Source organism: Lepidochelys kempii, chromosome 18 (assembly GCF_965140265.1).
Source record: "Lepidochelys kempii isolate rLepKem1 chromosome 18, rLepKem1.hap2, whole genome shotgun sequence".
NCBI classification, from domain to species: domain Eukaryota; kingdom Metazoa; phylum Chordata; order Testudines; family Cheloniidae; genus Lepidochelys; species Lepidochelys kempii.
This window is the reverse complement of record NC_133273.1, coordinates 12,577,212-12,715,505: the sequence shown is the minus strand read 5'-3', so window position 1 is coordinate 12,715,505 and position 138,294 is coordinate 12,577,212. Positions and strand designations below refer to the sequence as shown.

The window sequence follows — 138,294 nt, the reverse complement described above, 5'->3', positions numbered from 1 at the left end:
GACAGCCCCCCGAGCCAGGCAGATCGGCTGCTCCCTGCCCTTCCAGCTGACTCCAGAGCCGAGGAGCTGCAGACAGGTAGGCAGCGGATCTCTCCCTCCCTGCACCCCTGACCTTGTAGCTGGGCTCAGTCCTCTTCTCTGGGGCGGGGGCAGGGAATGGGCAGATTCTCTCGTCCTTTGGAGGCCCCCCCCCGCCCCTCACCCACACACCTTTCCTGCCCATCCCTCCCTCCCCGGCTGGGAGTGAATGACTGAGCCGCGGCATAAACCCCTCAACTTCCCGAGGCTGCCCCGACCCCGATCCCTTCCCCCTCTGGGGTTCAGCGCCCCGCATTCACAGCCCCTCTGGAGGGGGCTCCCCATCCCCCCCACACACCTGGGCTGCTCGGGATCCCGCTCCCCCATGCCACTCTCTGCTTTGGTCCAGGTAGCCTTTGCTGATTTCAGTTACAGCTGCTGATACTTGGGAAGGGGGAGGGCGGGGGGAGAGGTGACCCCTTTACATCATGTTCCTGCTTAGAATCTCCCGGACTGGGGGGAAGGGGGGGGCTCACGCTGCTGATCTCATGTTTTTGGTTGGTGCCAGTCTAAAGTCACTTTTAGCCAGAGATGGCTAAGCTCGGGGGAGGCAGCCAGGCAGCCTTCAGCTTTCATTGCGATTACATGATTCCTCTCATTAGTGCATTGTTTGATTTGCTGTTCAACCTCCCTGTGCCTGATTCCCCCCCGGATTTGTGGCTGGTGCAAAAGCTGTGGATGGAATGCAGCTTCATCCATTCAAAGGCACCTCAGGCCTGGTCTGTTCCGAGTCTGGTCGCTCACCGGGGTTTATTAGTTATTTCATTGCTTATTTCACACCCAGGCTCCTTGCCAACAGGGTTCGTTATTTCTGCTGTGGCGGGTTCCTCCGAGTCAGCATGATACAGTAACTATCATCTGCACAACAGATGCCAGTTATGTGCCTTACTGCAGGGCAAGAAGGTGGTGGGACTCAAGAACCTGAAATATTTATAAAGCATCCCCCGGATTAGGTCTGTCTAGCTAACTGATTGGGCCATGACTACTGGGGTCAGTCCTTACGATTAATCATCTGCTTGCCCTCCTCCCCATTCATGCTGAGAATCAGACACAGTTGCTGTTTCCCGGCTATTTTAAATCTTAATCACTTAGAGGCTCTGAGTCACTTTAAGATCCTGGTACTCCATTCACGTTGTCTTCCTGAGTTTGCTTGTTTTTGCTTTCCACCCTTTGTTTTCCTCCATTCAGTTATCCAGCTCCCTTTGCACCTAAGAGTAACCACACTGTCCCATTGATCCTAGACCTCTCCTCAGCTTGCATTTGCTCCATTGTGAAAAGTTACCAAGATGGAAAGCTTCTTTTTTCCTGGGGGGGGTTAAGCTACTTTATTCACAGAGAAACACAGGCACACACCTCTCTCAATTGCTCCCTGATTGTCCTCTAATCTTCTTCTGCTGGTGAAAGTGGGACTGTGATTCTGAATTAAATGATTTTGGCATAAGCTATTGGCTTATTACAGCTGGTAATTCATCATATAGAATTTATGTGACATTCATCCAATTCATACCTGAAGTCTTCCATCAGCATAGAGTTTGGATGGAAATTGGTTTGTATTTTCATTACATTTCCCTTTTATAAACCTGTGCATTTCTCTTGTGAAATCTGATTTAAAAAATCAACACTTATCACCCAAGGAATAAGGTCAATATCTTGCTCTAAATGAGCTGATACATGGAGACAAATCCACCCCCTGAAATGATCAAGCATATTGGGTCAAATCCCCCCTGGTGTAACTCCACTGGGTGTTTTTTATCAGTTGGCTGAATGCTTTTCAGTGGCGTGCGTGGTGTGCTTTCCTATTGATCGTCCCCCATTTGTCACTCTGCTTTGTGCATGAAATTAGAGATTCTTCAGTGCCGTGGTGACAGCAAGTGACTATATCTTGGATGCTAATCTCTAACTCATTGCCATTTTAATCTCATTATTGGGAAGAGGAGACCCTGTTTGATAGCAGGTCACATGTCTCTCACCAATGATGGCTGTGTCAGGTGTTTTGTGAAGTCCCGGGGGAAAGCAGAGCAGAGGGCACTGTATATTCATCCAGGTGCCCCTCTTCCATTTCCGTACCATGTCCTATCTGTCTATTCTACCTTCTAGGACATTGGAGGCTCAGTCCTGCAACCCTTTTGATTCCTGTGAGTGCCATAGTTCTACTGACATCAGTAGGGTTACTCACATAAGTAAGAGTTATTCCCAAGGGTACGGGTTGCAGGATTGAGGCTCAAGGTAATAGGAAGGCAAGGCCCATCTCCAGCACCGCTCAGAGCCAAAGTGTAAAACCCTGGAGGCTAGTGGTGACCTGATGGCAAACATATAAATTTAAACCTCCTACAGTATGTGAGCTGCTGAAGATGGGATTTCTTGAGTAACTTTAGATGTGTGACACTGCATCTCTCATCAGGTCTCAGGAGGGCATCCCAGCTCTACCACTGACCTGCTGTGGCAAGCCACCAATGCCAACGGTTTCCAGTGGTCACTGATTTTCAGTGCTCCACTTGAGACACCATGAGGCCATCACAACCCCAGTGGGAGCTGTGGGTGTGCAAAACCCTAGAGACCTGATTTGCCCTGGGTTGCAGCTTGTGCAGTCATTCCTGCCAGTGCAAAGTGAGCACGATGTGGACATAAAACCCTGCCCGTTTGGAATGGTAGTATTATACACTTACTTTGCATGAGGTTTCATGACGACCCAAGGTGCAGGACAGTGGAGAATCAGGCCCCTTTAAGGTGCCTTGAGTTGAGCATGCAAAAAGGGGGATACCCAGAATTAGGTGGCACTTTTGAAAATGTGGGTCTTACCCCTCTGTCCCTCTCTCCACCCATTAATAAAACAGGGGTAATCTTAAGGAGCTGCCTCTCAAGTGCATTGTGCAGCTAAGGTCCGTAAAGCACTCTGAGATCCTTCGATGAAAGGGGCCATGGCAATGCAAAGCATTTACATTAGCTGCTGTGGGCCAGGCAGCAGGGAGAGACCATCTCTGCCATCTAGGCTCAGCAAGAGGCTGCGTAGTGAGTGTGTGTGTGTGTATTTTTAGGTGTTACTGAGTATGAGGCAGGGGGCTGTGAAATGGGACAGGCATGTATTTTCCCAAAGCCCATTTGGTTCTGTGTCAGATTCACAACCCTTCCACAATCACAATATGGGCCAAACTCAGCCCTCATACAAATGAACTAAATTTCCCATGAACCCAAGGGGAGCTGTGAGTGTTTTGGGCATTGCTAAATTTGGCCCTGGGACTTTCTTCTGTGTAACAGCTTTTGCAGTAACTGTAAAATGCCACACCGGGTTAAATAACGACAGAGTGAGAAAGAAAGATTAGCAGGAGCTGCAGAGAAGAAGGCTCTTTCACCAAATTTGGTGACCAGGGACAAGGAGGAGCCCAGGGGCGGACAAATGAAGGGGGAGCAGGGTGGGGAGTGAGGAAATGAAGCAAGTTCATGGACTGTTTGGAAAAGGAGGAGGGCCGTTTTAAAGTGGATCCTGAAAGGAACAGAGTGACGTGTGCAGGAGGTTTGTGCTTCTTTGTTTACGCGAACTAGGTCTGAAAGAGGATGCCTGGGCTGTCAGCGCTGGTACAGAAGCTGTCCAGACAGAAAGCTCTTTACAAAATCGGTAACAGGAATATGCAAGAAATGCTCCAAGCCAGGGACGAGGCAAGGGGCATTTCCTATATCGGGGAGAGGGGTGTTTGAGATGAGTGCATATAAGTTGGGGATGCTGGTGAAGGGGAGAGAAACATGTGGATCTCTCCCCGGACTGCATATGAAGTTCCCTGCACTTGCCTGCAGAAATAGAAAACCACATGGAGAGAGCCCCAGCAGGGAAGAGAAACCTCATTTATCTGCACAATGCCATCCTCCTAACTCCAGCCCACACACTGTATGTCTGCTCGCGCAGACCAGAGCTTACCCATTCTATTCTCCTCCGGGCCCTTCACAGACCATCCGTCACCCCCTGGATCCTTCTTTACAGTGAGCCCTGGCACGGGGAGTTGGGATTCATTGTCCATCACGCCTGCCAGGCACGCAGGCAACATGCACAGATGATGCGGGAGACATGTACATTTGTCTGTCCCTGCAGCTTATGTTCCTCTATCTGGAGCGCAGTGAGAGCTGTGCCCTGTAGCACTCCCACAGCGAATTAAATTCCTTAAAGCCAGGGATAAATCTGGCCCAGAGTTTCTGTTCAATCCATTTTGATTCAGCCCTGGAGCACACAAGCTGGTTTCCTCTCTGCTGTCTGTCCAGCAAGAGTCCCAACATTCTTTGTTCATGGGCTCAGAGCTCCTGCTTCCCTTCCCCCCCACCCCCCATCTTCCAGATATGGAGTGGGAGGCGGCAGGGGTGAGGAGGGAATTGTTAGATATTTGAATGAATTTGGCATTGGTCTGATGTCTTTGCTTTATCCGCGAGGAACCACCTTTAAGTTAGGGGCAGGAGATGGCTGCATTTCAGAGGCACTATAATTCCCTGGTTTCTCTCTGTCGTGACTACAAATGACAGAGCACATTAGTGCCAATTACATGGGTGGTTTTTGTGCTACAGATCCCTGCCCACTCAGAACTGGTCTGAGCCCCAAAAAACTCATATTTTATATCAGCTACTGAACAGCCACTACTAACCCAAGTTGGATTCAAACTGGTGACCTAGAAGTGGAAGGCTCTGTAGCCCATTAATAATCCCCTGTCTGCACTGAGCATAGTTTTAGGACCATTAACAGGCTTGGTAGTATTTGCTTGAGACCCTTCACTCTGTTAGCGGGTGTTGATCCTGCAGGGAATGTTAAGTGGGTCCTGCTGATTCACTGAGGGAGGCGACTCATTACCCTGCCTGGATATAGAGGAGGCAGGGGTGACTCTCTAGAGGAAAGAGGATCTAGGGTGTGGGCCAAGCAGCACTGAAGGAGGAACCCTGGGAGCAGCCAAGCCTGGGGAAACTTTATAACCTTTGTTGATTAAGCCAGATCCCAGGAAGGAGGTGAACTTCTGTGTCTACACTATGTACAACTTTGTTTCAGAGCAGGTGCGTGAAGGCATCTCCTTGCAGGGCCAAATTCCGCTCTGACTTAACCCACCATGTGAACCTACTGAGGTCAATGCAGAATTTATCCTGTTATGAGGAGAGTGGAGTGGAGGTGTCAGACTGATGCTGGCTGCTATGTCTCTGACAGCGCAAGGGACTTGGTGAGAGGCTATGCTGGAGCTTGGTTTGGAGGGAGGAGGATCAGGAGCCAGACTGGCTGCTGATGGGAAGAGCAGCAGCGGGAGGCTGGAGAAGATGCAGACCGGTGTCCAAAACTAATGGGTTTGTCTGTGTAAAGCAAGGGATACCGCAGATGGGAAGGGAGAACTTGCAGACTATGCAGGAAAAGAGGATTGGGCCCAGGTAGATGGGAAGTAGAGGTAGCATCCAGATCTGGGCATAGGACTGGGTAAGGCAGAAGAGGATGCACTGTATGGAGGAGTCCCATGTTGACAAGGGGCATGGTAGGAGTTGCCCTTTAATGGAGCAGCAGTTCCATTAACTCGGGGCTGCTAGAATTTATGTGTTTGTCCTTAGAGCCATGCAGGCAGGAAAGCAGCATAAACACTTCTTAGCTCGTCTGATGACAGGTGCTGTATAATATAACGTATTTATTAACTGCATTATTATTGCAAACCTGTGCCCTCTTCCCCATGCCCACAGACCTAGTGCAGAGTGGAGGTATCACTCTGGCCCCTGCAAGATTCCAAACTGTATCGTGCCCTCAGGGAAGCTGCTAGGTCCAGGGTCTGTGCGCTTCACTTTCCCAGTTGGTGAAGAGCTGCAGTGAAGTTCACAACAGCATTTAGCCCTGCAGGGGTTTTCTGCATCTGATTCTTTGTCACCAGGTCCCCAGAAGAGCGCATGGCTGGGGTAATGTTCATGTGAAAAGCAAAGGCCTCGTGGCTGCACTAGTGATTGTGATGTGCGGCCCACGCTAGAGCAGCCTGTTTAATCCACTCTTGACACCTGCTGTTCCTTCCGCTTGGCATCCTCCCATTTCTCCTGTGGATGAGAAGGTGAGACACTGTTCCCAGTCCTCAGAATTCAGAGTTGCCAAGACCCAGCTGGTTTGCTCTAATTTAAAAAAACGATGAAATTGTTCTGGACAGAGAGATACTGTTTTTGCTCAACAATATTTATTGTTTCACTGGCCTTGGAGTAGGAACTGCAGATGCTTTGCTAAATGGATTCCAAGTTGTAACTCTAGATTTTGCATGAGCCAAAATGAAATGCGATTTTGTAGCATGACTCTGTTGGCAAATAAGATATTCCAGTGCCTCGCAAAGCAATTCGTAGACAAGCGGCTTTCCTTGGTCATTAGCAGCCCTAAATAAAGGCATGGGTTCTGTCTACATGAACATTGCTTGGGCCTGAACTTCCAGGGGAGGGGGTTTTTTCCCGATGGCAGTGGGAAAGTATGGAAGGGGTTGCCTCCTTCCATGCTCTAAAGACCCACGTGGAGTAACTGCAGGAAGGTTGTGGCCAAGCTTGCTGTGGAATGAATAAACAGGGCTTTCACTAGGGGACTGAAGAATTCCTTCTTATGAGCACATCAGTTGCAGAAAATCTGCATACAATCTGAATACAAAGAGAAGTAAATAATATTCCTTTGCCCTCGCCATTCCTTCTAAAGATCTCAAATGGCTTTACTGACTTAATAAGCCTCCCAATGCCAGTGACACAGTAGCCCCATTTCACAGATGCGGAGACTGAGGCAAGGAGCGGTGAAGTGACTTGCCCAAGGCCACAGAGTGGCAGAGTAGGGAACAGAACCCAAGAACAGCAGCCCAGAGTCCCAGTCCCAATTCCCTATACTGCACACGAGACAGCCCTCCCACCCTTGTCAGTCCAACAGATGACTGGAAGCATTTGTTTGCTGCCTGGCTACCCTTCAATGGAACACTTCCAGGGTTTACTCAGACCCTGCTTTTCTTTAGCATCCCTAGGGCAGCGCATGCTGGGCTCCTGGTAGCACCTCTGGAGCTGCCCTGCCCCAGGCCCATCGCCTGCCCTACAAGGCCACCGGCTGCTTCCCGTTCTGTTCATCTTGACATCTTCATCTCAAGCAAGCCAGCCATGAGGAGGCCCAGAATGCACGACAGCTGGTACTGTCCTTGGTACTGGCCAAAAGCCCCACCATTGCCCGTAGGAGCCAGGATCGCATCTCTAGCTCCTCAGATGGCAGGAGGTAAAAGAGAAGGGTGGGGGGCTAGTCAGAAATCAAAGGGAGGCATCACCATTGATTAATGACCTTCATTTGCACATGAAACTGGAACCTCTCCTCCCCTGCAGGCCTTGCATGTGCTGCTGTGACCAAGGCTGGAATAGGATGAGGTAACCAAGGAGGAGGGACTCATTCATTGCCCGCCTTGAGCCTCTTAGAATCATAGAATCTCAGGGTTGGAAGGGACCCCAGAAGGTCATCTAGTCCAACCCCCTGCTCAAAGCAGGACCAATCCCCAACTAAATCAACCCAGCCAGGGCTTTGTCAAGCCTGACCTTAAAAACCTCTAAGGAAGGAGATTCCACCACCTCCCTAGGGAACCCATTCCAGTGCTTCACCACCCTCCTAGTGAAAAAGTTTTTCCTAATATCCAACCTAAACCTCCCCCACTGCAACTTGAGACCATTACTCCTTGTTCTGCTACCACTGAGGACAGCCTAGATTCATCTTCTTTGGAACCCCCTTTCAGGTAGTTGAAAGCACCTATCAAATCCCCCCTCATTCTTCTCTTCTGCAGACTAACTAATCCCAGTTCCCTCAGCCTCTCCTCATAAGTCATGTGCTCCAGCCCCCACTCATTTTTGTTGCCCTCCACTAGACTCTTTCCAGTTTTTCCACATCCTTTTTGTAGTGTGGCGCCCAAAACTGGACACATGCTGTGTTCTCATTCAGTCCCGAATCTTGGCCTTCCTCCCACTCCATACTGCTGCAGTCCTGGCCTCCCCGCTACACTCCATGTGCATCCAGTCTCAAGAACCCTCCTCCTTTGCTGCACTCCTGCCTGCATGTTATTGTCATTGAACCCTGATGTCCCAAGTGATGAGAGGTGAGGCTAAACTGCCAATGTGGGTTCTGGACTCCAACTTCCCCCAGAGGTCAGGGCTCTTCCTATCTGGTGAGGTTTGGTTTTGGAATGTTGGGCCGATGCTCAGTTTGACTGAAATCAAAGAAACTGCCCATTTATGCCATCTGAGGAGCAGGCCCAGGGCTCTAGCCTGGAATGTCCCCTGTACTTGTTGGTTCTCAAACTCACTCCTTATTCATGTTAAGTCAGCATTCCCTGAACAGGAGACTCTCTGTAGCACAGAGCAACTGCAGAGCCAGCGTTTTCCCACGTAACAGGCTCGTTGATCGGACAATGTCTTTCCTTTGGCTATTTTCCTTGATGCAAGATTTTGTGAAATGCAGGAGCTGCAAGGATTGCATTCTCTTTGCCAGGAGAAGACATTGAAGGGGTGAGTAAGTTCAGCATGTGATGATACTGCCTTCCGGGCACCCTCCTTCTGCTGCTCACCCTCTTAAGTCAGCAGTGTGACATAGAGGGAAGAGGGCAGGAGTGAGCGTCAGAGCACCTGGATTCTGTTCCCAGCTCTGCCGGTTTGTGATGTCGGCCAAAGCACTTAATTTCTTGGTGTCTCTCCCTGTTCCTCGAAAGGGGATCACAACACTTGGCAGTCTTTGTAAATCATGTTGAGAGCCTCAGATTAAAGCCATATTCAATTAAACTGAAAGGCAGAAGATTTCAAACAGATAAAAGGAGAGATGCTCTTTTTTTTCTTTTTTTTTGCATACTGCACGGTTGGCCTGTGGAACTCATTGCCACATGATAACATGGAGGCCAAGAGCCTAGCAGGGTTCAGACCAGGATGAGACTTTTATAAGGCTAACAAGAACATCCAGAGTGGTGCTATTAAGGGATAAAAATACAATCCCCCAAGGCTGGAGTGCAGCTGTGGGTCCAGTGAGTGTGCTGTGTTTAAAGGGCTGATCTCAATCCTGGTGTGGGAGCGGGGAAGATAGAAGGGGGTTTTGTGGGCTCTATAAGGCCTGGATTCTTTGATGAACTTGATGTTGATTATATGTTTATCTCAGGTGCAGCAAGGCGCCCAGGATTATGGCATCTTCCTCCTGCTCCTTGTCCCCTTTCTTTTTCTTCTGTGTCCTGGTTCTCTCTGATATCTGCCCAGTGGGCTCCTTGGACCCTGGCACCCAGGACAAAAACATCCCAGAGAATAACAACAACCTGCAAAACCAGGAGCTGTGGCAGCATCAGCCCCAAGCAGGGCACCACCGCAGGCCTGGTGGAGCCAAGAAGGACAGGGCCCATGGCATGCCTTCCAGAGGGCAGGTGTCTGGAGAGGAGGCCCTCAGGCTGGCAAGTGGGACTCCAGCAGGAGAGGACCAGGGAGCAGTCCAACGGCCTGCTGCCCTGAAGCAGCAGAAGGACGTGTTTCTGGGCTTTGAGTTCCCATATCCTGAGAGGGAGAACCAGTCCCCTGGGTCGGAGAGGGGGAAGAAGCAAAACCGGGAACACCGGCGGCACAGCCGCAGGGAGAGGCTGAAACAACACCGAGGTAGAAGACCCCAAAGGGACCTGGGTCTCCTGGCTGCTTCAGAGGGCAAAGTGTGTGTGTGTGTGTGGCTGGGGAGGGGCAGTGTGTGTGGGGGGGAAGGTGGCTTTGGAGGGGCAGTGTGTGTGGAGAAGGGGCGGTGTGTGGGGAAGGTGGCTGGGGAGGGGAAATGTGGGAGCGAAGGGCAGTGTGTGTGCGGGGAGGGTCAGGGTGTGTGTGCGGGGGAAGGTGGCTGGGGAGGGGCAGTGTGTGTGGGGGGGAAGGTGGCTTTGGAGGGGCAGTGTGTGTGGGGAAGGAGCGGTGTGTAGGGGGAAGGTGGCTGGGGAGGGGAAATGTGGGAGCGAAGGGCAGTGTGTGTGCAGGGAGGGTCAGGGTGTGTGTGCGGGGGAAAGTGGCTGGGGAGGGGCAGTGTGTGTGTGTGGGGAAGGTGGCTTTGGAGGGGCAGTGTGTGTGGGGAAGGGGCGGTGTGTAGGGGGAAGGTGGCTGGGGAGGGGAAATGTGGGAGCGAAGGGCAGTGTGTGTGCGGGGAGGGTCAGGGTGTGTGTGCGGGGGAAGGTGGCTGGGGAGGGGCAGTGTGGGGGGGAGTGCATCAGGGTTGTGGGGGTGAGGGAGGAGGGTGATTGGGAATGGGCAGTGTGTGTGTGTAGAGGTGTACAGGGGCATGGGAGGGTGTCTTGGAGCAGTGTGCTTGGCTGGTGTGATCCGGTGCATGGGCATATGTACAAAATATGCACAAGAAAATGTGAAAACGTTGAAATCTCAGGTTGTAACAGTTCATTGCTGTTTTGTAAAAATGATCTGATTTTGGGAGGGAAGGAAACCCTGACATTTCATGGGGGTTGTGATGTTTTGGCCTTGTTTGGGGGTTTTATTGTTGTTGCTTTTCCTCAACTAGTCCGGTTTACAAACACATCTCAGCAATGTTCAAAACCTCCAATCTTGACCTTGGAACTTTACCAGAATTGAAAATCCATCCATCCATACATACATGCATAAAGCAATTTTCATCCACATTATTTTTATTTATTTATTTAGCATCAAAACTTGAATTCTCACGATTTTCAGTCAAGCCAATTTAGCAAAGTTGTGTGAAACATAAATTTTGCAGGTGCAAAATTACACTAACAGAATTAAAAAGTCACTTTAATGTAACAAGGGGGCTGCTTTGCCTCTCAGTTCAAGCTGTGTATATGCACGATTCCACGGGCCAGTTCCTCAGCTGCTGTAAATCAGCATCGCTCTGTTAGAGCTATTGCAGCTATGCCAATTTACACCAACTGAGAATTTGGCCTCTGATATTTCCCTGGGCTCACCTCAATCTCTTTCTGCCCTCCCTAAAAGAAAGAGCCCTTGGTTGCTTTCTTATGGGACTGACTGCTTCACACAAGGTCTAGGTGGGAGAACACAGAACACAGTAGCTGGTTTCAGGCAGTATTTTTCCCGGACAGTTGCTATCTTCCTGTGTAGACATAAATTTAACTTAAGGTGTAAATTTAAACTGATTTAATTAAACTTGTACAAAGGGCTGTGTGGACAGTCTTATGCCAGTTTATCTTAAACAGTCAGTTTGGAACAGATTTACACGGAACCAATATAAACTCCTCTCAAACCGAAATAAGTGTGTGCACACAGTGCTTTCTGGTGCTATATTGCTTTCAAACTGATTTAAATTCAACTATTACAGCTTACTAATGAAGGGTGGACTACTCAAAAGCACTCAGCCTTATTCTACTCCTATTGACCACAGTTGGCATTGGCTGAATCTCATAATATAGTTTTAAATCAGTGGCCATGCCCTGTTTCTTTCTATGGAATTCCCAGATAAGCTCTTCAGGGCAAAGGTTATTTTGTTCTGTTTGCACAGCACCAAGCACCCTCGGCTGCTGGGCCTCCTTGGCACTTCCACAACACAGATTATTAATAATAATAATTAATAAATAATAGTCTGTGTCAGCCCCTTCTGAACTTCTCCTGGGAGAGATAGATTTGGAGTGAGACGGATTTGAACTGCTTTTCCCACCCCACAGACCTTAAGGTCCAAGCGCATCTGATGTCTGTATCCAGATTCAAAGGCTGCAGGTGGTGTTGTGGTGTAACTATCCCCAGGGGAAATTCTGTGGCCCCTAGCAAGGAAAAGGATGAGGAAGATGATGTCATTGTCCTTGTCACCTTCTGTAGGCAAAGGCCCTGACCCTGAGCCAAGCTCATTGTATAAGAAGCCTGAAAACTTCGAGGGGCAGTTTCAAAACCTCCAGGTGGAGGAATTCACGGGTCTGGCTCCCACAGTGCTCCCCTTCACCATGCTGGAGACAGCAGTTTCTACTGAGGAACCACCAGCTCTTCCACCCACGTCCCTTCGGCCCCAGGTAAAGGTGCACCTGTTAAATGCACTGGACTCTCCACCACTGCAACTGGCTGGAATTTTCAAAGCAACCTAAGGGAGTTAGGTGCTGAGCTCCCCTAAGTCATGCTTGGTGGTGGTATAGAGGCTGATGGTGCCTTGCTATCCCCATCTGGAGCCAGCAGGATCCTGGGAGAGGAGACAGGTAGCTGCTTGGTGCCCCCATCTCCCTCACAATGATCAGCTCTCTACTGAAAAACACCCTCTCCCCAACCAGTGTGAGACCCCAAGACTTCCCCATGAGCTACAGTTCCCTCCTGCCCCTTTCAGGCATCTACTTTCCAGGTGTATTGTCTGACACAAAAGCTCTCCTAAAAAGTGCAGCTCCTTTCCTCGGAGACACCAGAGCACCTCCTCACTCAGGAAGATCTCCTCCCTTGATTGAGACATCTCTCCTCACCCCTGCTAGCCACTCAGCTTCCCAAAAGCGCCCTGGCATAGAACAAGAGCTCACTTTGAGAGACAGCATGTCCCAGTGGACCCAGGATAGGCCTAGAAGCCAGGAACTCAGGAATTCTTGCCCTGGGCTCTGTCACTGACTTGCTCTAGAGCCACAGGGTAGGATTTTCAGAAACACGCAGCATTGACCTAACTACTCCTGTTGAGGTCGCCTGGAGTTTAATCCTTGGCTTCACTGGGAACAGAGTGAGGCCAATGCTGAACAATCTGCGAAATGGGGGTAAAAATCCCCACTTCTGGGGGGTTAGTGTCCTTAAAGTACATGCTGAAATTTGCCTGCGGGGCCCTACAGAAGGGCATACTATTTACTGCTTTGCTTCTTGTCACCTGCAGGTCCGTGTCAGGCAAGATGGGGACGTGATGCCCACCCTGGATATGGCTCTGTTTGACTGGACAGATTATGAAGACCTCAAGCCAGAAATGTGGCCATCTGCCAAGAAAAAAGGTATCCAACTTCCATGGGACCTACTATTGCTACGTGTACCCTCCAACATCCCTCTCAGGCTTGGGGTTCCCAGCTATCCAGGAAACGGAAGGACAGACATGTGGGGCTGGGGAGTAGGAGAGACAGACAAAAAGCTTAAGTGGTCTTATTGCATCAGTTAGATTTTGCAGCTGATTATACCTAACACACCCCTGCTATGGCTGTACCCACAGGGCGTGCTTGTCAAGATGAGGATTAGCTTTATAAAGTTCCATTTCTCTATTGCCATGCAAAACGTACTGAATCCTTTGTCTACCACGAAGGGCATTTTGAGGGCATAAGGCATAGATTTGCCAACTTCTTCCTTTTATTTTATTATCTGACACACATCGTGCTCTAATCTGTTCGAGTCTCCATACTGAGCGAACTACATCTCTGCTGTATCAAGTGATTTATCTGATATTGTCAGGTTCAGCTGGAAAGAGAACAGTGTTAGTGTCAATGGCTAAGGAATCTGTGATCATTTTTCAAGAGCTAATCCATTAATCTAGCCATTGAAAATATTGTTTTTATAACTATCTCCGTTAGCTGGGGCTGATTCTTTTGACTCCTACTAAACCCTCCCTCTATCCGCTTGTATTTCATGTTCTGGAGCAATTTGCCCTGAGCTGGTCCAGAAGATGTGGTTTGGGTTAGGTTCAGGCCAAGGGAGATTTCAATAAGCAGCAAAGCCTGTGAGGAGCAGAGATGAGACTTGAACTGTAGAAGTTTGGATCCAGATCAGAACATCTCTCAAGTTTGAGGCTGTTTGGATCTAGGGATGGTTTGGTTCTGGGCCTACCTCTAGGAAGGAGTGCTGATCTCAGAAGCTTTCAAAGGCCTTCTGTTCCCCGTGAGCAGTGCGGGTGCTGGTCATTTGGACTAGTGAGAAGGAACATGGGAGAAGGTCAAAGTAGCTTAGCACCTACTAGAGAAATGCTGCTCCTTAACCACCCCATTTGGCAGGAAGGTTCAGGCTGCTGGAAAAGGTACAGCCCCATTGAATTCCATCAGTTATTTGCTCTTCTCCCTAGAGAAACACCGTAGTAAGAGCCCCAACAGTGGAAATGAAACCATGGCAGCTGAAGGAGAGCCATGTGACCATCACCTTGACTGCCTTCCAGGTGAGCACGAGCCTCATAAAAACAAATTTCATTCATTGCAGAGTTGGTTGCAGACTCTGGAATGTTTGGAATCCAGCCCTGGATTCTGTGGCTGGGGTCGGGGGAGGGAGGGGTGACATCCCCCTCTAATTTATTCTAATTTTGAGAAATGGGTGATGTGGCAAGGTGAGTGTGGAGTCTGCTGTGAACATCCATTTTCAGACAATGCACTGTGTCCTGGAGGAATTCCTGCTCAAGGCGGGTGCAGGTGGGGAGATAATTCAACAGCATTCTCTCTCCTTTTGACCATCTCTTGATGGCTCGCTCACTGTGTTGGCAGGATCCTGCTGTGACTTGCGTGAGCACCTCTGCAAACCGCACAATCGAGGCCTTAACAACAAATGTTACGACGACTGCATGTGCACTCAAGGTGAGTTCAGCTCATCACTGGTGGGAGACCCCCCAAGTCCTTGTTTTCTGTTTATCGCTGGTTCAGTGGCTGGCTACAGAGATTATAGCGGGGAAGTGGGGTCTAGCAGTTTGAGAGCCGGGACCCCTGAGCTCTAATCTTGTCTCTGCCATTAATTTACTACATGTCCATGGTCAAGTCATTTAATCTCTCTATTTCCTTACCTGCAAAGTAGGGAAATTAATCCCTCCATTCCAGTCTCGGCGGAGGAGTGTTAGCAATAATCCATTAATGTCTGTAAGGGGCTTTGAAGATGCACCGTGCTATATACTTTCTAGGTAGATTTTTCTCAGAGGTGTACATGGTAGCAGGATATTCTAGACCAAGGACCTTATTCAAACATGATGCTGCTCTAAATTGGCCTCAGGAGCATGCTTCTATGGAAATCCCAGTGGGGCTGCCCCAGGCCCTGTTTCATGTTTAGGCTGGTTAAGTTAATGACAAGTATGTCGATATCCCATGAGATACGGTGGTAGGATAAATTTGGAGTTGAGCGAAGCTCTGATCATATGTCAGGTTTCAGAGTAACAGCCGTGTTAGTCTGTATTCGCAAAAAGAAAAGGAGGACTTGTGGCACCTTAGAGACTAACCAATTTATTTGAGCATGAGCTTTTGTGAGCTACAGCTCACTTCGTCGGATGCATACCGTGGAAACTGCAGAAGACATTATATACACACAGAGACCATGAAACAATACTTCCTCCCACCCCACTGTCCTGCTGGTAATAGCTTATCTAAAGTGATCATCAAGTTGGGCCATTTCCAGCACAAATCCAGGTTTTCTCACCCTCCGCCCCCTCCCCCCCCCAAACTCACTCTCCTGCTGGTAATAGCCCATCCAAAGTGACCACTCTCTTCACAATGTGTATGATAATCAAGGTGGGCCATTTCCTGCACAAATCCAGGTTCTCTCACCCCCCTCCAAAAACCACACACACAAACTCACTCTCCTGCTGGTAATAGCTTATCCAAAGTGACCATTCTCCCTACAATGTGCATGATAATCAAGGTGGGCCATTTCCAGCACAAATCCAGGTTTTCTCACCCCCCCACCCCCATACACACACAAACTCACTCTCCAGCTGGTAATAGCTTATCTAAAGTGATCATATGTGTTTTTCTTACGGGGGAACTGAATGGCCTGGGGGCATTGGTAATGAAATGCAGAATCTTTCCCCTCTTGGTAGACAGGCCTGAATGCAGCTCAGAGCAGTGGTATCCAAATACAAGTGCCATCTGTTCAGTGACCTGTGACATCAGTCTAGTTCCCAGTGGACAACTGCCCACATCATAAAATCCATCACTCAAAGGCAATTTTGTTGGCTGTCTCGTTGCAGAAGCCAGGGAGACTGAAGTCCCCTCTCACCCCTGAAAAGGTCTCTCTCTAGGGGAAGCTTTCACTGCCCAACCTGTGCTGTCCCTGCTCTGTGGAGCAAAAGAGGGCTCTTGTTCCCAGGGCTGTCCACGCAGCACCTTCCAGCAATACCAAGGGCCAGCCCCTAAGTTAGCGTACCTCATTGTCTTCAGTGGAGCTACCTGGATTTGCACCAGCTGGCCCAACATTGTAATTACTGTGACAGACCCAGACCAGTGGGGTACAGGAGTCCAGTCGAAGGCAAATATACTGGCCACTAGATCAATAGTTTTCTGTTCCCTGAGTGACCAGAGCAGGAGCTGCCCTAGAGCAATCAGAAACCTACTAGAACCAATTAAGACAGGCAAGCTAATTAAGATACCTGGAGCCAATTAAGAACTTACTAGAATCAATTATGGCAGGCAGGCTCATCAGGACACCTGGTTTAAAAAGGACCTCCCATCAGTTTGTGAGGGGGCACACAGGGAGTGAGAAGGTATGCTGCTGGAGGACTGAGGAGTACAAGCGTGATCAGGCTTCAGGAGAAAGATCCTGCAGTGAGGATAAAGAAGGTGCTGGGTGAAGACCAAGGGGAAGTAGCCCAGCTGTCACACAGCTGATACAGGGGACATTGTAGACAGCTGCTATCCATAGGGCCCTGGGCTGGAACCTGGTGTAGAGGGTGGCCCCGGGTTCCCCCCAACTCCTGATCGGACACAGGAGGAGTTGACCTGGTCTGTGAGAAACGCCAGAAGGGAAGGTCTAATTTGGAAAGGGATCTGGCCTGTTCCCGAGCCACTAGGTGGGACCCAGAGACTGCAGGGATTGTTCTCCATTTCCCCCATGCTGGCCAGTGACGAGGTTAGCTGAGTGGACGGCAGATTTGAGCCTCTAGCAGAAGCGGCCAAACTGAGGGCTGCCGTGAACCTCTGAGGCGAGCAAATCCACCCAAAAGCCCAGGACCCACCACGGCAGAGGAGGAACTTTGTCACAATACTTTCCTAGTTTGTAAAGCATGTTTCTGATTGACAAGAGGCTAACTAAGAAGAGGCACCAAAAGACAAATGTGCCATGTCCCAGCCACAGCTGAATTACTTGGGCAAATTCCCAGAGTGAAACACCCTGAGCTGTAGCTCATGAAAGCTCATGCTCAAATAAATTGGTTAGTCTCTAAGGTGCCACAAGTACTCCTTTTCTTTTTGCGAATACAGACTAACACGGCTGTTACTCTGAAACCCTTATTAGGAAGGCTGTTCATTGGTATCTTCTTAAAACAGAGGCTGCTTTCCCAGTATACAGATATTCTTCACCAAAGGCTACCTCAACCAGCATCACATATTCCCTACACTTTAGGACTTGATCCAAAACCCACAGAAGTCAATGGAAAGACTCCTATGGACTTCCGTGGGCTCTGGATCGGGCCCCAGTCACTGCTGTCAGAAGCCTCTGCCTCCTCTCGTGAAGTTTAAGAGCGATAAAGTAGCGAGGGGAGCTCCCCGACCATTGCTGCTATTACAGCCACACGTTAACCCTCATTTCCCAGTGGAGCGATCACTTAGACAGTAATAGGAAGTAATCGGGGGAGACCAAGCAAAACGTCCTACGGATTTTCCTTACTGTTGTCAGTGCGCTCTATGGAATTTCTGAAGAACCCGTGAAACGCTCTGTCAGCACCAATGAAATCTCAGCTATAAACAAGCAGACGTAGCCTTTGATCAGTGAGCTAAATAGAGACAAGAAAACAATAAGCCCTACGAGGCCCAATGCAGGGGATGGGACTTCTCTGCCATTCTGGTCCAAATGGCTCACCCAACGTTGTGTTCATGGGACAGTCCCCATTGTGGTGGGTTCTGCCATTGAGCCTGTGTGTCGCCATGAGTCACGTGCTCACTGCTGAGATTGCCTCCACTTCCCCTACTGTAAGATGAGGACCGGCCTAATTCCTTGAAAGCTCTATTCACCAGCACACACGCAGACTCCAGTACAATTCCGTGTGTGTGTGTCTATGCACGCACACCCAGATTACTCCCCAGAGCAGTTGGACCATCTCACACTCCTCATCTGTGTCTTCCATGCAGGGCTACGTTGCTACGCCAAATTTCACCGGAACCGAAGAGTGACCCGGAGGAAAGGGCGTTGTGTGGAGCCGGAGTCAGCCAGTGGTGATCAGGGATCTTTCATTAACGTGTAGAAGAGGGCAGAGATTCATTTCCAACCCGGAGGGTCAGGGACGAGTTATTTATAACTAGCAGTGGGGAGGGGTGGGGAAATTACCAAATGATTGAAGCTGCAGGCTCTGACTGGGCGAGGCCCCAACGAGACTGATTCTGATGATGAGATGAGGGTAGCTGTTCTCAACCTTTTCTATCCCAGGACCGCCCCCCGGACATCTCTCCCATCTTGCTGGGACCCCCTCTCCCATCTAGCAGAGGGATTGTGGTCCCCTGACACCTGTTCATGACCCTTGAGCTGAGAGCCTCTGAAACAGGGGAAAGGGGCCTTATATCCTCTCCGCTGAGAGGGAAAGAGAATCCAAGACTCTCCTCTCACTGCAGCTAAAGTTGCTTCCTTTAGGGCGAATGGAAGCCAGGGCTTAAGTCTTTCCCCTTGGTTATTTCTTGTGAGAAGACTGGGAGGAGCTCCCCTAGGAATCCTAGGTTCTGGGACAGGTGGGTGGGTGTCCTTGTTCTCTCCTGCTTGGAACCTATATGGGAGATCAGAGAAGATGACCAGGAAATTGGATACCCTGAGCCGGACCATTGCATGGGACATGCCCATTCTCTGCAGCCCTGAAATTCTTGCTTTCCCTATGGCTTATCGCCCACAGCCAGTCAGTCTCTTTTCTCTGCCTAGGACTGTGGGACAGTGATGCACAGCTAGGCAGTGCTTTAGTGATATCTCCTGCCACACACTAGACAAACACCTGCCTTCGCTGGTGACTCTGTCCAGAACCCTCACTTCAGTGTCTGTGTGGGGTAATTTGGAAGATAAGAACCTGAACCTCAGCCGGTGTATGTGGCTGCTGCTCCACTGACTTCAGGGGAGTTGGGCCCATTTTACACCCCACCTGAGGATCTGGGCCTAAATGTGCAGGTGATGAGACACTGGATCTTAGATCTGTTCCTTGCTTTGCCAGAGACTCGCTGTGGGGCCAGGGTGAGTCACTCTACAGCTCTGTGCCTCTGTGTTTCCCCTTCCGTAAAATGGAGATATCTCCCTCCCTCCTTCAGTTCATTCATGTTGGTGACCCACTTTTCAGACCCTCAGGTGCACTGTGCTACAGAAGGGCAAAGTCTAGTTATTGCGGTTGGCGAGGGGTGCCAGCCGGCACGCTGCCTTTCAGAGGACCAGTTGCTCAGCATGCAGTCTGATCTGAGTGACCAGGCAGGTTCATGAGGGGGCTCTTGGCAAGAGGACTCCATTGGGGGCTGGTGCAGTTAGCCAGAGGGTCCGTCCCTGGAGTCAGCACCGCGGCATTGGGACACAGGGAGATGCTGGTTTTGCTTTTCTTCAACCAGCAGCCAAGGCTGGAAGGAGGGTCACCTAGCCATGAGGCCATGCCCTATTTTTATTCCCACTGCAGTTAGCAGACTATGCGTTCCCGAGGCTGTCCCCTCCCCATCCCTTCCTCTCTCTCCCATGGAGGACAAGCTGGTTGGGACGGGCTGAAGATAACATCCTGGCCTGCAGCTCTCACTCATTTGGTTCTCCTTTGGAGTGTGGGGTTTTTTAATTATTATTTTTAGGAGTTTTCTGGGGAAATGCAGTTTTCCTAGTGAACAGACAATAAAGTTTCTGGTGAAGGAAGGTGGGGCAGGGCTGTTACCTTGTAGTACATCCTGTGACGTGTTGCATGCGCATTTGATTGCGATGTAAATAAAGAGATGATAGTTAGCCTTTCCCCAACTCTTTCTGCTTCCTTGCCTGCCTCCATCCCTGGGACAGGAGCCCACCAGAGAGCCTTTGTGAGGCTAGGTCCATGACCTCTGAGGAACACCTAGGTGCTTCTGACAATGGTGCATAGGAATTGTGCTACTCTGGGGCTCCATCCAGTCCCATATACCATCTCCAGCATCAGGTGCTTCAGAAGAAGATTGGAAACCAGCCTGGCACTAGGCAGCTATGGAATAACCTGCCCACAGAGAAAGGTTTCTTCCCAACTCCCAATAGCTGGAGTCTGTCTTATGCTCTGACGTCTGAGGGTTTATAGTCCTTCCAATATTCTTTTTGTTGTTCTTGCCATTATAACTCTGGGTACGCTTGTTAGGCATATAAATGTCCAGTTCTTTTTTAAACCCTGCTAAGTTCGTGATCTCCATAATATCTTGTGGCAATGAGTTGCCCAGGCTAACTTCACTGTGGGAAAGAGTGGTGTTGGTTAGACAGTAGGTGTCATTCTCCCTGAGTCAGTACTGGGTCAGAAAGGTGACCACACGGCCCAGGACAGTCCCTTTTTTACGCCCAGTCCCTGCCATCCCAACATTTTTTTCGAAAGGAGGCATTTGCTCTTGCTGACTTGATCGGTTGGCGGAGCAAACAGGACAAGTACCCACTTTGGTCAAAGTGGGGTGCAGTGTGGAGGAACATGTGTGGGGCAAGCAGAGATGCCAGGCTCCCCTCCCTGCAGCGGGGGAGGCAGAGCTGGGGAGGGGAGGCAGCATTGCAGCTTTTGGGGGCGGGGAGCAGGATTCCGGGGAGCGGGGGCACAGCCTCCTGACGGCCCCTTCCCAGGGTTCTAGCCACGGGCAACAGTCTTGTGTGGGGAGAGGGGCACTCAGGCAACTGGCTCGGGGGGTCCTGTTTCTCTTTGGGAAATATGGTCACCCACCCCAGTGTGGCATGAAAAGGTTCTGGGTGGCTTGAGGTAATGTCTTGTGGCTGTAAAACCAAGATCTCAGCCCTTTTTGCAGGAGTGAGTAATTATATTCTACCTCCCTAACTTCCCTCTGCTGTTTCATCAGGATATGTTCGTCTCCATTTTCTGCCCTAAAATCTTGTGTAATCTTGCAGATTTCTTAGATCTGGCCCTTAGTTTGCTGATGACAACCATGTTCAAAACCTAGCTGATAGGGCTCTGCCAGGACACCTCTTTCCAACATGGTTGTTGCTAGTCTGATTGTGCCATGGGCCCCAATTCTGCCATGAGCTCTGCGGGCGCAGATCCCCGTGCGCTGGTGAAGCCCCGCCCCAGATAGCGGCGCTCTGTGTAGAGGAAGGGGTCTGCCCACGTAGAGCTCACTGCAGGATGTGGGCCATAGTGTGTATTCCCTAGTGGGTGCAAATCATCATATCAAGCTGTAAGCAGATTCAAACAGCAGCAAACGCAGTGACAAATCACTGTGCTGTTAGGCTTTATGAGGGACCTCAGCCTCGCTTTTGTTTTCATAGATGCAATTAAGTGCGGGTGCAAAGAGCAGCATTTAGACAACCAGTTCCCTGGCTGGCAGGATTAGTTAGCTGTTTAAAGGTTACATTAGGCGATTAGTGCCTGCAAAAATGGATGCTGCTGTTCTAAATCAAGGGATACTGCTAGATCTATCACTCGGGTGTGGGGACAGGGGGAACAAAGAATCCACTGCAAAAAGATAAAAGCTTTCTAGATCAAGACATGATGTTAAGGGGATTGACTAGAAAAGTTCTACCCAGAGGTGAGCTTCAGCCTGCGGGCGCCGTGCTCAACTGACTTAGCATGAGATGGGAATGCAACCGCCTGATACCTGCAGCAGTTCAAAACCTGCCTTCTGAATTACAGTGCAACCGAAGGAAAAGCTGTCAAGTAAATAACACCCCAAGCTGTTGAATTTGAGCCCAGCAGCATCTCAGACCCCACCACAGAGCAGCCTGGCTCAGGCTGCAAGACCTGACTTACTGCTGAGGGGCCACAAAGCTTTTCCGAGCTAGCCCGTGCAATGTCTTCGGGAACGTGACAGCCCTTGCAGAGAAAGAGGAGTTATGCTAATGCTGGTTACATCTATGGATTCTCCAGTTCTCTTCCAGGGTGTCCCAGCCCCGCTGCAGCAATCAATGGCCATGCTGCCTTTGGAGCATTAACCCCAGAAAAATCAGAGGAAGGAAAATCAAAGAAATCCCAATTCTGCACGTCACTTTCAAAGGTTAAGCTCTTGCAGATGAAGCATTCATGCAGAGTCAGCTTCTCTACGGCTGCAGGCGGTATAGGGCCTGACCCAATGGGCTCTGGAAGGTCTCCCACTGACCTCAATGGGCTTTGGACAATCCCCAAACCAAACATAGCAGGACTTCATGGAGCAATTTCAAAAGCGCCCTTCCTTAAGGAGTGCACATGCCGTTAAGGGGAGTGAGAGATCCTCCCCTAAAATTCAGCTCTAGAGAAATGACACGTGGTGTGGAGCTGCTGCTTCAAGGTGAGCGTCATTAGAAATGAAAGAGAGAGGCCAACCTGCTGATTTGCCATAATCATGTCAGCAGCTGCCTGCTCTGCAAATATCGCTGAACCTCGGGGCCATTCCTGTCCACAAGTGACAGTTGCCGAAAAGATGAGTTAAAGGGAGATGAGGAGGCTCTTTGCAAGCCCCAGAGAGGCACAAATTAAACCATTTGGGAATCTCTCTCTGCTCTGTAATGGGCTGAACTAATTTTAGCTTCGGGGTGGCTTACTGCTCATTACGCTGTCAACCCACAGTGCAGGCAACTGCTTCAGGTTCAAGCCATTGAAGCACTGCGCGTTTGAAGCCCATGCTATTCAGGGTCTGTGTGTCATAAAGCATGGTGGAAATGCTGCCATTTGTACATGGTTTCCATTAGAAAGAATCAAGGCTGCTGGTTCCCTGGCTGCGCCTTGCATGAGCATGTGTTTCACGAGTCCCTAAAAGCAGCCTCCATCAGGCATTCTCACCTACCTTGGTACGATCAACCCCAGGGAAGTATCCCATGAGTGATCTCTCAAGGCTTTTGATTGAGGCTTCATAAGATGAAGACTTGCTCAAATCCTGCATCTGCTCTTTGGTTTCATACTGTGTGCCCCGGGATCAAGAGGTGAGTGTTTGAAGCTTAAATGTCTTACCACAGGTTCTGCAGAAATGGAAATCCCACTCACAATTAATACAAAACAATTCAGGGCCTGATCCAAGCCTATGGGAGTCAGTTGGGGTCTTTCACATTGTCTTTGGCTCAGACCCTGAGCAAATAGAGAGAAAAGCAAGATTGACAGCCCTGGAGAGGGAGGGTCTCTCCATCACCACAGAACAGGTACAGACAGCATGGGCACCAGTGCCAGCTTCCCCCAGTGCCCTGCTAATGTGCTTCAACCTTGCCCTTGAAGGACCAGACTCTAGAGGGGAGAATGCTCAGTGGCCTTTAGCTTCCCTATTATACCGCCAAGAAGGGAGCCAGCTGAGTGATAAATTCCAGGCCAGTAGCAATTGGACTGGTACCACCAGCATATTTGGCATAGGCCACCAAGCAGCCTGCAGGTTGTCACAGCTCAGCTGAGCTATTCTGAACCAGGGAGCTAGCTGTGAAGAGCTCCATGCCCCATTAACGAGCTTTTGTGCTGCTGGATTCTCCCTGGAGCTTCCGTAACTTCCTGCTTATCTCTTCCACTGTGTTTGTGTTGCTTTAGTTATCGGGCCCAGGGAATGCAACAGGGGCAGCCGGAGAGAGTGCAACAAAGTTAGACAGCAAGGCAATTTACAAGGTACAAGCAAAACACAGCAGAGATCAAAAATAGCCTTGATCCGCGTGGGAGCTGTGCAAATGCACCAGGCATATAATGGCTCTAGTTGTTTTCAGATCCATGGGATCATTAAGACATTTCTGAGTCACTTGAGTCCATGGCACACAATCCCACAATGATAACTAGGGATGAATGAACTACACAATACACTGAAGAACAAAGGGAAGGAAAATGCTTGATTGTACAAGAGGAAATGAATGGCATGCACTAAATGGCAATCACATCAATCCAAGTGATGGCACTCATAAACTATAATAGTACATGATGTCTTGCTCTGGACTGAATGAAAGTGTTGAAGGGTGTCAGGAGACCTGCACAGTGCTGCATCTACATCGTGCTTTTGCGAACACTTCTCATGGAGAATAGATTGCAACAATAGCATGGAATTGTCTTTGGAATGACACAAAAAGAAAAGGAGTACTTGTGGCACCTTAGAGACTAACAAATTTATTTGAGCAAAAGCTTTCGTGAGCTACAGCTCACTTCAGCGGATGCATGCAGTGGAAAATACAGTGGGGAGATTTTTCTATATATATATGACAGTGTCCTTTTCTCCAGTACTGGGGTTTCCAAGGCATTGGCTGGCTACACCGCTGGACAGGAAGAGGAGCGCTCCCCACAATGCGCCACTAGGTAGTAAGCCAGCAACAAAGCCCACTAAGTTATCTTCCTTTCCCATTTGTCCCATCTTCTCCATTCCATCTCTACACTAGGGATGAAGTTCCCAAATCCTCAAAAGTGCCTAATTCCCATTGGAATCAATGGGAGTTAGGTATCTAAGTACCTTTGGGGATTTGGGCCAAAGTCCCGGCCCTACTGAAGTCAATGAAGGTTTCGATGTGGATTTCCGTAGAGACTGGATTTTCACCCTAGGACTTCAGTATGAACATTTTCCACAGTTACTATCACTAATTCAGCTCGAGGGCTGGCTGTGAAGGTGAAAAGGCTGGTTTATGATTATTATTTAACACTTATATTGCAGTAATACCTAGAGGCTAACCAGGTCAAGGTCCTAGGCTCCATATAACCACATAGTAATGACAGTCCCTTGGCAGACAAGGCATTTGCTGCCATCTGTGTTTTAGCCACTGTGTTGTCTAGACCTGTCCTGAACAGGGTTTCGATGTCACGGGGTTCGTGCTTAAAATGCAATCAGTCACCTGGATTCCTGTCTGCATTAGCACCTCCCCACGATTGCTACCCTTGGTGGAGCTGCCCCAGGGGGACACTCTATGGAAATAATCCGAGTGCTGATGCAGCCCTGGATTATAAACTCTTCAGGGCAGAGCCAATTTGGGTTTTGTACAGGGCCAAGCACAATCTCTTTGGGGCAGGCAGTGTCTTTTCATTCGAATTTGTTCAGCTCCAAGAACAATAGAGCCCTGAGCCCTCATTTGGGTATCCAAGAGCTACAGTAATACCGATAATAATTGCAGAGCCTTAACAAATAATAAATAAAACAAAGGTAATAAATTTGCTATGAGGATTGGGCGAATGAAGCCATTAATTACACCCTTGTAAGAGTGTGTGGTTGGTATAAGGGACCAGTCCGGCAAACTTTACTCAGGCACATGGTCCTGCCTCACCTGAGAGATCCCCTTGAATCATGTGCCCTGCAAGGCCAAAGGTTGTAGCACAATCCAGGAACCCCATAAAAACACAAGTTGTTACTGTTACCAGATGACCAACTTGTGTTGGGAATGTGTCAGCTACCACAGTTCTGTACCATGGCTGTGCAATCCTATATGGCCAAGATTTTTAAGAGTGGCTACTTGTTGTGGTGGTCTCCATTTTTAGGAGTCCAACTTGAGGCACCCTGATTTTCAGAAGGGTTTTGAAAATCTCAGCTACAGATTTTTGTAGTGTAGACAGGGCCCCTGCGTGAAACAGGGAAATGAGAGTATAAAGAGAAGCATATCCTAGCCGAAATGGAATGTGGAAATAGTGAGTCACGCTTCAGTCTCTTACACAATTGAAGTGGTGCAATCTGGGAGAATTCGGGAGTCTTTTTTGGTTCATTATAGCAGTTGCTCTGATCTGTATGCACAGCCAAGCTTCGTCTGGTGCTGGAAGTGGTGCAAAAGCCTGGGTTAACTAACACACGTCCTGCCTTGTATGTTTCCGAACAGAACTAAATAGTAATAGCTGCAATGTTTGGCATCTAAATCTAGCTGGTGAGCCTCCACCTCCTTTGCTGGATCTGTTATTTATAATCCACATATTCTCTGAGTGGTTTTACCAGATTAGCAGTTTATAAATAATAGGTAGTTCCACGTGGGCATTTAAACAGCACTTTCTACTCAGATATCCCAAAGCACACTACAAACTCCACAGTCAATGGAACTAGAGACATGATGAAGGACTGATCACATGAGCAGGAGACAACTCTAAACTTGTGGCAGGTTTTAGACTCTTTGGATACAAGGCACTATATAAATTACCAGCAAGGATCACAGCAATGTGTCATGCACGACCTTGTGTTACACCTCTGAAACTGTACAAGAGATTAAGGAATGATATATGCACTTTCACATTCTGTGTCAGCTGTGAACTTCTGACTTCTCTCTCATGGCCCATCCACACTTTGAAAATATACCACATTTTGGAACTTGGTTACAAAACAGCCCCTGATTGATTCAAACATTTCAGTCTTTTGGTGTAGACTAGTAAAGTGTCTTCTGGGGTTCAAAAGGGAGTCACCCTAACTTCTTTGGCCTTTTTATTTCCTTTGAAATAACTCAGGGAGACTTTCGGTCTAGTGGTCTTATTAGGACGCAGGCAATCATGAAGTCTACTCCCTGCTCTGATGTTGACACAGCATATCACCTTGGGCAAGTCACTTTAACCAAAAACCAGCTTCGGAAGGGAGCCAGTTTATATCCTCTGCAAAAGTGAAACTAAACCCAAACGCACAAGACTAGCTTGAGGGAGGGGAAGGGACAGGATCTAGCATAGGAGAGGGGAGACTGATGTATTTGCTGAGGAAGTCATAGTAGTTCAATCATCTCATTTCTCCCCAGTACACTAGTACACTTACAAGCCCTGAGCTAGACCTGCGGCCACAGTTCCTTCTCTTGACAGTGATAGAGACAAAAAGAATGAAGAAGAGACCTTTAAAGGGGGAACACATTCTCTTGGTCTCTTTCTCTGTGTGCTCATGAAGCAATCATGATTGTGAGACTGCATATTTTTACACACTCTTAGCTCCCTATGTTTTCCCGTCTATCTTCTCCTATGTCTGGGATCCCCCTTTTTCACCTAACAATGGCTCTCTGCCTGGTTCCTTATCTCGGACCTTGCCAGGGTACCTGCTGAGTGACTCAGCATGATAAGGAGGCAAATGAAAAGGATAAGAGAAGATAGTTCTCTGATTAGTTTGGACTCCCCAGTCTGAAACCAGTGAGACTCGGGAAAGGTGGGAATGTACGCTCAAGGAGAGACAGACAGACCAACAGGAAAGACAGCAGGATCAAGAGGTGCACCACATCATCCTGAAGGACCTACAACAACAAACCCAGATGCTAGAGCACATTAATGAGCAAACACCCAAACCCCTGCACTCTAGCAGCCATTAAGCAATGTTGAGAACGATTCCTTCTGGCCAAGGTCGTACGCTTCCTCCTTGAGACTCCAATCCTTCCAGCAGCAGTGTCCCCAGCCTTCAGTCTGAGTAAGCAATAATGAGAACTGCTCTGAATGCGCCCACTTCCTGCTTTGATGAAGCTGTGCGTGGCCAACTTGCACTTTAGTTCTTTGAAAATGAAGTTTAATAAAAGTCCTAGTTTGTGAAAACCCAGCTTTATTTTCCTTGTCTTATAATACAGAGGGGAAAATCCCCCAAAGCAATAGAGCCCCCCTTCCCCAAAAGCAATTGATAAACCCATTAGTGTATGTACACTAACACAAAGTAACACACTGGGTAACGCACACCGTCAGAGGACGCTCTGAATTAGGAATATCTTCCTCACTGAGATCTAGCCTTGACATGAAACATCTCCATCGGCCCTTCAAAGGCCATTCCACAGCCATCGTGCACTGGCCCAGGTGATAGTTAAATCTTTCTTTGCTTTTGTCCAGGTTGCCAGTGCATGGCTTCATGAGTCATGGAAGCAAAGGGTAGACTGGGTCACCAAGAATCACAGGTGGCATTGTGACGCCATTAAAGTCAATCAGACAGTCCGGAAAGAGCATCCTTGCTTTCAGCTTTTCAAAAAGTCCTGCGTTCCAGAGCATCGTGGACCTTCCCTGGCCAGCCAACATTAAATGTCAGTAAATCATCCACAGTGACCCACCGATGCTTTTGTAACCAAGGAGAAGTACCCCTTTCTGTTTATGTACTCAGAGGTAAGGCGAGAGGGTGGTCGAATTGGGGACGTGCATCCCATCTATTGCTCCCCACAGTTAGGGAAACTCATCGAATCAAATCCATCTAGTAATTCTTGGAGGTTGCCTGGCATGACAAGTCTGTGCAGCAGGACACACTTCATGGCCTTGAACACCACTGCCCCCACCACAGATTTTCCAGCACCAAACTGGCTGCCCACCAACTGATAGCAATCTGGTGTTACAAACTTCCAGATAGTGATCGGCTCTGTTTCCCTACTGTCAGAGCAGCTCTCCTCTTGGTATCTGTAGGGCTGGGCTGAGCTCAGCACACAGCTCCAGGAATGTGGCCTTCTGCGTCTGAAAGTTCTGCAACCACTTCTGGTGGTCTCAGATTTGTATCACAATCCAGCCTCACCACTTGGCTCGTTGTATGGACCCAGAACTGCTGCTCCGTGTGCCGTCGGTCAGTGAATGCCTGCAGTGAATGCAGCTTCATCCTCCATCTGTATCTTCCACTCATCTTCAGTAACCCTGCTGCTGCTGAATGGCTGGCTGGTACCGTATGCCTTGTCCTGTCCTTGAAATGGACAAGACAGCTGCGTTGATCAGTGCGGCATCCAGATTTCTGCTAGTGAGAAGGACAAACAGCGTGAAAGAGTAGATTATAAAATGGGACAGATCTCTGGAAATTTGTCCCCAGACTTGCACAATTCCCTGGGAGGGGTGATGCTGTCCCACAATACATGGTGACAGCCCCATTCTACACTGCAAAAATTTCCACAAGGTAGCACACCAGACAGCAGCGTGGGGGACACCGGGATCCTACCACAGTGCCACACGTCTTTTGCCGATCCTGCCTGTTTCTGTGAAGACACGCTGTACTGGCAAAGGCAGCCCACTGTGAATGCACTCTGCCAGAATAGCAATGCCCATAGCACTTCTGCTGCTAAACTTTCTAGCGTAGACAAGTCTTCTCCCTACATACATGAACTCCTGACCAATCAAACTCAGTAAATCTTAAACAAGCTGGTGCAGACCCACTGTCTCCTGCATGAACACCCCATCTCTGTTTTCCATTTATGTATTAGATCAGACACTCCAGTGATGATCTATACCACATAGTTTGACTTGGGCTCCGTCTCCCAGCCTTCTGTAGATATTTTGAAGTCAGTTCCAAGAGCTACAGATTGGGCAGCCCTGTGGTTTCACATTGCATTGCATAGAGTAGGAGGACTTGTGGCACCTTAGCGACTAACCAATTTATTAGAGCATAAGCTTTCGTGAGCTACAGCTCACTTCCTCAGATGCATATCGTGGAAACTGCAGCAGGCTTTATATATACACAGAGAATATGAAACAATACCTATTCCCACCCCACTGTCCTGCTGGTAATAGCTTATCTAAAGTGATTTCCAGCACAAATCCAGGTTTTCTCACCCTCCACCCCCCCACACAAATTCACTCTCCTGCTGGTGATAGCCCATCCAAAGTGACAACTCTTTACACAATGTACATGACAATCAAGCTGGGTTATATCCTGCACAAATCCAGGTTCTCACATCCCCCCACCACCATACACACACAAACTCACTCTCCTGCTGGTAATAGCTCATCCAAACTGACCACTCTTCAAGTTAAAATCCAAGTTAAACCAGAACATCTGGGGGGGGGGGGGTAGGAAAAAACAAGAGGAAACAGGCTACCTTGCATAATGACTTAGCCACTCCAAGTCTCTATTTAAGCCTAAATTAATAGTATCCAATTTGCAAATGAATTCCAATTCAGCAGTTTCTCGCTGGAGTCTGGATTTGAAGTTTTTTTGTTTTAAGATAGCGACCTTCATGTCTGTGATCGCGTGACCAGAGAGATTGAAGTGTTCTCCGACTGGTTTATGAATGTTATAATTCTTGACATCTGATTTGTGTCCATTTATTCTTTTACGTAGAGACTGTCCAGTTTGACCAATGTACATGGCAGAGGGGCATTGCTGGCACATGATGGCATATATCACATTGGTGGATGTGCAGGTGAACGAGCCTCTGATAGTGTGGCTGATGTTATTAGGCCCTGTGATGGTGTCCCCTGAATAGATATGTGGGCACAGTTGGCAACGGGCTTTGTTGCAAGGATAAGTCCCTGGGTTAGTGGTTCTGTTGTGTGGTATGTGGTTGTTGGTGAGTATTTGCTTCAGGTTGCGGGGCTGTCTGTAGGCAAGGACTGGCCTGTCTCCCAAGATTTGTGAGAGTGTTGGGTCATCCTTTAGGATAGGTTGTAGATCCTTAATAATGCGTTGGAGGGGTTTTAGTTGGGGGCTGAAGGTGACGGCTAGTGGCGTTCTGTTATTTTCTTTGTTAGGCCTGTCCTGTAGTAGGTAACTTCTGGGAACTCTTCTGGCTCTATCAATCTGTTTCTTTACTTCTGCAGGTGGGTATTGTAGTTGTAAGAAAGCTTGACAGAGATCTTGTAGGTGTTTGTCTCTGTCTGAGGGGTTGGAACAAATGCGGTTGTATCGTAGAGCTTGGCTGTAGACGATGGATCGTGTGGTGTGGTCAGGGTGAAAGCTGGAGGCATGCAGGTAGGAATAGCGGTCAGTAGGTTTCCGGTATAGGGTGGTGTTTATGTGACCATTGTTTATTAGCACTGTAGTGTCCAGGAAGTGGATCTCTTGTGTGGACTGGACCAGGCTGAGGTTGGTGGTGGGATGGAAATTGTTGAAATCATGGTGGAATTCCTCAAGGGCTTCTTTTCCATGGGTCCAGATGATGAAGATGTCATCAATATAGCGCAAGTAGAGTAGGGGCTTTAGGGGACGAGAGCTGAGGAAGCGTTGTTCTAAATCAGCCATAAAAATGTTGGCATACTGTGGGGCCATGCGGGTACCCATAGCAGTGCCGCTGATCTGAAGGTATACATTGTCCCCAAATGTGAAGTAGTTATGGGTAAGGACAAAGTCACAAAGTTCAGCCACCAGGTTAGCCGTGACATTATCGGGGATAGTGTTCTTGACAGCTTGTAGTCCATCTTTGTGTGGAATGTTGGTGTAGAGGGCTTCTACATCCATAGTGGCCAGGATGGTGTTATCAGGAAGATCACCGATGGATTGTAGTTTCCTCAGGAAGTCAGTGGTGTCTCGAAGGTAGCTGGGAGTGCTGGTAGCGTAGGGCCTGAGGAGGGAGTCTACATAGCCAGACAATCCTGCTGTCAGGGTGCCAATGCCTGAGATGATGGGGCGCCCAGGAATTCCAGGTTTATGGATCTTGGGTAGTAGATAGAATATCCCAGGTCGGGGTTCCAGGGGTGTGTCTGTGCGGATTTGATCTTGTGCTTTTTCAGGAAGTTTCTTGAGCAAATGCTGTAGTTGCTTTTGGTAACTCTCAGTGGGATCAGAGGGTAATGGCTTGTAGAAACTCGTGTTGGAGAGCTGCCGAGCAGCCTCTTGTTCATATTCCGACCTATTCATGACGACAACAGCACCTCCTTTGTCAGCCTTTTTGATTATGATGTCAGAGTTGTTTCTGAGGCTGTGGATGGCATTGCGTTCCGCATGGCTGAGGTTATGGGGCAAGTGATGCTGCTTTTCCACAATTTCAGCCCGTGCACGTCGGCAGAAGCACTCTATGTAGAAGTCCAGTCTGCTGTTTCGACCTTCAGGAGGAGTCCACCTAGAATCCCTCTTTCTGTAGTGTTGGTAGGGAGACCTCTGTGGATTAGTATGCTGTTCAGAGGTATTTTGGAAATATTCCTTGAGTCGGAGACGTCGAAAATAGGATTCTAGGTCACCACAGAACTGTATCATGTTCGTGGGGGTGGAGGGGCAGAAGGAGAGGCCCCGAGATAGAACAGCTGCTTCTGCTGGGCTGAGAGTATAGTTGGATAGGTTAACAATATTGCTAGGTGGGTTGAGGGAACCATTGCTGTGGCCCCTTGTAGCATGTAGTAGTTTAGAAAGTTTAATGTCCTTTTTCTTCTGTAGAGAAGCAAAGTGTGCGTTGTAAATGGCTTGTCTAGTTTTAGTAAAATCCAGCCACGAGGAAGTTTGTGTGGAAGGTTGGTTTTTTATGAGAGTATCCATTTTTGAGAGCTCATTCTTAATCTTTCCCTGTTTGCTGTAGAGGATGTTGATCAGGTGATTCCGCAGTTTCTTTGAGAGCGTGTGGCACAAGCTGTCAGCATAGTCTCTGTGGTATGTAGATTGTAATGGATTTTTTACCTTCAGTCCTTTTGGTACGATGTCCATCTGTTTGCATTTGGAAAGGAAGATGATGTCTGTCTGTATCTGTACAAGTTTTTTCATGCAGTTGATAGATTTCCACTCCATACGGCTAAATGCAGTGCCTTGCATAATGACAGGTTTCAGAGTAACAGCCGTGTTAGTCTGTATTCGCAAAAAGAAAAGGAGTACTTGTGGCACCTTAGAGACTAACCAATTTATTAGAGCATAAGCTTTCGTGAGCTACAGCTCACTTCCTCAGATGCATATCGTGGAAACTGCAGCAGGCTTTATATATACACAGAGAATATGAAACAATACCTCCTCCCACCCCACTGTCCTGCTGGTAATAGCTTATCTAAAGTGATTTCCAGCACAAATCCAGGTTTTCTCACCCTCCACCCCCCCACACAAATTCACTCTCCTGCTGGTGATAGCCCATCCAAAGTGACAACTCTTTACACAATGTGCATGACAATCAAGCTGGGTTATTTCCTGCACAAATCCAGGTTCTCACATCCCCCCACCCCCATACACACACAAACTCACTCTCCTGCTGGTAATAGCTCATCCAAACTGACCACTCTTCAAGTTAAAATCCAAGTTAAACCATCCTGGCCACTATGGATGTAGAAGCCCTCTACACCAACATTCCACACAAAGATGGACTACAAGCCGTCAAGAACACTATCCCCGATAATGTCACGGCTAACCTGGTGGCTGAACTTTGTGACTTTGTCCTTACCCATAACTACTTCACATTTGGGGACAATGTATACCTTCAGATCAGCGGCACTGCTATGGGTACCCGCATGGCCCCACAGTATGCCAACATTTTTATGGCTGATTTAGAACAACGCTTCCTCAGCTCTCGTCCCCTAAAGCCCCTACTCTACTTGCGCTATATTGATGACATCTTCATCATCTGGACCCATGGAAAAGAAGCCCTTGAGGAATTCCACCATGATTTCAACAATTTCCATCCCACCACCAACCTCAGCCTGGTCCAGTCCACACAAGAGATCCACTTCCTGGACACTACAGTGCTAATAAACAATGGTCACATAAACACCACCCTATACTGGAAACCTACTGACCGCTATTCCTACCTGCATGCCTCCAGCTTTCACCCTGACCACACCACACGATCCATCGTCTACAGCCAAGCTCTACGATACAACCGCATTTGTTCCAACCCCTCAGACAGAGACAAACACCTACAAGATCTCTGTCAAGCTTTCTTACAACTACAATACCCACCTGCAGAAGTAAAGAAACAGATTGATAGAGCCAGAAGAGTTCCCAGAAGTTACCTACTACAGGACAGGCCTAACAAAGAAAATAACAGAACGCCACTAGCCGTCACCTTCAGCCCCCAACTAAAACCCCTCCAACGCATTATTAAGGATCTACAACCTATCCTAAAGGATGACCCAACACTCTCACAAATCTTGGGAGACAGGCCAGTCCTTGCCTACAGACAGCCCCGCAACCTGAAGCAAATACTCACCAACAACCACATACCACACAACAGAACCACTAACCCAGGGACTTATCCTTGCAACAAAGCCCGTTGCCAACTGTGCCCACATATCTATTCAGGGGACACCATCACAGGGCCTAATAACATCAGCCACACTATCAGAGGCTCGTTCACCTGCACATCCACCAATGTGATATATGCCATCATGTGCCAGCAATGCCCCTCTGCCATGTACATTGGTCAAACTGGACAGTCTCTACGTAAAAGAATAAATGGACACAAATCAGATGTCAAGAATTATAACATTCATAAACCAGTCGGAGAACACTTCAATCTCTCTGGTCACGCGATCACAGACATGAAGGTCGCTATCTTAAAACAAAAAAACTTCAAATCCAGACTCCAGCGAGAAACTGCTGAATTGGAATTCATTTGCAAATTGGATACTATTAATTTAGGCTTAAATAGAGACTTGGAGTGGCTAAGTCATTATGCAAGGTAGCCTGTTTCCTCTTGTTTTTTCCTACCCCCCCCCCCCCAGATGTTCTGGTTTAACTTGGATTTTAACTTGAAGAGTGGTCAGTTTGGATGAGCTATTACCAGCAGGAGAGTGAGTTTGTGTGTGTATGGTGGTGGGGGGATGTGAGAACCTGGATTTGTGCAGGATATAACCCAGCTTGATTGTCATGTACATTGTGTAAAGAGTTGTCACTTTGGATGGGCTATCACCAGCAGGAGAGTGAATTTGTGTGGGGGGGTGGAGGGTGAGAAAACCTGGATTTGTGCTGGAAATCACTTTAGATAAGCTATTACCAGCAGGACAGTGGGGTGGGAATAGGTATTGTTTCATATTCTCTGTGTATATATAAAGCCTGCTGCAGTTTCCACGATATGCATCTGAGGAAGTGAGCTGTAGCTCACGAAAGCTTATGCTCTAATAAATTGGTTAGTCTCTAAGGTGCCACAAGTCCTCCTTTTCTTTTTGTGAATACAGACTAACACGGCTGTTACTCTGAAACATTGCATAGAGTGAATCTCATCACCTGAGTCTCTTCCTACTTGCCTCTCCACATACACAGAGGGACTGATCCAAAGCCCAAGTAAAGTCAGTGGGTATCTTTTGTCATGAAGGCCAATGGGCTTTGGATCAGGCTCATAGAGCAGGAGAATGTACTCTCTCACTGGGTAGGAATTCCTTGTAGGGTAAACTCCTCTTCTGGGAACTCGCTTTTCAGAGGATTTGAATCCTATTCAGAGGACTTGCTTTTCTTCTTTTTCAGCCAGTAAGGTTAGCGATATCAGGTGGCTCAGTTTACAGTTTGTACAGTCTTGTGTTAGTTATATTGCTGCTCTATATACTATATTGCTATTTACCCCTGGTTTTAATAAACCCACTGACTGAGCCAATGTTTGCAAACCCTCAGCTTTTACTAGGGGTACAGCTGGAGCAGCGGGGACATTTTAAAGCAGAGAGAGCCAGCAAGAATCAATGTCCTTGAGTCCTAAAGGAGGCTAGCCACTGAGGAGAAGAGGTTTCAGAGTAGCAGCCGTGTTAGTCTGTATTCGCAAAAAGAAAAGGAGTACTTGTGGCACCTTAGAGACTAACCAATTTATTTGAGCATAAGCTTTCGTGAGCTACACCTCACTTCATCGGGTGTTTCTCTAGGTCAGGAGAAGGATTTATCACCCTTTGGGCTGGGGCCCTAAGAAGTCAGGCAGCAATGGAGGGATGTGCAGTGACATTTGAAAGGCCCTGGTCCTTTAGGAATATGCACACCAAGAGCTTCCAAAAGGGTCTGGCCTCAGGCAGGATGTTTTTTGCACGCTGGCTTTTAAACAATAGCGTTTGCACCTGCAAAAATCTTTCACTGTCACCTTTGATTTGCAAGCCAGGAGGGATGGGCGCAGCCATGCGAAGGGGGCTGTGCACAAAACGCCATGTCAGTGGGTGGGTGTGCGCTACCTGCCTGGATCCCAAAGGTCACCCTGGAATACGGGGCAGGTGGCCAGCCGGGCCATGGCATCCTCCCTTACCACAGTCTGGGGGCAACCGGCATCCACACTCCCTATTACTCAGCAACCCCCAGCCCCACTGTCCAGCCCCAACACTGCCTCTGTCCAGCCCCAGCCCCCCGGCCAGCCCCACTCTCTGTCCACCTGGAGTCCCGGGGTCATTGCCCCACGTTCCCGGGTCCCCCCTGGCCGGGGTCCCTTTCCTCGCGGGGAGGGGGTTTCATTCTCCCTCTTTAGGGGTGGGATGACCGACCTCGGGCGGGGGCGGCTCTGTGCATCCCCCGGCGGGGAGCCCCCGGCCGCCCCAGCGGCAGTCACAGGAGGGCGCAGGGTCCCCCCCCGGGGGCAGAGCCAGCCCCGCAGCGCCCCGCCCCCGCCCAGCCGGGCCCACGTGAGACGCTTCCAGCACAGTCACGGGTGCAGGGCGGGGCTGCGGAAAGTTTGGAAACATGGAGGTGCCCGCTGTGAACCTCAAGGTACCGGGAGGGGGGACGCAGAGGCTGCGGCTCAGCGACCCGTGGGGGTGGTGCTGGATCTCCCGGGAGGCTGCGGAGCTTGAGGTCCCCTCCCCCGAGGCGTGTGTAGGGGGGGGGGGGGTCTCCGTGCAGCGCCGAGCACCCGGCAGCCGGTTAGCGTAACCCTCCCCCTGCTCCTGAGCCCACGCGAACGACGGGGCAGACAGCGGGGCTGTCCTAGGGGCACAGCGCACCCTCTGAGCGGGGGAAAGAGCTAATCTCACCTGACCTTTACAGTCCTGGTGCACAGCCCTGAGCCCACCGCCCCCTTTCTGTCCACACACAGATCAGTCTGACTCCGGGCCCCAGGCACTCAGGACTCCCGCTCCTAAGGACGCTGCTAGGGAGGTGGGTCAGAGCCTGGGTCGCCCTGTAACTTGGGTCCAAAGTCTGTCATTTTTTAAAATGTAGACATAGCTCAAGCTGAAGACCCAAACCAGCAGGTCTGCGTTGCACAGCAGGGCTGTGTTAGCATGGCTGTGAGACCCCTGGGGCCAGCAGCTTTCAGTCCAGGTTTCAGGGCAGTGTGGATGCTCAAACCCTGTTTTGGGTGCAGTGTAGATATGCCCCTAGGGAGGCTACTCTCTAACCGCATAGATGAGGACACTTCAGACTGGAGGGTGGCTTTTGTTTTGACAATCTCCCCGTAAAGATCCCATGACTCTTGCTGTTGACCAAGCATTTGCCCAAGCAAGGATCATAATTCCCCCTCTGCTGTAGGATGCACTGGATACAGATGCCCCTGGCTGTGCACTCTGGAGAGAGCTGCATTTGCACAGTACAGTGTGACTTGTCACTCTCTCGCTGACACTGGATGTTGGTTTTATCAAAGATAGTGACTCATTCTCCCCTCAGAGGAGCAAATTTTTCTGTGGCTCAGGAGGGAGCCGCAGTCTTGGGGGATGGGTGCTGGAGACCTGCTTTCTCGCTCAGTCTGTTTTTGTCTTCAAACCTCTGCAAGAATTTCCCATGGCTCCAGCCGATGGTGCTTCTAATTTGACTTGTGCCAACTAGAAGCTTGGAGGCCAGATGGGGTGCTGGGATGAGAAACTGGACTAGGACTCTGCCCTAACAGAGCTGGCATGTGCCAATCGGTTTTGGGGAGAGTGCAAAGAAGTTCCTTAAACTCTGTTACATTCCTGTCATGTATTTGTGCCACCCAGGACAGGGTCTTGTTGTGCCAAACATCAGAAAACATGCACGTTTCCTTAAAGAAAGGAGGGAGTATTTATAACTAAGTTTCCTTCTTGCAACATTAACCCAGTTTGTTGTTAACCCTGTCATGCATTTCTGACCTACCCAAAGCTCCCTTTAACTACAGGGCAAGTTCTGGGGGCAAGAAGACTGCAGCAGAGACAATTGGTTAATTAACTGTGTTTTTTAGCGGCCAACACTTGATCCAGGATAAAATTGTGTACAAGTTTTCAGGTTCAGAATAGGCTTGGCTGCTGTTGGGCAGAGCATTTTTGGAAGTGAGCCAAATAATACTTAGTCCTGCCTTGAATAATACTTAGTCCTGCCTTGAGTGCAGGGGACTGGACTAGATGACCTCTCGAGGCCCCTTCCAGGCCTCTGATTCTTTTCTGGCTTTGTACAGCTGAAAACGGCTATGTATTTTTAAATTGTAGGGCATAGTTTCTAATCTTCAGGGCTTGAAACCTTTACTGGATAGCTAGTGGCCAGAGACAGATGCCAATGAGAGGCCTCTCCCAGTATGGATCAGAGTCAACACCTTGGTGAGAAGCCTGTCCTCCTTGGAGAAACCCCAGCTGCCAGGAAAGGGGAGGAAGCTAGAATTCCTCTGCGGGGGGGTGAGTCCTTGGACTCTGCTCAGGGACTCTTTGAACTGGTGTTTGACTTGGCTGTCTGATAAATCTGAGACTTTCCGCACATTTTCACCGCTGTAAGAGAGCAATGCCTTTCTCCTCAGAGCTCCCTGGCTGTTAAGTGGTGTTGAGGTCTAGTTTATCTTTCCCTACCCTCCATTTTATTTTTGGTATCCTGTTCTGCATTAATATCTTCAGGCCCTTCCTCAGCTGCTTTCAGCTTTGCCCAACCTGTAGCAGGAATGAAATTGATATGTATCTTGTCATTTTTGTTGCTCTCTGAGGGGTTAGGAATAGCTGTGAAATTAACCACAGTCCTGTTAATTTTACTTGGCTGAAGCTTGAGGAAGTTAGGGGAACCAGCACTGGAGCGGTCAGCATACAGACTTGGGAAAACACCCCTGGTTAAGTTTGCATCCCGAAGGCTGAGTTCACAACCATAAACTCTAGTTGCTTTTATGTGGCATGTTAAAACGGAAGTTTAGATTTTACAGGTTCGTGGCTTCCCGCTTCCCTTTCCAAGGAAAGCTTTTTTCACTTGCTAGAGGCAAGTAAGGAAATGGTGTTTTCAAGCGCTGGTCATGTGGCTTGCACATTGTGGCGTTTTTAGAACAGTGAATTCTGGGTGACTTTTACTATGGATAGTCAGGGCTATTGTGAGAATTTCTGGTGCTGGGGAACACTTGAAAGATCTTGCTCTAGTCCATGTTTTTAAAGTCTTCTTAACTTTGTTGTCTGAGCACCATAAACACAAAGCATAATAGTGAGAAACAAGGACATCTAATTAAGATAGTAAACAAAACATGGACTAAGTATTGGTTGTACAATGGACAGGGGGGAAAGCTGTTTTGAATTAAATTTGTCTCTTTAAAGTTTGGCTCCGCTAGGCCTCCTTGGGAAGCAAGGGCCCTGGGAATTATCTTGGTGGCTTTTTTTTCTTAAGTGACTTCATAGGTGCTGGAATTTGAAGTGCGGGGGGTTCTGCAGCACCCCCTGGCTTGAAGTGGTTTCCATTATATATAGGGTTTACAGTTCGGTTCAATGGCTCTTAGCATCCGCACTATACAGCTTGTTCCAGCACCCCTGAGTGACTTGTGAAAACAAGCAGCGAGACAGAAATACAAACTGATATCTGTTTATCTTTAGAGTATGTGGTGCAGGAGCTTCCCCTGGTGCTGCCTTTCTAGTGTATCCCATCAAGACTCCGGTGGGAGGATGACTAGTTCCCTGTATCTCTTCACCCCTGTTGTCTCTGTTGAACCTGCCTGTTGTGTTGTGGATCCTTATCATATTACAGTAGCGCCTAAAGGTCTTATTGTGGCAGGAGTCAAACAAATATATAATTAGAGAAATCCCTGCCCCAGAGAGCTTACCATCTAAATAGACAAGAAAGACCGAGAGTGGGAGGAAGGAAATATTATCCCCACTTCACATGTTGGGACCTGATAGTGACTTGCTCAAGGTCACACACAGGGAATTGGTGGCAGGGCTAGGGATTGACCCCAGATCTCCTGAGTTTCCAAGCGATCATCCTTCCGTTCAGCCTGGAAGCCTTTAAAAAGGAAGCGTGGGTACAGGGGCTCATCCAAAAACCTTTCCACCTTTAACGTCTCTGTCACTTCTAGACGGAGGCTTAATAATGGAGTTTGTTTCATTAGAGGAAGACATTTCAGCCGTCAGGGATTAAATCTTTGAGCAAAAAGAAGGGAATTAATCCTTCCCACATCCCACTGTAAGAGCCGGCCTGCAAAGTGACTTGTGTAATCTGGTATAGGCGAAGATACCATTAGACATGTATTCTTGACACCATACTGATTTAAGATGCTGTTCTGTACTGGACTGAGACCACCAACTAACCTCACAGCTGTCAGAGAAGGATATCTTGTCACTACCAGCCAAGCCTAGTAACCAGGAAGGAAAAGGCCCCATATTGCATTGCCAGTCCCCTAAAACTGTCAGTCCTGGAATAGCAAGGTTCTGACCCTCCCTCCCTCCCTCGTCTGTGTGGTTAAGCATGCCTCCTAATTTAATAACTGCAATATTGGAACAGACAACTTCGGGGTGGGGGGGAGCTACCTAATTATGTTAAATGGTGAGGTGTTAGGGGGTCTAGTGAGTATGTAACGTGCAATTAAATTCTACATAATTAAGAGCTGCTCTGATATTGTGGTAGTCTCTTGAGTAAATCCTATTTGCATTTCTCCTTTTTATACAGGCACATCCTGTGTTTTACTGATTAGCAGCTTCCGTTTGGTCTGCAGGGTGAAATGGGGGAGAAGCAGCATTTTGTAGCCTTTCATGAACAACTGAAATAAAAATCAACATTAAAAACCTGTTTAAATGGCTTTTGATGTTGTGACAAAATCCAGCCTACCCAGCGTTAATGCTTAGTCGCAGCTATACCAAGGTATTGCATCTATACAGGAACAATATTGCATCTTAAGTCGTACGCACTGTGATATCTAGGCAGAACGGGGTAAGGTAAGGATGAGGGGCCACTTTTCATTTTGAATTTCCTGGTTTTTGCTTGTTTGTGTTGCAGCTTTATTGGTTATTCACATTTTTAAAAGCAACAGTCTTTGCATTAAACGAGAGAGTGGAGGAAAGGTCTTATGACCAAGGCACGGTGCTGAGATCCAGGAGAGACCAATAGCATCTCAGAGCTGTCAGTTTGTCCTGTGTTTGCACAGCCCCTAGCACTAGAGCGTCCTGGGGCTCTTAGGTGCTACAGTAATACAGATAAATAATGACCCTGGGTTCAGTTTCCAGCTCTGTCACAGCCTATCTCTGTGACCATGGGCAAGTCACCTCACCTCTCTGTACTTCCGTTTGTAAGGTGGTAATGCTACGACTTCCTTTTTCCATCCTGTCTCTTAGATTGTTTTCTGAGGAAGGGAAGTTCCTTTATTGTGTTTATGTGGTGTCTAGCACGAAGCCGAGCCTTGAGGCCTCTAGGTGCCCCCGTGAACAAAGAATGACACTTTAGTGTATGCGTTACATATTAGATGGATCAGTAAATGCAATGAGATCAGAACAGTTCTGCGCCCAATCCCTACAATATCTAGACATGCCAAAACCGTTCCTAAATTTGAGTGTAATGCATGTGGAATGTAAGGGCTAGATAGAGACCCACTGAGAAGTCCCAGTGATTTCAATAGGCCGATTGCTTGCGTAAGTAAAGGTATTGCCATGTGGCCCTAAATGATGAAGCGTGTTGGGGTCCATGTAATTTTCATTAAGCACCTCTCTCTTACGATACCTTTAGTGATTGAAAACTCTGAAATGAGATCTGGAAAAAAGTGTTGCAGTCAGTATGAGCTAATTGATTGCATCTTCGATTTTTTTTCCCCTGTGGTTCTACATTGAGGCTTGTCGTGTTTTAGAGAGATTCCCACCCATACCTTGTACCAATGGAACATACGGCCTGTGGTTATCTGCAGGCCAAACGTGTCTTAGGGAGCGGTAACGGAGCCCAAATTGTTTGGACTCAGCAGGTTCAGTGTGTCCTTTCTCATCCTGCTGTTAGTTCAGAAAGAGTGAAGCTCTGTTTGTTTCAAAGCAGCTGGTGGAAGTTCACAGTGGAGGCTCTGTGCACCTTGCCCAGCTGTAAATCAAATTAAACACAAATGGCAAGAAAATATCCTGCAATGCGTGGAGAATAAGAGTGTCTCCTTGGTTACAGAAGATCTCAGATCACCAGTAAGAGAATGAGCAGCACAAGCATTTGCTTTGTTATAAGCTCCTATCATCTCTCATTTGCCTAATTAAACACAATGGCAAGAGCCATTCATGTAAATATTTGTATTGTGACACTGCTTGGAATGTCATTGCCATGCAAGGAGTTGGGACCTGATTGTGTAAGTTACTGAGCACCCTTCCATTTCCATTGACTTCAGTGAGAGTGGAGGGAATTCAGCACCTTGCAGGATTGGCCCTGGATTTTTTAGCAGGCATCTGGGAAGGCTGAATGTCACTGTTGCTGTCTTTGGACCTGGCAGGGCTTCGCTGGGGCTGAGCTATGTCTCTGAACAGAATGGCAGGAGGGGAAGGGAAAAAAAGTATTAAACCCTCTGTGCCAGCAGGCAGGGACTTCTGCTTAGAGCTGATACAAAATGGCCTTGCAGTGGGAGCTGGGGCCCCCGGGCTGGAACACCTATTCAGTGGCGTTTTAAATGTGCTAATCAAGTGTCAATCAGATTGCCAGGCTTTCTGTTCAAACTGTTTTCTGGTTCCAAAAATCAATAACCCATTTAAAAATCCTAACCAGGCCCTGGATAACCTGCTCAAAGAGGTAAGAACAGTAACAAACTGCGACCAGATCGGAAAAAGCCCAGCAGCAGAGGCCAAGGGGAATGGCTGTGTCCATTCTGCAGCTGCAAACCAGCTCTTTGAACTGTTTATTTCTATGGCCTGGCTGGCGCTCTTTGCTTTCCTTGCCCTTTCAAGCCAGAAAGTACCATTTCACTCCAGTTCTCCACCATTTCTCAGACTTGCTGACCTGTCTTCTCTCTGCTCTCCTGCAGGCAATCGTTCTGGTGCACTGGCTGCTCACGACATGGTAAGTCATTTGTACGCTACTCGGACCTGGTGAGAAGAGGGGGTTCAAGAGAACTGAGAATCGGCTTGTGATGGGTTGGGTCAAAGAAACTCCCTCAAGAATGTCACTAGATGTGCTGGGATCCCACTGAGAACAAACCCCTCTGCCAGAAAAGGCTTCCCTCCACTTCCGTCTTGCTGAGCTAGATGCACCAGTCTGCTCCAGCACTGACCAAGAGGTTGGGCCACGCTCTCCTGCAGTTCACAGAAATTAAGATTCACTTAGCCCAGGAGTTTCTCAGTTAACAGGGACTTTCCCAGCACCCAGTATTCAGTCTTTCTGGGAGCCTAAGGGTATGTCTTCACTACCCACCGGATCGGCGATCGATCCATCGCGTCTAGTCTAAACGTGATAAATTGACCCCTGAGCGCTCTCCCGTCCACTCCTGTACTCCACCGCCGCGAGAGGCGCAGGTGGAGTGGACGGGGGAGCGGCAGCAGTCGACTCACCGCAGTGAAGACACCACGGTAAGTCGATCTAAGTACGTCGACTTCAGCTACGTTATTCACGTAGCTGAAGTTGCGTAACTTAGATCGATTTCTTTCCCCCACATCCCCCAGTGTAGACCAGGGCTAAACCCTGAATACATCCATTTTACTCTGTATGAAGTTTATACAGGGTAAACTCATAAATTGTCTGCCCTCTATAACAATGATAGAGAGAGATGTCTTGCTGTTCGCTCCCCCAGGTATTAATTACTTACTCTGGGTTAATAAACAAACATGATTTTATTAAGTATAACAAGTAGGATTTAAGTGGTTCCAAGTAATAACAGACAGAACAAAGTAAGTCACCAAGTAAAATAAAGCAAAACACGCAAGTCTAAGCCTAATACATTTAGACACTGATTACAGATGAAATCTCACCCTTAGAGATGTTCCAATAGGCTTCTTTCACAGACTGGACTCCTTCCTAGTCTGGGCCCAATCCTTTTCCGACCAATGTTGTAGGTTATGGCCTGGGTCCAGCAATCACTCACACCCCCGTAGTTGCTGTCCTTTGTTCCAGTTTCTTTCAGGCATCTCTTTGAGGTGGAGAGACCATCTCTTGAGCCAGCTGAAGACAAAATTGAGAGGCTTCCAGGGCCGTTTATATTCTCTTTCTTGTGGGCGGAAACCCCTTTGTTCTTTTGTGCAAAATCACAGCAACAAGATGGAATTTGTAGCCACCTGGGCAAGTCACATGTTCATGAATAATTCAGCTTTTTGCTGGCCGAAGCCATTGTTTACATGTTAGTTTGAACATTCCCAGGAAAGCTCAGATGTGGATTGGCGTCTTCCAAAGTCCATTGTCAGTTAAGTGTTTCTTGATTGGGCACTTACTGAGAATAGTCCTTTCTCAAGAAGCTGACCAAATGCTTCACTGAGGCTACTTAGAATCAAACACATTGAGATACAAGTACATAGCCAATATTTATAACTTCAAATACAAGAATGATACACACATACAGACAGCATAATCATGACCAGCAAATTACAACCTTTCTATAGACACCTTACTTGACCTCCTTTGTACAAGTTTTGGTGCAGCTATAGGACCTTGGTTGCAACAATGATCTATATGGTCACAGTTCATGTCAGTAACGTCACACAGCTGTTTTAGTGTGGGGGGAGCACTCTCCGCACAGCATTGTTCTCTGCCTGGCTATAATATAAGCACAGCATAGTGGCATTGGTATGGACCCGGGGTGGCTTCGCTCTTAAATCATGGCCTTGCCCCACAACCCTTTTCACAAGTGGAGCTGGGTCCTGTTTGGGTGGCAGCATAGGGCAACAGCCAAGGAAATGTGTCTCCGAATGACTCACTGATGACTCTTCTCTCTGTGTCGGTCCTGGCTAGTGCTCCAGCGTGGTGCTGGGGGGACCTTGCTGCTGGGGGTGCTGTCTTTCAGATGCAAGGTAAAAATGACCAACCGCACGGAACTTAACACTTGGCTGGTGTAAATCGGTTTTGTTCTGTTGGCTTCGAGAGAACGACTTGGGAATCAGGCCCACGGCTTCCTGTCTATCTCCTACCTACTTACATGGCCTCGCAGGAGGGCTGCCACCGACTCAGCAGTCCCTTGTGCCCGGAGTTCCCTCTGTGCCGGCCACCCTCCACTCTTCTCTCCCTCTTAGAGCCACTCACAGCCTCTCCACAGCCTTTCTTATAAGTCCTGCTGCCCTCCACTTGGGGCTGCATTAATGACCCCCAACGGTTCCACCAGTCGAGCCCATCACCACAATCCAACAGTTCGCACTTAGCTCTGGCTCTTCTGCCGTCCACACAGAGCTCGTCCCTTGCCACAGCCAGCTCACTGCTGACTCTCCCTGGAGTGTAGCCTTCTGGTGGTGGCTTCCTTCTCTTGCCAGCATCTCCCCTGTGCTGAGGAAGAAGGCTGATTATATACTACCTGCCTCAAGAAAGCTCCTCCTGATTGGCTGGAAGAGAGGGGTGTCCTGACCCATCCTACCCTACAGGGCTCCTGATCCCGGGCCCTTAAACCCCAAGACACTGTTTCTTTTCCTCCCATCAAACTCCTAATTCCCTGGGAGTGCTTCCTCTCTTCTATTACCTGGGTTTTTCCTGAGCCTTTGCTCATTCCAGCTTCTTGGAACAGGGTGTTCATATGGAGCTCTACTTCTCCCTTCTGCAAGTCCCCTTCCAATGGAGCTACCCTGCAGGACCTAGATTCCCCAGGGCTGGGTTCCTCCAGCCCCAGAATCAGATGAACACCCACCCGCTAACAGAGCAAGTCTGAGTGGACCGGGTCAATCAGCACACTCAAGCTGACCCCCTTATATGTCCCTGGACTCAACGGGCTGGGTCAAGCAGCACTTTCAACTGCCACCTTTATATGCCCCAGGTTCAGCACGTCCCTGCCCCCCCGTTCGCATTACAATTGTACTGGTAGTAACCCACTCGATGAGCAAACCCCACAGTATTTGGGATGCTACAGGGATCTTTAGCTTAGGTAAAAGAAGTGTTGCTGCAGAGTAAATGGGGAAGCTGAAAACACAAGAGTAAAGTTCAGAGAGAGAGAGAAGCAACTAGCTTAACCATAAAGTTATTTACTGGATAATCGTGATAACTACACAAGGAGGGCTAAACAAACATAAGTTACATTATTAAAGGTTAATACCTGAGGTAGAAAAGAGAACAGAGAGAGAGAGGGAGGGATCTCACCCACTCCATGAGGCTTGAACTGGTCAGGGTTCCCAGGTGATGGTAGCGCAGGGTCCTGAGTGCTGGAGACAGGCAGAGCCCCCAGCACAATCAGTCAGGAGATGGAGTCCCAGTGGAACTGATACAGAGTTTGGGTCCATGCATCAGAACACTTACATTAACATAGTTTGGGGTTTTTGTAGAGAAACAACAATGGTTCAAGGGAGAACACTAGATTTGTTTATGGGTAAACTGATGACTCAAGGGTTTTCTTTAGGCTAGACAATAGGAGCTGATCACTCTTGGCTATGGGTGGTGTTCCTTGCAGGAAGCTCACAATGCAATTAGGCTGCTTCAGTATTTTGGATATCAATCAAAGATTCATTACTAGAATTGGTCTGATAACTGTTGAGCTGGGTGTGTGCAGGCGTAGGTTCATTAGCATCTGGAGCAGAGATCCCCCATGATGCAGTGTTTTCCTGCTTTTCTGGTCCCAGAGTTCAGTGCGGTTCTCTGTTGTCCATTCTGTATGCTAATGGAGATGTCTCCCTGTCCCATCTTTCATGCAGATGAGGCTAGGGGAGTGGCCTCTGTTCTCCATTCTGTATACTAATGGCGATGCCTTAATCTTGTCGCCCTTGTCAGGAGGAGTCTAGGTGTGTCTCCCAATGCCCTTCACTGCTCTCTGCAAGTCTTTTCTCTGATCGGTTTTGGTTCAAGCAAAGACTGTTGTGTGTCTTTCATGAGTCAGACAGGCTAGATACTGTGCCCTGGTTCCCCAAGAACACAGAGCTGACTGGTATCAATACATTTTAACTTTTTGAATCTCAACTTCTACTGTCATTAAATAATTAGTCTGAGTCCCTCCATAATTTCCTGCGACTGTGGAAATTTAAATGGATAAAAATAAAAAAGCTTAAAAATAAACATTGATATTTAGCTGTTGAAATTATTAAAAAAATGAATTCTGCCAAGCATGCATATGTGATTAGATTTTTAGATGTAAATAAATCTCCATAACAGGGTGGAGGTAAATATATAGCTGCAATGGAGGCCAGCTGGGAACAATGTTCTGAACAAACGTCAAGAGACCCTAAAGAAACTTGCCTTTTGTTTAAAATCCTAACCCTTTGTAGGGGATTTGATTGTGTGAATTGCATGTGAGTGCTGTAGTAAATGCTTGAGCTTAATTGGCCTCATAGCTGATGTTGGGATGATAGATATAACTCTGGGAAAGGTGAACTGAGACTGCAGGGGAATCATCCGCTTCTTGCGGGTGTTGATACAGAGATCCTGTAGTAGCAAATGGAGAGATCTTGCAGTAGTAATTCTTGGCTCTTACTCATGATTGATCCAGACAGCCTATAATTCCTATATATATAGAATTCTAGGGGTGGGGAAATAATCTTTTCATATTGCTGGAGTCAGTTATTAGGATAACCCCGGAGTCTGACGCGCAGGGGAAAACCCGGCATATTGCTGGAACAGATCTAGCATTCCGTATCGAAATCTTGCAACACAGAGATCTAAGGGGGTTGAGTTCCAGTGGTTAAACTCACACTAGTCACATCAGACATGTTCTGAATGGTTTTTTTGTGCCTTGTTTGCCAGGGGATGCTTGGGGCTTCCGCCATCCTACGCATGGGGAAACTTCACCGTCCTGGCAGTGGGGGTTTGGGCAATTGCTCAGCGAGAGTCCATCGATGCAATAATCATGGTAAGTCAGGGGGCAGGCACCTTCCTGAACAGGCTCTGTAAGAGGGTGTTGTGGGGAAGACGTCACTGCTTTTAAGGAGAGGATAGCAAAAATTCCTGAGAGTCTAGTCCACTTTTCAGCTGTGCTCAGAATTGAAAAGGGCACTTCCGACTCTCAAGCGGCCAGATTTTCAGAATAGCTCAGCTCTCATTTAGGCACCGAACTGAAGGTCAAAAGTGTTCAGCACCCATTGTTTCCAGTGGGATCTGCTGGGTGCTGAGCACTCCTAGCTGAACCCCTTAACCTTGCATCGTGTTAAACTCGCAAGAAAAAAAAGATGATGATGCCACCACCACCACCACGGCTTTAAAACAAACCACAAGTGTTCAGCTTGTTCGTAGAAATAAATGGGACTGCCTCTTTGAAAGGGACACGTTCTAATTTAAAAAACAGTCTCTCAACTTTTTGCCTACTACTGGTAGAAGTAAGACCAAAGATGACTATAACTGAAACATGGTGGAGAGAATATTTTCTCCTTTTTAAGTCTTGTGTATTTGACAGCATCTTGTCTGGTCAGTTTCAGTGTTTCCCCTGGATATGCAGTTAGTCCTGTTGTTCCCTCCCATTTGTGCAGGCCTTTCAAATGATGATAAGGGAAAGAAATATTTTTTTAAAATTAGGAAATTTGATTGTGAAGCCACAAAAATTGGCAGGGGGACTTAGGCAGGTGTAGGACAGGGAAAGTACTGTTAACTTTTTGAATTAACTAGGCCCTAATCCTGGAAAAACGTACCCACATACTTATCTTTAGGCATTGTGAGTGATCTTATTGAAGTCTATGGGATGAATTACAGCAGTAAAGTTAAGTATGTGTATAAGTCTGATGTCCACAGTTCAAGAAGGACTAATAAATTGGAGAGGGCTCAGAGAAGAGCCAGGAGAATGCTTAAAGGATTAGAAAACCTGCCTTATGGTGATAGACTCGAGGAACTGTTTAATGAGGGAAAATTAAGAGATGACTTGATACATTTATAAGTACCTACATAGGGAATACATATTTGATAATGGGCTCTTTGGTCTCTCTGACAAAGATCTAACAAGATCCTATGGCTGGAAGTTGAAGCTAGACAAATTTTAGACTGGAAATAAGGCATACATTATAACAGTGAGGGGAGTTAACCATTGGAACAATTTACCAGTTCTCCATTAGAGACCATTTTAAAATCAAGACTGGATGTTTTTCTAAAAGATAGAATCTAGTTCAAACAAGAATGATTTGGGGTAAGTTCTATGACCTGTGTTATGTCAGACGTCAGTCTAGATCAGGGATGGCCAACCTGAGCCTGAGGAGGAGCCAGAATTTACCAATGTGCATTGCCAAAGAGCCACAGTAACACAGCGGCAGCCCCCAGTCAGCTCCCCCGCCCCACCCTCCAGCAGCACCGCTTATCAGCACCTAACCCTCCATCCCTGCGCCTCCTGCCCGCCGCGATCAGCTGTTTTGTGGCGTGCAGGAGGCTCGTGGTGCGGGGCGCAGGAGGAGGAGCAAGGGCACGGCAGACTCAGGGAAAGGGGCGGGGGCCTTGGGGGAAGGAGGGGAGTGGGGCTGGGGCCTGGGGCAGAGCCAGGGGTTGAGCAGTGAGCACCCTGTAGCACATTGGAAAGTTGGCATCTGTAGCTCCAGCCCCGGAGTCGGTGCCTGTACAAGGAGCCGCATATTAACCTCTGAAGAGCCGCATGGGGCTCCGGAGACACACGTTGGCCACCCCTGGACTAGATGATCTGGCCTTAGACTCTATGGTACATCTTTAGAGAATGCCTGCCAGGAGCCAGGAGCTGGTTAACTTAATCTATTAAGCGACAAAAGTTTTTTATTTTATTAACACAGAATATTAAATCTGAAAATTAAACGAATGTAATGTACTCTCTGTGCTTGGGCCTGGATACCACAGTGAGGGGTGGCAGTATAAAAGCACTAGGATAGACCATTAACACTACATGCTTGCTCTCGGCATTTCACTCAGCTTGGACAATGCAGAGAAGCGACTCAGTTTCACTTTGCCTCTCATGTGCTCGCACAAAGCTACGGTTAGGGCCACAACCACTTCAGAGGAATATTGAAATCCTCACATATGGTATTCTTTTAAATCCAATACCACCTGAGTCCCTCATTGGAACTGCTACTGCAGTACAAATATGAAATTTGTGTCCACCTTAGACATGTCAAACCTCATTTCGTACCAACGGTTTTTGGACCTAGCCTGACTTGGCAAAGAGTCCCACTGAAGATGCTGATCTGCTCCCTCCCAAGCTCAAAGTGCTGAATGTATTTTAAAAATAAATCTCTCTCTTACCCTGGAAAATACAAATGAGAGGGAAAAACGGTCCCTGAGAGGTGAGGAGAGATAATTGTAAATATGAGACCGAGTCATCCTCTTAGGAAAATCCATCTTTTACAGGGAAAAGTGTAAGGTGTTAAGAGATGAGCAGGAAGGGGGTGAGACACCTGTCAAGGGGGTGTGGATTCCATATGCTAGACGCCACCATGGTTACAATTTCAGGCTGGCCTGGAGGTGAGGTAAGGTAAAGTAAAGCCGGTGGCACGTGAATGCAGGTCTTCAAGGATGGAGACACGTTACATCCTGAGACTCTGATTTCCATTGTTTTGGGCTGTTTGGCTCTTGGTGGTGAATCAGATTTCCAATCAATGTCCTTGTGTTTCTGATTTCCAGTTCCTGACTGGCTTGTTGATCACGATCCTCCTGGACATCATTAACATCAGCCTCTTCTATCCCCGGGGTAGCTCTCTGACTGACCTGCAGCGCTTCGATGCAGGCATGGCCATCTTCAGCCTCCTCCTCAAACCCTTGTCATGTCTCTTTGTCTATCAGATGTACCGGGAGCGTGGGGGAGAGTACGTCGTCAACCTAGGTAGGAGGCCACACATCCATGTAGTCTGCCCTTTCCTGTTGTCAGTCTGAGCTTATTCTGCCTTCTGGATCCTTCACGCCTGCTCTCGGTCTGGGATACGCACAGCTGGATTCTGCCTGTTCTTGTGGGTCTCTCTCTTGCCCAGTCTGTGTTCTCCCCTTGTCCCCTTCTTGTGCTCCCACTTTGTCTCATGCTTTGTGGATTTTTTATGTTCTCCCTCTTTTCCCTTGCAGACCTGGAGTCCTCGTCCGACAGCCGCTTTACCTGTGACGGTATTGACTCCAGTGGTATCCCCCTTGTCCGGCGTAACTGAGCTGCCTGTCTCCTCTTCCCTTTCCCTTAGCTGTGTGTGTTCCATGGTCGGGCTGGAAGCCTTTGTGTCTTTCTTCCTCACCGACTAGTTCTGTTCCCGCTGGCTGTGACTGGGGCAGAAGGAGGGAGGAGAAGGGAGAAATGAAAGCATGTTGAGAGAACGGGGGCAGGATGTGGGGTCAACTGAGCATAGATATGAAAGTCTGGCTTCTCATCCCAGCCTTGCTGTGACACCTTGGGCAAATCATTTTAATCTGTGCCTCAGTTTCCCCTTCTGAAACATGGGGCTAATATGTTCCTCACTGGGGGGGGGGGGGCAGTTCTGAGGAATAGCTGATGTCTCCAATGTCCTGGGTAGGTGAAATGTGTCTCTAGTTGACAATTCCTCAGTGACCTCCGCTGAGACAAGAGCGTGTTAGCTGCTGTGAAATGACCTTCTGCAGTGTGTACAGGGCAAGCCCTGAGTCTGAACTAGCTGGCTTGCAAATCCCCACTGAGCTTCTCTTTTGTGGCGTCCTTGGCAGAGGGTCCTGCAAACAGAGGCTGCAAAGCGAATTCTGGTCCTGTTGGACTGTGCCAGTCATTAGTCTTACTGCTGCCCTCCTCCCCCTTCCTGCAGAAGGTACCATGCACTTTGGAGCCTGCTTTTTGCCTCCTAAAAAACCTCCTGAACAGCGGCTTTCCATCCTCGTCTCTTCGGAGAGCAGCTTGGGCTAATGCACCACTCCACCGCTCCTGGCTCTGAACTCCCTGGCTGCTAGGAAAGTGGAGATGTGTTAGAAGGTCCTTGCTTTGCTGCTTCTGTGCTCCTGCAGAGGGTAAGGCCTCCCATGCAAGGGAGCGCTGTAGTATCCAGAAGATGGGATCAGCTTGGGCACCTGGGGATGCCAGCTGCAGGATGCCAGTCTCATCCCACCTAGTGTAATGGGGAACAGCTTTGATGCCTGCCAGTCTCTCTCCTGCCATGCTGTTAATGAAACTGCAAGCAGAATGCAGAGATGCCAGCCCCCGTGGGTTCTCAGCACAGTCTTGCCAGGCATCTTGGCACAAGCCTCGTCCATCAGCTGCTTGTTGTGCTTATAACCCAGACGTAACCATCTACTTGCTTGCGGCAGGAAGAGTAGGTGTCATTGAGCAATGAGTGCTGTTCCCTTCACCTCTCCAGGTTTTCGGGGCTATCCCTTCCAGCCCAACGGTGAGCCCGGGACGTGGATCTCGTCTCTAGCCCTAGGCATCTCCGTCACTAGACCGAACTCAATAAAAACGGTAGCACTAGTTTTCTGCGCTAGCCCAAACTGGCTTCACTGCAGCCTTTCGGTACAAGGTGTGAGTCACTGATGTGAGGTTAACACGTTCACCAAACGCCCTTCCTGTTAGCTTTTCCTTGTGGCACCTTCATGCCACTAGGTCTGTCCCATCGCAGTGCAACTATCCCACTTTGTTCCACTTATGTATTTTCCTGGTCACTTCATAGTCGGTTTCGTTCTATGCAGAATAGCCGTCTGTTGCTTGGCAGCTCCCCCAGCCCCCTGCCTGCTTTCAGCAGGAGTTGTCACATGTGTCAGTGACTAGCATTGATTTAAATAATTTTCTATCTCATGATAGTTGATCAGCCTAGATAGACAAAAAGCTTCTCTCTTTCTCTCGTTGCACTGGGACTGCATCACGGCTCTGTAAGATGCTTAACACAGCAAACCATGTTTGTAACATAATCAGGGCATGGTTGTATTAAAAGACAGTGCCTGAGTGTGATACACTTTGCTTTGTAACTCAGAGATATGAGGTGGGCTTATTAGGAAGAGAGACTGATGGGTGAATCATGCATTCAGCTCTTCACTGATTTCCACCAGCCAGACATTGTGCCCCTGGTATTCATGTATTGCAGCGTAGATTTAGTCTTCTCTGGCTCCCACAGGAAACTGTTCAAACAAGTTGAAACAAACAGTAATTGTGGGTCTGGCTATTCGACTCAGCTTCATGGCTGCAAGAACAGTACCTCTCAGGGAATGAAAAGCAGCCCTGGCTTGTTGTTCTGAGTGAGGATCTAGGACTCATCACGTCCACCTATTAAAATTATTTTGCTTTGGAAGCCTTGGACCAACCCTTCTCCAGCTTGTTCCTGGTCCCATACGCCTTCCAGGAACTGTCTCTCTGCATAAGTGTTAGGCCCCTTCTTCATGAGAAATCTAAAGTTGGACTGGAGGCCACTCTTATAGCATGATTGTACTACACCATTATTAAAACACCTGACACGCAGTTGTAACTGTAGAGGACCTTGGGGAATCAGTGTTTGTTATTCAGAGCTAATGGCAACAGTGAGGGGTCTAGAATTAGCCATACTGCAGCCGCACGCTGGTCTGTCCCTTCTGATATCCTGCACCTGGCCATTGCCCGTTTCTGCTTCAGAAAAACTCGTAATGCAACTGGCAAATGGTGCATTGCTAAGCAAGGAGGTTGGGTGAGGGCGTTCTGCCTGCCCCCCGTGCTAATTGTACTCGGAAGGAAGAGTGCTTTTATTTGAATGAGCATAATTACAAGTAGCATGTGTCACAAAATTCCTTGGGTGCAAGGAGAGCAAGGATGCAATGAATGTGATGCAATGCTGAACTACGTTTATTTGACTTCCTGAGCTGGCACTGTCTGAAAGCATCATCTATTCCTCCCCATGCAGGTTTCCTCAGCGTGGGCCGGGATCGCAGCTCATACCAGTCGATTGATCAGCAAGATGCGCCTTGCCCGTACCCTGATCTGGACAGCAAGCCAGCCCCACATCCTTTCTGAGGCTCCCCCTTGCCAGAAACAGAGAGCAGGATCTCACTGATGTCCCCTACCCAACAACAAATTAAAAACTACCCCTCCCTGTTCCCTCCCCCCCATTGGAGTAGGCTCTAAAATGAGCAAGCAGGAGAGGATCTAATTTTACTCTCCTCCCTTTGAGCATCCATCCCTTCCTGAAGGTGTTTAGGTGGACTGGGTCCTGCAGTGAGTTCAGAATGTCCTGGAGATGTCAGTTTAAGAACCACAGGTCTGTCTAACCCTACCACGCCCTGCCCCACAATGTCACTATTGTCTGAGTAATTGCAAGAACCTCCCCTGTAGTCTCCCAGATCCAACGCTCTGCAGCTCCTGCATCAGTGATACACCCCGCTACCCAAGATGTTCATGAAGAAGCTAGCGTAAAAGGCTCTTTTAAATGTCCATCTGATTGGGCAGCAGTCTACTGAGCCAGTGGGGGTGACGTTGGTCATATGGATAAAGCTCACAAGTGATTACTGCTGGTGTTCACAGAAACTCTCCAGTTTCCGTGAGGTGTGGTGGATGCTCATAAAGTTGTGTTCATGCTGGTAACTGCCCAGGCTAGCTGAGAGTAATTGCACACAGCTGGGCTGAGAGAAGGTGGGTCTGCGGCCCCAAGGAGTTCCTATGCTCCCTCTGTCTAGCCTTGGGTTTTCATTTGTTGTGTGTATGCAGGTTTCAAGTCCACAAGGACCCTGTGCAATGACTGTTACTTGTGCATTGTAAATATGTTGTGCCTTAAAACACACTTTTTGCCTTCACTTGGCATCTAAATAGAACTTAATTTTTTTTTTCTAAAATAAAAGGAGCACCTTAGCACTGACAGAATTCTGTGTTAAAAATTACACCACTCGCCCCACTGCCTCATCTGTAATGTGGGAAATTCCTGATGAGTTAGAATTAAGCCCAGTGGCATGGGAGAGTGATAAAAAGAGAAAAACAGGCTTTTATTTCCACTAGGTTTCTGGTTCAAGTCCAGCACGGGCCCTTGTGGGGAAGTTTGCATTGTAGTTAATCAGGGTGGAGGGTATGATGTGTCTTTCTGGGACTGCCACAGAAATAAAGGTCTGTCTCATGTGGGTATCCCATTTTAAAAAGATACTGCAAATCCTCTAACCATCTCTTGTATTCTATTTATTATTAATCATCAGACTTCACATTTTTTCGAGTGCCTTTTGTGGGCAAATCACTGCGGCTTACAAACAAATCACAACATTCCTGGAAGGCAGGAGCTCCGTATTCAACAGATTGCTAAAGGGACGCAGAGCGCCTAAGATCCCTACCCCAGCTCACTCCGGAAATCAGTGGCAGAGCTAGTGATAAAAGCCTGCAATCTTGGCTACTAATGATTTATGCTGATAATTAAATAACACTGTCAAAAGAGACCCCTTATTTGAATATACGCACAAGTGCCCTTGTATTCAGATATGCTAGATGTAGCAAAAGTGAACAAATGTAGCCCACCCCAGCATGCATAGCGCTGCTTCGGCTCTGAATGCAGGCTTTACTCTGTGCCTGCAGGAGTGTACAAAATCCAGGATTTCCCAGAGATCCTCCTTTTTAAACTGGCAGCAGGATACACTCAGACAGAAATGCAGAAGGTGCCAGGTGGAATTACACCCACACCCCTTGATTTGCAGGGTTTCGGTTCTAAGGTGTTTTTCATTATCCGCTGGGGGTAGTTTTCTGGATTCAAAACTATCTTTGTTGCTAGGTATCAGGGGGTAGCCATGTTAGTCTGTATCCATAAAAACAGGAAGGAGTCCGGTAGCACCTTAAAGACTAAGATTTATTTGAGCATAAGCTTTCGTGGGTAAAAACACCACTTCTTCAGATGCACGGAGTGAAAGTTACAGATGCAAAGACATAAATACACTGACACATGCAGAGAAGGGAGTTTACCTCACAAGTGGAGAGCCAGTGTTGACAGGGCCAATTCGATCAGGGTGGATGTGGTCCACTCCCAACAATAGATGAGGAGGTGTCAATTCCAGGAGAGGCAAAGCTGCTTTTGTAATGAGCCAGCCACTCCCAGTCCCTATTCAAGCCCAGATTAATGGTGTTAAATTTGCAAATGAATTTTAGTTCCGCTGTTTCTCTCTGAAGTCTGTTTCTGAAGTTTTTTTGTTCAAGTATAGCTACTCTCAAAGCTGTTCTAGAATGTCCAGGAAGGTGGAAGTGTTCTCCCTCTGGCTTTTGTGTAGTACCATTCCTGATGTCCGATTTGTGTCCATTTATTGTTTTATGTAGCGACTGTCTGGTTTGGCCACTGTACATGGCAGAGGGGCATTGCTGGCACATGATGGCATGTATCACATTAGTAGACATGCAGGTGAATGAGCCTCTGATGGTGTGGCTGATGTGGTTGGGTCACCACCTTCTCATCTACTGTTGGGAGTGGACCACATCCACCCTGATCGAATTGGCCCTGTCAACACTGGCTCTCCACTTGTGAGATAACTCCCTTCTCTTCATGTGTCAGTATATTTATGTCTGCATCTGTACCTTTCACTCCATGCATCTGAAGAAGTGGGGTTTTTACCCACAAAAGCTTATGCCTAAATAAATCTGTTCGTCTTTAAGGTGCCACTGGACTCCTTGTTATCTTTTTTGTTGTGTTACTCAGGAGTCCCACTCTGCTGGGACTCCTAAGTAACACAACTTAGTAACACAAAAAATAATAGCAATTAAAAAAACATAGGCACAGCTTTTGTAGGACCTAAGTAAATGCAAGCCTTCCTCTGGTGCCTTGCCTCCCCTCTCTGGAGCCAGCACCTTTTGCAGATAAAGAGAACCAGCAGTGTCTTCTCTTTAAAATCTAGAGACTTTTAAAGAGGAGCTGGTGATTTTGTGGGGAGGGTTCAGACTCAAGATTTTTTGATTGGTGGGGGTTGGCAAGATACTTCTGGTAAGGGCCCCTACGAAGTGGATGTTATGACCCTTATTCACGGATGGGGAAACTGAGGCACAAAGAGGTTCTCTCCCCTCCCTCCCCTTCTTCTGGTAGTTTTGTTTTTAAACAAGATCAGGCAAGTCTGCTGGCTCACCGGAGGGCTTTTACCCCCGGGGCTCATTGAATCCCCACGTTGCTGTCCCTGGCCCGCGTGGGCTCGGCCCCGGGGCTGCGGGCAGGAGGGGGCCCGGCTCTGGGGAGCTCGGCGGCGCCGGCTGGGGGGCGGGGAAAGCCGCGGCGCCGGTTCTGCAGAGCCCGCCCGGGGGGCGCGGCAGCCACAGGCTCGGCTGCGGGTTCGCCCCGCCCCGCCCCGCCCCCGGCCCGTCGAGCGTCGCAGGCTCCCTGCCGGGGCCCCCGCGGGGCGTCTCCGGCTCCGCTCGGCCGCGGCCCCCGGCTCCCCCTCGCGCTGCCCCCGCTTCGAAACGGGGCGCGAGACCCAACGGCCGGCAGGAGGCGCCGCCCCCCAGCGCGGGCGGGCGGGCGGACGGACGGACGGACACTTGGTAGGATCCGCCCCCCCCCGACACCCAACAGCTCCACCCCCCCACCCCCCAGCACAGACAGACAGACAGACACCTTAACCCCCCCACCCCAGCACAGACACCCAACAGCTCCACCCCCCCAGCACAGACAGACAGACAGACACCTTAACCCCCCCACCCCAGCACAGACACCCAACAGCTCCACCCCCCCAGCACAGACACCCAACAGCTCCACCCCCCAGCACAGACAGACAGACAGATACCTTAACCCCCCCACCCCAGCACAGACACCCAACAGCTCCACCCCCCAGCACAGACAGACAGACAGACACCTTAACCCCCCACCCCAGCACAGACACCCAACAGCTCCACCCCCCCACCCCCCAGCACAGACAGACAGACAGACACCTTAACCCCCCCACCCCAGCACAGACACCCAACAGCTCCACCCCCCCAGCACAGACAGACAGATACCTTAACCCCCCCACCCCAGCACAGACACCCAACAGCTCCACCCCCCAGCACAGACAGACAGACAGACACCTTAACCCCCCCACCCCCCAGCACAGACACCCAACAGCTCCACCCCCCCACCCCCCAGCACAGACAGACAGACAGACACACCTTAACCCCCCCACCCCCCAGCACAGACACCCAACAGCTCCACCCCTCCCCCAGCACAGACAGACAGACACCTTAACCCCCCCACCCCAGACAGACACCCAACAGCTCCACCCCCCCACCCCCCAGCACAGACAGACAGACAGACACCTTAACCCCCCACCCCCCAGCACAGACACCCAACAGCTCCACCCCTCCCCCAGCACAGACAGACAGACACCTTAACCCCCCCACCCCAGCACAGACACCCAACAGTTCCACCCCCCCAGCACAGACAGACAGACACCTTAACCCCCCCACCCCAGACAGACACCCAACAGCTCCACCCCCCCACCCCCCAGCACAGACAGACAGACAGACACCTTAACCCCCCACCCCCCAGCACAGACACCCAACAGCTCCACCCCTCCCCCAGCACAGACAGACAGACACCTTAACCCCCCCACCCCAGCACAGACACCCAACAGCTCCACCCCCCCAGCACAGACAGACAGACACCTTAACCCCCCCACCCCCCAGCACAGACACCCAACAGCTCCACCCCTCCCCCAGCACAGACAGACAGACACCTTAACCCCCCACCCCCCAGCACAGACACCCAACAGCTCCACCCCCCCAGCACAGACAGACAGACACCTTAACCCCCCCACCCCCCAGCACAGACACCCAACAGCTCCACCCCTCCCCCAGCACAGACAGACAGACACCTTAACCCCCCACCCCCCAGCACAGACACCCAACAGCTCCACCCCCCCAGCACAGACAGACAGACACCTTAACCCCCCCACCCCCCAGCACAGACACCCAACAGCTCCACCCCTCCCCCAGCACAGACAGACAGACAGACACCTTAAACCCCCCACCCCCCAGCACAGACACCCAACAGCTCCACCCCCTCCAGCACAGACAGACAGACAGATACCTTAACCCCCCCACGCCCCCAGGACAGACACCCAACAGCTCCACCCCCCCCAGCACAGACAGACAGACACCTTAAACCCCCCACCCCCCAGCACAGACACCCGACAGCTCCACCCCTCCCCAGCACAGACAGACAGGCAGACACCTTAAACCCCCCACCCCCCAGCACAGACACCCAACAGTTCCACCCCTCCCCCAGGACAGACAGACACCTTAAACCCCCCACCCCAGACAGATACCCAACAGCTTCACCCCCCCAGCACAGACACCCGGCCGTATCCCTGCCACAGACGGACATCCCGCAGCTCCCCCCCCCCCAGCACAGACAGACAGACAGACCCAGTGGTAGCCCTCCACCCCCCAGCACAGACAGACACCTGACAGCTCCCCCCCCACAGCACAGGCAGACACAGCGGTAGCCCTCTGCCCCTCAGCACAGATGCACTGAAATACATAGAAAAGAAAAAGAACCCAGGGTGTTGGAAGAGTGAGAGAGAGAGACAGCAGGAGACCAGAGGCAGCTCAGCCTGCTGCTCAGACAGACAGACTGACTGTTCAGCACAGACCCAGCTTGTTGGGCATTGCCAGGGGGAGGGAGACAGGCCCAGGCAGGCTGATTTTCCAGGAGTGCAGAGGGGTACGTTGAGGCACGCACACACAGGGGCCTGCCCTATAGGAGGCCAAGGGATAACTTCAGGGTTGTGCTATTAATGAGTAAACATCATTCTGGCTGATTCAGTGGGATAGCCAGGAACATCTGGATGCTCCCCTGGCCCATAGGTCTTCACAATAGTGTGGGATGTGGGGAGGACACCTGGGTCTGTAGCTCTGGAACAAATGCATCTGTCTGTTATTACAGCCTGCTCCCCCTGATGAGGTGGTTTTGATTTCCCATATCATGGGCCTGCAGTGGCGTATAACCTGCATTGCTGTGAGAAAGGCCTTTCCATGAAGCCAGTTTGCAGGGTGCCAAGGTCTCCCCTGAACTGTGTAGAGAGCATGGAGAACACAAATAGGAGCTTGAGCAGCAGAAAGAAAGAAAACATCCCCCCTCTCCTGAGCAGCTATCTGAAATCAGGTAAGCAACTCTGCCCTGTCTGCTGCAGGGTTTCCAGGGTGTATATCACTCTGTTACCTAGGGGCTCTATCCAGGTAACCTACCAAACTGAGTGTCAGGAAGTGAGGCCCCCCATTGGGGAGGGCTTTCATTAGCCCTCCCCAATGGGTTGGCTAATTTATCTGTGCCATCTTGAGGATGTAGCTCTAATTAGACATGGGTCAAAGCTCCTTTTCCATGGACATCTGTAGTCACAATGACAAGCCAGCATCACTAATCATGGGCGATAAGCTCCTTAAAGTGCCTCAGCTGGGGTGCGCTTGCTGCTGGGATTTGGGGGCATTAAGTGGACAAAGCTGCAGGTTTGCAGTGAGTTCAGAGAATCAAACACAAAGAGATGTTTGTTCTCGTCCTTGAGGTTCTGGCTGGAGCGAGTGGCATGTCCTGTGGTGGCTATCGGAGTGAGTAACTTCATACAGGAGAGGTGGTTTAGCACAAAAGGAGAGACAATCCCACGGTCGATATGAACTACACCGGGACGTGCAGCTGTGGGGGTTGGGATGTGTGCCAGAGTGATTTCCTGCTGAGAAAGCTTAGCATGGCTCCTTGAGGCTCGGCCCAGGGAAAGATTTCCCTCAAACCCAACCAGGTACAGTTTCTAGTACTTCGGGTGGATCACCACGGGAGCTAGTCTGGTTGTTGGCAGGCGGAGTGTGCAAGTCATACAATGCTGCAAAATGATGGGGAGAGAGGGTCTGATCATCACTTAGCAGCCATGGCAGACCCACCCTTTTTCCAGCTCAGCAAAGTAACATTTGTGAGTCTCTCTGAGACTTCAAGGGACAATATTGGGTTAAAAGCCCTACATGTGCATGGTGGTCTAGTGCATTGAGCAATCAAGACATCTCTACCCCGGACTCACTGTGTGACCTTGAGCAAGTCACTGCTGTATGTCTCAGTTTCCTCACCTGTGAAATGTAAAATCTACCACCTTAAGTCTCTGTGGATGGGGAAAGAACCCACTGATCTGATGGAAGTGCTGCATGTTTGTTTGTTATGTATTTTAACAATAGAGGTCCCCTTTGTTATTGATAACGTCTCATAGTATTGAAAGGGGATGAATTGAAAACAATCCAGTTGACTTTTGGTTAATTATGCTGTTTGTTTCCTTTCAGTGTGGACATTGAAAATAGATTGGTCAGTTTCACTTTTGTTTCTAGTTGGTTTAGTTTTTCCAGTTCCAGTGCACTAGCTCAAGGCTGCACCACTTAGTTTGCAATTATTTGTTTGTTTTTTTTAAATCCTGCTTATTGTCATTGGAATTACAACAACAACAAAAAGTCCATTTGTCGTAGGGTTTGTAATACTTATTTTTATTTCAAAGCCTAAATCTGGGGCTGAGTTTGACCTATGTCTCTGTTAAGCCATCTCTTTTCCTAGTCTAGACATTTTTAAAAATCTCGTTGGCTTTGATCAATTAATCCTGATTTAAAAGTGTTAACCTGCATCTACACTAGGGTCCGAGTGGTGTTTCTAGAAGGGTTAGCTAACATATGTTAGTTACTGTGGATTTAATAGACACCATTTTTTTCTAGTCCATACAAGGTCTAAATGAGTTGGGTAAAAATAGTTGTTAAAATCTAATCCTGGCCATGTGTTAAGGACCTAGTGCTTGGCAGAAAGAAATGTAATGAGGATTGGGATAGCATATGTGTCTATATGTGAGAGATCGTTTGCTTGTAACTTCTAGATTCTCAAACTTAAAAGCAGACTGATGTGACCCTGTGGTGAGCATTGATGGAAGGAAACATAGCACCTGAAGGGGCTTGTCCCTTTGTGATTCTGGGCCTGTTATTAAACCCCCTTTTTAGCAACATGCTGCTAGCTGTGTGGAAATTCCTGGGATGCAATGAATCCTTTTCTGAAGCGCCAGCGTGCTGTGCTTTGTGATTATGCTTTATGCAAGAATAGGCACTGAGAAGCCAGTGCCACTCTGGAAACTTGTGGAAAGTCTGTTCACTTTTGCGATGCCAGCCCCTAATTAAAATCTTCCCCTTTGCAATATGTTTGAGAACATATGAAAGACAGTGACAGCCGTTCCCAAAGATAATTGGAGTATCAGCGAATGAGTGTCTCTTTCCCAGCTTTGATCAGATTGTTGGCTGAATTTCTGTGTCAGAAGGACCAGCAGCCCATTTGCAAAGAGAGATAGCCGAGGTTGGTAGTTGGCTGTTTGGGCCTTTTTCTGGGAGACAGGATGATAGCCTAGAAATTAAGCCTTAGTGTGTAATACCCAACTAAAGATACATATTTGGCTTTCGAGCATATTGTTCCAAAACACTCTTGATGTGACAAAGATGATTGATATTCATTTCACAGTCAGCTTTGGCGTTTTCCCCCCCTGATTCATTGAGTTTGCTGAAGAGAGAGGGGTGCAGGTGTGAGTGTATTTCATAATGTACTTTTCAGCTCACATTCACTGCCCATTTTAAAAAAAAGTAACGGTTAAACTGCTCACTTCAAGCTGTTCCTTCAATTCCCCCTACTTTTTTCTGGTGCTCTGCCTTGTGTGGCTGTAAATGGGTAATTTCCAATTTTAATCAACCAGCAGTCCAGCGAGATGGAGTAGTGGGGACTCCTCCTTGTAAGCATTAAAAAGGGGGTGAATGGCAACAGTTTCTTCTTACAGAAGACAGAGGAATGAAAGCACACAACCCCCTAGTACTGCAGCATCAGCAATGGGTATGAGCCTACATCCTGGAGGGGATTTGAACAGAGGCAAGACTGCTAATTAGGGACCTGTGTGCACTGTAGTTCTACTTAAAACATGCTCTGGTCTTGTAATGTAGATGAGACTAAACTGTGATTCCTAAATGTGCTGCAGCCTTGGACTCTTGCCAGACTGTAGCATGATTTGGGAACCTGAGTAAAACGCAGTTCAGTCGCATCCATGCGGCAAGACTGAACTGTACTCGAAACAGCTCAGGGCATTATCATGAACCCAGCCCAGGAGGAATTCATGTGGATGAGAGACCCAAGCCCTGCAGACAAAGATGAGGGAGTGTCCATGCTCCAGTTCAAACCACGTTGTCCAGAACTATTGAAACATGGTTCTTGCTAGAAACGTGTTAGTTTGATGGCAACTGGGGCTACCCATGCTATAGAAAACCATCTACAGACTAGTGTGTGCACTGGCCAGGGGACAACTGTATTCGCATCTTACTAGCAAAAACCTGTATTTAGTCTCGGTTCTGGCTAAAGCATTCTGAGCTGAAGAGTAATTAGGGCCTTATCTATTGGTGGCTGCAAGTGTAAGAATAATAATGCTAGGAGAGATCCCACTTTCCCTAGGCTCCTGTTAAGATCTCGGGCTGTCCCCTTGAAATTCCTCCTGCCCTGCCAGAAGAAAGTCTCTCTCTTTAACAGGAACTCAATAGTGTACATGATCTTTTCAGTGCTGGGGACTGAGGCTGATCAGAGAGGTTCATTATATGGGGAGTCCCTGAGGTGCGTGGAAAGCTGTTGGGGATGTGGTGATGAATTATTGATGCTCCCTTGAAAAGAACGGTTCTTGTTTTTCTTTAGAGCACGGAAAAGTCCAGAAGAACGTGAACATAAATCTGTATTTGGGCGCTGGAAGCCGCGCTGAAGCTACTCATCGGTGGGCCAATGCTGCTGCATTCACTGTAACCCCTGGCTGGCAAGCGGAGCAAGGCAGGAGAGCACCAGCTGTAAAAAGCAAAGGCCCCAAGAAGAGGGATCCCAGCCTGATACAGACTAATCTCTCTTGCCCTTCTTCTCAGCCTTTCCGGGCTGCTACCAACCAGCTCTCCTCCTCCTGCTCCCAGCAGCAAAATAACCTCAACTGCAGGCTGCAGCGGGGCAGCTCTGGAAAGGTGGCATGTGGTAATCCCCTGCCGCCTTCATCAGCTCCACCCCACGTGGATCTTCAGCGGAGACCTTTCCGCTTCGACACGGCTGGGCTAGCAGGGAGTGAGGAGAATGTGAGTGTCCACCTCCCGGAGAGGAGCCTGCAGCACAAGAAGAGACCAAAGGAGGGGTCTAGCCCCTGGGACCAGTCCTCTGTGCACTCCACCTGCCATAACCTTCCAGAGGGAGGAAACCAGAGCAATGAGCAACAAGTGAAAAAGCAGCAACATGGACCTTTCGCTGCTTATGATGCAGACTATGGGAATCCTTTACTATCCAGTACAGATTCCCTCTCCCCAGCTGTAGTGCCTGTAATCTCCTCTGCTGGGCTTGTCCCCCACCACAGCCCAATGGTATGTCTCTCTCCAGGGAGCTCCAGAGGAAGTGTGAACTCCTGTTGTCCTGGGCCTGCCCTCACCTTGGTCGAACTGGGTCCCCGCAGCTTGGCAGAGTCCCTTCCTCGCTCTGTGGCCCTTCAGTCTGTCCTGCAGTCCTCCAAGACCTCTGCCAGCCTGCACTGCTCAATCCAGAGGCTTAAGGAAGAAGCTGCTTTAATGGGGATATGGAGCTCCCTCCCTTTGGAGTCCAGGTCTTCTCCACTAGCTTGCAGGTTGTGCGTTGCCCCCGAGGTCTCTACATCTGCTGTCCTGAGTGTGGGAGAGGACCTTGCTAGAGAACAGAGCAGTGCTAAGCAGGCTAGAATGAAATGGGGTCCCCCATTTGTTAGGGATTGGGGTCTTGGTTCAGTGACTGGTGACGTGGGGGATGCCGAACCTACCTCTCTCTGTCACAGGTGCAGAAATACTGAATTATATGCGCAAAGAACCAAGGTTTCAGGTGGAATCTGGCCAGAAACCCCCTGTGCTGATGCCAGCTCGGTCTACCTGGTTGATACAGACGCAGGTAGTTCCCGTGACTGGTCTCCCTACCTCAGGTATAAATCTCAGGTACAGCACGCTCCACAAACGAACGGCACGCTCAGCCGTGTAAAAACTACTTTCCCTGAAAAGCCACTTGGAGTGGAAGAGTCGCCCTGCTCCGTGCATTGGAGGAAGGCCCTTCCATCTGGCCCAGACCCAGATAGCTTGCAGCTGTCACTGGAGACACAAGAGGGTAGGGCGCCAATGAATGTCCGTGTAGCTGTGTATGGGACTCCAAGGGAAGTGCATCTGAGAGTCCAGTCTCCTTCTGGAGATGCAGGGATCGGTCAAGTCCAGCCGCTCAGTATGAGCTCCATAGACGTCGGCACCTCTGAGCCTCATGGCAAAGACCAGGGAGAGTCAGCAGAGGCATGTGACATCGTATCGTCTGCAGCCAGGAGAATAGCCATGGTGAATAACAGGCAGTCTGTGCCTAGTCCCAGCTACAGCCCTTTCAGGGTAACAGCCAGGCAAGGTCCTGGTGAATATTCTTTGGTTGCCACTGCCGTGGATGATACGAACGCTACCAATGAGGGAGAAAATGAAGAACGCTCCCAGGAGGCCTTCTGCATGGATCAGGGGCTCAACACAGACTGGGACCAATCTGAGAAGCTTCCTGCAGAAAGGAGCAACAGGGAACTGCAGAACTGTGAGGAAAGCAGCCAGGTGCAGGACAGAAGACTACCACGGGTGAGGACCCTGTCAGTGCACAGCATCCAGGTTCTCCTGTACCCTCCTGTGTTCGTCTCCACCTTTCACCAGCAGCAGCTGGAGGTGAAGAATGGAGGTGCTGAGGGAAAGGAGGTGTGGGGATGAATCTCCATACGGGGCCATGGGAGAGCCCCCAAGAATAATTGCAGCCATCATTTCCCTTCCCTCAGGGGACGGACCAGTGGCCCATCTGGTCTTGTATCGTATCTCTGACATGTGTAAGTGTCACCATCTCCCTTTCCCTCTCTCTAGTGTCTTATTCTCAAAGATCACCTTTGCATTTTACGTTTCCCGGCTCAGGGGAGGGAAAGCACCATGATGGCTAACTCTGCTGCAGGCATGGCAATGGAGCACAGAGGGCCCAGTTCTCCCACTCTCTTTTGTGCTGAAATTAAAGGAAGCACTTGCAAAGCAAGGATATACTCAGCATAGGATGAGCTGGGGCAGTCAGCTGGGACCGCCCTGCCTCATGGCTGAGCGTTAGTTTCCCAACCACAGTGGCTGTGTGAGGTTGCACATCATGTGACCACAGCCTGATTCTTCCACCTGGGGGTTGTTAGTACTTGTGAGACCGGCACTTCTTGCAGCTAATACCAGTGCGTCACTGTCTGCTCTTACCTGTAGGATCCAGAGAACAACGTCTCGTGTTTGGAGATGAAAGAGAGAAGGTAAAAAGGGCTTTGGGTGAGGGGGTTGAGTGGGGAGTTGCCTTTGGAAATGTGTGGCCATGGAACATTGCCTGGGGCTTATGGTTCCAGGGAATGTGCCACAATATTACCTGGAACACGTAGAGTTGGGAGAGTAGTTAGCCCTTGGAGAATAAATGGCTGCAACATCCAGAACTGAGTATGCTTTAAAAAAAAAATTGGCATGTCTTTGGACTTCCATCTTGGGTAGCTCCAGCAGTGGGCAGAAGGCAACCCTTGGTTTAAAGTTCCCCTCTAGTAGTGCAGCTTCTTCAGCTGAACTCATTGCATGGTCAGCAGAGAGCAAGCAATAGCTAAGGCCTTGAGAAGGGACTTGAACCCACAACCTTTGGGATAAGAGGGGAGAGCGCCACTAACTTGGCAATACTTACGCCCATGTTTGGTGCAGGGCTGTGGCTGAGTACATGGTCTGGAACCTGCTTTGGAGAGGACTGGGATCACTTAGTCCCTGGGAATGAGAGGACTAGCTGAGGTGGAGATTGCTAGTCAAGTGGATGGAGTCTTGCTGATATGTCTTGGCTGGATTTGACCTTCCTTGCTCATACTGGAGTTCAGTCCCTTGTTTCTGTTTCAGTTCTCAGCTGCTGGGTAATAGGCGACGACTAGCCAGGTGTTTCCAAGCCTGGAGCAGCCACACCCTCAGGAAGAGGACTGCAGCTAGGGAGCTCTACAGACAGCAGCAGCTTCGCAAGGGGCTTGGGGCCCTACAGTGGGCAGTGCAGCTGAGGAAGGTGCAGATGGAGATTGCCCAGCGGAGACACTCCCTGGCTGTGCTGGCCGTCAGCTTTCACAGGGTAAGGATGGGCAGGGGACAATAGAGGAAATGCTGTCACGCAGTAAGGAGGGCAGGAGAAGGGAGGGAAGTGGCAGGGGAATGGCTGCTCATACACATGATGAGGAAAGGGTGCACAATGCTACATTCAGTGCAGAGTGGATTCGGAGCCGGGGGTTCTGATGCAGGCAGGTCTCGCCATGTCGCTCCTCTTTCAGTGGAAGTCAGCTGTGGTGAAGCAAAACGAAAGCCAAACCTCCCAGCAGGAGCCAGTGACTCTCACCAAAGAGTCGCCAGTGGGTCTTGTCGGACTGGGGAGAGGTCCAGCTGTCACAGCCCCAGTGTGGTGCCGGCTGACAGCAGGGTCCCCGCAGGAAGCTGCATGGCACAGTAGGTAAGCTGGGATTTTCTCATCAATGACTCTTTGTGTTGGATGGTTGCGGGGCTGGAGCTGGAGGCAGAGGAACTCTCTTTAGCAAGAAGACCTCAGATGAAGGAAGAGCTGATGGCACAATCCTTCTCACCTCTGTGGATACAAGAGATTTCCAGGGTGGGAATTTACACTTACAGCTACTGAGCACTGGAGGATCCTACCTCAGGCTCGTCCGTGCTAGCTGTGGTAAAATTTCTGTGCCTCTGATAGAGGGGACAAGAGGGAAACCCAGGGTCATTTCTTGGGTCCAGTTGCGATCCATACGTGTGGAGCAGGGGTTGGTGAGTCAGAATCAGACTTGTCATCAATCCCTGGCAGGGGAATGAACTGAGCAAAGGGAAAGACCTATTTGCTCAGGTTCTATGGTAGAAGAGCTGAATCCAGAAAGCTAGAAGCAGCCCTGGTGGAAAGGGAGGCCTTGATTGTAACCCCTCCCCCTGTCTGGGTCTGTGAGCTCCCTCTCTGGCAGGTTCTGTGGCTAAACGCAAGCTTGGGACTCTTTCAGGGTGGAGGCAAACCTGTGGATGCAGCTTCATTGCAGGCAGAGAGCAGATGAGCTCTGTCGGCGGGCACAGGCCATCAGGGACCTGAGGCGGCTGGCTGGTAAGCACTGGCTCCAGAGCATTCAAACACATGCAGTTAAACAGTATGCTCCCAGGCTGGAAGGATGGTGGCATTTCAGGAGATTTCTCAGTTGATGTCTAATTACTGCCTTGTCTTTGCCCGTTCAGGACCTGATCCTGTGAAGTGCTGGGCATTGACTCTGGTGGGAGAGGAGGCTGCTCAGCATCTCATAGGATTGGTCGCCTATTGTTCTGTTTCAACATCTCCTCTGTCATCTCCTCAGTGAGATTAGCTTGTAGCGGATGCTCTGGCTACAGCAATGTGAACTTCCTCCCAGCAGTGCCTGGCCATTCCCAGCAGGAGTCCTGCCGGTGGATGTTTGCGTTGATGGTGCTAAAATGTTTTAAGCTCTTCTCTTCAGATCTGATTTTTCTCTTGTTTTTTCTCTCTCTCTCTGGTCTTGTAACACAGCAGCTTTCAGACTGTGGCGCCTGCAGAAGGAGCTGCTGGACAAAGAGGAGGCCAGAGTTCAGGAAGCTCGTGCCTTGCTGGAGAAGAAGCAGCTACAGATCCTTTTCTGGGCATGGCGTTCACGGAGCTTGGAAACCGAGCGGATTTTGCCACTGCTGACTCAGATCCGGAGAGAGCTGGCCATCCGGTAAGCAAAATGGGACCCATCTTCCTTCTCTTGGGGATGTCGGATTCAGTCTAGAATGTGTTCTATTGTGAAAACCCAGGCAGGAGCCTGGCAATGAGAGATGCGACCCAGAATGATTCTTATCGAATTCTAGACAAAGCCCGTCCCCCTTGCTTATTGCTCTAAATATTTGAGGATTAAGTCAGTGCTCATGGGGAGGGTGTGAGGACATTGGCTAAAGACAGACCTAGCATGGACCAATACGGGGCGAGCTGCTTTGCATAACTCAGCCAAGGCACTTCAAACCTGAGCTCTGCTAGTCCAGTGACCAAATCTGAGACTGCCAACCATGCGGAATTGTTCCAGCCAGCACAGCGAGTCTGTGATGTGGGCAAATGGGGACTTGGAGAGAAGAACCCAACTCCTTTTCCTTTCCTGGCCCAATCCAAGACTCGAACCCAGGTCTCCAGAAGTGAAAAAGGCTGGTACGGTAATAGCACTGGGGTCTCCCTTCACTCGATAGTGCCTCACCCAGTCCCTTTCTCACAGCACCGACATTGAAGACTAAATGTGTTGTGTGTATGAATTTAGTGTTGTAGGCCGAAGTCTACCACAACTTTCCAAGGGTTGGGGTGGAGTCTCCATCACTGGAAATTTTGAAATCAAGATTGGATACTTTTGTACATGATCTGCTCTAGTTCAAACAGGAATTAATTCAGGGCACTCCTATGGCCTGTGTTATACAAGAGAGCAGAGTAGATGATTGCAATGGTCCCGTCTGCTTGAATCCTCTGTTTATCCACAGACCAGGTACTGCACAGGCCATACTGGTTCAAGCTTCCCCTGCACAACCCCACTCAGAGGCCTCACCATTGACCTGGGCAGAGCACAACGAGGGTTGAGAGGATACTTCCATCTCTGTGGCTCATCCAGTTATTGACTTTTCTGTTGAGACTGTCAATAAGGGGGCCAGTTGCTAGTTACAGTTTGGGTTCAGTGGATTCCCATCCATTGGGAACTGGCCTGAAACCCCCAATTCATTTCATGTAGGCCATCCAATAGCCATCCAATGGTAAGATGTCTTGGTCTGGACTCAGACCTTGGACCTAGAAGTGGAAGATGCTTGGCATTCTCCCCAGACCCCTACATTACCCAAGCACTCCAGGAATGAGTTAAGGACAAGAGACGCCTGATTCACAAAAGTTCCATGGCAGAAATAACCAGAGAACCAGCTGTTGCCGCTTGATTTATTTTATTCTTTGGTCTCCTCAGGTGTTTCAGTGCCTGGAGGCAGTTTGTTGAGCGGAAGGCATTGTACAGACAGAACCTGGAGCATCACAGGGCCGAGTCCCTGAGGAAGTGCTTCCAGCAATGGGTCCTGATGCTGCAGCTCAGAGAAGTGGACAAGATGACAGCTGTGAACTTGTTTATCTTGAGGCAGAGGAGATGTTATGGTGAGGCGTTGAGGGCCTATCTAGTCATCTTAAGATCAGAAGATACTAATGTGCCTCTACATTTTCCCCTCTCCATGTGGCGCACTGGAGACTGGATGGAAGCTTATTGCAGGGCAGCATGAGACAAGTCGGCTACCCTCAAGATGGAATGTGATCCTAACGTGAAGTGCCGAGTCAGGAAGAGGGTTGTCCCCCTTGGCCAGATTAGTGTTGCTGCAGGAAGATTTGAGATCCTGTTGATAAGTCTAGAAGAAAGCCTGGCAATAATTTACTTTGAGATCTAGAAAGGAAGCTGTGCGGTGGGGGAGTCGGTGGCTGTCCCCTGTGTCAGGCTGAGTTTCTGAGCACTGAAGAGTCACTCCTGACAAATGGTTTCTCTCTCTCTCCTGTCTGTCTGTGACCTGTAAAGGACAACAAGCTAGCTCAGCTGCCAGTGGGCCTGCGGTGAAGGAGGATGAAGCTCAGCTATGCTTGGCTGTAAGGAGAAGCCACCTGTGGAAAAGAGGTGTCTCTTTAGATGACCTCTACCAGCGAATGAAGCTCCAGAGGATATTTCTGCTGTGGAATGCGAGGCTCCTTCAGCAACAGCGAGCTAAGTGAGTGTTAGGATCAAATGCTTAGGGAACACCTTGATTCTTGGGGTCCAGATTTCCTCTGGGTCCCTGAGTAAGAAATCACTTTGCCTCTCAGATTGTGTCTGCCGTAGAGTCTCTCTGTTGATGACACAGATGAAATTACATTCAAATAAATGAACTGAAGGGATCCGTCTAACCTATTGAAAGCCTATTAGGGGCTTATTGTGTCCCAGTGAGACCTTTTTCCAGAGTGGGTCTGTGTATGTGCGCTATCAATGCCAACCAAAGACGGTGCCAGGAGGGGCTCTGGGTGGTTGTGCCAGGAGAGGGCACTCTCTAGGAGTGGGGGGGAGGAATTGCTGCCGAAGGTGCCTTTGCGGTACTCCCCTGAAACGTGCGTGTGAGGTTTCCTTCTCGTCGATTCTGACTTTTAGAGATTATGCTACACACACCTGTGTCGTATATCTAGTACAATGGGGAAGATGTCTTCATTGCTGCCCACGGTACCAGGTACGTCACTGTGTGAAGGGCAGACATTCCAAAGGACAGTTTGTTGGCTCTTCAAGGACCTTCACCAGGACCTGCTGCTGCAGTGCAGGGGCAGGCCCTGAGTCTGGAAATGAAGGGGTGGACGCTGATGCTAGAACCCATCACCCATCGATTCAGAAATCAGCACGGGACAGGCTTCCCCGCTTTGCCCCACCAGCATGTCTCAGTGATCTAGAGAGCGGAGCAGTCTCCATGTTCCACTCAGTCCTTGGCCTCTCTGCTGAGACTGCCAGCGTAGGGGCTATTAGTGCGAGTTACCATGGTGGATTCCATCAGGTGGCTCCCTGGTCAGACCACACCCATGGTAACTCGTCACTGCTCACCTGGGCTGGGTTTAAATGGGTAACCTTGAGGTGAAAGACCCTTTAGCCAGCACCAGTCCGCTAAGCCATTGTGCAAACTTCTCCTTACCCTCTCCTTCTCCTCAGTTCCTTCTCTCAGGCTTTGGAGCAGCACCGACTGCGGGACGCTCTGAGACAGTGGCGCCAGAGGACTCTTCAGCTGAATCCTCTGAACCACAATCTCAGGGCACCTCCTGAGGAGCCTCTTGCCTTGCTGGATTCTGAGGAGTCTTCTCTCTCTTCCGGCTTCCACAGCAGCGCTCTTGCTCCTCTTGTTTCCCATGGCTCGTTGGAAAAGGTGAGGGAGTCCTGCTGACAGTCCTCTCTGTGCTGCAGGGAAGTATTGATGCAAATATAAAAGCAGGGAAGTTCAGATCCAGCAGGGACCTTGGGGGTCTGTTTCAGGCTGATAATACTTTGAGACAGTCCTGTCTAGTGGTGAAAGCAGTGCACTGGCAGTCTGGAGACCTAGATTATATTTCTGCCACTGACTAGCTGTGCAGCCTTGGGCAAGCCACTGCACCACTCTGTGCTTCACCATCACCATGCCAACGTCACACTGACCTTGTGCTTTTCACCTGAGGATCCCAAAGTGCCCTGCCCAGATGGGTAAATATGATTGTCCTCATTCAAAGATGGGGAAAGTGAGGCACAGAAGGGCTCAGTACAGATGGGGTACTGCCTTACAGCACTGAAGTGCTGGGATTTGACTCTAAAGTTTCTACTTCAACACAGTCCCCACACTAACAAGCTGATCTGCCTTGGCCTTAGACTTGAAGGCTCTGATGGCGGGGAATCCATGTGCTAAGTGTCCTCAGAGGCAGATACGGTCACGCCAGTCCCCTAAGTGAGGGGTTAGAGGGCAGGCACAAGGCAGCTGATGGTGGGTGGGTTCTGCTGTATACTCACTGCATGGCAGCTAGAAGGCACAGGGTACAGAGATCTCTGCCAGTTGTGGGAGGGGATACATGGACCTCTTGGTTTGGCTGCCATGGGAAACGGACTGCAGAGCTGCTGGGCTCTGTTCTACTTTCCACCATGCTGCCAGCCTCTGAGGAGCCATCAAGATGGGAGGCTTTGCTGTACTCGCCTGCTGACTATGCAGAGTACTGGGACAATCCATGGTCAGGGCAGATAGTAGCTAGTTAGAGGTCTATTTTCCACCAAAGGTGTGCCCACGTTCCTGTACACATAGCGGCTGACGAGTGTTTCCTGCAGCAGAGGGATGGATGCATCTTGGATCTCCCCAAGCTCCGCTGCAAAGAGGAGTGAACGTAGAGGTTAGAGGTCATTAGCAGAGGGATTGTTGCTCAGAGCACTAAACTCATAGCCTTGTGCTTTCCTCTGACCAGGAGAGCAGCTTCTGTGACAGCAGTCAGAACAGCCTCTCCTCCCTCATGACCTCCGAGGACACCACACACCTGTCCCGGTCTGTCTGCTCTCTGCAGCAGCACTGCTGCCCAGTGGTTCCAGCTGAGCTGGTGGGAGAGGCCTCCACTCCTCCACAGAGTCCCCGAGTCGGGTGAGTTGGATCCTGGAAAGAGGTGGCTCTTCTGTATGGATAGACATGGCCTGGATGGCTGCCTTTCTCCTGACTCCCAGCCCAGTGCCCCTCCAGCTGCTCTCTCCTTACCTTGCTTGTCAAGAGATATCAGCCTGGTGCTTGTGTCTTGCAGAGAGAATCCGTTTATGGGAGGCCAGCTCCAAGCTTTGGCACTGTGGAGACCAGACAGCAGGATCGAGCCTCTCACCAGTTACTTCGCATGGGAAGAAATGCAGTTCCAAGGTGACGCTCTGCAGGTAGTGAAGGATTTCTCCGTGCTGCTCAATTTATGGAAAAGTCTTTGGGTTTAATCACCTGCCAACCCCACCCCTCACCAGTCTGCTCTCAGTTGGGCAAAGAGGTTCCCATGACTGGCAGATCTCTGCACATCTCGTCCCCCTCCTCTTGCCAGCCTCAGTGGCAGATGAGCAGGGAGATTTTCCTGGTACTCAGAAATTGAAGGGGTACTTTGGAGGAGTTTGGCAGTGGTGAGTGCGGTCACAGCAGCATTAAGAGCAAGCAGGATGAATGGGGTCCAGTGTCTGTGCTGGACTTCAGACCCCTTTCTGGTTTGTTGCATTACAGGGTTACAGTTCTGGAGAGGAACTGGAGAGTCCCTGTGGCTCCCTCTGGTACCAAGCAGATCTACGACTCCTGCAGAGATATTTCTTGGTCTGGTCAACTCAGACTCAGCAGCATCTAAAGATCCAGCAGCATGGCAGGCTCGTTCTGCTGTCCCGGTATGGGCCCCAGAGCCAGTTTATACTTTTCTGACACTCTGTAGTAATTGTTTCCAGAGCATCTGTCGAAATGTCTATTGGGTGAAAATAGCAATAGTAATAATCCCTAGCTCTTCTTATCAATAGACCTCAAAGGACTTTACCAAGGAGGTCAGTATCATTAGCCTCATGTTATAGAGGGGGAAACTGAGGCACAGAGCTGCTGTGACCTGCCCAAGCTCACCCAGCAGGCCAGTGGCAGTTAAAGGAATGGAACCCAGGTCTCCTGAGTCTCAGCCCTGTGCTCTGTGCACTAGGCCAACTGGACCTTGAGCTCTGAATTGAACCTAGGATTTGCTTTTCCAGGGTTCCCTCCCCCACCTTATGTATTTCTTTTCCTTCATTTCCCCCTCTCCAGAACCCCTCATTTTAGTTTGGGCCAAGAACCTCCTCGTAGAGACTGGCAAGTCTGAACAGAGCAGTGGACCAGCTTGTCCGCTGTCTGCAAGTGCTGGGTGCTTCAGGAAGCAGGTGCAGGTCCCCTCCCGCACCACTGTTCTCGTTTGTGTAGGTGACCAATCCTTTTTGAGCTGCACTGAGCAAAGTGTCTCAATTAGGAAACATTAGGGCCTAAATTAACCCCAAAACATGAAGGCTCAGATGACCAAGACCGCCTAGGGGATTTAGACACATGGTTTCCATTGAATGTATGGGATTTGTATGTCTAAATCCATAGGCAGTTTTAAACAAATGTCAGCTGAAAAGTCAAAGCCAACATTCCACCATTGTCAAGTACAATGCAGCATAGTCTCCTGGTTAGAGCAGAGAACTAGGAGTCCTGATTCCTGCGGTCACTTCCTGGCACTGCCACCAACTCACCTGTGGCCTTGGGCAGGTCACTTAACCTCTGTTCCTCAGTCTGCCCACCTGTAATGTGGGAAGATATTAACGCCCACTCCCCAAGGTGTTGTGAAGCTTAATTAATGCTTGTCAAATACTGAGCTCTTGACTGGGAGACATGGCACACATGCCAAGTGTGAGTACGTTGGGTATGAACTCTCCCCCCAGCAAAGTAATACCAAGTAACATTCCAGGTGTACTTTAGCTGGTTGCTGTTTAAAAACAAATTGGATGTAATTCCAGAAGTTAGTGAAATCTCCCACCAGTAGTGGGTATTTCATTAAACTTAACATACAAAAGTAAATCTCTTCGAGCTGCTCCTCCAGCCTCTCACGTGTCCTACATCCTCCCCCCAACCCCAGGGCGTTTCTTGGCTGGCACAAGTGGGTTGTGGAAGATAAGAATCGGAAAGCCATGGCATCCAGACAACATGGTCTCCATTGCTGCCAGGCTGCCTTTGACCTGTGGAAGCGGAGGCTAACTCAGAAAGTGGAAGCTGACAGGCGATTCAGGCATTGGATCCGCCAAAAGGCAGCAGATGCCCTGCAGTGCTGGCATACCTGCTGGCAGAGTGAGTTACGCCATGGCATAACAGGCCCTGAATGCTGTGTAGAAGGGGCTGAAGGGGAAGGATATTATGATATCAAACAGGTTGGGAGGAAATCCTGCTTGTAGTCCTAGTGTTGGTCTGCAGATCTCAGAAGTAATGAACAGATTAGTGTGTATGTGCACCACTTCCCTCTACTGGTTGCAACCAGAATTGCTTGGTTGTGAGTCACATGCCCTGTACTGCTTATAGCTAATGGAGATTCTCCTTTGGCTCGGGTAGTTTGGACCAGGAGGCTCTGAGTTCTACTCCTGCTGTCACTATAAAGTTCCAAGTGGCTGTGATGTGTAGAGACAACTTGGAAGTCCTGGGTGACCACAGTTTTGAACTGAACATAATGGACTGGATCTTGCTCCCATTGAAGTCATTGTCAAAACTTCCATTGGCTTCAGTGGGAGCAGGATACAGCCCTGTGCAGTCTGTAAGAATCCTGCATCCATAGTACCCTTCATCAGAGGATTTCCAAGTGATTTACAAACAGTAAGTTCCCATGATGCCCAGGGAGGTAGGGAAGGATCCTCTTTTATAGCAGGGGTAGCTGAGATGCAGAGGAGCGGCAAAGTGATTTGCCCAGTATAACGCAATGTGCTGGTGGCAGGAGATGAATCCAGGAGTCCTGACTCCTCATTCCCTTGTCAAACCACTAGACCACACTGCTAGGAATTTTTTTTCTAAAAGCCTGTCTAGCTGCTTGTGTGGAAGGAATGATTTCAAAGCCTGTACAAGTCTGTCTGTCAGAGTGCGGGGCATGCGTCAGATCCGTTCTGTCTTTGTGCTGTTGCCTGCCCTTGGTGAGGTGGCTGTATCTCGTGGGCTGCTCTGGCCTGACTCCTGTGTTCCATTCCAGAGCAGTGCACCTTGAGGGATCTGCAGCTGCACTGGGCCCAGCACAGCTCGCAGGGGAGGAAGAGGACAGTCCTGCAGGCCTGGCACTGCCAAGCTGTGAAGTGGAGAAGTGCTGCTTGCTGCTGGAAGCGTCTCCTCTTGCGCAGGTTTGTCTGCTCCCCCTGAGAGGCCTTTCCTGGGAACAGAAATGTAATTTACTAGAGCTGGATCTGATCTGCGCGGGGTAGAGCTGGATGTGAAAGTTCAGGGGAATTTTACATGAATGATGTTTCTGTAGAAATACTTCCCCGTCCTCCGCTCTTTTGCCCCTGCTTCGCTGCTGAAGCACTTGGTGTGGCAGAGCTCTTTCAGGGTGCCTGTGACCTATAGCCTAGCACTCCCTGCTGGATGTTTCTCAGGAAGTCGGAGAGAAAGCATGCGCCTGACTGGACAAGGCATCCCGGGAGAAGTGACCCAGCTTGAGGGAGCGATTGTGAAGGCCTGCCCAGTTCTTATGTCTTAGACCATTTCCTCTTGGACTGGGAGAGCAAAGAGGAGGAGGATTATTCTGCCTCAGCAAGAGAATCTCTTCTGATCTCTGCCACAAAGGGTCAGTCCCATTGGAGCCTCTTTGAACAGCTCTCTCTAGGTTGTCTTTCTCCTTTGCGAGACTACATTGAATCAGTGAAGGCAATGGGGTCACACTGGGGATGAATCGGGCCCACTGTGCACACAAGGCACTGGCAGCCTGGCACTCCAGTCTCGGTGCTGAAGGTGTCAGGGCACACATAGTAACAGCTAGGCCTTGCTAATGACTCATCTGTGCCCCCTCGATCGGCTGCCAGGAACCCCACTACCTTTAGAAAGGTTAATTGGTTGCCTTCTAGCCATTTGGCTTCGGTTAATAAACCCCTAGTGGCCAGTACCAATTCAGGAGCCTCTGCTCTAGGCAATTGTATTTGCTAAGCCAGGTGCAGCTCTCTGATGGCCGAAAGCAAGAGGCTTTTCCTTTTGAAGATCCTTTAACAGAAGGGAATTATTACTGGATCCCTGGGATCCCAGCCCAGGCAGCAAGAGGGGAGCCCAGGCAGCAGTGAGTGCCTGAGAAACAAAATCTCTCTGCAGGAGTCCGTCTAGCAGGGCAGGAAGGAAAGATCTGCTCAGCCAAGAGGGAAGAGTCTGTTGAATGGGGCTGGAGAAGAAGATCCAAGAGTGTGTTGGGAGTAGGGCTGGTAGGAAGAATCTGTGGAGAAGGTGATTGTTCTGGTGGATCTGACTCTCCCACAGTTTGAATCCTTCCCCCTACCTGGTGTATTCAGAGTAGAGGTTTGTTGTTGTGAAGGCATCTCCGAGCTTGGCATGGGACAGTGTCAATGCGCCCGTGACTCAGGCAGAACCTCCGAGCCTTTCAGGCTGGCTGGAGCGGGAAGAGGCAGTCTTTGCTGAGAGGAAAGGAATCTTCAGAGTCCGTCAAGCCGCTGCTCTCCAAGCCCACAAGCAGGAGGAGGATGCTGCCCACAAAGCTGCTGGCCTCTGGAGACGTACAGTACTGCAGAGGAGAGCTGATGGTCATCTCTACAGGCACAGACCCTGCGGGCCTTTCAGAGCTGTAAGCTGGTGCTCAGCAGGAGACGTGGGGCAGACAGGCGGATCCGTCCTCTCGCTCTTCCTGGTATGAGCAGACCCTGCGGCAAAGGGAACAGGTGTCCTGGGAGATCCGGAAGGAAAGAGAAGAGGGCTGTGCAGTGAAGTACTGGAATCTGTGGCTATCCCAGCACATGCTGTCCGTGTGCAGCAGAGCAGATTACGTCAAGGTTGTGAGCAAGCAGTGAGGAGAGGACTGGGGAGAGCGACACCATTATCAAACTACAGTGAAACCTGCCTTAAGCGATCACCTGAGGGCCTGTAAAATTGGTTACCTAATAGAGATGGGTCTTCAAGGCAAGATCCGACTAAACTGTCCCGGCAACACTGGAAGTGATGGCTGCAGGGTGGAGGTTGAGGTCCTTAGTGCAGGCTTCACTAACCCCGAAGGATTAATAAAATTAACTCGACATGCCTTGGGTACAGGGGAATTTTTGTTCTTCCACTTTGAGTGAAATCCTGGTCCCACTGAGGCCCATTGACTTCACTAGGGTCAGAATTTCACCCTATCAGGTTAAAAATCCTGTTTAAAAAGCAAGTGCTCCTCTCTTTTACTGTGTTACAAATAACTTGGTAGATTATTAAAACCTCTAATTTGCCATCCCCTATTTCTGCATTTCTCAGCGCAGGCAGCACAGATAAACAAGTCACGGTTGTCCCTCGTCACTTTCGCTTGCCAGCCCTCCTGCGCTAACTCAGGGCTGCAGTGTGTGTGTTGCAAACACAACAAGAGAGATGGTTCTTTGTTTAAAAAGCAAGCCCCTCTTCCCTTGGAGTTGCACAGTACCCACTGCACAGGAATACTTCTGATGGCCTGAGCTCTTGTGAAATCTCTTTTTTACAAAATCTAAATTTGGGGATGAATTGGACCTGACGGGTTGGCTTCCATTTCTGTTAGCGTGAAAAATCAGAATAAAGGATCCTGTGGAGAGAAGCAGTGTCCATAGAACACAAGGACATGAAACTATACACTGAAGTATCACAAACATCTCATCCTGACCCCTTTTACCTGGATTGTGGTTTAAACCCTAGGTAAAGCTGGTAGTCTGTCTCAGAGCCGCAAGCTAAAGGCCAGACCCTGAGATCGTCAGCCGGGACCAGCACATTTTAAGCAGAACAATGAGGAGTTCTCCATATAAACGATTGGCATGATATAGCATCTATTTTGTACTTATCTTTCGTTGAAGTCAACAGGGATAAGGACTTGGGGCTTGTCTACGGGGCAAGTTACTGCACGGCAAGCCAGCATGAGACTCTTCTGCAAACCAGCTGGCCACCCACTATTGCCCCATGTGGATCCTGCTACAGTGCACTGAAAGGCCAGCCCTGCTCTGGGACTGCAGGATTTGGCCCGAATAGATTTTCTTGTGAGGGGCCAAATTTCCATTAGAAAGCAGCAGAAACAAATATCCTGTGCCTACAAGCTCACCCTGACTGGTTTAGCAATTCAGTCCATGTAGCAACCGCCCCAGAAGGTATGTTTGAGAGAGATGCAATCTTTCGTCTGCCTGCAGCGCATCTGTCTATCAATAATCTTTCCACTGAGCGCGTCTTTGATAAGGAAGCACTTCCCGATTTCCCACCTGGGCATGCTACAGGCTGAGCTGTGCCGCCTCCGGAGGGGGGCATTTTTCATGCTAGGATAACCCACTATAGATGCTCTTGATCTCCAGAGAGACCCGTCAAGTGGAGAATATTTACACCTCAATCCTACAGCGCAGGGGATGATTTGCATAATGGGAACTCTGGGGGAACGAGGAACAAAGGAGCAGGCCAGAATCTGAAAACGCATGGGCCGGTGAAGCTGCAGCGGAAGGCTCTGATGTGTTTCGTGTCAGTGTGTTACTGTTTGGCTACAAGGGGAAGTTATTCTGGAATAAGGTAGGGTGGGAATTGAAAGTGCTATAGCTATTCTGGAATAGGAGCATCCACACAGAACATTATTGTGGAATAGCTCTTGTGCCTAGTTTCTCTGCATAGACAAACCCGTAACTGAGCCGTATACTAAACAAAGCAGAGATAAAACCACCTTTTTTCACTTCTAATCAACCAGTTCCAATCCAGCCCACATGTGTAACAGCCAAGTATTGTGATAGCTCGTCAGTGTTCTATCTGAAATGAGTGTTGGGTGTTCTCGCTCCAGTTCCCCATGGAGAGAGTCCCCCCTCACAGCTAATCCACCACTGTGGCCTCCAGTTGATGACACTGGAAACAGTCTTGGCAGAGAGGCCAGGACTGATAGACTCTAGAGGCTGATCTCCCTTCACAACCCTGACCTGAAAGAACCACTTCTTGGGGTTCAATGCAGCGGCAGGGCAGCGTGGTGGTAGCTTGTGTCCATGCAGGATCTGTTCTGTGGGCAAAGCAGGGTTTTAGTATCCAGGGCTCTTGCTCGGACACTTCTTGTGAGCATGATATTCACTCTGTAGGCGCCTTTGCATTAATACGGACTCCAAAGACTTATCATTAAAATGTGACAGAAGGAAATTGATGTTCCCCCAATCACAGGAAGTACAGGTAGGCAACCTTCTGGGAAAGGCTAAGTGAAGTAATTGGGAGCATTCAGCAGAAAGTAGCTACAGTCCAGAAGTCTGGAGCTATTTGACCTCATCCTCCCAGTGCCTTTGCCCAGGAGTACTTGACAGCACAGGGTGAAAGTGGGTGTATCCCCAATCTGAGCAATCTGATCTGGTAGCTTTTTGCATTTGCTTTGAGCAGTTGTAAATAACCCCATAGGATACGAGGTAGAGGAGACTCGGACTGGTGCCTGCTTGTCTCTGATACAGAAATGTTACTTCAGGAACCAGTGATTGTGGATTCTTTTCCAGGGTCCTAGTTGCTTGGTTCCAGGTTACCAGGCGTGGAGCCACGCAGCATGAAGCCCTCACCCAGGCTGCGCTCGCCAGGCAGCAGCGTAGCCTCACACTGTGTTTTGCCCGCTGGAGGATGGAATTCTTGAGAGCTACGAAGTGGCAACAAGAAGAGAGAGACAGCAAACAACAGAGACCTGCTTGGGCTAAATCCTTTCAGCGCTGGAGAGTGGCCACTAGGGGGCATCAAGCCCTGCACTTAGACTCCATGGCTGTGGTGAAACAGGTGAGCAGGTTCTGTATGAGTAGGGCCCTACCAAATGCACAGTCCATTTTGTCCATTTCAGTCATAGGATTTAAAAATTGTAAATTTCGTGATTTCAGCAATTTAAATCTGAAATTTCACAGTGTTGTAACAGGAGGGATCCTGACCCAAAAAGGAGTTGGGGGCGGGCGTGTCGCAAGATTATTTTAGGATGGGTTGTGGTCCTGCTACTCTTACGTCTGTGCTGCTGTTGGTGGCCTTGCTGCCTTCAGAGCTGGGCAGCTGGAGGACTGTGGCTGCTGGCCGGGAGCCCAGCTCTGAAGGCAGAGCCGCCGCCAGCAGCAGCGCAGAAGGAAGGATGGCAGGGTCTGGTATGGCCACCCTAACTTCTCCACTGCTGCCTGCACAGCTGGGCCCTCAGTCAGCAGCCGCCACTCTCCATCACCCAGTTCTGAAGGCAGCAGTGCAGAAGTAAGGGTGGCACGGTCTGGTATTGCTTCTGCGCTGCTGCTGGCGGGTGCTGCCTTCAGAGCTGGGCGCCCGGCCAACCGCTGCCACTCTCCAGCCACCCAGCTCTGAAAGCATTGCAGAAAGAAGGGTGGCAATACCGTGACCCCCCCACTAAAATAACCTTGCAAACCCCCCCCCCCCCGCGCAACTCCCTTTTGGGTCGGGACCCCCAATTTGAGAAATACACATCTCCCCCATGAAATCTGGATAGTATAGGGTAAAAGCACACAAAAGACCAGATTTCACAGTCCGTGACGGGTTTTTCATGGCCGTGAATTTGGTAGAGCCCTATGTATGAGACAACTCTCTGTTCTCTGAAGAAGAGCCCAGATGGGTGACTTGGCTCAGAGACTGGCGATGGGGCTTGTCTCAAAACTTAGATACACGGGCTCTGATGGTGTGACTGGCTACGTGACGGACGGTGACTCTGCTTGAATACTTTTCAGGCTATAGACCTGCTGCTTCCCTGCTGAAACGCAGCAACCAGCTTGTGCACAACACACAAGCCAAAAGGACTAGAACAAATCCTCTGCTCCTAAGAAAGGTGCCGCGGGACAATTTCTACTGCACAGAGCAGACCGGACCTTGGTTATCACAGTCCTTTCTGACAGGCCCACAGCCAGCAAACTGCACGAGACTCCATTTATTTTTAAGGATTTAGTCAGCCCTGCTGGGATCTGAACCATGGTGTGTCACACCTGGGCTCAGCTTGTGTGACTACCGTGTGTGTGTGTGGGGGGGGTTTCCCCCCTCCTTGCTTTTGTGTTAGGTCTTGATGGCTGCCTTGTAAATTCTATCCTCAGGCCTGCAACTACTGGACGAAAGCTGCTGCCTTGTCCCAGAGCTCCCGGCAGCGGGGCACCCTCATAGGAGCCAGGAAGTGCAGGAAAATGCCCCTGTCTTGGTCAATCAGTAAGAATCAAATCCGCTTCCTCCTGTCTGGGGGCTATACAGGGAACAGCAGGGCGTTGTTGGAGCATGGGGGTATCTGTCTAGAAAGGAGCCATCTACTCAAGCTCTTCTGTAAATGATTAATTGAATAGGATGGTGGCTGTGGTCTGTTTTGGGGGCTTTTGGAGCTAAAGGGAGAACAGCACCTGCCGGCTCTTTTCCTTGCCACGGTGGCATGCCCTGTGTGATTGCTGTGTCTCCTTCCACAGAGCCGAGACAATGCAGAAAAAGGGATCTTGGACCAAGCACAGCGACTTACCATAGGCTCCTTCCCAGCGCCTTTCGTTGCTGGCTGGTGATCTACAGAAACCAAAGCAGGACACAGAGGCTGCCAGTCCATCAGCTTCTGGAGAGGCCTCGTGTGGTGGGCTGGGCACCTGGACATGCCTGGCCCCAGGAGGGTGGCACCGAGCTGGTACCAGATGAGCAGTATAGAAAACGGCTCGGGTAAGCACAGGGTCTGAACACGGTCAGCACCAAGGGATCTGGAGAAGGAATCTCTGGTAACTGTGTTGTCACCTTCAGGTTGTTTCCTTCAGTCAGCGTTGGGTCGTGAAGATGGACGTATCTGACCGAGCAAGACCTTGAAATCCCCGTTCTTCTTCTTCCTTCCCAATGGGGGCCCTGACCATAGGGCCTGGCTCTTTAAATGGAAGGAGCATTTCTTAGGTCGCATTTATGTGCGTGTGCCTAGCTTCCATACTTCTGCTGGGGGGCAGTCAGCATGAGGAATCGCCATGAACAATTTATTGTGCTCTGGGGGCTCCGAAGCAGGGAAGGGGACGGGGGCAGTGGACTGGTGATGGTCACTGGTTCGAATCTGGAGCAGGAGGGCAGTGACCGAAAGCTGTGGAACATGCAGAGTAAGATGGGGGTGTCAGTCCAGGCCTGATACAAGGTCAGCGTTGAGGCACATTGGCAGGGCAGCATGGGGGAAACTCGTACCTATCGAGTGGATAAATAGAGGCCTTAACCCTGCAGCGTTGTTAACTGAACCCCCCTATCTGCACTAAATGTGCTAACCAGATAAGCAGGGATGAGCCTTGTGTCATTGTTAGAGGAGGGGGCAGTGAGTCTCAGTTTGTCCCCCCTCCTCCCACTGCACCCTTTCTGGCCACAAGTCTCCAGTCACTAGATGTAAGGAGCTGAGTGTGGGTTAGAGGTAAGAACTGCCGGCGTCACTCGATCCTGGCCTTGGAGCGGCGTCAGGCCCTCGGGAAGCAGTCAGGCCGGCTGTGTCTGTGCCGAGGGAGAACATCAGCTGGGGTGAGTGCAGCCATCAGTACGAGCACGTTCCTTTTCCTTCTCTGCCTCCAGGACGAAGTACCTGAGACGATGGCAATGCAACGTGCTGCTCCGCCAGTTCCGGGCCGGCAGGAGGATGCGCTCGCTGGAGAGCGGGTGGCTGCGGTGGAAGGACACCAGCAGGACGGCACTGATCGTGCGGGCGCTGGTGAGTGAATATCTGGGCCCATCCACGAGGGGAATGCTCCTGCAGGGTCTGTCCTCTCAAAGCCCCACCCTCCCGGGAGGTGAGTGGATAGTCCCCATCCCCGCGTCACAGCTGGGGAAGCTGAGGCCCAGGGAGGATTAAGTGGCTTGCACCTAAGGTCACACAGCAAATTCCTGGCAGGGGTGGCGTGAGAACCCAGGAGTCCTGCCTTGTGCCGCTGACAAACTACTAACCCACACTCCTCCTTACTCAGTGTCTTCCTTCCTCCCTTTACCTCTGCAATCCCCATATTCTGTCCTCCTCCTCCTTGGACAAGTGACTATTTGGGACCTGTTCTGAGCCCCACCTGAGGGTCCCAGCAACAGGTGTGCTCCTTCAGCTGGCCTCTGGCCCCTGGCTGACTGCTCGTAGAATGCTGCTGGTGGGCAGGCTGCTTTGCCAGTGGGTAAGAAGAGGGGCCCCTGCCCCAGAGAGCTTGCAGTCTAAACAGCCTGAAAGCTGGCTGAGGAGGGGGAACGAGATGCATGGCCCAAACCAAGTGACTGAGCAGTTTTCCACAGGAGTCTGGTTAGCGTTCAGCTTAGTTGTGAGCTCAGTAGAAGGGATGTGGTGTGAGTGATGAGGGGAGGCTGGCCAGCTTTTTAGGAGGAGGTGGCTCAGCTGCTCTGCAGCAGCATTTCCAGGTCATGGGGGGGCCTTCTGGAGGACCTAGAGAGATTTGGCCAAAGGCAGTTATTGTGTGAAGCAGAGAAGGGGTTGCACAGAACGGGGCTGGAAGGGGCAGGGACCTGGAAGCCAAGGAGGCAGACGGTGCTGGGCAGAGGGAGCTAACCTCTGTGTGCTGCCTTTTCTCCTCGCAGGTTGGGCAGAGGCTGCTGGAATGGGGCTGGAGGATCTGGAGGAGGCGCTACCTGCAAAGCCGGGTGGCCCAGAGTTTCCTGAAGGGTGAAGACCGGAGCCTGCTTGCCAGGGTAGGAGCTTACTGCTAGTCCGCTTGATCTCCCAGTTAGTAGCTGAAGCTTCGGTTCTGTGGACTACAAATTTTTTGTATTATGGGAGCACCTAGAGGCCCCAACCAAGTTTGTGCCCCATCGTGCTGGGCACATCACAAATGCCTAGTGAGAGACACCTCCTGCCCCAAAGAGCTTATAGCCTAAAAAGGCTTGGTAGAAGGTGGGCAGAACGGCAAGGAAGAGGAGGGAGCAGAGAGAGCACTGAAGGGAATGGCGGTTTTTGGGTATTTCCATTCTGGGTGTTCCTTATTGGAAAAGAGGAAAGCAGATTGAGGCCTGTTGGTGCACAGGGTTAATGAAGCGTTAGTAATCCGAGACTCTGCTATTCAATCTGGCTGAGGGGTTGCTGTTGTCTAGGGAGGTGTGTGGATTAGCATGTTCCGCGTGTGACGACGCCATTGGCAGGTGCCCTGTGCTCTCTGTTACTAGGAGGCTGTTTCCAAACTACGCTGACTCAGTTTTATGCTGTTCTAACTAGCAGGGCAAGTAAAGCTGGTTGGGAGATGCTGCTGACCCAGCCCAGAGCCCATGGTGCTTGCCTGGGCCAGGGGAAGTTCTTTCCCCCTGGACCACTCCTGCAGTCAGCTGGGTGCAGGAAGGAGAGTAAGCTGCAGGATTAACTGTTTGTGGAAATCTCACTGCAGGCCCCTTCTCGCTGTATTGCAAGGAAAGTGGAGGAATGTCAGGGTCACGTACAAACAGGCTGTGTCTAACACTGACCTGTGAGCAGCAGATTGGCTGGCTCTGCTGGTGTGACTTGATCGTTCTGCCTTGGGAGCAGGTTCTGTGCTCTAGCCAGTCTCCCTGAGTGCTACGGAGGGGCAGGTCTCTGAGCCAAGCCCCAGGGCTAGGGGTGGCAGGGAGGCATCCAGACAAATGCTCTTGGGCCCTATCGTAAAAGAAGGGGATCCCAGTCACATCCTGCTGCATGAGCCCAGGCCACGCCGAGCCCGTTGTTAGAAGTCCGAGGCCCAAGCCTAACGCAGTGTGTAGAGGTGGCAGGGCCCACTAGGCCATGCAGTCTCACCCGGGGCATCCAGGTGGAGCACTATAAACCAGGAACTCTAGTCCCCCTCTGTCGTCATCAAGATGAAGGTGGCTGGGGCTGCAGTGCAGAATGCTGGGGGCTACCCAGCTCTGACCTGGGTCTGACTTCTCCCTTTTTCCATTTCAGGCCTTTGGAAGGTGGCACCAGCTGACGGTGTCCCGTCTGGAGGGCAGAGGACTCTGCTGAGCTTCTGGAGGGACTGGCCAGAGCTTACCTCGTTGGCCCAGCTGAGAATATGGCTGGGTATTGAAGGGGGGCGTGGGTAGTGTGTGTGTATGTGTCTCCTTTGAACACTTATCAAGAATGCCGGCCAATGGTGCTTTCTCAGAACTGTCTCCGCCGGGCAGCTGCCGTGGGTACCAGCTTCTGGCAGAGCCAGTCCCTGCTCTGCTAGTGCCACATCGGCCTGCCAGGCAAGAGCCCAGGAACTCCTCGGAACAGAGTGTATCCAGCCCCGGGCTCAATTTCAAAGCACAGGATACCCTGTCTCCTCCCTGGCCTGCGGCGGGGGCGTATTCGCTTGAGTTAGCTGGGCGCTCTCCTCGCCCACTGGTCTTGCCTGTGTTGGTGCAGGGCAGGACCAATGGCCTGCTGGGGGCACGCAGCTTGTCTGTTGCAGGCTGCCGGCTGTGCTGAACATGAGTTCTGATTAAAGGTCGGTCTGCCACGCACTCTTTCCTTTGAATCAGGGGTTCAGCTGTGACCCTGTATCACAAATGGCTCCACCCTGGCCAAGGCTATGCCAGGATCCAGTTCTCTGATCTGGGGGGGGAGAAATCAAACTCTGCTCCTGCCCAGGAGTTCCCTTTCTGCTTGTGGGTATGAGCCTTCCAACTCATCCAGCCCCCACTTCCGCTTAGCGTCACATACTTGGCTAGGGGCAGCCCACGCTGGCTTGAAGAGGGGTTTATTTTTAGATCTGCCTCTTCCCACTGGGATTCTTGTGCAGCCCTCAGCTCCTGCATGTGTTCCCATCCATCCGCTCCTCATTAAGCCCTTCGGTGGGTGGCCAACCTCTGACCCTCTGCCTCCCGCAGGGTCCTTTTTCTGCTGAATGGGTCTGTGATGAAGAAACCTGCTGGGAACAGCTGAGCATCAAAAAGCTTTGCTGAGGCCAGGTGGGCACGTCTGCCCCCAATCATTGCTGCCCCCATCCCCTGCCCCTCATTAGATCCTGCAGTGATTGATCTATCGAGGGTGATTACAGGGCATCAGCCATTCCCCACGAGGCTAAAATTAAAGGGACAGAAGGATGCAGAAACTGCTTCTGCCCAGTGCTCACAGCAAAAAGCATTCACCCAGCTGGGCAGGGATTCTGAAATCCCTCCAGAAGCTGCCCTGAGCTTGCTTGTCTTTGATGGCAGTAGGTCATCGGCCCAAGCTCTGCAACCCTGGTTTGTCCAACATTTGGTGTTGCTGAAGCAGGCAACTGACTCTTGCTGCTCCCTTAGGTGCTTGTTTCAGATACATCCCCCTGCGTGATGGGGCCTTGAACTGTCAGTGCCGTGTTCTGGTGAAGGCATCTTTCTCCTTCCCCACACCCCCAGTGCACTGTGGCATAGGGGACATGACACATCAACTCTGCAGTGTGGTTTGAGGTTTGGCCAAAAGTCTCATTTAGCTTCATGCACCCCCCCCTTAGTAGTAATGCTGGGGACAGGCACTTGTGCAGAATGGGCCTTTCCCACTGCCCAGCTAGGCCCTGGGGGGACTGAATCCTTGACCGCATGAGCTGCTAAGTTTAAATACAACTGATGCTGCCTGAGGGCTGTTTATTTTTTGAGCTAGTGCTGTGCTCAAGCCTCCCCCTAGCTGCAAGTGTACAGCAGTTTGAGACAAAGTCCCTGCTTGTGGTGCTCAGGGACCCACGGCTGGCCCCCCTGCCAGCAGCAGCTGTGTTCAAGGATGTGCATGCAGCACATCAGAATGACTCTGCCAGGCTGGACTCCCACTCCAGCTTGGAGAGACACTTACAACATGGTTTGGCCTGATCTTGCAGCACAGAAGACAACACTGCACAATTGAAGAACATGATCAGACTGGTACAGAATGATACAATAGATGGTACAGTCCCAGCAGCGTTGCAAAAGTGAACCATGTTTTAACTCTGTGAGACTTAGAGTGTTTACCCAGGTACCTCTACAGTGTAGGGATTAGGAATAGTTCATCCTGGCCTGAGCTGTCGGGAAAAGGAAAAAGCTCACACACCAACCGTGCATCATGTTGTGACACTTTTAAGGTTTCCCTTGAATTACTATAAAGCATGAGTATCCACTGTCGGAGGGTGAAATCCCCAGCACTGTTGGCCAGACTGTAGCAGGCTCAACCAGCTCTGTAGCCCAGCCCCCGTGGTAGGTTGTGCGCACACCCCCATCTGCACCTGTGGAGACGATGGGCTGTAAAATCCAGGCCCTCAGCAGCTGGTGCATGAAACACACTAGCCCCACTGCTACAAACTCCTACCAGCTTGGCCTGGCTAGCCCCACCCTTCACGGTAAACACTGCTCCCTATAAGCAATCTCACTGTCATCCTTGAGCATGGAGAGGATGTTGGCATGACTCTAAAAACCACCTTCAGCTGTGGTAGAGCTGAACTGAGCTAAAATACAAATCCAGTGCAGAGAGTGTGCACCCCATCTTATTGATCCAGAAATGAGGCATGCCTAGTGTCTGCTATTTATTAATTAATTCCTAATCACCAAACTAAAGATTAAACTGACCTGGAGAATTCCCTTATTCCCGTTCCTTTAAAAAACAAAGGGGGGGGGGGGTTTGGGAGAAAACTTGACCAAGTCTTTTAGACCATGTAGTGTCCAACTTCCCCAGCACGCTGTCTCTGCTGCAGTGAGTGGGTGAGTCTCCACTACGATCACATTGAAACAAACCCTGAAGAGGACACTGAAAAAGCAGCTCGATCGTTTCTTAGAATGCAGCCTACAGCTCTGCTGGGAGGTTCAGGTGGTTCTAGCTGCCATTAGCATATGAGAACAGACAGTGGGACATGTTTTGTTTGTAACAGAGAGGGGTGTTGGGAAGCCCCTGATGGAGTCTCGCTCTGGGAGAGACGAGCATGTGCCTCGGGCAGAGCAGGCGAGAGAATGTGGCTCAATGAGGAGGCGAGAGCAGAGTGGATGTGGCCCTTGGGCGGAGTGTCTGGCTCCATGTCATGCCGAGCCGGGCTCCTCTTGCCCCCGGCAGTTGTGCTGCCTGCAGTGAGTGGGTGGATGGACGGAGTGAGCGGCTGTGACTCACTGCTCCGTGGGACAGTTCAAGAGCTCGAAAGTGTCCTCCATGACCTGCCACAGGCAGTTCTCCAGCGGGAACTCGTTGTCCACCAGGTTGACCAAGTAGTAGTTGTCGTGGATGTACTGGATAATCATGCGAGAGGGAGACTCCTCTTCATACAGCTTAGCCCACTGCTCAATCCACAAAGCGAAGGCCTCATCCTGCCAGGACAAAGGCAGAGAGCATGGTACGGTCACCCCAAGCACATTCGTTACGGTAGCTGCGACTCCTACAATGTCGTCTAGGGCAGCTAGTCTTGGGAGGGGAAGAGAGTGCGTATGGCTTCGCATCTGCCCCACCCCACAGCTGAGGAGCTGGGCAGTAAATCAATGCATCCTCCTGCTTTCTAGAAACCATGTGCGTGCGTATTCTTTCACCAGTGCTGCTCCATACTGCCTCAGCCTCAACTGCTGTGGGAACTGGCCCAGAAATATGGGGGCTGGCACTCACGTCGCCCACTTCATATAGACAACACAATACATAATGGGGGAGGAGGGAGAAAATCTTGCAGTCCTCACTCAGGCAAAGCTCCCACTGCATAAGGACTAAAGAGCTCAGGATGGACTCCATCTAGGCACTAATGTGGCCCTGTGACTGTCCAGTGGGTCTTGATAAAGAAGAGACAAAAACCCCTAAACCCAACCTCTCTCTAACCACCGGGTGGGGATAAGTTCAATGTCAGCTGGCGTGGTGCTCTTACCTTCCAGTACATGAAGCTAACTGGATCCACAACCGTCGGCTGAATGATCTCTCTGCCTGGGAAGATGCCCCAGGTTACGGCGTTGGGCTGCAGATCAGGAGCATTGGTGATGTTTTCACCCTGCCAGGAGGAGGACAGGACATTGGAAGCGCCTTCTAGAGCAAGATGGTCCTGAGCGGGAAGTGGATGCAGTGGACCTGGTGCAAAGGTGCTTTTATAGGCACTACTTCCCTGAAATTAAACTACCCTCCATCAACCAAACGGTGAAAAGCCAACGGCTCAGGAAGGAGCTGCAGGGAATAGCTAGTGCTGCTTCGCCCTGTCCCATTACCAACTCCCATCTTCCTGCCCTGCTGGCAGACTCCCCCTCTCTCCTTAGGACTTAGGCCGCCTGCGTCTCCATGACGTGGCAGGAGGGAAGCGTCGGCTAAGCACGCTCTTACCCGGACGTTGACAATGTGGTAATTCACTCGGAGCTCGTACTTCTTCATCTTCAGCACTTTAAGCAGCGCGGTGATGTTCTCGCTGGAGGTGAAGAATTCCAGGTATGCCTGTGTGGGCGGGAGGAAACAGAAGCCAAAACTCAGTGCAGTGCAGGGAAGGGAGGAACCAGTGGGGAAACCCAGCTGTTGAGGATTCATCCAGTTTTCTGAAGCCCCAGTAGCTAAAATGGGGGAGGTACTAAGAAGAATCCATCCATCCCACCCCTCGAGACAGGCCCGTACTATCCCCATTTTCTAGATGGGGAAATGGAGGTAAGTCCGTGGTAGAGCTGGGAATGGCCAAAGAAACAAAGTGCCCAGCACACAGAGGTACCACAGGGCACAAGCCCAATGTATTAATAATCCTTTGCAGGCAGCCTCTTACCCATCCTCCTAGCTTCGGTTCTTCAGAGCAAAGGGGTGCAAAATCAAGTCTCCCTGTAGGCTCTGCAGTAGGGGATGCACCCAGGTAGCTAAGCCACAGCCTCCGCACCTGTCATTCCAGGCGCCCATAAAGCAGCAGGTGCTGGCTGTTTCTACGAGACTCAGGCTTGATATCTTTGTTCTGTGCTGCGCCCTCGTTGGCAATTTCACCCCCGTGGTCTGGTGAGCGAAGCCGCAGAGGGTTATCCCAGCTGGACTCTAATGGGGGCCTGTTCACTGCAGCACCTCTTTTGTCTGGTGTCCTCTGTGTGTGCCTAACATAGCCTAATTCCTCGTTTTCCCCGTTGGCTGCTGCTCTGGGCTGGATTCAGCAACTGCCTCCCTCCTAACAGCACTAGCTCGGTTTCCTGGCCATTGTGTTGGATGATTGATTTCCTTGCTCCTGGGGAATCTTTCTCCACTCAACTGTATTTGCCATCTGCTGGCCCAGCGGCTTTAACAATCCAAATCCCTTTGAATTAGCTTGTATTGTTCACCACCATGTGCTCTGCTCCCACTGTTTACCTTGATTATGGGGGACCCCACAATAATCATAATAATGATCCGGCCCACAGGACCATCCTGCCTGGCCCCTGAGCTCCTGGCCGGGGAGGCTCGTCCCTGGACCTTCCCCTGCTGTCCCCCTTCCCCTGCAGCCATGCGGCACAATGCTCTGGACGGCGGGGCTGCAGAGCCCGGCTTGACCCAGTGCTCTGCTGCGCGGTGTGGCTGCCCGTCTTGGTGCAGCTGTCCTGCCAGACACCGGTGCTCCAGGTAGCGCGGTAAGGGGGCAGGGAGCAGAGGGGGGTTGGATAGAGGGCAGGGGAGTTCAGGGGGTGGGCAGGGGCGTGGATAGGGGTCAGGGTCGTCAGAGGGTGGGGAACAGGGGTTGAATGGGGGCAGGAGTCCTACAGGGGCAGTCAGGAAGGAGAGGAGGGATTGGATGGGGCAGTGGGGCACTGTCAGGGGACGGGGGGGTGGATGGGTCAGGGGTCTCAGGGGGGCAGTCAGGAGTGGAGGGTCCGGGGCCGGTCAGGGGACCGAGAGCAGGGGGGGTTGGATGGGGCAGGAGTCCTGGGAGGGCGATCAGGGGGTAAGAAGTAGGGGGATCGGATAGGGGCGGGGGCCAGGCCATGCCTTGCTATTTGGGGAGGCACAGCCTCCCCTAACCAGCCCTCCATACAATTTCAGAAACCCGATGCAGCCTTCAGACCAAAAAGTTTGCCCGCCCCTGGTCAGGGGACAGAGCGCTGATCTGGGAGGCCAGAGACCTGGGTTCTCTTCCTGGCTCTGTCACTAGTCAGCTGGGTAATCTTGGGCAAGCTATTTCCCCTCTCCGTGCCTCAGTTTCCCCATCTGTAAACAGGGGATAATCAGCCTTTGTAAAGCGCCTTGAGATCTGATGAGATATGCTATGTAAGAGTGAGGCATCCCTCTGAGTGAAACTGCAGGGAGAGTTCAGAGAAGCAGAATACCAAGACACACGCTGGAAGCTGACCAGGACACTGGGTTTAAGGTCATTAAAGATCCCCATGACTTTCTCAGTGTTCTATTTCATCCAAAGGACAGCACTTCCTGCGCCACCATGTGAGGCACTGGGTCAGGACTGGCTCAGAGGGAAGAGCGCCACCTCCTGGATACCCCTGCAGGCAGCACTTAAAGTGGGGCCTGGTTCATGAGTGGATGGGAGGCATCCCAGGAAAACATAAGTAGCACTCTCCATCCCCAGATGTGAAACACTTCAAAGGCCGTTAAGTGGCACTGTCCCTATTTTACAGATGGGGAAATAGAGGTTCGTAGGTTAACTGGCTTGCCCAAGGCAACACAACAAGTCAGTGGAAGAGCTAGAAGTACAGTCCCAATCTCCTGCCAGATCTCCCTGCCTGCTCTTGCACAAGACGGCAGACTAACAGCAAGCTGGCAGAAAATTCCCTTATTGGGCATATAGCCAGATGCTATCACTTCCTGTGGTGCAGGTTTTTGGAAAGTAATGAGCAGAAAGGTCTGGGAGGGAGCTCAGGGAATTTAAACTAGATGTGTCCTTAACCCAACAAACCCCAGCTCTGAAATAAGTAGCTTTGGAAAAGAGGGTGAATGGAAGAGGCTGGTACAGCAGCCTTGGGACACAGGCATTGGGGTAGGACTACCCAGATGGCAAAAGCCTGCCTTCCAGTGAGAGGCTTTATCTATCTATCCATGAGGAGATTGACAGGTGACTGGACCATGGTCTAGAAGTGCCTAGGAGGAGAAGATTCCTGATGATAAAGGGCTCTTCAATCTTAGCAGGCAAAGGCGTCACAAGATCCAATGGCTGGAAGCTGAAGCTAGACAAATTCAGACTAGAAATCAAGTCCCATATTTTAACAGCGAGGGTAATTAGCTGCTGGAATGAATTATCTAGAGATGGGGTCATCATGTGAAGCTTCAAAAATCTAGGCTGGATCTCTTTCTACACAGGTACTTCTAGCTCAACCAGCTGATACCGGGCTGGATGCAGAAATCGAACAACGTTCTTTGATCTCCTGCATAAGAGACCAGACTAGATGCTAAGGGTCCTTTCTAGCCGTACACATCTATGGTTTAGTACCTTCTGGAAGACATAGCCCCCACTGGGCCCCCAGCCCACGATGGGGTCAGTGGACGGTCTGCCATTGATGTTTGGCTGGGAGTTGATGGTCAGGATTCCTCTTCTGTTCACCTTGTCCAGCTGCTCCTTCAAGAGGTTGGTTTCAGCAGCGAGAGGGTCGTCGTTCCAGGGCAGGCAGGTCACCTGCAGGAAGGAAAGAGGCTATCCATTACCATAACCTCACAGCACCAGGCAATGCCGCCTCAAACAAGACTCCAGTGGGTGCGGACATGGCTGCCCACCTCACAGGGCAGATGAGCTAGTGAGAGCACATCCCACAGGTGCTCTTACCTTGTACAAGGCTGACAGCTCCCTTCTGGGTGCAAGTCAAAATCCCAGACAGCTTCTTTAAAGCCCTACATGGTCTAGGACAGTGGTCCCCAACCTTTCTTGTGGGAATAGCCTACTGGGCAGGCGCCAGACACCCCACCGCCGAAATGCTGCCGAGAAACGGCAACACTTCTCGGCGACATTTCCGCAGTGGGGAGTCCTGCGGGCACACAAAAATGCCCTGGCAGGTGCCACATTGAGGATCCCTGGTCTAGGGCACCCTGTCTGAGACCCCTTTCAAACCAGGGGGGCTTTTCAGCTTGCGGTCCCCAAGGCTGAACTCATGGGGGTTGTCCCTTCTTACCAGGTGCGCCACTACTCTGATCTTGGCCCTTTCACAGCACAAGGACATCTTTATCCAGGCTTGTTCCTAGCTCCCCCGTGCTGAGAGTCCCCTCCCCCACGGTCACAGAGTGGGTTTGGCAGAGGACTGCCCTGACCCCCTGTGTAAAGGAATGTCACAGGGCGCTTGACACCTTTGAGATAAGCACCACTGTCTCTCTCTGAGCCAGTCCTTGTTGCCCTGCCCCACTCTCCAATGAGCCTCCCTCTCTGTTCTCAGCCCCAGGCCTTCACTCACCTTGTGCCCCTCCCTGTTGGGCTCGCAGGAGATGTAACAGGTGAACACCTCGAAGACGCTTTCCTCACTTGTCAGCTCCTCCCCCCACATCTTCAGGAGCTCCTCCCGCGGCGACTTGCTCTTCAGGTAGAAGAGGTAATAGTCCTTCAGCTCGCCGAAGGCTGGCGAGGAAGAGTTCCCCCTGCGGGATGGCACAGAGAGACTAGGTGTACATGCTGCCTGTGGTGGAATGTGACCTGCTTGACTGTTCCAGCGGGTGGGAAAAAAGCCACACCCCAAGGTGCGGGGGGAGAGTAGCAAATACGATCAACCAGAGATCTGCACCCCACCACGTTGGGGCCACCCACTCAACCCCACCCAGCAGCTCATCCCCTCATGCAGCTCTGAGCTACTGGGCACCACCAGAGGTTCTCCTAGCAAAGTATCACCAGATGGGCTTAGTGACGGGACTCCAAAAGGCTCTTGAAACGAGTCCAGCAGCCTCTGCCTGTCCTACAGAGACGCCTTCCATTTCAAGTGATGTCGGAGCGGAGCGGATGGTCCCATTACTCAGATGGCTTCCTGCTCCACTCCCCACCGGCTCCAGCCCCCTTTGGCCTAGGCCAGAGACTCACCAGCGACCATTGGGGAAATCATCCCATTCCTGAGTTCGGTGAATGTAGCTCTTTGGCCTGGAGGCCCAGAAAATAGGCCGGACGTCTTCGACTCTTCTCTTGGGGTGGGCGCTGACTGCCCAGGGCAGAGGCCGCCTTGGGGGAAAATAGAGATTATTAGGATGGCTTCTCTGTAACGGATTCCCTGCTTTGGGACTGAAAGCACCGCGAGTAAATGCGTTTTACGAGAGAGGCAGGGTTCTGGGGCAGGCTGAACGGCAAGGGCTGAATCAGAATTGAGAGTCGTCGCTGCATCCAGAGAGGCACTTCCCTCCAGAGCGGACACCTCTCCTCCATTCAGGAGATGGCGGCTCATGCCAAGGCATTCATTATCCCCCTCTCGCGTATGCTCCCAGGCAGCTGGGCAGTTTGTTAAAGATGAAATACACAGGATGGGCACCTGCCCTTTTCTGGGGGCTAGACAGACCTGAACATTGCTCGACATTGGTGAGGCCTCATCTGGAGTACTGTGTCCAGTTTTGGGCCCCACACTTCAAGAAGGATGTGGATAAACTGGAGAGAGTCCAGCGAAGGGCAACAAAAATGATTAGGGGACTGGAACACATGAGTTATGAGGAGAGGCTGAGGGAGCTGGGATTGTTTAGCCTGCAGAAGAGAAGAATGAGGGGGGATTTGATAGCTGCTTTCAACTACCTGAAAGGGGGTTCCAAAGAGGATGGCTCTAGACTGTTCTCAATGGTAGCAGATGACAGAACGAGGAGTAATGGTCTCAAGTTGCAGTGGGGAAGGTTTAGATTGGATATTAGGAAAAACTTTTTCACTAAGAGGGTGGTGAAACACTGGAATGCGTTACCTAGGGAGGTGGTAGAATCTCCTTCCTTAGAGGTTTTTAAGGTCAGGCTTGACAAAGCCCTGGCTGGGATGATTTAACTGGGACTCGGTCCTGCTTTGAGCAGGGGGTTGGACTAGATGACCTTCAGGGGTCCCTTCCAACCCTGATATTCTATGATTCTATGATTCTATGAAAGGTTGGCTATTTTTAAAGAAAAAAAGACCCCAATGTTTGTGTCTCCCACCCTTGCTGGACAGCCCCCTGCTCGACTATGGAACATTTTCTCTACTGCTGCCGGAGATCACAGTAGGACCTTACTCAGCACTTAACACCAACAGGCGGAGAAGATGAAAAGTTCTTGTCTCCTGGCTGCTCGTCAGGCATTTACGTTAAGTGTTTGCCCAAAAAACCCCAAACAAACAAAGCCACAACAAACCCACACATACACCACAAAACAAACCCCGCCAATAGGTTTAACCAGTCCAACTACAAACCACCTTCCCCTCAGTTGCTGCAGCTCTCACCCCCTTGGTACTTAGAGGTCACAATCCTCCCAGCTTTCCAGTCACCCACAGAGTACTCCAGGGAAGGCCGGACCGAAATTTCTAATGTATTGATACAAACAGAAGGAGAGCGTGGCGGTGTGCGGGTGGAAAGCCACCAGCTCTTTTTCTTTCCTTTACAGGTCATATCTCTTGAAGGTGCAGCTGTGACAGGAGGAAGATGCCCCAGGAGTAGCTCTCTGCTCACCTGGGATCCTCTTTCCAAATGCCCAGACGTTTGAGGATTTCAGTGGTGGCCACTTCTCTGTTGAGGGTGTAGAAATGCAGGCCGGACACCATGCCGCTGTCCAGCAGCTCCCGGCACATGGACGCCGCCAACTCCACCCCGTAGTTCCGGATGGCTGCGTCGTTGTCCTTGATGGGCTCGATCACTTCTTTGATCTCCTGCGGCACCTCGAGTTTGGAGAGCTTCACGAGCTGGCGCAGAGAATGGTAACCCTGGGCATGGGATACAAGGGGAACAGGGAAGGGTAATACCCAAGGGAAAGGGTCAAGGCTGCTAACGAGGTCTCTCAATTTTCAGACCAGATCTGCTCCCCAGCCAGTTGACAAGGTAACATCTGTACCAGGAAAGAGTTTTTATAGTAGTCAAAACAGTAGACTTTGAATCAGGACTCCTGGGTTCTGTTCCCATCTTTATCACTGACTTTTAGTGCAACCTCAGACAAATCACTTTAACCTGTCTACACTCCATTCCCCCTGTCCCCAATCTTTAAAAAGGGGGAAGTATTTACCCCCTTCAAAGGGGGCAGGCAACTGGGGGGGCGGGAGCGGGGGTTAATTCATGTCTGAAAAGCACTCGAGACCCCCACAGGCAAGGCAGAAGCGTAAAGAGGAATGCAAAGCTCCCAGCCGCTGTTCTGTACTGTAGCATCCCGGCTGGTGTCTTTAGACTGTAAAACTCTTCAGGGAAGAGACATGCGGTTATTGGCTTGGCACTGTTCAGCCAATGGCTCCAGTTTACCCATTGCATCGTGCTACGCATGCTTATTGACATGCCTAATAAAGACCTCCTGGAAAGGTGGCTCCCACCATCCTTCCATTACTTTGTTCTGATATGTTTTCGCTTTGCAGGGACAAGAGTCAGACAACACTCAGCACCCTCATCTCCCAGTGACTTAGAGCTTTAGTGGAGAGTGCTTGGGAGCTGGCAAGATTTAGCTCAAAAATCCAGCCATGAACCCCTCCTGGCTACTCACTTCGCCCTCCTGGCAAGGGCTGGGGATCTCACCTGTATGGGAAAGATGCCAGGTACGATGGGGCAGGTGATGCCAATGGCCTGACAGTCCTTCATGAACGCAAGGAAGGTCTCGGACCTGAAGAAGAGCTGCGTGATGATGAAGTCAGCTCCAGCAGAGACTTTCTCTTTCAGGTGCCTCAGGTCAGCTTCGTAGCTCTCGGCTTCAGGGTGGCCCTTGGGGTAACCTTCAGAGAGAAGAGGAGGAGCTGAGCCAGGAGGCAGCCCGCTCACTCTTCCAGAGCCTCAGTCATGCTGGGGCATCAAACATCTGAACCGTCCAGCACCCACAAGCCGTCGCTCAGAGTCCTGCCAGCACAGTCTGGTCCCCACGGTCAGAGGCAAACCCCGCCACAGCTGGCCCATAAAAAGATGCGTTTACCTGCCACGCAGATGTCAAAATAGTCATCGAACTCGCAGCGAATGTGCTTCACCAAGTCGATGGCGTAGTTGAAGCCTTCCACCTCTTCCTCCCACTCCTCGCCAATGGGGTCTGCGTGAGGAGACATGGAGACGGGTCTGACCCAGGGCCTGTGTATAGCAAAGCTCAACCAGCGCTAGATGGGCCGCCCATTAGAGAGGAAGAGGAAATGGAGTCTCCAAGTTCACTGGCTTCCTTACTTGGTTCCACCCATGGGCCCTTCACCTCCCCCCCCCCGAGATGGAGACACCACGCCTTCTGGGTCAGGGTTAACTCCTCTCAGCCCTAATCCAGAGGCCTGAGGCAACAGGGAGAACAGATTCAGACAGATGCTTAACCACATGGCCCCAGAACTGGGAGGGATGTTAGATCGCCAGGTTGGTTCATTCCGGCTCCTCCCACAGAGGAGTCGCTCGCTGGAGGTGAGGGTAACTCTGGCATTATCCCCAGGGCAGAGAGGAATGCTCACCTCCTCGCAGTGCCATGATGTTCTTCAGCCCCAGACGCTTGGCCTTCTGCAGGTGCCCTGTGATCTCCTCCTTGGTCTGGTTGCAACATGTCATGTGCAAGACGGTCTCCAGGCCACAGTAGTTGACGGCTGTGTTGGCGATGATCATGGAGGAGGTCTCCTTGTCAGAGCCTGGGTCCCCTGCCGGGTGCCAAGTCACATCAATGAAGAGGGGGCCGCCCATCCCCATGCGGTCAAACCTGCAGATTAGAACAGAAGCAGTTTATTGCTAGCCTCTGGGGGTGCTGCCACCCGCACGCCTGGGATATCGCACTCAGCGCCAGGCACCTCACTACCAGACAGCGTGTGGCAGACGGGAGGGAATTTGGATCAGAGCAGCAAGAACAATTACTAGGCTGGAGCAGCCACCTCAGGAGAAGAGACCGAGAGCTAACTCGCTCCAGATTGGTGAAGGAACCACTAAGGGCCACTGGCAGATCAACACCACAGAGGCGAGACCATGTTCAGGGATAGCCAAACAGGTGGAACTAGCAGTTTGGGCAAGATATTTTTTTTAAAAGAGGGGGAATTCTAGGTTGGATCTACCAGAAGCTTCCTCCCAGCCACATCTAGGAGGCTGTGGCATCATCTTCCAAAGGAGAAGGTGGCAGGCCCGTGGCTATGATACGCATCTAGGGAATAGGGTACAATGGGGACTACTGGGAATAAGCAGGCGCTGCTGGGGCCATTGGGAGGGGAACTAATAGGTCTAATCCAAGTCCAGATTCCAAACGGAGGCCTGCTCCAGATGCCAGAGACTCCCCTGCCTTCAGCGCTGCTGCAGCTGCTTACCCCAGGCTGGAACCTGGCCATGGCATGGAAAGCAGGGCCCTGCTATTTCATTAGCACAGCACGGAGGTTTTCAAACCACACCTTTCCCTTTCGATGTTGCCACGGTGACTTGTGACCAGAGAGGCCCTTTCTGCACGGGCTGGGCACAAGAGGCAGAGCGTTCACGTTACACAGCACTGCAGGGGTTTGGCCTGGACACGCAGGGAGAGACTCCCACCAGGATGGGGAAAAGATCGGGGCCTAAAGCATCTAGATGACCAGAAAGCAAGCAGGATTCATGTTGCCAAGGCCATGGGCCCCGCAAGACTAGACCAGCCACCGGTCCATTTAGTTTGGTCATTGCCAGGGGCAAAAACTAATACACGATGCTTCCTGGAGAGACACCCATACACACCCCACCAATGCACCTACCAGATCCTGCACACTAAGCAAGTGGAGGATTCCTTTCTGCCCCCCTGCCTGACCCCACAGTGATCAGCTCAGACTCTAAAGCATGAGAGTGGATTCACCTTTAGCAGGAATATGTTCGCATACAAAATGATCCAGCCCCCTTAGTAATCTCACCATGGTGTTTAACTCTACAGGGATGCAAAGATGAATTACCTGGAGTCCATCACCCTTCTCAGCAGGGAAGCACAGAACCATTACCTGCTTCTTCACCTGGAAGGGAGACAGAGCACAGGCCTGAACCGGCTCTATCAGGCTGTCCCCCAGTCAAAGCCATCACACCTCCTCCCCGTTCCCCCCACCCCACAGGTCTCACCTGGAGATCAGATTGACCGCACCATTGGCCGTCCGCGGGGGGAAGAACTCCAAGGAGAACCACTTGTCCCCGGAGTCGTATCGCCGGCGCATCTTCTCCCGCAGCCGCTCATGGCGCTCAGCATCCAGGACCGGGGTGGAGCATCGCGAGCTGTCCTTGGAGCTCTCACTGCCGCTGCTGCTGCCCTCCGACCTGGAACTGGCACTTCCACTGCTGGCGCTGTGGGGCTCGTTGACCATGATGCGCTCTCTGGGAGGGGGCGAGGGGAGGAGGGTGGGTGTCACTGCCTAGGGGCTTTTGTGGGGTGACTAGGAAGGCAGTTTATGGGAGGCTGCTCCAAGCAGGAGCTGGAAGAGGGTGCCGGAAGACAAGGGGGATCACAGGGCACAGGATGTAGGAGAAATGCATGTTGCCTCCCTGTTGTCAACGATCCACCACACTTGAAGATTTCAGTGGGGCTGGAAGGAGACTCAGGAGTTGTTAATCACTCCACACCCTCCCTTCCCTGAACTCTCCGTCCATGTCTGCTCAATGGTTTTTAACAGTACAGAAATCCCACTGAGCAGTGATAAGATCTGAGGAGCAGCAATGGGTCCTGAGCCCTCACCAGAACAGCAGGGCCAGCTGAATGACCTTGGCGCCTGCTAATGCTCCCAAGGCGTTCTGGCGGGTATGGCAGTCCCTGCCTCCAAACTAGCTCCTACAAGACCCTAGTTAGCCCTACTTAGCAGCTGCGCGTGGAGATCAGCCTGAGTATGCAGTGATGGAGAGCAGTCAGTGGACCTTATTCACCCCGGTGTAACTCTGCTAAAGCCTAAAGTTAAACAGGAGTGATTTTGTCCCTCATCGGAATCAGTAGGTTTAAGAGTTTCTTTCTGAACTTTCAAATGCTTTACAATTTATTTACCGCAGCGTCCTCGTGCAGCTTGTGAAGGTCAGTCTGACCTTCTGGACAGGGACTGGGGTTGCCAGCAGCTCTGTCCAGAGTGGGCTGCGTCCAGCCACCTCTCTAGCACAAGATGTGCCCACAGCAGGGCCATGCTGTCTCTCTTCTGTTTATTCCCAAACAGCAATGTTTCTTAAAATAGCTTGGGGAGAAAGGCTGGATCACTACCCTCAGAACCCTGCCCTCAAGCCCATAGTCTTCTTCTCTGTCAGAAGTCAGATGGAAAAGTCCAGCACGGTCAGCTAGTCACAACGGCCTGACATGTGCCGTGTGTGTTCCCTACGGTCTGTTACCTAGTGCTGTGTCCAGTCTGGCATCACAAGAATCTGCCTTCAGCTGAGAACTCTCCCATCACCCAGCATTCCTTTCGAATGAGATTCTCCCCATCCCGCATTCCCCTCTACACACAGCCTCCTTGTCCATGCACTCAGCATTCCCGTCCCCTGAGAACCTCTTTCCAAAACACCATGCTGGAATGCCTGGATGCAAGCTAGGAAAAGTCCTCTTGTCTGCCAGGGCGGCCAAAGGGAATGTAGTTATTCCTTGGGGGACAAGCTGCCAATCAACCCCCTTCAAAATGGGGATGAACTGACTGACCGGCAAGTCTAACCTGAGCCCGGGAATGAAAACAGCCTGGCCTGCTGCTGGTCTTGTAGCAAGATCAGCACTTTACACTTGCTTTACAGATGGCGACGCAGAGATGCAGGGAGATGAAGTGACATGCCCAAAGACACACAGCAAGTCAGTGGCAGAGCTGGGAACAGACTCCAGGCCTCTTAACTCCCAATTCGGAGCATGGCTCCCTGGCCTAGAGGGCCTTGATAAGTGTCTCTTCTCAGCTGCTCTCCACCCGGTGCTTTGGAAAGAAGGAGCATACAGTCCAGCTCATCCCAGGACAGGCTGCTTTAACTTCTGTTTGGAGGAAGCGACAGCACAAATCCTGTACTTATGGCACCACCTGTCCATGTCACCCAAACCAGCCACGGGTAGGTGGACTTTGCTCCTCCTTTGCTGCTTGCATGAGGGCTCAGGCTGAAAGGCTCAGGAGAAAGGCTTAGCCTCGCCTCTGGGGACCCATCCAGCTGGCAGGAGTGGTGAAAAAGGAGCAGGGAGGCTGCTGATGCTGGGCCTCCAATCTCTTGTGTGCGTACAGACCGGATGTGTGTACAGAGCAGTCACAGTAACAATTACAACTGGAGCAGAACCAACCAGAAGCAGCATAAAAACTCTGATCCTGGCGTCCAGTAAGTGAGAAGCGAAGCCTGATCCTCTCCACTCCCACCATCATTGTTCTAACCCACAGCACAGAAGTGGGTGTTAGTGGTTAGCCCAGTGGTTCTCAACCCACAGCCCAATCAGCACAGCTGCGGCCCATGCGACATCCTCAGGGGCCAATATAGGTCGTATTGGATGCAGTCCACAATGGTAAATAGGTTGAGAACCACTGGGTTAGACCAAAGGTACTGACTGGGAATCCTAACTCATGGGGTCTCTTCCCAGCTCTGTTACTGAGTTGCTGCAGTTCCTTGGGCAAGTCACATATGTGCCTCAGTTTCCCTATCTGGGATTATATCTCCACCTCCAGGGAAGGGTTGAGGCTTCATTCATTAGGGTCTGTACTGTGCTTTGAGGCCCTCTGATGAAAGGGGCAAGAGGAGGACAATTGATTATTGTAAGCCTGGAAAAGGAGCCTGCAGATAAGGTATCTCCACCAGCAATATGCCAGGCCACGCCCTCATCCTCAGATTCAATAAGGGCTTATTGGCAAGAGAAGCCAGACAAGGGCCAGTAACAGGTGAGAGACAATCATCTACCCAGCCTCTGCCTTCACCGTAGGTTTCGTTCATTCCCTGTATCCACTGGCTGTTATTGACGTGATTGCTTGGGTTTGCACAGCCGCAAGGGAGACAGCAAGGAGAGGTTGGAGAGCAAGAGCATTAGCAGGAGAGAGGATAATAGCTCACACGGCCTCAGTAACTAATGGAGTTACAAGGGGAAAGGTGGCTGGAGATAGAAGGCCCTGAGGCTGGGACTTGCTGCTCTGTGAAGTCAGGAGGTGAAAAGTTTCAGAGAGGCAAAAATCTTCGCCCAGGCTTCAGAGCCAGACCCCGTGGTGGTGAAAGAGGAGATAACGTGGCTTTTCTTTCAAGGACTGGATTGGGACAGTTTGGCCCCCGGCCACACTAATCAGTTATTCACCTTAAATAACCCCCAAGGCAAGTACAAGAAGGAGCATATGAGTACATGCCTAGCTGCTCAGACAGATTGTCCCTCCCCCAAGCAGAGCAGAACTAACAACCAAAACAGGGTGCTGCCAGGCAGGGCTTGTGATGGACATTACTTCCCAGCTTTGGGATGGGAGGTGTAGGAGGCATCCTGGCTGGGTCCCACATTCCCCTGACCCTGGGGGAGCAGTCCACTCTCCCAGGTCTCCTGAGCCAGGTGCACCTCTCCCCTGTGCATCTTAAGCCAGGCAGCCTAACACAGTGGTTCTCAACCAGGGGTACTTATACCCCTGGGGGTACGCAGAGGTCTTCCAGTGGGTACATCAACTCATCTAGAGATTTGCCTAGTTTTACAACATGCTACATAAAAAGTGTAGCGAAGTCCGTACAAACTAAAATTTAATACAGACAATGACTTTATACTGAAATATAAGTCATATTAATATATAAGAAATATATTTATATTCTGATTTATTTTATAACTATATTGTAAAAATGAGAAAGTAAAAGCAATTTTTTAGTAATAATGTACTGTGACACTTTTTTGTACTTTTATGTCTGATTTTTGTCAGCAAGCGGTTTTTAAGTGAGGGGAAACTTGGGGGTATGCAAGACAAATCAGACTCCTGAAAAGGGGACAGGAGTCTGGAAAGGCTGAGAGTACTGTACAGATTAGAGAAGGGGAGGCCAGGACTCCAGGGTTCTAATCTCAGCTCTCCCACTGACTGTGATCCCTCTGTTTCCCCATCTGTAAAATGGAACTAATATTATTTCTAATAATGGGGGTGGGGGGTATTGTCCATCTCTATCAGCCCACAAGCCCCTTTCCCCTACTTCCAAACAGGCAACTGCTGCCAGCCCAGGGAGGCTGGGTCCATGCCAGTTTGCCTATACTCCAGGATGAAGATATCCCCATAAGGGCTGGAGTACAGCTGGTCAGAAAGATTCCCTAAAATAAAAAAAACCTAAACATTTTGGGGGAAACTAGGGAGGGGGTGTTTCAGAATCTGCTGATTCATCAATTGAGCCATTTTACAGGAACAGTTCAGTTACCACTGTCTGGACAGTTTGTAGGCAACCTGCATAGGCTTCTTGTCAACTCCCAGGCTGGGCTCCTTGCCAACCTGCTTGGAAGTCAGTCAGGGCTTGCTCCACTGCAGCCAGCCTGGGAGCACATTTCATTTGGGAAACACCCCGGTTCAGTTTCCAAAACAAAACACACTGTGAAATTTCAGTTCAGTGAAAATTGTCAGGTTTTCACCGTTTTGTGCCAGTCCTGCACAGGGAACTTTTTTGAAATCTCAAACCTTTCCTCTGAGCGGAACAACAGTTTCCCACCCAGCTCAAGGCAGGAGTCTCCCTCTCTTTTCCCCTAAATCTCCCCCTTCCCCGGTTCTGCGCTGTCCTGCCTCGGGGCTCCCTTGGGCTCTGGGTGCTCACTGTGTGTCTCCGACCCTATTCTGTGTGTCCCCTATTCTTTCAGCTCCACCCCTGCAATGCATCTGAGCTCCCCCACCGAGCCTGACCAGAGATGGGGGCCTGATCCGGGGTCTCTCCCCCACGCACGCACCCAGCCCGGGGATGTGGGGGCCTGATCCGGGGTCTCTTCCCCCACGCACGCACCCAGCCCGGGGATGGCGGGGCCTGATCCGGGGTCTCTTCCCCCACGCACGCACCCAGCCCGGGGATGGGGGGGCCTGATCCGGGGTCTCTCCCCCACGCACGCACGCACCCAGCCCGGGGATGGGGGGGCCTGATCCGGGGTCTCTCCCCCACGCACGCACGCACCCAGCCCGGGGATGGGGGGGCCTGATCCGGGGTCTCTCCCCCACGCACGCACCCAGCCCGGGGATGGGGGGGCCTGATCCGGGGTCTCTCCCCCACGCACGCACGCACCCAGCCCGGGGATGGGGGGGCCTGAGCCGGGGTCTCTCCCCCACGCACGCACGCACCCAGCCCGGGGATGGGGGGGCCTGATCCGGGGTCTCTCCCCCACGCGCGCACGCACCCAGCCCGGGGATGGGGGGGCCTGATCCGGGGTCTCTCCCCCACGCGCGCACGCACCCAGCCCGGGGATGTGGGGGCCTGAGCCGGGGTCTCTCCCCCACGCACGCACCCAGCCCGGGGATGGGGGGGCCTGATCCGGGGTCTCTCCCCCACGCACGCACCCAGCCCGGGGATGGGGGGGCCTGATCCGGGGTCTCTCCCCCACGCACGCACCCAGCCCGAGGATTGGGGGCCTGATCCGGGGTCTCTCCCCCACGCGCGCACCCAGCCCGAGGATTGAGGGCCTGATCCGGGGTCTCTCCCCCCACGCACGCACGCACCCAGCCCGGGGATGGGGGGGCCTGATCCGGGGTCTCTCCCCCACGCGCGCACCCAGCCCGGGGATGGGGGGGCCTGATCCGGGGTCTCCCCCCCCACGCACGCACGCACCCAGCCCGAGGATTGGGGGCCTGATCCAGAGTCTCCCCTCCCACGCACGCACGCACCCAGCCCGGGGATGGGGGCCTGATCCAGGGTCTCCCCCCCCAGGCCGCGCCGCCCGGATCCGGGCTCCCCCCGCACGTACCCCGGCCTCCAGCTGTCTCAGCTCCACCAAGTTCCTGCACGTGCCCGTTGCCACGGGAGCGCGCGTTAAATTCCTCTCCCCGGGGGAGGAGTCGCCCAGCGGGCCTCCCTCTCGTCACGTGACCCAGAACCCGCCATTCCCCCCGCCCACCTCACGCGCCTCCTCGCACGTGGGGCGAGACCAGGCGGGGACGAGGGAGACGTCACGTGAGGGGTGGGCGGCGGCGGCGGAAGATGGCGGGGTGCGGGGCCCCCTGGTGGTGCTGCTGCTGCCCGTGCTGCGGGGAGAGGGAGAGCCGCACCCCGGAGGAGCTGGTAGGCGGCTGGGGGGGAGCCGCTGGGAGCGGGAGGGGGCTGGGCGGGGGGGGAGCCGCTGGGAGCGGGAGGGGGCTGGACGTGGGGAGCCGGGGGGGGCTGGGCGTGGGTCGGGGGGGGAGCCGCTGGGAGCGGGGGGGGGGCTGGGCGTGGGGCGGGGGGGGGAGCCGCTGGGAGCGGGGGGGGCTGGGCGTGGGGCGGGGGGGGAGCCGCTGGGAGCCGGGGGGAGTTGGGCGGGGGGGGAGCCGCTGGGAGCGGGGGGGCCTGAGCGTGGGGCGGGGGGGGAGCCGCTGGGAGCGGGGGGGCCTGAGCGTGGGGCGGGGGGGAGCCGCTGGGAGCCGGGGGGGGCTGGGCGGGGGGCGGGGGGGGAGCCGCTGGAAGCCGGGGGGGGCTGGGCGGGGGGCGGGGGGGGGGAGCCGCTGGAAGCCGGGGGGGGCTGGGCGGGGGGGCGGGGGGGGGAGCCGCTGGAAGCCGGGGGGGGCTGGGCGTGGGGCGGGGGGGGGGAGCCGCTGGGAGCGGGGGGGGCTGGGCGGGGGGGAGCCGCTGCAGGGCAGGGGCCGGGGGGGTGTCTGGAGCAGAGCGCAGCGGCCCCTTTTCCTTTATGCAAATAGCCTCATACAAGTGTCTGGGGCTTTCTGTCTCCTTGGCAGCCAGGGCAGGCGGAGTCCTCCCGCCCCGCCCCTGCACCTCCTAACTCCTCCCCCCCCCCGGGAGTCCTTTGCTTTCACCATGGCTCTTTGTCTGCCCTTGGCTTTCCCCTTGCTTCTCCCACCTCCTCCCCGGCTCAGCCCGGCTGTAATGTCTCTTTGTCTCCCGTACAGCTCAGGGTTGGGGCTGCCCGTTCTGTTAACTCGTCTTGTCTCTTCATTGCTCTCTGCTGCAGTAGAGCAAGCAGGTGGGAAGGGGCGCGGGAGTTTGAAATGAGACAAAAGGGTCGGAGTTAAATGGGTTAGGGGAAAAGGAGCCATTCTCTGGCCTCAGTTTCTCTTGCTAACCTTTCACCTGTGTGCCATGCAAAATCATCCCCTCTCTAAACACACACGCGTGGCTCTGTCCTATCTGCCTTCAGCTGTCTTTGTTTGTACTGTGTTCTGGCTTGACACCTCTGGTGTTCATACTGTAGATCCCTTTCCTTTATTCTTTCTGCCCCACTCATACTGTGGGTATCGAAATCTAAAATAACACAGGTGCAGGTGAGAGCAGAAATTCATCACAGCTAAAGTGGAATACGTTTCTAAGGAATTGAACACGAGATGAAGGGTACATGTCTGTACAGTAGCTGGGAGGTGTAATTCCCAGCTTGGGTGGACAGACGTCTGCTAGCTCTACTTGAGCGAGCAGCAAAAAATTGTGTGGCTACAGCGATGGGGGCCAGCCACCCGAGTACGTACCCTGGGGTTGGTAAGGATTGTGCTCAGGCAGGTAGTTTGAGCAGCCACTCTTATTTGTAGATGCTAGCTTGAGCAGTGCTACTACAGGTATGTCTACCTGAGCTGGGAATCGTACCTCCCAGCTGCTGTGTAGACGTGCCCTGAGAGTAAGGAACTCCTGAGTTACAGCGTTGGCTGTGCCAATGTTTTTCTGGGCAAGTCCTATAACTCTTGTGTTTGTTTCCCCATCTCTAAAAAAGAGGTAATACTTTCCTGCCTTGAGGTGCTTTGTGTGGGTTAGTTAATGTTTGTAAAGCGCTTTGATAAGGTGCGTTATAAGTGTGGATCATTACTAGGATGCTGGGTTTGAATATATCAGTCTAGCTCCAGATTCTGCTTTCTTCGGGCTGTCTACGAGTTGGAATATCCTTCTTCCCATTATGTTCTTGGATTGAGGGTTGGCTATCCTTGCAGAGTGGCATGGGGAGGCCATTTTTCATCTATGCTAGCTTTAGGGAGTGCAAGAATGTGAATTACGCTTCACCTGCTGCTTGGCGTGCCATGCTAGTTCTGCCTCACACAGCTGGCTCTACTCTTCTCTCCAGCAGTAGGACCTGGGGAAGTGGCAACTCCCCTCTCCAGCGTTTTGGAGCACTTCCCTGCACTAGGCCCCCTACAACCTGGGGACCTGGATTAACCAGTGCAATGATAACAAACACCAGTCAGTGCACAATATCTGGTGCCTGTACATTAGCTCTCCTGATAATTCTCCTCCTACCTCTGGGGTTTGTTTCATAGACTATCCTCGGGGAAACACAGGAAGAAGATGACGAAATTCTTCCACGCAAGGACTATGAGGTGAGAAACTAAATAGTTGCAGCTTGTGAAATGACAGATTTCAGAGTAGCAGCCGTGTTAGTCTGTATTCGCAAAAAGAAAAGGAGTACTAGTGGCACCTTAGAGACTAACCAATTTATCTGAGCATAAGCTTTCGTGAGCTACAGCTCACTTCATCAGAATACTGAGCCCTGTAGAACCCTTCATGTAATACATAGCTTTTAGGGGGAGAAGGATTAGGTATATCATTTTGATGCAGTCCATAGCGCTGTGAAATTGGAGTCTCTGTCAAGCTAAAAATCCTATTTAAATCATGTGTGTTACGACTACTTTAGATTAAAACGGGATTGAAAATTTCAGTTGCTTTCCATTTCCTATGCTTGGTTAGTTTTGTATTTCACACAGTCTGGGCAATAAACTAGATTGGCTTGTTTCCCTTCCTGGTTCAGATGTGCTAATAATGTAGGGTTTGGGTTTTCAGCCCTACAGGGATAATGTTTCAATCTCTCAAAACCTCTGTTTTCATTGAAATTGCTCCCAAACACTTGTATTCTTAGTGGGGTCTGCCAAGCCTACATATAGGGCCTGAACTATTGCAGTGACCCTTAACATGCTTCCCCATCCCCTGCTGTGAGCCTCCTAGTTCTAGATAAGCCTCAGCGTGATCAGTTTCAGCTGCTTATCTCCCATTAACCCTGTGGTGTTCTTTGCCAGAGCTTGGATTATGACCGGTGTATCAATGACCCCTACTTGGAAGTACTGGAAAGCATGGACAACAAGGTAGGAGCCTGTTCTCTCTCTCCCATTTTGTTGGTTTAAGAGAGCTAAATCCATAGAAATATCCTCCACTGCAGTCAGGTTTGGCTGACCCCCATTCCCATGGGAGAAGTATTGTTTACCCTTGTGCTCTGCTCAGCTTTTATATCAAAAGGGCAGAAATAGGCTCCCACAGCACCCAGGACCTTCCCTGAGCCTCAGGTTTAACGTGATATATTTATCATTCAAACTCCCTCTCCCAGATGCTCCTCAGGATACTTGTCTGTGCCCACTGTTTTCTCTCTCCAGTTCTGTCCCAGCTGGTGACTGTGATGTCACATTTCTCTGGTCCCCATTTGTGTATACTTTGACTTGCTTATATTGCCTTGCCCTAAACAGAAAGGCCGGAGGTATGAAGCGGTGAAGTGGGTGATGGTTTTCGCCATTGGAGTCTGCACTGGACTGGTAAGGAGCCTACTGGGTGGGAAGCAGGGAAATTATTAGAACCAAAGACCCATTAGGAGAGTGCCTTGTGTTTCATTAAGAAGATTGCTTTGTCTGTGGCTGGTGCTGGGCCTTTCTGAGTATCACAAGAGAATGCATCTGAATTATCTTCTTTCTAAAGGGCGGGGTTTTTTTGCTATAAGTCATCTCGGTGTCTTTTCCTTACAAGGTTTACCTTGCAGATCCCCAAAGGCTAATAGTCTGCTTGCAGTGAAACCTGCCTTAAGAAACCACTTAATGGAATGATCAAATAGGACAGAATTGTATCCCCAGATGTACTGTGAATATTAGCTTCACTGTGTACGTGTTTGGGTCTTCTGGGGTGCCTGTGAAGTTGGGGGTGGTTTGTGCATGTCTCAGGTTTAATACAGACTGTCAAGACCTGGACTCTGTTGACAAAGCTGATGGATTCCGCTGCAGCTTGCTCCTACTGCTGATATGCTCACATGGGAGTATCTCTTTCCTAGCTCTTAACAATTTGCCCAGGCAGTCATATGGAAAGCTCATTGCCTCATCTTGGCTATAGGATGGGGGTGGATGTGTCTGAGAAGAGCATAGCAGGGAGTGAGTCTGAGTACCTGGAGTTACTTTGCCTTGACTCTCCTTCCCCACTTGTGGGATTTAGCAGCCTGTGCAGGAGCTGTCATGCATAATTGCTGCATTACCAGTGTTCTGTCAGACTGCAGCTGTCTCAGTGGGGTGATCTGTTGGCATTTGCAAGTAATTGATCTCTGATGCCAGGTCTCTCCTCTTCTCTCTCTTTCACAGGTGGGTCTATTTGTGGATTTCTTTGTGCGACTCTTTTCCCAACTCAAATTCCATGTGGTACAAACCTGTATCCTTTATGTGGTTCCTGCCTTATTGTTGGACTCAGGTGGCCTCTTTCTTTTAAAACCAGAGCCTGGTCCTGAAAGGGTTAGTTCCATTAGAGGACTCTCCTGGGTGGAGGGGTTTGTTAACCACTAAACTTCCTACTGTGGATTCTGCTCAGTAGCTGGGAAAGTCCCCCTGGCAGAGGTGACAGACCGTGAGTAGCATGGTTTACATGGTTTACGGGTACTTTCTGGCCCAGTCTTCCTACCGCTGAAGCCATTGGCAAAATTCAGTTCACCAGGATCTGGGCTTTGAATCACTGGGACCAAGAGCTGGATTCTGGAAGAGAAACCGGCCCCAGTAAATGCTGTAAAAAATGCTTGCCATGGAGGGTCTCTGCAGTGCCTTCAGAATGATTTGACAGGAAATCGTCAGCATTATCTGTTAGACCCACCCTGTGGCTCTCTAATCCTCATGCTTCCCTGGCTCCTTCTCAGAGGAGCTGCCTAATACTTCATGCACAGAAGGTGCCATCAGCATTTCTCGTTGTCCCTCTCTGTTGCTGGGCCCTGTGAATTGTCCGGTTGGACAGCACGTAAAAGGGGAAAGCATAAGGTGCTCGCAGTGAAGATGGAAGTCGAGACCACTTTGTGGTTGCTGGGTGTAGTAACCACGGAGTGGGCTGCCACTTTCTGGGAAACACCAATCCATGAAAGAACATCATGGGCCTGTCAGATGCTCTTGCTGGCTTGTGGTTTGGGCATCTTAGGCTTAGACCAGCTTGGTCAGAGGGCTGTGATGGGAACCTGCTTTCTGAAGGCTGGTGGCTGGAATAGGAGATTCAGCCTTGGGTCCTGTTAATGGGCCCTACAGAGTGTGTTGGCTGAGGTGTGTGTGTTCCTGTTGCCTTGACTCCCTCCTTGCAGCCGTGGAGGAGTGCAGTGAGAAGGGCTGCCTTGCCATGTCGCTGCTGGAGCTGCTGGGGTTTAACCTGACCTTCATCTTCCTTGCCAGCCTTCTTGTCCTGATCGAGGTGAGACTGCTATTAATATACCCTTTCCTCCCCTCTCTGTCCCTGCTATCAAACAGGTAATGCCCATGAAGTCTGTTGCTCTGAAATCTTGGGTCGGAAGGTGCTGCAGGAGGGCATTTTACAAAGACTAATGAATTCAGCCTCTCGATGCGCTGTTTCCCCTAGTCCCTTTCTGCATTCATTGGTGGGGGCTCCTCAGTCTGCTGAGGTGCTGACGCACCGTGGTGTTTAATGTGTCCTCCTCCTAGCCCGTGGCAGCTGGCTCTGGAATTCCGGAGATTAAATGTTACCTGAACGGAGTGAAGGTGCCAGGGATAGTCCGTCTCCGGACACTGGTGTGCAAGGCTCTGGGAGTACTCTTCAGCGTAGCCGGAGGTAAGAGGAAGCTGCCAGATGCATCATGGACTAAGTGTGTGATGGTGGGGAACAGAGTTTGACTGAAAATCTCCAGGTGGGCAGGTCAGTAGTGGCTCTGCACCTTTATAGCCGGTGATGGGAAGGAGAACAGAGACTCTGGTCGGTAAATGCTGTCTGAGTGCCAGGAACACGCTGCCTAGAGCTACCTGAACAAGCAGCAGGAAGCATTTCACCCACTATGCCTTGGGAGAGTGCAGACACCTGGGGAGAACAGCCCTCTTTGATGGGTGTATTTAGTGCACTCCCAGTGCCGAGCCTCGGGTGCGTGGCTGATGTCCGCACTGTGCAGAAGCATGTGTTGGCACAACACGTATGCCCCCCGCCCCCGGGACATGCCTGCCTGGCGCTGCGTGGAATATGGACATCCTGGAGTCATGCTGCTCCTGAATTTCTCCCTTTGATCACGTCTCCAGGAGCAGGCAGTGCCCCTACTTTGGCGGGTCTGCACTCAGCCTCCGTGTTGGAAACTAGTTCTACACAGGCACGGGGGTGACTGGTTTCTGTGCCCCATGGCAAAGCAGTGCTGGCCCCCTCTCCTGGTACTGCAGAACAGGGCGGAGCGTGCTGGGTTTGTCTGCAATGAGAACGCTTTCTGTTTTTCAGGACTCTTTGTAGGGAAGGAGGGCCCCATGATACACAGTGGCGCTATTGTGGGGGCTGGCTTGCCTCAGGTTAGTGCTGGAAATGCTCTGAGACGCTCTGCGACTTGGGCTCTGCCCCTCTCAACCCCTTGGTTAAGATCAGGTGTCGTGTCTGTTAGATATGTTCTCTTAGAAGCTAAAGTAATGACGGAGGGATGACATGGCTGAGTTGGCCTCGTTCTGCACCCTCTCCGCTGTGCGTTTCTAGGTCACAAGTTTGGGCCATCTTAAATCCGTATAAGCGCCATAACCTCCTCCCTCAATCACCTGGTGAGGGCTGCTACAGGCTCAGGAGGAACCCAGCACTGAGCAGGGATAAAGATGGGATCCCCTCTCTGGGCAGTGGCTCCTCCTAGGCGTGTGAATAAGGCAAACAGCAGCACAGTGTAGCTGTTCGCACTGTGCCAGAACAGCTGACAAACGGAAGAGTCCTTTCTCCTGAGGGCAGACACTGCCTCCTGGCTCGGCCTCGCGGCCTCTGGCGTGTGAATGCTGGCTTCATGACCCCAGTGCTGGGGTGTCTGGAGAGCCTCTCTGTTTGTGCTGAGAGACGAAAAGGAAATGAACTCTAATCCCCAATGGGATACAGTGCCTGTTTAGGCCAAGATGTTGCAGGAAGGGAAGGGAGCATTGGACGTTCCTCTCTCTCACGGTGAGAGGAGAGAAAACCCCGGAGACTGGTCAGCAGAAGCAGGTAGTGTGTACTTTGCAGAACCCTCCCGGGACAAAGCTCCCAGCATGCGCTGAGCTCTGTAAATAGGATCTGCTAGAAGAGGAACCAGTACCTTATCGTAAAGTACATTTCCTTGTCTGCTTTCCCTCCGCCAGGGTGTACAGTTGGAGTAACAAGATGTAGGCAGAAAAGTGCGGTGTTTCCCAAGCATTGGCTGCTCCCAAAGGGGTGTTGTGGGAGGGGGGGGCTGCCTTGGTTCATCACTGTGTCAGTTTTGACTCTGTCCTTTTGTTTTTCAGTTCCAGAGCATCTCCTTTAGGAAGATCCAGTTTAACTTTCCCTATTTCCGAAGTGACAGGTACTGTACCTGAGAGGGGGGGCCTGGTAGGGTGGAGAGGGGGTGCTAGATTGGGTGGGTCAGTCAGCTGGAGCCTGTTAGCCCAATGGAGAGAAGGTACATAGTTGTATTTCCAGGTGAGACTCCTTCCTGCGGCACCTTGCCTCCCCCACAATCCTCTTGGTGCGCAGCCCCCTCCAAAAGGTGTTGGGGACACAAGATTTGTCATAATGTATCAGACCACTGGTCCCTTCAATCCCATATTGAAAGTACTGGCCACAGCCAGACGTACTACTTTAGGGAGAGATGATAAACCCGACAGCAGCTAGCTAACTGCATCATGCTGGGCACAGCTGGCTGCCCCATCAAGAAATTAGTTTAGTCCTAGGCTTGATTCCCCTTTTCCGAGTTCCTTCCGGATTCTGCCTTGATAAACTCACATTGTTTCTCTCTGTGCTTAGGGACAAAAGGGACTTTGTATCTGCAGGGGCCGCTGCGGGGGTTGCTGCAGCCTTTGGGGCCCCAATCGGGGGCACTCTGTTCAGCTTGGAAGAAGGTTCCTCCTTCTGGAACCAGGGGCTCACGTGGAAAGTGGTGAGAACTTTGGCTCTTTGGGTTCCCCTTCCCTGTGAGAGGGGACTCGAGCTGGAAGCCAGAGAGCTCGGCTGTGACGAACCTGAGATTCTTGAATCTCTCAAGCTGAGCTCTCCTGGCACAATGTGAACTGCTTGCAGTGTTGATGCTAGAGAATTATAGCTGGGGGTCAGTGGTGCTTCCCAGGAATGCAGTCGGGAAGGAATTGTTCCACATTGTTGGGGCAGCTCTGAGAAATGGCTTTGCTCCTGTGTTTCTTCCAGGCAGTGGGAGTACAGTAGGCGGAGGTTCGATCCCTGCGTCCCCATGTGCTGTGAGAAAGAGACTTTGCTTTGCCTTAGGGTTGGAGAAATTCTCTGACTCAGATTGCTGCATTGGGCTGGAGTTGGCAGAGTTCTCAGAACACATCAGATTGTACTAGAATAGCAATCTTTGGTGTTGTGACTTGGCCTTTTTTTTTTTTTTTTGCCAAACACTTTGCGCATCTTGGAAGCAGTGGCAGACTCCCATCTCCAGAGTGGATTAAAAGAGCAGAGGGCTTCCCCAAGATTGTAATCCAATCCAGAGCCAATTTAGGCCTCAATTTATAAATTACACACACCAACAAGCTGTGTACATGCCCTGTAATTGATTCTAGCTGCTGCAGCTCAGTGCCCATGACCAGAATGAGGGGCTTGTTGCAGGAATTACTGAGCTAAATTCTATGGAGCTATGTTATGCAAGAGGTCAGAATAGGGGATCACAATGGTCTCTTGTGGCCTTATTTTCTGAACACAGTAAAAAGATTAAATTTTGGAAGTGCCAGTAGGTTGCAAGCTCCCTTCCCCAGACATGATTTGTGTGGAAAGACTGGCCTTGTCGCCACTGACCTGGGTGTTTTTCTTCCTGCCTCTCTCTTTCTCCAGCTCTTTTGTTCCATGGCTGCTACCTTCACTCTGAACTTCTTCCGCTCCGGGATTCAGTTCAGAAGTTGGGGATCTTTCCAGCTACCTGGGCTGCTAAACTTTGGGGAGTTCAAGGTGTGTTGTGCTTGCTTTACTGCCTCTCCAGTTGCCCCGGATTGTAGCTCCTGGCTTGCTGTGTGAAACCAATCAGAGTTGAAATCCAGCAGAGGTGCTCTGGCTGGAATGCCCTAGCTGCTCCCTGGAGAAAGGGGAAAATTACTGCTCTGGTCTGACAAAGGGAATGAATCCTGTTCTGTGGTCGGTGCTGTTAAATGTTTCCTGCCTGAGGTAGAAGTGGCCGCGGTGTTGGGTGCCTGCTTTGGTACGTCTCCATCTGCTCTTTTGCTGCCTGGTCTCATTCCTCCCTCTCTCTTCCCTCACCTGTCCTCCCTCCCCAGTGTTCTGACTCTGATAAAAAATGCCACCTCTGGACGGCCATGGACTTGGGGTTCTTCATTATGATGGGGATTGTAGGAGGCCTTCTTGGAGCCACCTTCAACTGCCTGAATAAGAGGCTGGCGAAATACCGCATGCGGAACGTACATCCAAAGCCGAAGCTAGTCAGGTATCGGTGCTCCTTTTCACCTGCCTTGGTGTAATCTCTGTGTGTGGCTGTCTGTCCCCACTGTCTGTGTCCACAGCGCCTCAAAGAGTAAGAGCCACGTAGGCTAAAATACTGAAAAATTGGAACTAGGTGAGAGGAGGCAAATCCATCCCAGTGAAATAACAAAACCTGGCAAACCGTATAGCATTTTCACAAAGAACACTAAGCTAACCTCAGCTGCTACAATCCCACTACATCCCTGTAATGACCCTTGTGGTATACAGGAGCCAGGATACCTTTATGATGAGTATAAAGGGGGTTCTTTGAGGCTGCTGTAGGGACAGATCCCGTAGATCTTTTCAGTTCCTAAACTAACTATATAGCTTGTGCTGCCTGTGTGTCACCACTGGGGGTCTCCCTAGGTCTTGGCTCGGGTGAACTAGTTCTGATAGGAACAGCTGATTATACCACAGTGCCCTTTACTTAATCAGTTCATTTGATCAGAACACCTGAGGTCAAGCTGTCCACTCCATTGGTGCAGGAAATCAGTGCATAATTCAAGCTCTGGTTACAGGAAATTACCATGTAGCTAACAAGGAAGAGACCAATTTTGAATGATCCAGAAAAGCCCATGGAAGGCTGCTAAAAGCATGTCTGTCAGACATTGCTATGGGTGTAGCCTCGCCATGTGCTGTACGGTCCAAGAGCCCTACCCGAGGGGGCATGTGGATAAGGAGGAGCAGTGACTGAAATTGGAGGAAAGGCTGTAACAACATCTCTCAGATCCTAGTGTGGGCCTCTTGGATTGATGTGATGGCAGAGGGGGTCTATACAGTGCAAGCCCAGTGCAGAGTTAAATGACCCTGTGTCCAAAGAGTTTTCAAAGCTTGTCATCCCATATCAGAGGAGTGGCCTCCTGGCCTGCACTGGCTTTTTTACTCCTGATTGGATGGATCCCTTTGCCCAGCCAGCGTGGCTGGTCAGAATGAACACGATCACTGGACAGCCTGTCTTACAGAACCTAAAATGACCTGCTGTCTGCTAAGTGGAGCCCCAAATTGCTGGTTACTGTCGCTTTTTCAGAGCAACGTTGGGATGCAGGGCTGTGTGCAAAGACCAAGGGCTCGATTACTCTGAGCATGGTTGTCCCTGCATGGTTTCTGCTTTGTGCTTGCAGAGTCTTGGAGAGCCTGCTGGTGTGTCTAACAACCACCGTTGTGGTGTTCGTAGCATCCATGATTCTAGGAGAATGCCGGCAGATGTCTTCCACCAATCCTAGTGGCAACAGCACTCTGAGCCTTCAGGTAACACTCGTCCTACAGGGGGGCACATTCCTGCACAGTCTCCACCAGCCCAGGAAACATGCATCTGTAAAGTGTGCCCATGTAACGCAACCTCGCTTACGTTAATATATGCCCTTCATAGACGTACCCACAGCGCTTCACTAACATACTCCATCACCTGCCGATAGGCCTGCATGTGCTGATGAAAGCTGGATGCATGAGAGAATATTGCCCCCCTGGGGAAAATTGGTGGCAGTTGTGTATCTGGGCTCATTTCAAATCCTGTGTCCTCTGTCTGAATGAGATTTCCCCAAAGGCAATGCTGAAAGGGGTGTGTGTTTTTACTCCGGTCCTAGTGGCAACTCCCAGTGCGGCTTGACCAGATTATAAATTAACATAATGTCTGATTGCTGTTGGTTAGGGCTCTTCATCGGAGGACGTGAATTCAAGCATCAAGACGTTCTTCTGCCCTAATGAAACCTACAACGACATGGCAACGCTCTTCTTCAACCCCCAGGAGTTAGCCATCCTGCAGCTCTTCCACCAGGATGGTGAGTGTCCAGGAGATGTCGTGCTCAGGTCCCCACCAGCATCATCAGAGTCTGGTCTAAGCCTCTCCTGTGCTTCCACGGGAATCTGAGAACTAAAAGCGTCTTCAAATTCCTGTAGCTTTCAGGGCCTGCTGAGAATAGAGCCTGCGGTCCTAGCTTCCCCCTCGCTCTGTCTCATCATCCTCACTAATGCTCATTGGGACTCTGAGACTAAGGAGCTGCTCTGAGGTAGAGAGGAGAGTCTGCTCCGATCCCAAGGGGAGGACTCTGTGAGGTCCCGGGAGGCCTGTGCCCCCTGGGTCATAACTCTTCTTGTGTTGCAGGTACTTTCAGCCCAGTCACACTCTCCCTGTTCTTCCTTCTCTATTTCTTACTGTCCTGCTGGACGTATGGGAGCTCTGTGCCCAGTGGTCTCTTTGTACCGTCGCTGCTTTGTGGGGCTGCCTTCGGACGCCTGGTCGCCAACCTCCTCAAAAGGTGCATTGCATGTGTGAGCTGTAGAACGCTGCCGAAGCTGGCTAGACACTTGAGCAGCTTGGTCCTGATGCCAGAGCTGTGTGTGCTTCCTCCCTAGCTACATTGGGCTGGACCACATCTACTCGGGGACCTTTGCGCTGATTGGTGCGGCGGCGTTCCTGGGAGGCGTGGTCCGCATGACGATTAGCCTCACCGTTATCCTGATAGAATCCACCAATGAGATCACGTACGGGCTTCCGATAATGATCACCCTGATGGTGAGCACCATGTCTACACCCCTCTCTTGGTTCCTGGCTGGACTTTGGCTTTTCTCTGCTTGGCTGAGGGAGGCTCCTATGCATGTCCATCCTATCCACCTCCTCTCAGGTTTGAGGACAAGGAGTCCTGTGCTTGGAAAGCGGTTGAACTGGTGCTTTTCTGTCTTCCTAGGTAGCCAAATGGACAGGGGATTTCTTTAACAAGGGCATCTATGACATCCATGTGACTCTGCGAGGGGTGCCGCTGCTGGAGTGGGAGACGGAGGTGGAAATGGACAAGTAAGGACAATGCTCTTGACTGTACCTGTGTTTGAGAACTGATTATGGTTCTCTGGCCTGGTGGTAAATGCTCTTGGGGGTGGGACACCCCTTCCTCCCTCCCTACAGGATTTCATGGAAGCGTTGGGGAAGTAGCTTGAGATTGGGCGTGAAGCCTGGGGTTTTTCTTGAGAAAGGTGGATGGCAGAGTGATCAGAGTAAAGGCACTCCTGAGCGCTATCCCTTTCTCTGCCACTGTGGACTGGGAAAGTCACCTAATCTCTCTGGACCTCCCTTTTCCCATCTTTAAAGTGGGCTAATATCTCACCAGGATTGGTTGGTTGATTGAAATGCATTGTTAATTAATAAGACTGGGTCTAGATTAATGAGACTGGGACTTTTCAGCTTGGAAAAGAGACAACTAAGGGGGGATATTTTAGAGGTCTATAAAATCATGACTGGTGTGGAGAAAGTAAATAAGGAAGTGTTATTTACTCCTTCACATAACACAAGAACTAGGTGTCATCAAATGAAATGAATAGACAGCAGGTTTAAAACAAACACAAGGAAGTATTTTTTCACACAACGCACAGTCAACCTGTGGCACTCTTTGCCAGAAGATGCTGTGAAGACCAAGACTATAACAGGGTTCAAAAAAGGAGATAAGTTCCTGGAGGATAGATCCATCAGTGGCTATTAGCCAGGATGGGCAGGGATGGTGTCCCTAGCCTCTGTTTGCCAGAAGCTGGGAATGGGCGACGGCGATGGATCACTTGATGATGACCTGTTCTGTTCATTCCCTCTGGGGCACCTGACATTGGCCACTGTCGGAAAACAGGATCCTGGGCTAGATGGACCTTTGGTCTGACCCAATATGGCCACTCTTATGTCCAGCTAAAGAACCTATTGTTCTTGTAGTGAAGGGAGGTAGCAGGGGCAGGCTCTGTCTGACACTGCTAGAAAATCACTGTCCTACGGGTGCTTCCCCATGTACTCGTACACTTGGCTTCCTGTCAAACCGCAAAGCCTAGAGGTTGCGACAGAACACAGCAACGAAGGGCTTGGTGAAAACATTGAGGCAGTACACAGTTGCTGTTTCGTGTGAAGTGTCTCTTCATTGGTTTTCCCTTTCGTGGTGGTGGTGGTGGTGAAATCCTCGTGTTGTGTGTCTAAGTTAGATGGTGAGCTCTTTAGGACAGGAGCCTTTGTCATCTTGTCTAATTCCTGTGATGCTATGTAGATAATGTTGCTGCCTTAGTAACCTTACAGCTGTTCTCTGCAAACAGGGTTTGCAGGAAGGGCAAAGGCAGCACTAATGTGGAATAGGTTCCTTGGGGTTCTCTCTGGTGCTGGTTCTGCACCATGCTTGTTTGCAGCGAGTATGTTGGCACCTACAGCAGTGCATTTCTTCATTGCCTCAGGCTGAGAGCCAGTGATATCATGGAGCCCAACCTGACGTACGTGTATCCCCACACCCGGATCCAGTCGCTGGTCAGTATCCTCCGCACAACGGTCCATCACGCCTTCCCTGTGGTGACAGAGAACCGGGGGAACGAGAAAGAGTTCATGAAGGGGAACCAGCTGATCAGCAACAACATTAGATTCAAGGTCAGGAGGGAGGTGGCTGCCCAGTAACCTCAGGGATAAGGGGCTTTTCTCTGATCCTGGAGGGGGGCAGCTTCCTGTGTCATCTGGGCTGTGGCTGGTGCATGCTTCATGCTTGCCTCCGTCTGCAGCTTGTCCGTGACTTTGTTCTGCAGCCGAATACTTTTTGGTGTCAGGAAGTTTCCTAATATTCTAAATATGTGGCAGGAGGGATGGAGTGAAGCCATCGTGCTCCATGAGGAATTCTCTCCCAAGGGCAGTGGTGGAAACTCGTTCCTTCGGGACACTTACCACCGGGCAGGGGTGGGCGGGAGGGTGTGGAATGCTCGTGGATGTGCCGTATGGAGCACTCCTGAGCTAGCAAGAAGCTGGACTAACTGAGCAGCCCCAAGCCTGTTCCAGCTCTAGATTCTCTCATTTTTAAGAGAGTGGATCCTGCAGTCCTGGCAATTCTGCAAATACCATTCCTAGGAGAGCTTTAGAGTAGATAGTCCTTTGCTGGCAACTGAGATCAGAAAGGGTTAATTCTTGCACTCCTTGCCTAGAGCACTCAGATGTTCTGCGCTTTACGTGGTTCCTGACCCCCTGTTTTGCACGAGACCCATGTCCCTTGTGTAAAGGTTCTGCTCACACCACCCCCCCCCATCCCCCCTGCAGAAATCCAGCATCCTCACCAGAGCTGGAGAGCAGCGCAAGCGGAGCCAGTCCATGAAATCTTACCCCTCAAGCGAGCTGCGCAACATGTGTGATGAGCACATTGCACCAGAGGAGCCGCCTGAGAAGGAGGATCTGCTGCAGCAGATGCTGGAGAGACGGTGAGACCCCTGGAGGTGACGATGGCTGGAAACGCAGTGGAGTTTACCTGTGGTGCTTATGTATTCCCCGTTACCATAGTAACTGAGCACCTCACATCTTTACTGTTGTTATCCTCACGACGCACTGTGAGGCAGGGCCGGGCCGTTGGCCCCAGTGTACAGATGGGGAGCTGAGAGAGACTAAGTGACTCGGGGAGTCTGCAGCAGAGCAGGGACTTGAACCCAGGTCTCCCAAGTTGTAGGGCTGGTGCCTTAGCCACTGAACCATTCTTCCTCTCTCTTTACTGTACTCCAGCCCCATCCTCTCCATTCCTCCTCTAGATTTCCCTCCGGGCTCCTGCTGGGCCTGGTGTACCTGGGAGTCTCCTAGCAGCACCTGCCCCTCTTTCGTAAGGGGACGTGGGGCATGTGAGGCCAGCCGGCCAGCTGTATCTGCAGCACGGGCGGTGGCAGTGCAAAGTTTCCCCCCTCGTGTGCCTCGCCCGGCCTGGGTGATCCCTGCTGAGCTTGCAGCCAGTGTCCTACTGCGCTGGTCTGGTTTCACAATGTGGACAGCAGCCTGTTGGGACCCGGGCTGGGACCCGCAGCTGATTTTCACACACATGCGTGGTTTCATGGTCCGAGCAGGGGCTCCGCGTTGGGAAGGCTGGTTTCTGGTCTGCTTTTGCCACTGAGTTGCTGTGTTGGGGCAAGTCACTTAACCCTCTTTGCCTCGGTTTCCTGATCTGTACGAGAGATGAGCAAGTGTTTTCCCCATTGTGACGTGCTTTGAAATGCTTGCATGAAAGGCACTCAGTGTGGACCAAGCACTTCACAGCTGTCAGACAGTAACCTATTTTGGTGGTTCTGTTCCTCTGCCATTGTTACTTTAAGTACTTCCAAGCAGTACCCATTGTAACAAGTGGTGTGAAATCTGTCACAGATACACTCCCTACCCCAACCTGTACCCAGACCAGTCCCCCAGTGAAGAGTGGACCATGGAGGAACGCTTCCGACCTCTGACGTTCCACGGCCTGATCTTACGCTCGCAGCTGGTTACCCTGCTCGTCCGAGGAGTCTGTTACTCTGAGAGTCAGTCGGTGAGTCTTGCAGATTCTGGGGCAGATGAGGATTCTCTGTGGGCAGGGAGGAATTGGGAAGACGGCATCCCCAGGGGCTGGCATGCAGTATTTTAAACTCCATCGTCCCTGTAGAACAGTGAATCCTCCCTTTTGTCTGCAAAGTGAGAACTATTCCTGTTATGTAACTGTGCAAGCACAGGGGAAGGTGCAGCTACCAAACAATAGCAGCTTGTCTATGAATATACCCGGTGTATTGCATAGAGGTGACATACCCTCGTGGGAGGGGAGAGGTCTGACTACCCATAGTGCACCCGTCAGCATGGTGTTATTGTCCCCCGTGTCTCTGCCTCTCAGTGGTTTGCTGGACAGAGGTATCTCCGGGCGTGTAGCAAGAGAAATGATCCAGCCTGTTTGGTGCCCAACTCCCACAAAGTATCCTGGTGCCGCCTTCCAAAGATGGGAATAGATCCTCCATGGGATTGGAGAACAAATCAGTCCTTTCCTCTCCTCTGCCAAAAGCGTGACTCCTTGTATTGTTTAAATGTGCCCTGTGCCATTGTGAATTGTTGCCAAGAATCCCTCTCCAGACGTGTGTAACTCCCTGAGCTTGTCGGCGGGACCAGGAGGGTTGCTGAGAGCACCAGTCTCAGCTATGCCCTTGTGTGGCTTCAGTCATTCATCTGCTTTAGGAAGGGCGATGCTTCTCCTCAGCGAGGCTTTTTCATTTTTCAATTGCAGAGCACCAGTCAGCCTCGACTGTCGTATGCCGAGATGGCTGAGGATTACCCCCGTTACCCCGATATTCATGACCTGGACCTCACGCTGCTGAACCCCCGCATGATAGTGGTAAGAGATGCTGAGGGGACCCTGTTGCCGTGTTGTGGTGCCCTTTCTCCCTGATACACATTCTCAGGAATGCTCCAAAGACCTCTTAAAAATGCTTCCCTGGCCTGGGGTTATGGAGACACTTTATACCTAATCTTACTCCCAAATTCCAATTCTGGTCTCCCCAGGCTGCTGCTTTAGGGTGAGCCCAGGTTCAAATCCACTCCGGGTGACAGTGACCAAAAATCCTGCACCTCTGACATCTCTGTCTGAACTACTCTTCCGACCACTTCCTAGCTGCCTGGATTTAAGAAATCAATTGAATGTTAGTGGGAGAACAGCTCCTGTTCTCACTAGACTTGACTCTTGGTTTAAGTGAATATGGATCTTACTTGTACCTGTTCAAAATCTCCTTGCCGTTGCATTGGACCAGCAGGCTCAGCCAGCATGCCTGAAAGGGCCCAAGACTCATGGAGTCTACAGGGCTAAAGCACCCCTATCATCCCCTCGCTTCCAGGAGAATGGACATTCACTTGGAAACTACCTGGTAGAAATGACCTTGGTGTTTTCTTCTTGACTCTCCCCAGGACGTCACCCCTTACATGAACCCATCTCCCTTCACGGTGTCCCCTAACACCCATGCCTCGCAAGTCTTCAACCTGTTTAGGACAATGGGGCTCAGGCACTTACCAGTGGTGAATGCAGTGGGAGAGGTGAGTCCATACTGCGGCCATGTCCTGGCTGGGTGGGGCATTATGGGGCATGCACCATGCTCCATTTCAGTCCCAGATTGATGTTGAACAAACCCATTCTGACAGCGAGCAGAATGTGACTTTCAGGGGTTGGAGAAACCTCTCTCTCTGGTAATAAAGTTGAAACCTTCACCTGTCCCGAGTCTGGATCCAGCGTGGGTTGGCCATGACTGGAAGCTGATGCTGTCTGATGCCTGTTCAGGGGTCTTAGTCCACTTTCCAGTGGGCCAGGGTCCACTTGACAAAACCCACCACAAATGGCACTAATTGCCCCCTGTTTTGGCAGCCTCTGCAGCCAAAGAAGACTGAAAGCCCCTGGGAGCGATCTGTCCAGGTTGGGCACATCCGTCTATTAAACAGAAATTTACATTGTCTTTGTAAGAGCTGAGACAGTCAAGTATAGAACTAATCCAATTATCCAGAACTGTTGTGGCATTTTGCAGTGCCCCAAAGTGCCCAGCAGGTGTCCTCAGCTTCCCATAAACATAGTAAAGAGTCAGCATCCCCTCACTAGTGCTGGAGCCGGATAAGAAAATCCGGAAAGCATACCAGGACTAACCGCAGAATATGTGCGGGAGAGGGTCTTGCTCATGTATTGGGTGAGCTGTTGCACTGGTGGGTCTCTTGACAGGATTTATCATGTGACATGAAGCCAAGTTGCCCCAGAGATTATACATGTCATCCTCTTATCTAATGCCTAGAATTAGCTCAGGTGTATTTCAGGGACATAACTGATGTGGTAGGCAAGGATGAGGCTGCAGAAGCTTTCTCCGAATGTCAGGATTTATGATGTTTGCCCCACTGAGCCTGCTAGTGAAAAGCAAATGCTGCAAGCAAGGGCTATTGAGTGGTTATGCATTTTCTACTGTGACCCTACAGAGTATATGAAAGGATCCTAGCGCTAATCTTTAAATGCATTCCCATTCTGCTGAACACCACCTGGTGTTTCTGCCACTGACCGCACTTCACGAGATTTAAATCTTCCATGAGCAGCGCTGTAGGAGAGGGCGGTGGTGGCTTCTCTCTGAGACCAGGAAGCAGCCAGCACTTTACCTTGTTTAGTCATAGTCCGCTAGCTCTCCTGGGTTGCCTAGAATGCATTGCTGCTACCATAAGTCTCCCATGTGACGTCCCACCACTGGGTTCATGGGCGTGTCTTTCTAGTACACCCATACAAGGGTTCTGCTGGCCAGAGGAGCCAGCAGATGGACTCTGAGGCTAAAAAGGCAATTAACAAAATTAGCTAAAATGTCTTGATTCAGAAGAGCCGAATGCTGCTGGCTCATGAGGAGAGTCCAGCACATCTCCGGGCCTGAGTCAGCCCTTGTATTGGCCCTTACAGTAAAAGTTAAGCTGGGTAGAAGTGTGGAGAGATCCTGGCTTTAGCTGCCTTTGAAGCTGTAGTCTGAAGTATTCCCTGGCTGTGTTCCTCCCTCCCTCCCTCAGATTTCCTATTCTGAGCATGGAGCTGTTCCCGGGGGTGAGGAAGGAGGGTGTTGGGGACCCGGTCACGTACAGCTGGGCCATGACCAGATAGGCAGTTTCGGAAGAGTGGGTGTCCAAAAGCAAGCTAACATATGGCACTGAGGAGTTTCTTTCTGACATGATACTCTGAGATGTAACTAGCACAATCTAGAAACGGCTGAAAATAGATGAAGCAGATTATGCATGATATTGTAGAGGGGGGACTAGAAATCTGGCTACTTGGACCCTATGGAAGGTGAGTTGAAAGAAACTGATCTAGAGACGGTTTCACTCTTTTCCACGGAGACTGGAGATCATTAACACATTGGCCCAAAGCGTTCCTTTTACCTGCTTCACTTTAAGCATCCTTTCTTTCCCACGGTGCTGAGCGCCTGCTGCTCCCAGTGATACACTCAGCACCTCTGACATTCCGGCCACAGAGGTGCCCAACTCGATGCACATCATTATATAGCGCACGAAGCAACACCACCCCATATGGGCAGTATTAAACCAGTTTCAAATGGAGGAAGTCTGAGGTTGGTGACTTGTCTGTGGTCTCGACTAGATGCAGATTTTGTACCAATGTAACTATTTTGGTTAACAGTCTGATTTTTCCTACAGATGTAGGAACAGCCCCATGGATATAAAAGTGCCTTATACCAGTACAGCTTATTCCCCTTTTCACATGGTTATGAAGTACCTTCATACTGCTATTACTGTATCCATGGAAGGGTTGTGCTACCATTATACCAGTATAGTTACTTTGGCGTGACTTGTGTGTGTAGACAAGCCCTAAGAAAGAGAATCCTGTCAGAGCAGGGATTAGAACTTGAACCCGCTCCCAGCCCTGTGTCTAGACCAAGCCTCTCGGAGAATTGCCCAAGCCTTCTCACCTGGTTTTTTCAGGTCAGCCAGAAGAAACACTACTGCCTCTTCTCCTCCACCGAGCCCGTGTCTCCTAATGTGAGTCGGTGAGACTGACTTGTATGGTTTCCTCTTTCCCCTCACCAGATTGTTGGAATAATAACTCGACACAACCTGACTCATGAATTTCTGCAGGCAAGACTGAGACAGCACTACCAAACCATCTGAGCCTGCTGTCGGTATGGCTCCCTCCTTCCTCCAAGCCTGCACATGCCCTCGCTTTCTGCTTGGATGCCCCATGACCAAGGACATGATGGATGGCTTCTCTCCCACGCAGTCTGGGGACCAGAGAACATCTCACTGGCAGAGAGTAGAGGAGCTATCTGAGTCCAGAGCCTCTGGCCAGCTCCAGAGAGGTGCTGCTTTGACTGCTCTTGGCCAGAATGCTCTCTTCTCTCCTGCCGTCTCCTTTCATCAGAAGTTGCCCCGAGGCTGCTCTTCCTATAGAAATGCCTGCAGTTTGGAGGGTAACAATATCGCCAGCTATGCCATGTCCCACGTGGAGGAGTGCAGCAAATTTCCCCTCCCTTCTCTTGTTGATTTCTTTTCCCTTCCCAGTTCTGCTAAAGTAGTTGCCTTACTCGCACGAGAAGGGGTCATTGTCAAAGCTGAGATCACCCCCTGCAATTTGCTAATATCCTCAAACACTAAATTGCTGGTTATTCTCAGTGGCATTAAAACTACACCTCCTTGGGGGGCGTGGGGAATTTTCTGCCATCAGGAACTCTTAATTGTCCAGGTTTTTCACTCTGGCTTCATGGTTTTTCAGTTCAGTTCTTAAAGCTCCTAATTTCTTAATGTCCTTCGGTGCTGGAATCCCTGCTATGGATTAGTCTGACAGCAGCTGGCTGCTGAGAGCATCTGGGCAAGTCAAGAATCCAAAACAGCTTGGTTCTAATTACTGTTCTGGATTAAAAACCCTTAATGCCCCCACAAAACAACTCGGAAGAGAGAAATCCCGTCAACCTCATCAGCTGTTGCCAATGATTCCCCTTAGAAGAGAAGTCTTTTATAAGGCACTCTTGTCCCTTCCTTGTAATGCTATGTTGCGCCTCTTTGGAGCATTATGTAGTGCCCTCCCGCAGAGATCCAGTGATAAGAGCCTGGTTTCACTCGGGGGTTAAGGATTCCAGGGGCATCTTTACAGTCAGGGCTGTGGAGATGGAGGAAATCTCTTTTCTCGGCCCGGCAAGACCCAAGCTCACTACGGGGAAGAGCATGAGCGTTACTCCTCCAGCTCCAATTCAGCAGCGACAGCAGCAGGGTTGGCTTCTGTCGGCTTCACGGAAAGAGAAGGTGCAATTCATGCTGCGGCCAGCCAGAAGGGGCTCTGGGAGGTTGAGACTGCCAGCCAGCGCTCCGCAGAACAGTTAGTGGAAGGGCTTTTGGCAGCTCTAAGAGCACTTGGGATGTTTCTTGCAACCGCAGAATCACCTGCAGGGAAAAGTCAGCATTTAGGAGCCAGTCACAGCCAGTCTGGTGCTCTGGCAGGTACCATCCTGGCAGCACCTGTGTCATTCCAGCATGCTCCTGCCCTTGTGGGTTTTGCATTCAGATAACTGTGGGAAGCCAGCTTCATGCCTTCAGGGACTACAGAACTGATTGGCTTGATAAAGCACAGAGCATTCTTGCTTCCTCTGAGACTGGCCCAGCTAACCTGTGGAATGCATCCCAGGAAAGGTTCCCCAACAGCCCTCTCACCAGCCCTTCGGTTAACCTGTTCCACGCCATACCGGGCTTTAGCTAGCCGTGAAAGGAGCTGCTGTTTTAGGAGTCTGTTTTATTTTAAAACTGAGCCATCTTGAGGGCTCTTCCTTCCAAGCATAGAGGGATTGCAAAACCTGTGTTTTCACATGTCCATTGCAGAGTCCGTGATCTGCAAGCTGAGTTTGTCCGGGGAAGCTGTGTGTTCCCGTGCTGGGCTGTGGCTGAGGTTGCTGTGCTCTGACTTCTCTAAGGTAACAGGTAGCGTGCACAGAACACAAGTGCCACACACTATACCCTTCATTAAGCAAGTCTCTTTTGGTAATTGGTGAAGCTTTCCCCTGCAGACCAGGTTGTGGGTGGTTGAGTTGGTACAGGAAGATCCGGTCTCTGGGGGTATCTACACCATACAAAGAACCAGATCATAGGAGTTTGTGTTGTAGATAGGAGATAACTCTGTCGTATCTACATTACAGCCTGTAACCAGCAAAGGACGAAAGAAGGTCCCCTGACTCCATTCTGACATATATAGTGGAGAAAGGCCACCCCTGCATATAGGGCAGGGCTCAGCTGCATATTGGTTTATTCACTTTGGAGATATTCTTTAGTCACTTCCAATGAAATTTTGCAAACCCTTCCCTGGGTCTCATCTTTCCCCCCTCTTACGAGACTGGCAGCAGACTTCCTGTGAAGCCCTGCTCCTCCCTGAGTCTGGAGCAGAAGTCTTGGCCCTCCTTGCATATCCTGCTAAGTGGAGAGGGAGGAGCCTTGCTACATGTAGTGCAAAACTTCCCTTCAGCAAGTGACTTTCACCCTCCTGGGTCCATCTGGTTATAGCAAGTACCATCCAAGTTCTGCATTCCAGCCCGGGTAGGGTCCTGTGTGACCAGCATGCATGGAACAGGTTCCTCACACCTTCCCCCCCAGCTTGCGTCAGCTGTTCAGTCTCCTCCACCATTCCAAATAGCATGTGTGCTCAGGAGAACCTTCCAGGGTAGCCCGAATGGTGGGTGTTGATCCTTCAGCTCCCCAGAGTGAATAAAGGCATCTTCCCAGGGCCAGCACCTATCTTGTACTCCTTCCACTTGGGTTCCATAGCTGTGGTGGGAGTGGCACCCTCGTACTTCTCCGAGCCCATCTGAAAGATGACTCAGTCCCAGCTGCCCATGCAGTTCTTCAGGGAGATCTTTGGTTAACGGAGTCTAAATGACTGTCAAGTGGGTTGACTTTGGCTTGTGCTTTTCACTTTTAGGGGGCGCCTTGCTCTACATAAGCGGACTAAGGGTCTTCAGCCTGTTTCACCTATATCTAGAGCGGGCTTGTCAATAACGCGCTTTCCCTATGCTTTGGGGCAGGAGGAGCACTGGTTTCCATGGCTGGAAAGAGACTGAACTGCTCCAAGAAACTCCAGGACATATCCCTTCCCCCATTCTCCCCCAAGATAAACTGGAAGTTTGAAATATACTTGTGTTGCCCTAGCTTCCGTTCCAAAGGGTTCTGGCACCTGGACAGTCCCAACATGCAGTAAAACAATCACACTTCATTAGGGTTACCTTAGAGTTCGGGCATTTAAGGCACAAACCACAAGATGCAGCAGCCATGTACTCCCTCTATCTCTTCATAAGCCCAGTGAGAGATCCGGTCCCTCCCGCTCTACTCAGTTGCTATGTGAGAATTCACTTACCTCCCCCCACCCACTAAAATAGGGCTTGTTAACTCTGTGTTGGTCGCCTTTGCCCGTCATGTCCTGTTTATTCAGTAGATAAGTCATGGCAATATATGTTGCCACACCATATCTTGGCCTCATTAATGAGTCATGGAGCTGGGAGCCCCAGGCAAGCCGAGCTGAAACATCTTGCTCAGGTAGGTCTGGGCACTAGCCATGCCTTACCTTGCAAAGGCTGCCGGACTCCACTCCGTGCTCAGCTGCACCTGCTCTGCCTAAGCATCCATCTTACTAAAAACCTAGAGGTGGAGGAAAGCAGTTCCTTTCACTGCTGCAGCCAGGAGAACATAACTGGCCCCTGTGGCACTCTGCCAGCCGCTTTAAAGGGAAATCCACAAATGGGCTCACCAGGTGTGCTCAACAGTATTATATATGGCCCAGAGCAGGGCAGGTTCCTCTTTCAGAAATGAAGGGGGTCATGGATGCTCTTCTCTGAGTGGGGTTCTGAGATGCAACACAGCCGGGGCTCTCGCGTGTTGCCACTTACAAGGGGTGCAAAGGATCCCGGATCCTCTTCTCAGCCAAGACTGCTCAGACAGCCGACCACTGAACTCCCTTCTCGCAAACCTTAACTGCTTCTGGTCTGGCACCGATTGCTGAACAGCTGACAAAGAAACTATACAGGTGCCTGTAATTCTTATCAGAGTAACACTAAGGGAGAGCGTCCACGTAGTGGATCAGTATTGATGTCAAAAGCTCAGGACAGTAGAGGGGGCTGTCTCCTGCTTCCTGGGTTCCTGTGCAGTGTTAACGCCGGGTAGCAAGTCTTAACTCCTCTGTACTATGAGCCATGCCAGGGCAGCCACTTATTTTGTTTTTGTTTTGTTTTTTGCACTGTTTTTTGTTACGAGATGATGTAAGCTAATTCCACGGTGTATATAAACTGTATTTTTGTTAAATTTGTATGAATATATTTTTTATTTGAACTTTGGCACTTGGGATGTCATCCTGTAACCATAACATGTCTGAGAGTAAAATGTCATTGTGTGTCCTTCTGCACCTGCTGGGCTCTGGGATTTTCTTCCTCCCCGTTGTATGGTTTGTTTAAATTTTATTTTTGACTTTTTTCATCCCAATAATAAAAATGGTCCAACAGCCTTAGATCCAAGCACCTATGTTTTCAAGGTAGGGAGCTATGAACACTGTTTGCTATAAGGGTTCTAGGCCAGGACCCTTGGCTGTTTGTAGTGGAAGGCACACTACAACTCGCCACCACCCCTCCTGTTTCAGATAAATGGTCAGTCTGGGTCCATCTCTGATAGTGGCCAGTTCCAGCTGCTTATAAGAAAGGAGGGCACCTGCCCCCAGGCAACCTTTTCCTCCTCACCCCTCTGCCCCAGAGATCAGAATTTGGTTTGGGTAATTCTGGAGGTTTTAACTACCTATTCCAGTGCCTGATCCCCTTTTGAAATCCTTGCTAAATTTATGCCAAATATATTAATTTCAGCAGGGCGATACCTCCACTCAGAGACCCAATTCCATACTCGGTGACTTCAGGGAGAGCTTTGTCATTGACTTGGATGGCAACAGGCTTGGTCCCCCATGGTTTATAGATGGTCCCTACTGCAGTGGAGATGATATTCTGCTTTCTTAGGTGGCCTCCCTCCCCCACCCCAGTAAGCTTATAAAAGGATTTGTACGGCAGTAAGTATCTAGCGAAGGAAGGTTTGGGTGTTGCTGGTGCCCAAACTTCATGCTTAGGGCTTGTAGGGAGGCTGGGGCTGGCTTTACTGTATCTCAAGTAGCTGTGCTACCCTCTCTGTCCAATCGAAAACAAGCTGAAACAAAACCGTTTAGCCCTAGCCCCAGCAGTAGCTGCCGTAAGGCAGATCCTAAAATGTCATTTGTGGAGGGGGCAGTAGCAAGTGCAGCCCCCTCCCCCCCCTTGGCATGTGAACTGTAGCATGACAACGGTAGTAACAGCCTCTTCGTTCTCTGCATCCTGCGTGACACGATTGCTGTGCGAGGATTTATTTTAGCCTTGGACTGTGTGCAGATGCTGCCCTCTGCCTCCTGCTGAGTCACCAGCCTACGCTTCCGTGCAGCCAAGAGCGAGCGCCTCTCCCGGGTAGGCTGGCTGGAACTTGGCACCAAGCATCCTTTGGCAGGGAGTATCTGCAGTGTTGGGCCCGAGGGACTGATAGGGATACACCTACCCCCCTACCTCTTCCCCCCCCCCCCAACCCTCAGGGAGCGGGGAAATTCAAAATTTGATGTAGTGGCTGTGGGCAAAATCTGGTCCTAGTCTCTTGCGCTTCCGGAGACGGGGAAGACATGCTGGCTGGGAGGAAAACTCCTTTACTCAATCTACACTTATTCCTCTTCCTTTTCCCAAATGCACTGGCGTGGGGATGGAGGCAGGAATGGGGAAAGCCTCTTTTTCAATTTCTCTCTCAGATGTAATGTAAAAAATGAGGAAACAGGATCTACTTCTCTTAAAAGGGAGCGAGGCAGCCCTGTGCGATGGGACATCACTTGACAGCTCAGTGCATCTGCAGTTTAAAAACATCCCCAGCAGGTGTGAAACAGATGCCAGACACTTGGCTACAGCCTTGTCAGCTTAGGGACTGTGCTGAGGTGTATGTATGGACTCAGGGGTGTGTGTGTATGTATGTATGTAACATCAGGACTGTATGTATGTGGAGGTGTATTTTGTCATAGGACTGAAACAGCAAGTGTCTTGCTTGGAGAAGAAAGGAGTAAGCTGGTTATAGATAGCTCTTGGTCTTTGGTTTTATACTAAGCACAGTTGAGTTAATACAGCAGCTTAATACGGTTACACTTAAAGCAGCCCAGTGCCTGTACTCAGACTTAAATGGGGTTTATAGGCCCATTAAATCAGAGCACTTGTTAGGAGACCCCCAATACCCTTAAATTGCTTATATTTACCAGGTGCATTAGTGCAGGTCAGTGAGGTTTTGCTGTGGTCCTCTTAACTACATATGAGCTACATTTTTACACACACAGACAGGTCATGCAGGGTATGGAAAAATTAACCATAGCCTTTTATTGCACTCATTTATTTGATGAAAGAAACAGACCTGCACTTTCTGTCCAAGGTGCTGAAATCTAGGCTGGAATTCTTTTCAGTGACAATGGACTAAAATTATCCCTTCTCCCTTACACTTCAGGGAGAAAGCCTGTACATTGTTTGACTCATGGTGCTGGGAGGGTGGGGGGCAAATTGTTTGCAAACGGGTGAAGACAGATGGCAGCTGAGTTTTGCCTACTGTCCCTGCTGCAACATAAGTTACCAGCGAGGAGCTGAGAAGATGCAGTTGACTTTGGAAGAGCTTTGATGTCCAGGACTCTGAGGAAGAAGATCAGGATTGCCCCCATCTCCAGGTAGAGCTTCAAAACTGAAGGAGAAAAGGACAAGTAAATGTAGGGGTGGTAAATTTCTTTATTCTTTGGAGGAGGGTTGTTTGTACTATCAGAGCATAACCTGCTGGTGAGCTTGTTACAGGTACAGAGCTTATGCTTTTAGCTCTAAGAGTCCCTGGTTCAGTCACCGGTGTGTTGCTTAAAACAGCGGCCATCACAATAGCTCCTAAAGGTATGGAGAGCGGGATCTTGGTGCGCTAGGTACTATACACGAACACAAGAGATGACAGACAAGGCAGCTGGAGAGTGGGAGAATTATTATCCCCTTTTAACAGAAGGGGAGTTGGGTTACAAAGAGATGAAGAAACTTGCCCAAGGTCACACAGGAAATCTGTGGCAGAGCCAGGATTTGATCCTCGATCTCCTGAGTCCCACCACTCAACAATCCTTGTTCTTAAAATCAGGTGAATCAGAACAAATGCGAGGCATGGTTTTAAAGGGTGGGATAAGGACAGGAGCAACTTAACCAGCTACTGGTGCATCAGCAGCCCCTTCCCCTTGAGAAGTCCACCAGCATCCCTTTTTTCTTATTTTTTTTCCCCTCCAGATCCCTTTTCCTCTATCCTCCAGCTGGGCTTCTGCAGTGTTAAATATTTGGGCCCCTCTGTCCTGAACTCATCACAAGAGAGGATGGATGCTGTTTCCTTTTAAGCTTTGAGAGGAGCCTTCCCATGGTTTGTGACTAGCTGGGATCTTAAAGTGGTGGGAAGGTAACACATCAGACTGTCTGCTGCACGTGATCCTGAACAATGCCAGAGCATGGCTACATGAGCTGAACAGATGGAGCTTGGCTAAGACAGGAGTAAGATGTGGCGGTTAAGCCATAAATGTTTAAATCCTTGCATCACATAAAGAGCAATAAGAAAAGGAGTACTTGTGGCACCTTAGAGACTAACCAATTTATTAGAGCATAAGCTTTCGTGAGCTACAGCTCACTTCATCAGATGCATATCGTGGAAACTGCAGCAGACTTTATATATACACAGAGAATATGAAACAATACCTCCTCCCACCCCACTGTCCTGCTGGTAATAGCTTATCTAAAGTGATCATCAGGTGGGCCATTTCCAGCACAAATCCAGGTTTTCTCACCCTCCACCCCCCCACACAAATTCACTCTCCTGCTGGTGATAGCCCATCCAAAGTGACAACTCTTTACACAATGTGCATGACAATCAAGTTGGGCTATTTCCTGCACAAATCCAGGTTTTCTCACATCCCCCCCACCCCCATACACACACAAACTCACTCTCCTGCTGGTAATAGCTCATCCAAACTGACCACTCTTCAAGTTTAAATCCAAGTTAAACCAGAACATCTGGGGGGGGGGGGTAGGAAAAAACAAGAGGAAACAGGCTACCTTGCATAATGATGTAGCCACTCCCAGTCTCTATTTAAGCCTAAAGTAATAGTATCCAATTTGCAAATGAATTCCAGTTCAGCAGTTTCTCGCTGGAGTCTGGATTTGAAGTTTTTTTGTTTTAAGATAGCGACCTTCATGTCTGTGATTGCGTGACCAGAGAGATTGAAGTGTTCTCCGACTGGTTTATGAATGTTATAATTCTTGACATCTGATTTGTGTCCATTTATTCTTTTACGTAGAGACTGTCCAGTTTGACCAGTGTACATGGCAGAGGGGCATTGCTGGCACATGATGGCATATATCACATTGGTGGATGTGCAGGTGAACGAGCCTCTGATAGTGTTGCCAATTGTGCCCACATATCTATTCAGGGGACACCATCACAGGGCCTAATAACATCAGCCACACTATCAGAGGCTCGTTCACCTGCACATCCACCAATGTGATATATGCCATCATGTGCCAGCAATGCCCCTCTGCCATGTACATTGGTCAAACTGGACAGTCTCTACGTAAAAGAATAAATGGACACAAATCAGATGTCAAGAATTATAACATTCATAAACCAGTCGGAGAACACTTCAATCTCTCTGGTCACGCAATCACAGACATGAAGGTCGCTATCTTAAAACAAAAAAACTTCAAATCCAGACTCCAGCGAGAAACTGCTGAACTGGAATTCATTTGCAAATTGGATACTATTACTTTAGGCTTAAATAGAGACTGGGAGTGGCTAAGTCATTATGCAAGGTAGCCTGTTTCCTCTTGTTTTTTCCTACCCCCCCCCCAGATGTTCTGGTTTAACTTGGATTTAAACTTGAAGAGTGGTCAGTTTGGATGAGCTATTACCAGCAGGAGAGTGAGTTTGTGTGTGTATGGGGGTGGGGGGGATGTGAGAAAACCTGGATTTGTGCAGGAAATAGCCCAACTTGATTGTCATGCACATTGTGTAAAGAGTTGTCACTTTGGATGGGCTATCACCAGCAGGAGAGTGAATTTGTGTGGGGGGGTGGAGGGTGAGAAAACCTGGATTTGTGCTGGAAATGGCCCACCTGATGATCACTTTAGATAAGCTATTACCAGCAGGACAGTGGGGTGGGAGGAGGTATTGTTTCATATTCTCTGTGTATATATAAAGTCTGCTGCAGTTTCCACGATATGCATCTGATGAAGTGAGCTGTAGCTCACGAAAGCTCATGCTCTAATAAATTGGTTAGTCTCTAAGGTGCCACAAGTACTCCTTTTCTTTTTGCGAATACAGACTAACACGGCTGTTACTCTGAAACCTGTCATAAAGAGCAATGAGGCACTGGAATTGTTCAGTGTGTTTCACAGGGGGCTAACCACGGGCTTTTTCATCATTACAAAGTGTTATCAGGTGAGACCAGGACCCTGAAGAGGCGAATTAGCTACCGTGATGACTGTGCAGTCAGTTTAGATGAGGATAGTTGAATTTGGTGCCATGCTGGCTATTTAAGGTTACTCCCCACTGGGACTGGGATGTAACCAGGACTAAGGAACATGATGCTGTACAGGACTTGCCCTGGTCTATGCTGACTGCAAAGTTGTCAGCCTCATGCTGGTTGATCCTTCGATCCTTTACTTTCTAACCCAGTAAAATTTTGCATTGAGGACATGCCCTGTGAACAATGTTCTGAAATTAAGAAAAGGCCGCATTTGAGTCTGAATAGTGGGGGAAACTGACTGGCAATGATACCTTTTAAATAGCAGACCAATCTCCTGTGGGAAGAAGAGGTAGAAACCCCCTCAAGTTGGATTGTAAAAACTAGACTGAGCAGAATGCTAGATGTTGAAGGGGAACAATGCTGCACTGACCCCCAAGAGATGGGCTCTGATTTTTATGGTCTTCACTGTGGAAAATTCCATTGCTCTGGAATCAAATGCATCGCTCTTTAAAGGATTCTATCTAGGGTGGGTCTTATGGCTGGTGTCTGAGTGCACCATTCCACCAGGGTTATGTGTTCTCACTGCAGCCCTTTATGTTAAATTAGGGAACTGACTTTTCGGGACTCAGCCAGAAAAGGACGCAGTCTTCATTATTGTTTCTAAAAATGAAAATTTCCTAAAAGTTCAGAAAAGACATGTTAAGAGAGAGTGTCACCCAATGCACTGGAGCTGGAGCTCCCAACCCATTTTAAGTCCCACTGTTTTTTCTAAATTATCCACCTGGACACTGCAGCACAAGAACAAGAGAGTTGGGGTAGGAGACCCCTCAAAATCCATCGTCCAGCTTTTAACCTAGACCAGTCAGTCCACCTGTGACTTCCCAGGAACTCTGCCCAGAGCATAGATTGCTTCGTCCTTACTCTAGTTTGTATCCAGTGCCCCAGCTGTGCTTGAGTAGGTCAGCCATTCCCTCTCCCTCTTACCCTGTAGTTGTTGCATCCAAGTCCGCTCTGGGCTCCTATTCTATCTATCCGTTGGCCAAAGCAATCCGAGAACCTTCTCATGCTGCGTGGCGAGTTCATCAGTGCTCGTAGTTTGCTCCTCTGGGCGGATGGAGGTTTCTTGGGCCACTCCCAGCTGTTGCGCCCATAGGCAAGGCCTTCTCTTTGGGGTCTAATGTATTCGCTGTTCCAGGGAGCGAGGGGACGTGAGGCATCTCCTGGGGCTTCCTCATTCTGCTCATTCATTTCTTGGGACAGACCTGCCTCTGCTTCTTCTGATGGGAGCTTGTCCTCCAGGCGGTCCAGCAGGGTCTGAAATGCAGAGAGAGGCAGCGGGGGAGATAGCATTACCCTAGAATCACCCTAGGGGATGGAGTGAATGGCAAAGCAGTGCACACCTTCCCTGCTCCCCCAGCCCTTGGTTGCATTGTGTTCTGCCAGTGATGTCTGCTGCCTTACCTTGAAGTCAGCCAGTTCAGCAGCGGAGGCCGAGCCGTACATGGGATGAGCTTTGGCTCTTCCTTGGGGCTTCATGGTGAGCAGCAGCAGCAGGAACCGGAGGGCAGCAGCAGTCAACGAGCCCATGTTGTAGTCCAAGTTCTTCTCTTGCCTTCAGAGGGTTTGCCCCCTCTCACTTATGGGCTGTGATCTTGACCCCTCCCTTTTTATACGCGCAGAGTCAGAAGGAGTAACGCCCAAGGAATGAAGCCCGCCGCATTCTGTCACTTGCCCGTGATAAAGGATCTGAGACTGGAGCTGGCAGAAGATTCCCTTTTAAAGTTATCTATCCCCTTCCTGGCCATCTCTGGGGTGGCGAAGGCTCATCAGCTCCAGCGGGAATGACAGCACGAGGACTGTGGCTGCAAGGGCCGCATTCCTGTTGATTTGTCTCAAGAGGTTTCACACTTCAAAGGTGTGAGAGAAGCACCGAAAAACATCCCCCTTTATCTCTCAGCAGTGCCTCTGGATTCTTGTTCCTTAACGATGGAAACAGTGAGGCAAGTGTTGGACAACTGGCCAGCAAGCCTCGCATGGGCATCGTGGTGGTGTCCCGATATATGAGGGAGGCACTGAGAAAGGATGGAGGAGAATTGGCTGCAGAGCTACCATTAAAGCCAATGACCTAGACACGTGGGGCCAGATCCTCAGCTGGTGTAAATCTTTGGGGCCAGATCTATATAGCTTGACTGAGCTCCATTAATTCCTGCACCAGCTGAGAATCTGTCCCATTCCTTGCAGACCCAGAACCGTTTAACACTCCTGTCAGTGTGATAACAGTGCTTCCAGCTCCTACTTCCGGAGTCCTGGGATTTCATTGAAGAATGGTGCCAGGAAGGGAGCCGGAGAGGGGTAGTCAAGTGTGCGGGAGGAGAAAAAATTCTTCAGACACTTTTTTTTCGAAAAGATCCAGCCTCCTTTTTTGAGCAAAGACTGCAGCCCGGGTGGGAGAGGTGTGTAGGGTGCCAGGGCAATTTTGTATTTCAGACCCGTGTCTTGTAACTGGACTCTGTAAATGGAAGGACAAGACACTGTTGGATTTTGAATGTCCTTTCACGTTTACCACTAGAATACATTAGCAAGTGATTCTGGCGATGTTACTGTCGCATTTAAGGAAGAGTCAGGTGTCATTCGGATAAGGCACGGGGGATTCTGTAGGACTGGGCTCTCCGGCCAGCTGCCTCTGGCTCCCAAGGGGACCTTAGTCAAGTAATGGGATCTCTCTGCCTCAATCTCCCCCTTTTGGTAATGGTGGTGATAACACTTCTTTCCCTCCTGGGGTGTTGTGAGCTTTAGCTGCTGTTTATAATGCGTGCGAAGAGTCTCGGGTGAGGAAGGGGAGATATTTTCGGAGATATTAAGCTGCTTCCGTGTCTGTGTTATACCAATAAAATAAAAACCAGCAGGATCTTATTAAAGAGGAAAAGGCAAAATACCACATTTATTGTGAATACAGAAAGAATCATAGTAAGCAGTTAGTTATAGCTATAACATTCCATTCAATCTCATATTTATTCACACATTCATTCTTACAAACACACACACACAGGTTCTGCAAGGTTGTTATCATAGTTACCAGCCTTAGAGTTGCTCATGCCAAGCCACTGGCCAGGTGGCCTGGACATGAGGAGGGAGCAGGGCCTTGTCAGATGCTCATCTGATGCTCCTGGAAGTTGGTTTACGGAATCAGACCCCAAAGTTCTCACTTTCTAGAGTCCACTTTTATAGGAATTTCTTCCTATGCCAGTCTATGGGAATTGCTTCATCATGCTGTTGCTGAATCAATGAGCAGATGGCACATTCCTGATGGCTTCGTGCTGCTAGATTTTATCTTGTTCTTTGGTTCTCCCATTCTTGA

General features: G+C 50.5%; 6 protein-coding genes across 22 annotated transcripts in view; 4 read left to right on the top strand and 2 right to left on the bottom strand.

Annotated features, from left to right (window-relative positions):
- Positions 1–19,828, top strand: part of DRAXIN (dorsal inhibitory axon guidance protein) — a 20,337-nt gene extending 509 nt beyond the window's left edge. The window contains exons 1-9 of one of the 11 annotated variants that reach the window (XM_073316681.1): positions 1–76; positions 5,949–6,119; positions 8,396–8,562; positions 9,200–9,681; positions 11,857–12,044; positions 12,872–12,983; positions 14,036–14,125; positions 14,445–14,534; positions 18,006–19,828. The exon at positions 1–76 is cut by the window's left edge and continues 391 nt beyond it. In XM_073316681.1, the coding sequence (XP_073172782.1) occupies positions 8,510–8,562; positions 9,200–9,681; positions 11,857–12,044; positions 12,872–12,983; positions 14,036–14,125; positions 14,445–14,534; positions 18,006–18,118 (1,128 nt within the window). In that variant the 5' untranslated portion in view covers positions 1–76; positions 5,949–6,119; positions 8,396–8,509 and the 3' untranslated portion in view covers positions 18,119–19,828. The other 10 variants (XM_073316687.1, XM_073316685.1, XM_073316684.1 and 7 more) reach the window with 10 other exon arrangements.
- A 16,220-nt stretch (positions 19,829–36,048) lies between these two features.
- Positions 36,049–54,318, top strand: AGTRAP (angiotensin II receptor associated protein). Of its 3 annotated transcripts, none has more exons than XM_073316408.1 (6): positions 36,060–36,149; positions 40,230–40,421; positions 42,538–42,572; positions 47,367–47,472; positions 50,184–50,382; positions 53,366–54,318. In XM_073316408.1, the coding sequence occupies exons 2-6, from the start codon at positions 40,398–40,400 to the stop codon at positions 53,473–53,475; spliced, it is 474 nt and encodes a 157-aa protein (XP_073172509.1). In that variant the 5' UTR covers positions 36,060–36,149; positions 40,230–40,397; the 3' UTR covers positions 53,476–54,318. The 3 variants fall into 3 exon arrangements, with proteins under 3 accessions (XP_073172507.1, XP_073172509.1, XP_073172508.1); XM_073316407.1 differs by lacking the exon at positions 36,060–36,149 and adding an exon at positions 44,451–44,509 and having other exon boundaries at positions 40,421–40,495; XM_073316406.1 differs by lacking the exon at positions 40,230–40,421 and having other exon boundaries at positions 36,049–36,149.
- A 2,443-nt stretch (positions 54,319–56,761) lies between these two features.
- On the top strand, positions 56,762–86,076 carry C18H1orf167 (chromosome 18 C1orf167 homolog). Of its 4 annotated transcripts, none has more exons than XM_073316936.1 (22): positions 56,762–56,946; positions 59,327–59,545; positions 63,110–65,064; positions 65,710–65,753; positions 66,367–66,586; positions 66,783–66,958; positions 67,503–67,600; positions 68,036–68,219; positions 69,471–69,652; positions 70,062–70,248; positions 71,205–71,415; positions 72,470–72,639; positions 72,794–72,917; positions 73,246–73,400; positions 74,642–74,850; positions 75,734–75,878; positions 80,184–80,451; positions 81,744–81,852; positions 82,101–82,338; positions 83,209–83,344; positions 84,205–84,315; positions 85,532–86,076. In XM_073316936.1, the coding sequence occupies exons 2-22, from the start codon at positions 59,416–59,418 to the stop codon at positions 85,589–85,591; spliced, it is 5,112 nt and encodes a 1,703-aa protein (XP_073173037.1). In that variant the 5' UTR covers positions 56,762–56,946; positions 59,327–59,415; the 3' UTR covers positions 85,592–86,076. The 4 variants fall into 4 exon arrangements, with proteins under 4 accessions (XP_073173037.1, XP_073173036.1, XP_073173039.1 ...); XM_073316935.1 differs by having other exon boundaries at positions 68,033–68,219; XM_073316938.1 differs by lacking the exon at positions 63,110–65,064 and having other exon boundaries at positions 68,033–68,219.
- A 1,345-nt stretch (positions 86,077–87,421) lies between these two features.
- Positions 87,422–105,585, bottom strand: MTHFR (methylenetetrahydrofolate reductase). 2 transcript variants are annotated; one of them, XM_073316941.1, is made up of 12 exons: positions 105,305–105,585; positions 99,562–99,810; positions 97,968–98,206; positions 97,460–97,570; positions 97,072–97,265; positions 96,028–96,278; positions 94,446–94,580; positions 93,832–94,012; positions 92,883–93,065; positions 89,834–89,941; positions 89,391–89,510; positions 87,422–88,851 (listed from the first exon to the last, which is right to left on the bottom strand). In XM_073316941.1, exons 2-12 carry the CDS (start codon positions 99,798–99,800, stop codon positions 88,654–88,656), a joined length of 1,959 nt encoding a protein of 652 aa, XP_073173042.1. In that variant the 5' UTR covers positions 99,801–99,810; positions 105,305–105,585; the 3' UTR covers positions 87,422–88,653. The 2 variants fall into 2 exon arrangements, with proteins under 2 accessions (XP_073173042.1, XP_073173043.1); XM_073316942.1 differs by lacking the exon at positions 105,305–105,585 and adding an exon at positions 99,402–99,458 and having other exon boundaries at positions 99,562–99,650.
- Positions 105,484–129,884, top strand: CLCN6 (chloride voltage-gated channel 6). The gene is made up of 23 exons (XM_073316940.1): positions 105,484–105,618; positions 107,787–107,846; positions 108,540–108,605; positions 108,981–109,046; positions 109,854–109,920; positions 110,825–110,931; positions 111,180–111,306; positions 111,952–112,019; positions 112,962–113,020; positions 113,461–113,593; positions 114,499–114,612; positions 114,936–115,102; positions 116,259–116,385; positions 116,786–116,915; positions 117,239–117,392; positions 117,490–117,649; positions 117,822–117,928; positions 119,329–119,515; positions 120,170–120,327; positions 121,250–121,406; positions 122,127–122,234; positions 122,801–122,926; positions 125,441–129,884. Exons 1-23 carry the CDS (start codon positions 105,538–105,540, stop codon positions 125,519–125,521), a joined length of 2,610 nt encoding a protein of 869 aa, XP_073173041.1. The 5' UTR covers positions 105,484–105,537; the 3' UTR covers positions 125,522–129,884.
- Positions 126,579–136,523, bottom strand: LOC140900226 (natriuretic peptides A-like). The gene is made up of 3 exons (XM_073317102.1): positions 136,398–136,523; positions 135,921–136,250; positions 126,579–126,632 (listed from the first exon to the last, which is right to left on the bottom strand). Exons 1-3 carry the CDS (start codon positions 136,521–136,523, stop codon positions 126,579–126,581), a joined length of 510 nt encoding a protein of 169 aa, XP_073173203.1.
- Between the last annotated feature and the right edge of the window lie 1,771 nt (positions 136,524–138,294).

What these genes read in the sequence shown, in the direction of transcription:
- AGTRAP (XM_073316406.1), top strand. Translation starts at nt 36,123, where the DNA reads ATGGAGGTGCCCGCTGTGAACCTCAAG. An exon ending in CACTGGCTGCTCACGACATG is followed by an intron (nt 42,573 to 47,366) that starts GTAAGTCATTTG and finishes CTTGTTTGCCAG; the next exon opens with GGGATGCTTGGGGCTTCCGC. An exon ending in CCATCGATGCAATAATCATG is followed by an intron (nt 47,473 to 50,183) that starts GTAAGTCAGGGG and finishes TCTGATTTCCAG; the next exon opens with TTCCTGACTGGCTTGTTGAT.
- C18H1orf167 (XM_073316935.1), top strand. Translation starts at nt 59,416, where the DNA reads ATGAAGCCAGTTTGCAGGGTGCCAAGGTCTCCCCTGAACTGTGTAGAG. An exon ending in GAAGCTGCATGGCACAGTAG is followed by an intron (nt 66,959 to 67,502) that starts GTAAGCTGGGAT and finishes GGACTCTTTCAG; the next exon opens with GGTGGAGGCAAACCTGTGGA. An exon ending in TCCAAGGTGACGCTCTGCAG is followed by an intron (nt 72,918 to 73,245) that starts GTAGTGAAGGAT and finishes GTTGCATTACAG; the next exon opens with GGTTACAGTTCTGGAGAGGA.
- MTHFR (XM_073316941.1), bottom strand. Translation starts at nt 99,800, where the DNA reads ATGGTCAACGAGCCCCACAGCGCCAGCAGTGGAAGTGCCAGTTCCAGG. An exon ending in CTGGCATCTTTCCCATACAG is followed by an intron (nt 96,279 to 97,071) that starts GTGAGATCCCCA and finishes TCCCATGCCCAG; the next exon opens with GGTTACCATTCTCTGCGCCA. An exon ending in GATTTCCCCAATGGTCGCTG is followed by an intron (nt 94,013 to 94,445) that starts GTGAGTCTCTGG and finishes GCCATCCCGCAG; the next exon opens with GGGGAACTCTTCCTCGCCAG.
- CLCN6 (XM_073316940.1), top strand. Translation starts at nt 105,538, where the DNA reads ATGGCGGGGTGCGGGGCCCCCTGGTGGTGCTGCTGCTGCCCGTGCTGC. An exon ending in ATTCCATGTGGTACAAACCT is followed by an intron (nt 109,921 to 110,824) that starts GTATCCTTTATG and finishes CCCTCCTTGCAG; the next exon opens with CCGTGGAGGAGTGCAGTGAG. An exon ending in GCAACAACATTAGATTCAAG is followed by an intron (nt 119,516 to 120,169) that starts GTCAGGAGGGAG and finishes TCCCCCCTGCAG; the next exon opens with AAATCCAGCATCCTCACCAG.
- LOC140900226 (XM_073317102.1), bottom strand. Translation starts at nt 136,523, where the DNA reads ATGGGCTCGTTGACTGCTGCTGCCCTCCGGTTCCTGCTGCTGCTGCTC. An exon ending in CTGAACTGGCTGACTTCAAG is followed by an intron (nt 136,251 to 136,397) that starts GTAAGGCAGCAG and finishes TCTGCATTTCAG; the next exon opens with ACCCTGCTGGACCGCCTGGA. An exon ending in TTGGATGCAACAACTACAGG is followed by an intron (nt 126,633 to 135,920) that starts GTAAGAGGGAGA and finishes CTTTCCGTGAAG; the next exon opens with CCGACAGAAGCCAACCCTGC.